The 144,179-nt window shown below is 39.7% G+C and overlaps 3 protein-coding genes across 5 annotated transcripts; 1 reads left to right on the top strand and 2 right to left on the bottom strand.

Moving 5' to 3' along the window:
• Positions 1 to 55,986: 55,986 nt before the first annotated feature.
• On the bottom strand, positions 55,987 to 70,360 carry Cdo1 (cysteine dioxygenase type 1). Its single transcript, XM_034517621.2, has 5 exons — positions 69,980 to 70,360; positions 65,475 to 65,552; positions 62,751 to 62,905; positions 58,137 to 58,306; positions 55,987 to 56,694 (listed from the first exon to the last, which is right to left on the bottom strand). Exons 1-5 carry the CDS (start codon positions 70,147 to 70,149, stop codon positions 56,665 to 56,667), a joined length of 603 nt encoding a protein of 200 aa, XP_034373512.1. The 5' UTR covers positions 70,150 to 70,360; the 3' UTR covers positions 55,987 to 56,664.
• Positions 70,361 to 75,304: 4,944 nt separating this feature from the next.
• Positions 75,305 to 87,101, bottom strand: Atg12 (autophagy related 12). Of its 2 annotated transcripts, XM_034517756.2 has the most exons (4): positions 86,752 to 87,101; positions 80,452 to 80,588; positions 78,210 to 78,272; positions 75,305 to 77,415 (listed from the first exon to the last, which is right to left on the bottom strand). In XM_034517756.2, exons 1-4 carry the CDS (start codon positions 86,915 to 86,917, stop codon positions 77,356 to 77,358), a joined length of 426 nt encoding a protein of 141 aa, XP_034373647.1. In that variant the 5' UTR covers positions 86,918 to 87,101; the 3' UTR covers positions 75,305 to 77,355. The 2 variants fall into 2 exon arrangements, with proteins under 2 accessions (XP_034373647.1, XP_034373648.1); XM_034517757.2 differs by lacking the exons at positions 75,305 to 77,415; positions 80,452 to 80,588 and having other exon boundaries at positions 78,211 to 78,272.
• Positions 87,102 to 87,250: 149 nt separating this feature from the next.
• Positions 87,251 to 135,402, top strand: Ap3s1 (adaptor related protein complex 3 subunit sigma 1). 2 transcript variants are annotated; one of them, XM_034517754.2, is made up of 7 exons: positions 87,251 to 87,444; positions 101,227 to 101,318; positions 104,860 to 104,971; positions 124,174 to 124,245; positions 125,671 to 125,778; positions 128,761 to 128,801; positions 134,695 to 135,402. In XM_034517754.2, exons 1-6 carry the CDS (start codon positions 87,376 to 87,378, stop codon positions 128,794 to 128,796), a joined length of 489 nt encoding a protein of 162 aa, XP_034373645.1. In that variant the 5' UTR covers positions 87,251 to 87,375; the 3' UTR covers positions 128,797 to 128,801; positions 134,695 to 135,402. The 2 variants fall into 2 exon arrangements, with proteins under 2 accessions (XP_034373645.1, XP_034373644.1); XM_034517753.2 differs by lacking the exon at positions 128,761 to 128,801 and having other exon boundaries at positions 87,253 to 87,444.
• Positions 135,403 to 144,179: the final 8,777 nt, after the last annotated feature.

The following is a 144,179-nucleotide window of genomic DNA, read 5'->3' as shown; positions in this document are numbered from 1 at the left end:
ATGGGTTAAATAAGTTATGGACTAGCAGGCAATGAGCGAAAGCATATGGCCTAGGTATTTAATAATAGCTAATTAGTCTCAGAGTTGTTATTGATGGAAACTAAGGGGCCAGAAGGAAAATAGGATATAAAAATTATTTTTACAGGACAAATTTTCTAGCCTCCTTGACAGGAAGACCCAGACCCAGACCCAGAAAAGGAATAAAAGAGTATGATTCCAGAGTTTCAGGGGAAATCTCAGCTTATTCCATGAAACGAAACGAAACGAAACAAAACAAAACAAAACAGAATGTTCCTCCAGTTTATTGACCTAGCCAGCTCCTCCCTTCATTTCATTTACCTTGTGTCTGTGACTTCCCATAACAGACAGGTTGAAAAGTTGACTTGTGAGCCTAGACTCCCATTTCTCCACTCATTGCCCAGTAACAAATTTGTGCTGTTCGTGCTCAGCCTCAGTTTCCCCTTTCATTTTACAACACCAAGTATGTCTCTTGGGAGGGCCTTCTCTTGGGGGACTAATAAATGGCAGAAAAAACTTCCCAAACCTTGCTCTATGCATCTTGTTTACCTGACTGCCCCTGATCTGCTTCATTTTTAATAAGCTGGCAATCCAAGAAGCACACTATTTTCCTGAGTCTCGTGGCTCACTCCAGCAACTGATCAGATTGAGCAGGGGGTTGTAGGAATCACTGAGTTGCAAACCACTGGTCAGAAACAGCAAGTCCTGTGACTGTTGTCTAAAGTGGAGCAGTCTTATTGGATGGAGCCTTTAACCTGTGGAGTCTGGTGCTATCACTGGAAAGCAGCATTTGGTTAAGAATATAGGACATCAGGTTGATGTCTGTAGAAAACTAGAAAATGGCTTTATATGGGAAAAGACCCCATATTGGCCAGAGATGCAGTCTGTGTTCACTGTCAGTATAAAGAAAAAAGTAGTTTGTTACACCAATTCAAACCAACATTTATTGATGCCTCAGACATCAGCATTACTTATCCTTATCACATGAAACCTGGGGTAGGTCCTTTTAGTGTAGCTCTATAACTGTGGCCATGATGTCACATTAATTCCAAGGGTCATGTTTATAAGGGTGCCATCATATTCTGTGATTCTGGAAGCTTGGTTGTTGGTATCACAACCCCTCCTGTCACCTGTGCTTGCCCCCAGAAGATCCGGAAACAGTCTATCCACACTGAATTATCAAGACCATTTCAGCTGCCACCATAAGCCTAAGAGCCACCAGCACTCAACTCTGAAGCCTGAGGGTACGTTCTTCTGAATGTCTATGACCAATGGTGAGCTGTACTGCATTGTAGCTACCTTTGGGAACTGTTGTACTTCACACTAGGGAGGTATTCATATATATTGTTGGTAGCACTCACAGATGAAAGTCACACAGAAGCTACACTTAGCTAACCTCTAATTCTAGTGGAAGCATCTATCTACCCAACTGACACTTTATCTAACAACAACAATGGGAGTCTTCTCTTATGGAAAGCTGAGTCATTAAACTGGGAGAGGCCATTGTTTCATTAAATGTTTAGAGATCAAGGTAGGAACAGAAGATCCATGAAGATAAAATAATGTCTTCAAGCATAAATGATGTCTCCATAATAGGCCCCAATTTGAAAAAAAACTTTGGGTGTTTAATAAATGGTTAGTAAAAACTATTCTTGATGTAACAAAAACACAATATATAGACTTACTTGAGAAGACATTCAGGATATGAATGAAAAATTCATACTATCAAAAGGTTAAGTTAATATATATATTGAATCAATAAGAAATCATAAAATTGACATCTCAATTAATTAAGTAAAACATTCAGTGGAGAGTTTCCACAACAGAAAAAAGAATTTATGAGCTAAAGAGCAGATCATTTGAATTTAACCAACTAGATGAAATATTTAATGGTTAAAAAATGAATAATAGCAATAATAATTAAAAGTGCTTTAAAGCTATACAATTAAAAAAGAAAATTAAAGAAAGACAAATTTTTTAAAAAATTAGGGAGAAGAGGTATGGAGGACCAAAGAGGAAAAAAAACAAAGAAAATATGAAAAAAAAAAAAAGAAACCCTACTAGATGAACGGACGCTGTTAGAAGAACAAATGTTCATATTATGGGAATTTCATAAAGTGAAGAAAAGAGGTAGGCACCAAAAGCCTGTCTCATGTAACACTACAACTTTAACTGAAATCCTCCCAATATCCAAAGACTATGGACATCCAGATATAAGAAGCTAAAAGGACATCAATTGAATTCTACTTTTTTCTTTTAAAAAGGGACCTCCAACAAATGTCAAATGTCAAAGGTTCAAGACAAATAATTCTAAAAGAAAGAGCATTAAGTAATGTATGAGGCAATACCTGTCAGATGTACAGCAGGATTTTCAGCAAAGTCTTTATAATTTTCAAGAGAATGAAATGATCTATTCAAAGTGCTGGAAAAAGATGATACCATTAATTAATACTATACCCAAAACTGAAGAAGGGTACTCAAGTGATCTGCAGCCATGATAGAAGAAACTGAAATGAAGACAACTCCGAGTCTGTCTTCCATGGATAGCAACTCTGCGTTCACCCTTGAGCAGTTCATGGAGCTAATACAATACTTCGAGACAGACCCTGACCCTAACAAGGAAACTCTGGAGGCCTTGGATGAGTTATTCACAATAACCAAAGAAGACATTAGGATTTGGTTCATATATCAAAGGATGGAGCACCAGCAGTTGTCTGAGGTCCACACATCTGAGCTGGAGTCAAGGAAACATACTTTTCAATCTCCAATTGTCAGAAGCTCTGAGTCTGGCCTAGGAATTAGTTTAATGTACTTCAGGGAGAAGGATTGGGAAAGGTACACCATGCCCATCAGGTTCTACAAAGCAGTACCCCGAGCACTCCTCCCAAAATGACCCTGGACTTCCCGAAGCTTTGGAAGCCTTGAAGAGTCGCACACTCTCTTCTGGGTACCAAAGCAGAGATGGCATGTCACAGGATTTCTAATCCCATAGCTTATCTACTGTATGCTCTTTTTTGTTAATGTTTTTTTTTTTCAATTTCTTTGTTGGGGCAGGGGGCTGTTGGGTCTTATGTCTATCAACGGTACTTTAATAATAAACCTAGCTATTCCCAAGGGGGAAAGAATACTATACCCTTACAAAATCATCCCTAAAAAGAATGGTAAAATAAAAATGCAAGCTTGGCAACCTAAGTTTGATCCTCATCCAAGATTTTCTCTGACTCTCCACACACACCTATATACATCTAACATATACAAAATAATAACAAATGAAATTTTAAGGCAATAAAAAATAAAGTATTTCTTATAAACAGAAACTAAAGGAATTTACCACTCACTAGCACAGCCCTTAAGAAATATTGAAGGAATTCCTTCATTAGAAATAAAGGGCTCAGTGGTAGAATATTTGTCTAGCTCAAGACGTCCCTGACTTCACCCCTAGAATGAGAGAGAGTTAATTGGAACATGAGTGTAAAAGCAAAGACAATCCTTAGCATAATAGAAAACAATCAAATTCCTCCTCATCCTCGACATACACACAAAATGAGCTATGGAGAGAAGCAAGAAATATACAAAACAAGCAGAATATGATTAACAAAATAACAGAAGAAAATTCATACCTAGTGATAATAACCTTAAAAGTGAATGACAACTATATGCTGCCTACAAGAAACTCACTAGTAAAGATATACTTGACTTAAAGTAAAGTGGTGGAAAATGTGTATCATACAAATGGAAATCAGAAGCATAAATATAAATCAGATTTTAAATAGAAAACTATAAAATGAGAAAAAATATATCCTGATACAAGGATTGACAATAAAAAGATACAACAATCATAAATATATATGTACCCTACACAGGATCACCCTGTTATATAAAGCAACTATTGAGTTTAAAGGGAAAATTAGGTTCATGCAGTAATGGTTGGAAATGTTAACACCATTTCTTCAGCATACACACATATACACAAAGTCTGAGTTAATATAGAGCAAAAGACCCAAAAGACATTTAAGGGATATTTCATTTGATAGTTTTGCTCCAGTCTGCTCTCCATTGCTGTGAAATACACTGTGAACAAAAGTGGCTTGCAGGAGGAAAGGGTTTATTCGTCCTATAGTTTACAGTCCATCATCAAGGGAAGTCAAGACACTCAGGGTAGGAACCTGGAGGCAGGATGTGAAGCAAAGATGGTGGAGGAATGCTGTTTACTGGCTTGCCTACTAGCTCACATTTGGCCACCTTTCTTATACAACCTAAGCCTACCTGCCCAGGTATGGCATTCCCCACAGTAGGCTGAGCCACTATACACCAATTAGCAATCAAGAAAATGCCCCACAGGCATGTCCGTCTGCCAATCTTATGGAGGAAATCATTGAGATTTCTTCTTCCAATGTATGTCTAAGTTTGTGCCAAGCTGACAAGAACCAACCTGCAGAGTATCAGAATATACATTCTTCTGATCAGCATAGAACCAGGGTGGATTACAAGTCAAGCCCGAATAAATTTGAAAAGCTTAGTTCTCAAGTCACAACAGAATGAAAGTACAAGTCAGCAAGAAGGATTGAAAATGTGCCAATATGTGGATATCAGATCACACGGTCTTAAATGATAAGTGGATGATTTAAAAAGAAGAAATCAAATGTTTATAGACAATGAAAATACAATCTCCAAGTATGTGACAGGACAGAAGAAGACCTGCTGGAAGTGAGTGCATGGGAATAAATAGATAATCTTAAAACAAAGATCTCAAATACCCAACAGTGCACGAGAGAGAGAGAGAGAGAGAGAGAGAGAGAGAGAGAGAGAGAGAGAGAGAGAGAGACAGACAGACAGAGACAGACAGAGAGAGACAGACAGAGAGAAAGAGAGAGAGAGAAAGAGAGAGACAGATAGAGAGAGAAAGGGGAACAGAGAGAAATTTTGTCAACCAAGAATACTATAGCCTTCAAATTTGTCTTTTAAAATGATGGGAAATAAATCCTCTCCTCAATAATCAGAAACTGAGAAAATTCATCATCACTAGATCAGCCCTACAAGAAATACTGATGGGAGAAAGCCAAGAATCAACCCAATCCCAAGTAAGTAGAAGAAAACAATAAATATCAGAGGTGAAATAGTTGAATGTGCAAAGGAAAAAAAAACCAATGAAATAGAGTTGCTTTCTAAATGGTTTTTAAAAGATAAATATTTAGTTAGGATAACCAGGAACAATAGAAGATCCATGTTGTAGTAATTAAAGGGAGAATTGTTGAGGTTCGGTCTGTTGCTATGTAATGCTAAATACTGGTCCCCAAGATTGGGTTGCCCCAGGGACAAGAGAATCTGCATGTACACCAAGTGATGCTATGTAACCTTGCTCCTTAATTTAAAAATATTGGTTGAAGAAAGATGCCGACAGCCTACAGCTGGGCAGAAAAGAGGTAGGTAAGGTTTCCATTCCCAGGCGCAAGGTCTGAGGTGGACCACGAGGGAGGAGGAGAAGAAGGAGGAGAGAGAAGATGCCATGGGGGTAGGTGAGTCCTGAAAACCTGGCCGTGAGGACTGGCCAATTGGAGTTAAAAGCTACTGAGATGGAAACATGCCAAGTTATACCTTGGGGTTGCTGATAGGGAAGTAAATACTAATAGTTTAGAAGGTAGATATCTGCCCAGCTCTAGTGCTTTAAAGGTTATCATAATCATAAAGTTTTGTGTCTTTTATCTGGGAACTGAATGATCTAAGGTGGGGTAGAAACCCTCAACTGAGATTAAATACTTACTACAACAGACCTAAATAAAACCAGAGACATCAAAGGAGATTTTTCAAAAGGTGTTCAGTGGTAATTGAAACACAAAACATGATACTGAGTAGTTTATTTTAGGCATAATTAAAGCTATCAGGATTTGGTGAAAATCTTTCCCAGTGATAATTAACTCAATCCCATGAATATAATAAAGCTTAAGACGTGACTACATTCATTCTTTATAAAGTATATGTGACCTTTACCATAAAGATGGGGTCTATAGATTAACTACATGTGATGCCTTCCGTAAAGACAAATGCTATAGATGGACAAGCTCAAGATAGGGGTCTGGGGAGAATTGGTGTAGTCTTGGTCATCCAGATAACACAAAGGTCTCCAGGCTATTAAACAATACACTCCCAGAGTTCTGAGCAGAAAACAGGTTATACATCTCTCTCTCCCTTCAAAGAGAAAACCCTGTGTGTTTAACTCTAGTGCTTATCTGTGATCATGAGGACCTCCGTGCCTCTGACATACAAACTTCTAACAATCATGTTTAAAAACCTGGAAAAACAACTGCTGGAGAGATGGCTCAGGGTTTAAGAGCATTTTCTGTTCTTGCGGAGTTCAAGTCTCGGAACCCACATTGGCTGGCTCACAACTGCCTGTAATTCTGAAGAGATACTGGAAAACAAATAAAACTTAAGGCTGGAGGCATCACAATACCTTACTTGAAAAATTACTGCAAAGCTACAGTAAGGCAAACAGCCTGGCACAAAAACAGACACACAAACCAATGAACAGAACAGAGAACTCAGAAGGAATCTATATTCATGCAGCCAACTGACTTTGTTTGTCATACACACACACACACACACACACACACACACACACACACACACACACACACACATTTGTTTGTTTGCATGCCTCTCTGTGTTCATATGCCCATTCGCAAACATGCATGGCTTGGTCCCTAGTTGTTGGCATTTTCAGAGGGAGGCTTAGAAAGTGTGGCCTTGTTGGAGAAGTATGTCACAGGAGGTGAGCTTTGAGAGTTTAAAGCCTCTCACCATTTCCCACTTACTCTCTCTGTTTCGTGTTTGCAGGACAAGCTGTGGATCCTCAGCTTCCTGCTCCCGCCTTGATGCTTCACGCCACCATCATGGATTCACCCCTCTGAGACCATAATCCCAAATAAACTCTTCCTTCTCTAAGTTGCCTTGGTCATGGTGCTTTACCATGGCAATAGAAAAGTAACTGATGAAATAGCAAGCACCCTCATTATAGTTACATGAATTTTTTTAATGTATACTATTTGATACTTTATATAATAATTTTTGAAAGTTATATGCACACGGACAGTTATAATTTAGATCTTAAATGTTCACAATGGCCCATGTGCTAAAGGCTTTGTCTCTACTTGTGTGTGTGTGTGTGTGTGTGTGTGTGTGTGTGTGTATAGGCACACATGTGTGTGTATTTACGTACTTTACCTGGATATTGGGAAGGAAGCTATTGTTCAGCAGCTGGCATTTGTTAGGGATGGCAGTGTACAACTGTAACCTCAACACTCAGAAGGCTGGGGGAGGAGGATCTTAAGTTTGGGCTACATCTACACCAAACAACCAAAGAAGTCAATGACACGAAGTTCACAGTGGCTATTTCTCCATGGGGAAAGATCAACTGACTTTAATATTCTTCATTTGTTTCTGAATTTTCGGGATGATTTTGAACATGTATGGCAAGTATAAGAGAAATAATCAAAAATTCCAATTTTAGAGGTGAGAATGGCACGCTACTGATATAAACAAACAGTATGTTTCCCTGTCCATAAATGGAACCCTTGGAAATCACACTAAATTGTCTGAAGAGTCTGTAGAGTGTGTGTGTGTACCCTGACCCCAGTCTCCTGAGTGCCTTGTAGACTTCTACTTCCTGCCTTGGCGTGGCATCCCTACAAGTCCACCAAGGCCAAGGACGGACCCTCACTACTGCTATTGGACGCCCTCTCGAGTCTCAGACAAGGGACGGAAGTTTCTGTGGGCTAATGGCTTTTCTCTTGACCTATACTGTCCTCCTGTATCAAGTTTCTTCTGTGCAGCTAGCTTCCCTGAAGGAAGGACACTGCTACCTTTCAGAGCCAGTAGTGACCTCTTTTCCCCTTTCTTTGCTTTTGATAGAAAGAAAAGATAAACAGAGATTAATTTCCCTAACCAGCCCTCCTTCTTAGGTCAGAAACAAAGAACCCTTGTGCAATTGCCTCCTTGGAAATCTCACTGTCAAGCCCTGTCAGGGGCTGCTGAGAGGGAGAGAGAACAGCTGGACACAGCCCACAAAGAAATGACATCCACATGATTGGTGGCTTAACGGGGGATCGGGCAGAAATATGTCAAGGAACCTTATGGCAGCTGCCTTGCCAATTCAAGTCTATCAGAGGTGATAGGGACACACCTTCCCATCACCCTTAGTACCCAGCTTTCTTTAGTGAAGAATTTACCCCTTTCAGTGAGCCCTCCCAAGCTTCCCTTGGCAGAAAAATGCCATTGGCCACTAAAACACCATCAACAACAAAACTTTGGGGACAAGAGAAATATTCTGTATCTTATTCGTGGTGAATGTTTTATGGGCTTACATACATCAAATTAAAGACTTAAATATATACACACCTTAGCCTGGGGTTTAGTGCAGTTAGTAGAGTGCTTGCTAAGCCTGAAGCCTGGGGTTCTATTCCCAGAAACACAGAAACTTCTCATGGTGGCTCAGGTCTGTGATCCCAGCACTTAGAAAATAGAGACAGGAGGATCAGAAGTTCAAGGTTAACTTGATAGCAAGCAAGCTTCAGGCAAGTCTGAAATATATGAGATTTTGTTGGGGGGCAGGAAACAAAACAAAGCCAACTAACTAACCAACCAAACCAACCCCCCAGATTTCCCTGAAATAAAAAATGTACCTACCAATTGGTCTAATTTTTATACACAAAAAATTAATAAAGAATAGGTAGCAGAGAGACTATGAGCTAGACCAATCCCAGACAGATAGACAGACAATAATGATTAAAGGCTTCTAGCTTATTCCTTACCACCTGATCTAAGACAGAGAAACCTAGCAGGCTTTGTCTCCTGGCAGCAAGGCCTTCCTTCTGACTGACAGGTCTAAGCTGGTCAGATCCATTTGCCTGAAGCTATGGGCTTATTAGCTCCTATTCTTTCTTTAAGTTGAGTAACCCAAAATTAGAGGAAAATTAGGGACCTATCCCAGGCTACCACAACACTTAAAACCCTTAGTTCCCCAGAGAAAAAACAAGATATAATCTTTAAGTATCATCTCTGCTCTACAGGGTCTCTCTCTCTCTCTCTCTCTCTCTCTCTCTCTCTCTCTCTCTCTCTCTCTCTCTCTCTGTCTCTGTTTCTGTCTCTCTCTTCCCTCCTCCCACCCCCACCCCGCTTCCCTCCTCTGTATGTGTGTGTGTGTGGTGTGTGCTTCTTTACCTTAATAAAGCTTGTTTCTAGTTGCTGTTTCTGGGATGTTAATTCTGTCTTTTAATTCTTTAATTGGTGGAGAAAAATAAATCCAATTAAGACCCCTTCGTGGTAACAGTCACACCCTTTAAAAGGAGCACACTAGCTTATTTTGGTGGCACATGCCAGCTACCACAGCACTTGGGAGGCTGAGGCAGGAGCATGCTTGTCTGTGCCTCCACACTTTCGATGTCTCTCATTTAGTACTCACTATTGAGAATCTGATGCACAACAGGCCTAACTCGATAAACTGCAGCTACAGCAGAGACGGAGCAGGCAAACATGCCTATCATAAAAATTTTCAGTTTAATAAGGTTGGAGGGTGACAAATGTAAATAAATCATTTAGAATATATATATTCTATAAATTTACTATAATTCTCTTTATACAAGATGGAGAGAAGTGCCAGAACAAACCCTGGAGCTAAGAAAGTTCTCACAGAAAAAGTGACTTTTGAGATACAGGGAGTCGTGGGGATGAGCTATGCCCATTTCACAGGGAAAGGCATGCAAACCAGAGGCAAGAACACAGGAAGGTTCCAACCAAGAGAGTCTTGGCTCAGCTGGTCCAGAGCGGAATAAGAAGTGATAGAACAGAAAGTTTATGGTGGGGATGCTTTAGGATCCTTCAGATGCTGAACAGAATCTATCATTCATTAGGTGAGAAGCGTCTGAGAGTTTTGACTTACACTAGAGCTAAAAAGAAAGAGAAAAGCAGTTGTATAATCAAGTCATCATCCCAGCCCCTGTAGACACCCAAGTTTGCATTTCTTTTCTTAGTTTACTTGAAATTTGTGATGGAGAGCAAATGTGAGTTTCTACCCTAACAGGCAAATGCAGTCATGTTAGTCAGGCCTTCTGCACCTATCTAGCCTTTAAGACTGCACTATTAAGTCCCTTCCCTCCTGTTATACTCTCCCTGCCCCTTCCCCCCCCCCCCCCCCCCCCGCCCCATCCTTAGCTTTATCACGAGAACTGACTCTATCATTCTGCAAGTCCCCTACAGGAACACATCTCATGTGCCCTGCCTGAAGCCACATCGTTGAGAACAAAGCTGTACAGTCCTTTAGGAGGAACAGGTGCCCCTGAGATTTGCTCAGCACCCACACTCCACAGGTAAACCGGCAGGTAGGCAGGAAGTGAGCTTTGAGACTGGAGGAAGCAGTTTCACTTCTAAACCCAAAGCTAACTTTTCTGAAACAATCTCACCAGCTAGGAAAACAACCCGTGCTTGCTCAGGAAGTTAGGTGCTGGGCATTTAACCTGAATTTGACTTGGAGAAGAAATTAATTTGGCCCAGAGTAAACTGGCACAATGCAACTTCAACAAAAGTTCCAATTAATATAAGCCAGTTAACACAAACTTGTTTCTAAATTAATAATGCCAGTCACGAATAACAACTTGAGTCTGTGTTGAAGCAGGAGGTAGTGTGGGAAGCGAGGGCTGAGAGCCCTTATACAAGGTCTGCAAAATTAGCATATTAAGAAAAAGTTGGCAGAGAAAAAAGCTGGAAACCTGCCCCACCCCCTACCACCTCAAACCAAGGCTGACTTGCAACAGAAATCCTGCTCTATACAAAGGACTCCCAAAGCCTGCAGAATGAATATAAAAGCCCTAAAGCCCTAATCCTGTACTGGGTCTTTGCTGTGGAGTCTGCAACCCTTTTCTCTGCTCCACCTGCTTTCTCTCATCGTGGTGTCTTCATTAATAATTTCCCTGCCCTTTCTTGTTCCTCTCCATGAGGCTGACCGAGTCAATGCCACTGCAGTCAGTGTCTATAGAGGGGTTATTTTTATTTTAAAATTTTATATGTTTTAACAGGAAGGGTGATATGTAGGAGGAGCTAGGGTGGGAGGAATATGGAGAGGAAGAGGAGGAGTAAAGGAAAGGAGGAGGAGGAGAGGAGGAGCTAGGTGATGAGAGAGAGAAGGGGGGGGCATGGAGGCGGATGTTCACATGTCTCTGCCAGTCAGAGATAGTTGATATATCTAGGTTGGGTATTAGGTTACACTTCTGATTGATATTGAGCATTACCAAACTTATAAAGCCTTTGGTTAACATTAAAAAAATTGTATAAAAGCAAAAAGGAGAAGGGGGCATGGGATAGGGGCTTTCTAGGGAGGGGAAATGGGGAAAGGGGATGGCATCTGAAATGTAAATAAAATATCCAATAAAAAATAAATAAAAATAAAAATAAATTTTATGTGTATGGGTGTTTTGTCAAAATGTATGTCTGTGCGGTGTCTGCGTACAGTGCTCACAAGATTGGAGTTCCAGAAGCTGTGTGCCACCCTGTGGTGCTGGGGAACAAACTCTAGTCCTGTGAAACAGCAGCTGGTGCTCCTGGTTGCTGAGCCATCTCTCTGACCTTAAGATAAGGAATGAATGAAATATATATATATATATTCCACCCAGCTGTAGCTGTATTCCATAAGGAAAATTGTATTTCTGCCCCAACACACAGCCTAGGCTAAGTGGAAGGCCCAGTGCCACTTCCATAGCACCTTTGCCTCTCCTCAGGAGTTTAGCAAAAGCTAGGCTGGAGCCTGTACCTTTACCAGAGCTGGCAGCAAAAGAGTAGTACTCTCTCCTGAGGCTTAACAGGAGGTCTTCTGAAAATAAAGATTCAAAGATGCCCAGAACATGGAAAAAGAAAAGAAAAGAAAAAGGAAAAGCACTCAACCCAGGAGAAATCTCATCTTGAATGAGAAATAACCAGATGCTGTCCCTGCCTCTGTTATGCTGCCATAAGAGGCTGGAGAATCAGACTTTCAACAGAAAGTTGAAAGTCACTGTTTTGGGGTTCTGGTAGCTGGCAAGAGGACATTAAGATCCAGGGGCCTGGGTCTAGTGAGAACCTTCATATTGGTTTATCTCATAACAGAAAGACAGACTCTGGGGAGAGGAAAACAGAGAGAGGGGATACAGATGTATGTGCTGTCGAAAGAGGCCAACTCCTTTTTTATGAGGAACTCACTCTTGATCAATTCAGAAGAGCTAAGTCACCAATGGACACATGACAAAAGATTTAACTCTCAGGCCACTGGAGTCCCCAAACAGGGAGAGGAGAAAGACTAGGAATAAAGAGGCCTTCAAAGCAATAATCATGAGAAAGTATCTCAAGTTTGGCAAGAAGTATAAACAGATTCAAGAAGCTACATAAACACTTCGACACACTCAGAGAGAGACAGACAGAGAGAAAGAGACAGAGACAGAGAGACAGATACACACATAAAGTCAGAGAAAGACAGAGACAGAGAGAGAGACAGAGAGAATCTGAACAGGCAGAGAGCAAGGAAACCTCTCATTCTCACCAGCTCTCTAACTGGCATCTGATCTCCCATCTGAAACCACGGAAACCAGAAAAGAGATGTTTTTCAAGTGCTGGAACTGTCGGCAGAGAATCCTCTACTCAGCAAAAATATCCTCCACACAAGGAAAGAGTAGCTAAGTTTGTCACCAATAGACAAATGGCTTTGCCTTGCGACTGTGAGGCCCCAGTACTCTGGAGTGGTGAAAATCAGCTTTAAATGGATTTGACACTTGAAGAAAACAATAAAAGAAAAAAATTCTTAAAACCTCAAGAAGGAAGATCAACAGAGGAAACACAATTGTAGGCAAACACAAGAGACTTTTACTGCTCCTCGAGTCCAGTAAATTACATTTGACGGTTGAAGCAAGATGTCAGCATTGTCTGCCATGATTCTCAATTCATACAGAAGGAGTATTTCACACAACTGAACAGGGGAGGGACAAGGGACTAACATAGCTGAACATCTTGAAATGGCAACTTGCTTCCAGTAACCTGTGACAACTTACAGAGGTATAGTAGCTAGATCAGTTGTCAGAAGATGTATATAAAGGACCTGGGGAGATGGATAAGAAAGTGAAGTGCTTATTACACAAGCATGTAACCCCAGCGCTGGCAGGAACGGACAAGAAGATCCCGGGGGCTTGCTGCTCAGGCTGTCTAGGGGAAACAGTGAGCTTCAGGTTTAGTGAGAGACCCTGTCTCAAAACAAAACAAAACAAAACAAAATAAAACAAAACACCCACAGTGGTGAGCAATAGAGGAAGACACTTGACATCAATCTCTGGACTCCACAGGCACACATATGCCCGAGAATGTACACATACACCATGGTGGTTTGGATGAGGATGGCCCCATAGGTTCATATGTTTGCATGCTTGGTCCCCAGTTGATGGAACTGTTTGGGAAGGATTAGGAAGTACAGCCTTGGAGGAAGTGAGTCACTGGGGGTGGGCATGGGGGTTCCAAAAAGCCCACAGAATTCCCAGTTAGTTTTCTCTCTGCCTCGGGCTTGTGGATCAGATGTAAGCTCTCAGCCACTGTTTCAGCTCTCTATGCCTGCCTGCCTGCCTGCCTGCCTGCCTGCCTGCCTGCCTGCCTGCCTGCCTGCCTGCCTGCTGCCATGCTCTCTGCCATGATGGTCATGAACTCTTGACCTCTGGAACTGTGAACCTAAAGTTAAACGCTTTCTTTTATAAGTTGCTTTGGTTGTGGTGTTTTGTCATGGCAATACTCTAAAGAGTGTCAGACAGGAGGATATTTCTCCCTTGGAGAGCCTCTCACTCTCAGGAGTCCTTAAGAAAGAAAGCAAAGAGACAGAAAACCACAAAAAAGAAAAAAAAAGAATGGCAAAAATAAAAATAAAAATTAAGCTAGAAAAATAAGTTCATACAGCATACACAGACAGGGAGAAGAAAACACAGGCACTTGGGAGGTGAGTGCGGCAGCATCATGAGGGGCTGATGGTTGTCCTTGGCTGTGAGTTGAATTTGAGACAAACCCACTTGTGCTAAGTGAGACTCTGTCCCAACAAAACCAAACAAAACCTAAGGAAAAATGAATACTAAACTGACCCACTTAAAGCAAACACATTAGTACCTTTCAGGGATTATGGAAGGGTGGGATGGTGTCCCACATACTCCTCAATCTGATTGTCTTGTGTTCTAAACCTTCATTTGCTACAATTGAAAGCTTGTGTTATCAGACATGCCCAGAAGGGTTAAAGCAACATTTCCCGCCATGATTCTTTGTATTTATTACATGGCTGAAAGTGTTTTCAAACCCATAGACCTTAGAAACTATGGTGGCAGTCAGTCAGGTACACGTTCTAATTAACTAAAGCTAGGCTATAACATTCAGACGTTTTCTAAGCCAAGCCTTTCCAGATGTGCTAGAATTACATTGAGCTTTTCCCCCTACTCCCCCTCTGCCTCATAAGCGGGTGTGAGGACAGTATTATAAAGTTACCAGGAAGAGGTTTCTAGCTGCCTGGATGATGTCTGTGTCCTCTATGGATAGAAAGACAATGAAATGATCTGACATAGTCCCTTTATGGCATAAAGCCATCTCGCCTTACTCCTGTCATCCTAGACTCAAGAGCTCATTTTCAAGATCTGACTTCTGTTCACAGAGAAGACTATTATCTTGTGTAGAAAATATTAATCCCAAAGATGGAAGAACACCATAACCAAATTAATTAGAACAAGCAATTAATTAAAGCAAACTTTTTTATCTGCCTGCCTCTTACGGCGGGGTTCAAGAGGTCAGTATTGGATGTGAGAAAGACAGGCTTTTATAGAGCTCAGAGATAGGGGGTTTCCAAATGGGGGAAATAGGTTAAAGAAGCAGAACATAACAGGTGGTCAGAACAAGAAATCATGGAGTCAGATAACCTTTTGAAACAAAGGTAGAATTACAAGATAATTATAAATAGCTTTTGAAATAAAGACATGATTGCCATTCCTGGAACAGGCAGTACAGAACCATTAGTAGTTAAGGTTACAGGTGGGGCATAGCCCAATCCTTGAGAAACAGAGGTTTAATCATAAACAGGAATGAACCTAGTTTGTCTGTATCGTAAGATGGCTTTTAAGCCTAAGATGGAGGCAGGCTGGTTCTCCACAAAAACACGTTTAGTAAATGTGAATGTGTCTATCACAGATGAAGACACACAGTTGGAACTTCATGTTATTGGTTGTCTATCTCTATGTTCCATATTCAACCATCTTAGATTGAAATTATTTTAAAGATTCGTTTATTTTTATTTATATGAGTACACTGTAGCTGTCTTCAGACATACACTAGAAGAGGGCATCAAACTCCATTACAGATGTTTGTGAGTCACCATGTGGTTGCTGGGAATTGAACTCAGGACCTCTGGAAGAGCAGTTAGTGCTCTTAACAACTGAGCCATGCCTCTAGCCTGATTGAAATTATTTTAAAGTTCTATCTGTATTGAACATACAGACTTCCTGTTTTTCCTTCCTAAACAATATAGTTCAATATTTTTGCAGAACCTCTGCAGTTGATATAACTAAAATGGAAATGCTTTAGGGTTTCCAGGAGGATGTGTGTAGTTATATAGAAACTGTATAAATTTTATATAGTTGTGTGGGTGGGTGTCCTGGAAAGAGTCCCCATGAACAGCAGAGAGTGACTATATTGGCCTTTCTCCCCTTACACTTCAGTTTCTTTTAAGCAGACTAACCTAGAGACCTCTAGACTAGAACTTCGCTGCATAGTTTCATGTTTTGTTTTTATTTGTGAGAACCCAACACATAGGTCACTTGAAGAGGACACAGCACAACATAGTTGTCAGTACAGTGTTCAGCCATGCAAATGTAATCACCCTCCTACTAGGTCACCACTGGTTACTCTATTTCCCAACACAGAACACCATTAGGTGAAACTTTTAGGTTAACAGTGAAAGAGGACACTGTTAATATATTCCTTGAGATACCAGGATGATAATAGAAACAAAACGAAACAGAGTGGATACTTCCAGTTCATTGATTCAGCAATGCCCCCAGTCCCAAGCAGTTCAACTGAGAGTAAAGGATCAAAGGTGGCAGTTAAGGGAGCTTGCAGTGCTCCATAGCGTAATGGCAAGAAACAAAGAGTGCCAGCCATTATGTTCACACTGCTGGCCATGGGTCCGCAGGGAAAGTCTGACTCATATTCAGATGATAGTGTTTCTAGCCCCCAAACTGGTTTCAATTTGTTTAGTTAAAAAAAAAAAAAAAAGAATGAATGAATATTTAAGAGTTTGAAACTTGGCTCCTCCAAAATATTAATAGGGTTATAATTTAGCATAAAATCAAGTAGGGCCTTGTGGCAGGATTTTTTCTGCCCATTGTATTTACAGTGGAGCTTGGTGATTGGGCAGTAGAAGAGGTAGGCGGATCTAGGAGTTGAGAGGAGGAGGAAGAAGGAAGAAGTAGAGGAGGGAGGAAAGAAGATTGCCGTGGATGTACACGTGTCTCTAGCAGTTAAGGTAGTTATTCTTATCAAGGTTAGGTTATTGGGTTAGCAATTTTAATTGTGTGGGCATCTTGTGTATTGAATATTTGCTGATATATAAATCTATTAAGTTAATCTTTAAGCATTAAGAGTCTTCATTCTACCAGCTATCGCAAGGATGGCAGATATTGTCTGGGGTTGAGCCAAGCACTGTTGAGGATGGTGGAGTTGGCCCAAGGGCCATGCTTAGAGCCATGGAGTTCACGGAGCTGACTGGTGGATACAGCAGCTACACCAACATCTCATGGGTCTCTGGCCAGTGCTCCTGGCCATTCAGTGCCGTGGTTAGAACAGGAACATAGATCGAGAACATGGTAGCGTCAGGGAGCTAGCCAAGCAGATTGACATTTCTAACACCTCCCGCTACAGGGCCTGGCATAAGATTCCTAGCTGTGCAACTGTAGCAAGTCTGGTGGCCTCTTGGGAAGGACCTTGCCTAAGCATCAAGCAGTTAAAGAAACAGATGTCAAGATGGCAGTGTCTGGGTAGCAGGGACCACTACTTTGGAGCCATGACTGCCGCCTGGTCCATTTTCTTCCTCTCTCCCAGACTTTTCTATGTGTAGCTGTCTGCATCCCTGTGCAAGAGACTTGGAGAGTAAATATGTAACATTTACATTACGTGGTGGCCTAATGTACCAAGCTACAGGATTTAGAAAGGACTAGAACTTCCACAATAATACACGGAAGCCAGAGCCAGAGAACTCATGAACTCCTTTTATGGTAGCCACAGACTGGTAGGGCACAGGACATGTAGAGCCTTTGGGAGGCAGGATCATTAATATTTTCCCCATGATACAGAATGAAGTGGAAGTAAGATTAATAACTTGCTGCGATCTCCGGGGAATGGATTAGATGGTGGAGCCTCCAAGTCTGAGTCTAAATATATCCCCTCTTACCTCACTGTGGCTCCTTGGGAAAGTACAGAAATACAGAGAATGGCAGGGAGAAAATTACATGTCATCCCACCACCGAATGACTTGAGGCTGGGCATGGCAGTGCATGCTTGAAGTTCCAGCAACTGCACAGGCTGAATCAGGAAGACCACAAGTTCCAAGACAGCCTGGGCTACACGGTGTGCCTCTGATTTACTTAAAACAAAACAAAACAAAAAAAACCAACACTGTAGCTTGTCAGAAATCATAGTAAAATATCTAATGATCAGTAGTCTTTCTAGGGTCAAAACAGAAGTGTTACTAATTATTTCTCTGAATTTTCTATACGGTATTATAGAGCAGCCTTACAAAGTAAGGTAACTGCAGGGCATTTGTTAGACTTTCTGTAACCCACCCCTGGCTCTTAAGGGGTTAACACAGGTCTCCCTGACTCCCTCAGTCTCCACACACTACTTAAGCCAGCTATGCTTATAAGCGGGGTGTTTTTTGACTTGGTGCCAAGTCTTAGCCATTTGACCTTGTAACACAGTCTCTCTGAATTCTTGCCGAAAATGATGCCAATCCCTTCGAGACACCATATGGAAAGCACAAGGTATAACAGAAACCTGGTTTTAATTTTTGGTCAGCTAACAGCCTCAGAGGATAAAAAACTCTTCCAAAGCCTTGGAGCCCTTTCTTGGAGCTGTGGGTAAGTGGATGAAACAGAGAGGTCTCTGGGTGGGAAGAATGGAATTGAGCCTACCCAGAAGGGGTACCCTAATACAGGGAATTTAAGCAGGGTTCAAACCGTGTGCAAAAGAAGGCTGAAGTCCTTGCCTAGACTTGTGACATCAGCCATTCCGCCAGGCAGACAACTGGAATGCAGATTAACTGCCTCTTACATGACCAAACGGAGAGCATGGAGAACATCAGGCTGTAATCACCCCAGTTTAAATCAACAAGGAAGGAAACAGTTGATGCCCTGCACCGTGAGGACTGCCAAAGCCCCCTTATGCAACTTAGGATGCTTTAATACAGAGATAAACTTCTGGCTGCTATAGGGTGGGTTTTTTTTTTTTTTTTTTTTTTTTTTTTTTTTTTTTTTTCCTTTGGTTTTCTTTTTTTCAAACTAGGTGGGGCAGGCTTGGCTACATTCTTTGGGGCTCAGGAGTTTGCTGTGGAATTTTCAATGTTGAGTTTTCATTCTAAAGACACCATGGGAATAATCTTACTTGTCAGTAAAATAACATTTGTGGGGCTAAGTGACACTGGAAAATTTTTTGTTTGTAGATTAAAATTTTTGTTTCATGAAATCGCACGGTTTGTCACCGGAGCCCGTTAACAAAGTCTTAGGACATTATGAAAAGACTTCCCTTGAAACGTTAAGTAGAGTTTTTAAACTCGAGAAACACTGGTGTGCTGCATTTAAGTCAAGAACTATAGAATGTAACTCTATTTGGGGATCACTTCAGTTGCTCCACCCCTGAGACTCCCCCCGCCCCCACCTCTCTGGAGTGAGCATACTCTACTATGTCCCTTGAGTAGAAAGATGCAGATGGAGTGGGAAGCATGAATATTGCTTTTAAGATCTCGAGAGGGAGCACAAATCACCACGATAAGAAACAACTTCCTTCTTTCTCACAGGCTTTATGGAGGGTGGAAAGTCAAACTCTGAGCATTCGATCAGCCACAGGCAATGGACCACACTGGCTGTGCTTAGCTAGCAGGGCCAGCGGGAGCAGCATGAGGCTGGTTGGAGCCTAATGAGCCAAGGAGCAAATGCTTTATGGAGGAGGCTGTTGACAGGAAGAACAGGCAGAAGTGCTTGTAAAAAAGGAAGAAGAGCAGCTGCCGGGGGAGAGGCGCAGTGTTTGCCAGAGCACTGCCTGGAGAGGTGTCCCATGCAGCTGTCATGGTGTAAAGGATGACAAGACACTGATGTAGACTAGTACGTCTCAGGCCTTAGCACACATGACACTTTGCTGGACATACAAATAAACACTTCTATTGTTGTTGTTGTTGCCATGACTGGCTCTACAACTTGGAGCAAGCCCCATGACCCCTCATCTGTAAAGTGGTGACTAACGGTATCGTCTACCTGCTGCTGACGCTGCTGGTGGATGATATGCCACATCAAGTGTTTCCACTTAGGAAGGACTCAGCACACATTAACCACAGTCCCAGTTCTCCTGTAGACATTGTTGGATGACAGCTTAGAGGCTTCTCACACTACAATCGTGTGTCTGTAGAGGAGGGCATATTGCTGGGTCATGAAGTGACACAGCATACACAGCAGCTCTTCCCTGAAACTCACAGGAGGTGTTTTTATGTATTTATCTTGCCTTTCTTTTCTCTTACAAATGTACGCAAAAATAACAAGAAAGACAAATCCACTCATCAAATGTTGAGTGTCCATATGCCGTGAAAAAAATAGTTGCTGTCCTTTTGAGACATAGTTGACAGCGCTGCTTCTCACCAGATGAATGGGATGGTACAGCATATGGTGATAAGTGCCCCGAAGAAGTAATAAGTGGGGGAAAGAGCAAAGGTTATAGATGTGTAGAGTTATTTTGGTCAAAGTGACCTCAACAATAGATATATTTTTATATAGTCATCACCTCAAAAATTGTTCATGCCTCAAGCAGGTCACTGGGTTATTTTGTATTATTCCCATCTGTATTCCCAGTGTGTGGTGGTATGTCAGAAACAAAAGAAATAGTACCTATTTGGTGAATAAGAGAAAGGATGAATAATGAATGAATGTCAAATTTCAATATACAGACACTCCAATTACAATAGACAGATACTCCAAGTTTTGATCTGTGCAAAAATGAAACAAAAGCCAGAGAAGACATCTAGATTCCAGAAGTGTTTGCTTCAGGCACAATGCTGTCTGTCATGTTACGCATGCCTGAAACATCTTTGTTTTAATAATATCACATCTGCTTCTTTTTCAGTGGTGACTGGACTTGGCTACTTGGTTGGAATTCTGAGAGCCTGTTTTTCTAGTCTCCCCCCCCCTTGGTCTTCATGGAAACTGTCACAGCTTACTCCTGAATAGTCAAAGAGCTCCAAAGGGTCCATGTAACAGTGGTGTATTTGCTCACTTGGTAAACCAATTGTTCCATCATAGATAAAATGGTTCAGAATGTGTTAATAAAACGGCCAGAAGAGAGTTTCCCCCTCTTTTTTTTTTCTGTATTCTTTTTTTTTTTTTTTAATTTATTTATTTCATGTATGAGCACACTGTCACTGCCTTCAGACACACCAGAAGAGGGCATCAGATCCCATTACAGATGGTTGTGAGCCACCATGTGGTTGCTGGGAATTGAACTCAGGACCTCTGGAAGAGCAGTCAGTGCTCTTAACCACTGAGCCATCTCTCCAGCCCATTCTGTATTCTTTTAAGAAAGAAAAATAAATTTGGAACACTTCTCAAACTTTTGTCTCATGACTTAAAATGACTGGATAACCTGAACAGCTCATTTGTAGGTAGGTTATATTTACAATTATTCACTATTTAGAAACTAAGACTATAATCTAAAAACATATGCACTTACTATTTTATCGTTGAGCAATAAGCTCACTGAATGCTAGCATAAGATCTTTTAATTAAAAACTATGTCTTCTAAAAGCAAAGAGTCAGCAAGGAGAAGGAGACATTGTTTCACTCCTGCAGACCCCTCTCCTGCCTCAGAGGAGACAGTCGGGTCCTCAGCTGCTCCTGCATTTGATTTGCTGTCTCCCCGGCATCCTTTAGCCTTGGGGAAATTCCACTAACGCTCATGAAAGAGTGAGGTTGAAACTCTCATAACATCTCAGTGTTATTGTAAAAATTGTTTTGACCTCAGAAATCCAGTGAAAATGACTTGGACAATCCAGAGAGTTCCTGTGTCCTTATGTTTTGTTTTTGTTTTTGTTTTTGTTTTTTTTCTTTTAAGTGTCTTAGGGTTTCTACTGCTGTGACAAAACACCGAAACCAAAAGGCAAATTGGGGAGAAAAGGGTTTATTTAGTTTACACTTCCATATTGCTGTTCATTATTGAAGGAAGTCAGGACAGGAACTCAACAGGGGAGGAACCAGGAGGCAGGAGCTGATGCAGAAGTCATGGAGGGATGCTGTTTACTGGCTTACTCCTCATGGCTTGCTCAGCCTGCTTTTTTTTATAAAACCCAGGAAGGACCAGCAACCCAGGGTTGGAACTACCCACCATGGGTTGGGCCCTCCCCCACCAATCACTAATTAACAAAATGCCTTACAGCTGGATCTTATGTGGGCATTTTCTCAATTGAAGTTCCCTCAGTTCAGATAACTTTAGTTTGCGTGTCAAGTTGGCCTAAGACTAGCCAGCAAAAAATGCTAGTTTATATTATTATTATTATATTATTATTATTATTTTATTATTATTATTATTATTATTATTATTATTATTATTATTATTATTATTATTATTATTATTATTATTTCTCACTCTGCAGTTCAGGCTGGAGTAAGACTCGTAAGCTGCCTGCCTAAGCCGCCTGAGTGCTGGGATTACAGGTGTGCCCAATCATATCCAGCAAACCCTACATGTTTTTGTTTGTGTTTTTGAAACAGGGTCTCTCTACATAGCCCTGGTTATCCTGAGGCTCAAGGTAGACCAGGCTGGCCTCAGACTCATTGCCCATCTCTGCCTCTGAGAGCTGGGATTAAAGGCATGCACAATCCATACCCAGCTAAAAGCTGCATGTTGTAAGAGCGAGAGATGTTTATTTAAAAACAAACAAATAGAGAAAATAAATTGTGTTTGGGGTTTTTATTATAAAAATGGAACAGAACGTGATCATCTGATAAAGGCACTTGCTGCCAAGCCTTTTGACCTGTGCATGATATCCAGACCCATGATGAAAAGAGCACCAACTCCTGCAAGTTGTCTTCTGATCTCCACACAAGTGGTGTGACAAGTATGCACCTACACACACACACACACACACATACATATATAATTATATACAAACACACTGATAAATAAATAAGTAAATGTAATACAAAAATATTTAATGTATTAATCTTTCTAGAGAATAGCAGTGTTTTTCAACTTTAAGAATCATTAGGAAAAGGCTGGAGGAATGGCCATTGAGTGGCTCATACACACACACACATACACACACACACACACACACACACACACACACACACACATAATAGGATATATCCTTTTTTAGAACAGAATTACTAGAAGGTGTATTTAAAGTGCTAACTTGGGTTGTCGTGGAAAGTTTCTGCTTCAGTAGTTTGGGCTGGGACCTCGAAATATGCACCTTTTTAAAAGAAGTCCTTACTGTAGGGAGTGACATATAACACCCCAGAGGGACAATAAACAATGATGAATTATTTTTGGAGAAATTGCTTGGTGAGTAAAGTGGAAGCCTGGGTATTTTACAAAGCTGAAATGTTAAAGTGAGGTGAAAATTTAAATTTGAAGTAAGGTAAATCACTGACTTGAAGCAGAGTTAGAAACCAGAGGAACGAGAGACCCTCCCCCTTTGCAGCACGAGTGCACCCAAACTATGCTTATTGTACCAAGGACATGTGTTCCTGGCAGCATGGGGGGTTTTCAACTCTCAATTTCACTCCAGCTAAGGTTCTCTTAAAGTCACCTAAACATGGCTCTCACTTAATGAAATGATATTTGCTTTATGCTGTGAAACTGAGAGAATAAATTTTTTCCTCAGAGAAATGATATTAGAATTAGCTATTCTAAATGATATTAGAATTTAGAATTACCATAGCCCCACAGACTCATCGTTCCGATCATTTACTTGTCTGAAGTCATAAAGCTTTGCATGCTAAGCTCTGGAAATAGTAATATATTTACACTATAGTGTGCTTCATGTTTTTCTGACCCCATAGTTCATCTAGGTCAGTGGTTCTCAATCTTCCTAACACTGTAACCCTCATGCTGTGGTAACCCCCCCAACTATAAAATTATTTTTTGTTGCTATTTTATAACCGCAATTTTGCTACTGTTATGAATTGTAATGCAAGCATCTGTGTTTTCCGATGGTCTTAGGTAACCCCTGTGAAAGGGTCATCCAATCCTCAAAGGCTTGAGCCCCACAGATTGATAACTGCTGCTCTAGCTGATCAGACTGTCATGGGGATTGGCTCACATACTGTGCTAGCAGCAGACTGAACACTCCCAGTGAGACCTGAAGCACCATTCCTTCTTGGAATGGTCCACAGCACCATTCCTTCTTCCTTAGGTAAATCAGTTTCACTTAGAAGGCCTTTCAGTCCTTGGATGAGACTCAAGCAGGTTATTAAGAATAATCTACTAGATTCAAGGTCATCTGTTTGTAAGTGCTGTCACATCTACAAGAGTGCTCAAGTTGACTTCCTGTCAACTAGAAGATTAGATTTTGTTGCTGTTTTCAGTATTGGACATTGAACCCTGGGCAGGCTGTAGCATGCTGGGTAAATGCTCAAACACTGACTGAATTACTTGGTCACATAGTCTAAACAGGTTGATACACAAAATGAACTCTCCCAACATGAGATAAACCTTCACTGGGTGAATGAGAGGCTAGAAGGATTAGAAGAATTAGAGTTTTGTTTTGTTTGTTTTTTGGTGGTGGAGAAGCAGGATCCATTGGCATGTAAACTGATATTTATGCCACGGCAAGGCTATTGTGATGTCTTTTGTTTCTTTGTTTTGAAGTCAGCATCTCATGTAGACCGGAATGGTTTCTAATTCCCTATTGTATCCTCAAATCCTCTTCTACCTCCCAACCTGCGGGGATTTTAGGCATGTGCCCTCACGCCTTGCCACGTCTTTAGGGAAGTACTCAGTGTCTTAGGCACCCCAAATGAATGAAAAAGTCACATATATTGAAACTGCCATGCTGATTCTTATTTAAATAGCTGTAAGATTTAGCAGAGTTCCAGCAGTGTCATTGGACTCTGGACTTCCTCCTGGAGTCAGCTAGAGACTTTTTTTTTTTTTTTTTCTTTTTGGTTTTTTGAGACAGGGTTTCTCTGTATAGCCCTGGCTGTCCTGGAAGTCACTCTGTAGACCAGGCTGGCCTCAAAAATCCACCTGCCTCTGCCTCCCAAGTGCTGGGATTAAAGGTGTGCGCCACCACTGCCCGGCAGCTAGAGACTTTATGATAACATTTCCCAGTACACCTTTGCTTCCTGCTTTTATTCACACTCAGCTGATAAAAGGCATCATAGGTGCAGGAGCCACAGCATGTTGACTTGAAGTATTACACACTAAGGTCAAAGCCATTGTGCTGTAGGTGGTGGGGCACATCTGGAATACTTGCACTCTGGAAGCTGAGACAGGAAGATTATGAACTGGCAGTGATGCCTCAACAAACAGAATCAAGACAGCACCTCATAGTATAGTCTGTAATCCAATAGTCTGTAAACCTGGAGGCAGAGACAGAAGGATTACTAGTTCAAGGCCAGTTTCAGCTACATAGCAGGTTCTCAGCCACCATGACTCCTTGAATTATACACAGTTACTGTAGACAAGATAAATGAACGTTAGTATGTTCTTAGACTCAACATGTGATACATTCCTTTCCATGTGTTGATTGGCCAGCTTTCTTCCTTGTGTTTTATACAAAAAAAAAAAAAATTGATAAAACATTTTTTTTTTTTTACAAGATTAGAAAACAGTTCCAGGGCTGAGATGCTCTATTGAGAGATTGCTCACCTAGCCTGCACGAACCTCTGGTTTTCTCCCCAGCAGCAAATCTATAAAGTGGGTATGATAAGTGGAGGCAGGAGAATAAGATGTTCAAGGTGACCCTCAGCTACAGAGTGAGGTGAAAGCCATCCTGGGGTACATGAGACCCTATTAAAAAATCATAACCAGTGAAAACAGACCTAAAAGTCAGGTCTTTTTTGGGTCATAGAAACACCTGTGTACAAGCATCAGAGAGTTTTAGCTAGGTTAAGCGTCTTTGAGATACCCCAGCACCAACTGTCAACATAAAGAAGAAAACAATTTCTTCCTACAGACTTGTGGAATTGTGGGTAACAATAACAAAAAGAATAGCATTGCAAGCGGAGTCGCACAGCTAGGCGGAGTTAATGAACTGTCAACCCTCTTTTGTAAGCACAAGATAAACATGGTTTCCCTCCCACTGTACAATAAACAAGAAATACATACAAACCCCAAACAGAAGCGTATGTTCCTTCTCTTCCTCTCCCGAACTCCCACTGCCTTTCCTAGGGCTGTGTGTCTTTTCAGGTTTGGTTTTTGTGGGTGAATACTGACACATGAATAGGTGTCATCTCATTTTGTTTGCTCTGAAGATATAAAAGGAAAAACCAACCCCAACCTTCAGTCCCCCCCGCCCCCCGAGCACAGACCAGGTCAGACACTAGAAATATAGTTTTCCCGAACACGCCAAGCAAGTGAGTAAACATTTTCTCAGTAGCAGATACCAGAATTCTAACACTTGCTTCTTTGAGCTAACAGCAGGTCCTTTCCCCAAGGCCCATTCTCTAAGGCTGAGTCCTGCCCACTTTTGATGCCAGTTATAAACCCTTAGGTTGTCCATGCCCCTTCCCATACTTCTGCTCAAACCTCTGTACACTGGATTGCCTGCAATACTTGTTCAAATGGGTCACGAAGCTCAGGGAACACTTACATATTCACTGGCCATGTGTACAGGATGTCCAGAGGATACAGGTGAAAGACAGTAGTGTGGAGGGAGGGGCGCCAGGCTTACGTGTCCTTCCCAGGAAGTTTAGCTATCTGGAAGTCAGCTGCTTTTCTGGGTTTTTATGGAGACCTCATTGTCCAGGCATGATCGTTACTAGACTGGGTGGGGAAACCGAGCAAAACCTGCCTAGTATTTTTCTTGGCTTCTCTGTGTAGCATTCCTCCATCTAAGGTATGGGGCAGAACCCTTATAGAACGAGGAAGGCTTTGTGATCCTTATTAGTCAACTTAGGTCAGAGAGCTTCTTTGTAGTCAGCTATAGATAGGGAAGGGAGTATGAGAGTTTCTATGACCTGCCATGAGGGAAGGAATTAAAAGTCAGAAGCTACGGCTGAAAACCAACATATACACACGTATATACATATATATTTAATTATACACACATACATATATATTATATATATTTAATGTTGTCTTCATATATCAATTTCTTGAAACTGTGTATAGAGCTTCACTTCCTGTATTCGACTGGCAGCGTAATATTCTACAGTATGAATATGTTACAGGTGTTGGGATCCCAGCCAGATGATTCCAGGTTCTTGGTGTCTTATCCAAAGAATTGAAAATAAGGGCTCACCTAGATTTTTCAAAAGAAGATGATGTTGTTTTGAATGAAGAGATGATACACATTAACAAGACTGACAGCAGGCCACGTGACTGAAAGTAAGGAAGGGTCTCAGGCTACGAGTAACCTGGGACTCTTTTTGAGGGATCTAAAGGAAGGAGATGCTGGTTACTAAAGAGCATGCTTTGAGTGGTTCTCTGTTTTAATTGATAGACTATATCATGTATTCACTGTTTTTCTACTGTACATGTCCCTTCCCATAATGCATCTGATTTTAATCATGTGCACACCCAACTATGAACAGGCATAGGATGGTTAATAGCATTTCCCTAAAAGTTCACTTGAAGGACACTGTTTGTCTTACTGTTGCATACTCCAAACAAGTTCAGGCCAGATGGGCCCTGTTATACTCTTCCCCAGAATACATTGGGACAATCGAGGAATAAAAGCTGCCTACATTTGATTATTACTAAGGGCAGAGACATCTGTACTATTGTTCAGAGTTGGGAGTGTGTGGAATCCAGTGTGAGGTGTTGAGCTGGTTCCAAGGTTTCTAGGGGCACTGTTTGAAGAGCGATGTGTGCTCTCAGTGTGTGCACATAAAGAAATAAGTCTGACAAGGAACAGTATTGCACTTGGAGGAGGTGAGGAGAGCATATGCATGACCAAGATCAAATAGGGTCTCAGGCTCAGCTGGCTCAGCTGGCTCCCTAGCTTGCCTACCACAGATATGGCACGGTTGATTTATCTAAACATTTCCCTGTTTACAGTGTTTAAGTTGGTTGCCTACGTTTCTCTATTACTAACAGTGCTGCAGTTGATATTGTACAGTTAGGATGCACTGGGCTGAAAGTGACCGAAACTCCAAAGTGTTGTCAAACAGTAAAGAAAGTTTTAGATCATGTGGCTGGAACTCCAACAGCATAGCAGGCTTCCAATTGGGTGGTTCATGAGCCCCACGGTACCATCTGAAACCCAGATCCTTTCCATCTTCCGGCCCTGACATTCTAGAAAGCATTTCAGTTCAAGGCTGGCTTGCCTCTGAAGACAAAATGATATACAGCAGTGACCAGAGATACAGGATACATTACTATAATGATGTATCTATGACTTAGAAACTTTATTTTTTTTAAAAAGAGAAAGGTTTATTTTGCTCACAGATCTGGAAATCCAAGGGCATAGTATGTTACTTTCGCATTGTGACAAAATACCCCACATGAACAACTTAAAGAATAATTTGATTTATGATGTGTGTGTGTGTGTATGTGTGTGTGTGTGTGTGTGTGTGTAAAATTGTAAGGGTCCACGGTTCGCCAAAGAATGATACTCCACACTCAAATAGTATGCAAAAGCAAAGAGCATTTTATTCTGTAGAAATGCAGCATGCTGGGGTCTCCCATTCCAAGATGGAGATGACCAAGTGAGCTTGCAGGCCCAATTTAAAGCACATTAGGGGAATTGGGGTGGTGTGGGGGTGGTAGGTGACCTCTAGCTTAATCTGTTGGCTCTATCTCTAGGTACATTCCAGAACCATTACTTCAGAATGCCTTTAAATGGGCTGCTTCATTGGTTTCTTTACATTTCACAGAGAGAGAGGATGTTTAAAATGAGTTCACGAGTCCACTAATTTTAGATTTTGGAGTTAGAAAAATTGAGGTTGCAGTCCAAGTTTCTCAGACTTAAAGCAATAAACATACATTGAAAATCCATTTCCCCCACTTGGGACACCTTCAATTTCTGTGATGGTTAAAGAGCAATGAGAAACAGCCCAGGTTTATTATGCAGATCTTAAAATACTGCAGATTAGAGAAAAGCTTGATTTTCTCTGAAGAGGAGCTGGATTAATCTATGCAGAAATGTTTAGATCTTAGAAAAAGATGAAGCGTCATAAAGTAAGTGAACTAGGTTTTCACAGAATACTGAAGCTACTTTTATTCACATTTATAGGGACCTTTCTTTCTGAAAGATGTGATTGTTCTTTCCAGTGTGTTCCTAAAGAGACTCTGCCATATTTGCCTCATAAAAATTCATTCATCCAGCTGTGTTAAATTTAATTTGTTTTCTGAGTTATTCTCACAGACTAGGTTGTCACTTAAAATCCCTCCATTTCTCTCTCCCGCTCACTCACTCTCTCACTCTTTCTCTCTCCTCTCCCTCCCTCCCTCTCTCCTCTCCTCCCTCCCACCTCTCTCATGTGTATGTATGTGCAGCCAACATGTGCCATAGCATTTGTATGGATGTCAGAAGGCAACTGTAGGTATGGGTCTTATCTATTTCTTTGAGACAGGCTCTCTTATTCACCAGTGTATTACACAAGGCTAGCTGGTCCTTGAACATCAAGGGATTCTCCTCTTTCCATCACCCATCTTGAGAAAGAAGTGCTGGGATTACAGAGATGTGCTACTGTGTCTGGCTCTGTATGAGTTCTGAGGATCGGCATTATATAGGTCATGAGGTTCTCCTGTTTGCACTGAATCCTTTCCAGGTCTCCTCTTTGTATGAGACAGGGTCTCATATGTCCCAGGCCTGCCTCCTTGGCAGCAGCTCTACTATCCTTTGTACCTTGTTCATTTCCACTGCCAACTCCTGGCTAGGATGTCTTGTGAAAGCTCTAGTAGGGTTCTGGAATGACCTAGCTGTCACTGTAATTAGTACCTGTCTATATGTCTGCCCGTTGCTCTAGGGAGTGACGGGAGGATGCAAGCCCTGGTTATGGGTCCTTCTCTCTATACTAGCCTATCATCTGGGTCTATCTATAGGACTCCCATCCATCACTCTTCCCCTGGTTTTTGAGACAAGGAGCCATGTAACATGAGATAGCCTTAGACTTGCTGTGTGGCTGATGGTAGCCTTGAACTCCTCAAGTTCTTCTCTCTGCTTTCCAACAGCTGAGATCATAGGCTTGTGCTTGCCACGCCTGTGAATGCCCCGCTGTCACCTCCCACTGTCCTTAGTGTGTGCATGTGTGTGTAAAAGATTTTTTGTCACTGCTCTTTTTAGAGGTAAGGGACATACCTAGAAACAATGGACAGAAATCTAGACAGTTTTTGATCAGAGCACCGATTGTCACAGTGCCTACAGAACAGATCCACGTCCCTGGTTCTTCATACAGAATGCTTCCTAGAAAAGAATTTCTGCTCCCAAGCTAATGTACTGATATAGTTGTCACTACAGATTGGGGTGGTGCAGGAGAGTCCCACAAAGAAAGATGGTACCAGGTAGTCCACCTAGGATTTCTGGAATAAGAATTAAAGGAACTCTAGAAACACCTGAAATCTTATGGTGTGTGTGTGTGTGTGTGTGTGTGTGTGTGTACATGTGCTCAGGTATCTGTGCATAAGCATTCAGAGATCAGAGGAGAGTGCCAGAATCTTCTTATATCATTCACTACAAAGCTCACTGAATCTGAAGCTCACCATTGAGGTTAGGCTGCCAGCAAGGGGACATCTGCCTCCTCTATCTCCCAACACTGGGGTTTTGGGAGTTCACAGGCTTTGTTTTTTATGTAGGTGCTGGGGATTTGAACTCAGGATCTCTTGCTTTCACAAGTGTTGTACCCACTGTGTCATTTCCCCATCCCTAGAGAAATAATCTGCAGGGTCTATCTGTCCAACAAAATGCATATTTGAAATCAAAATTATACAGTAAATATTTAAAGCCCAGCTGCTTTGTTCACTGGATAAGGCAGTGGGATAAATCAGACTATTTTCTATTCTATCTTGCACTCCTCATTAAATCATCTAGTCTGTGGCAAATTTAGGAATCTTGGAGTTATGTTGAGATCAGTTGATTTTTAATTCTTTAACTGGATAGTGAGTGAGGAAACCATAATCCATAGACATAGAACATTCCAGTACAAGTCAGTGTCAGAGCGTAGCGAGAGCTCAGGTGCTTGTCTGAGTGTGTTCTTGTCGCTCTTCCCATCATAGTGCTGTGATGGGCAGAAGCTAGGAGACGATGAGGTGGGGAAACAGTAATACAGGTCAGGGACAAATACACACCATAGCAACTGTGGCTCCCCAGCACTGTGGTGTGGCATTTCTTCAAGCCTGTGCATCAGAATGCTCCAGGTCTCCGGGGAGTGTGATTTTCACTCCAGCCTCCTATAGCATCAGGTCCTCTGGAGTGTGGGTCTGGAAAACCCTAGTACAGAAACTTCCTCCGTTGAATTTTTACACTTGACAATGGGGAACCCCACCCTCCCACAGCAGCCTTTCTGACAAGGCCCAGAAGTGTAGCTTTCATCAGAATGTGTCTGCCACACACCGTCTTTGTGACTGCTGCTGCCACATGACTTTCGAATTATTATTTTCATCTTATTTTATTACTACTGTGTGTATATATGATGTGGGGGTGAGGGTCATGCATGTGGTAGTCAGGTTTGGGGGAGCAGTGGAGGGTTGAGCATGTGGTGTCAGGCTTGTGCAACACATGCTTTCACCCAGAGAATCGTCTTGCTGGCACTGGCTTTTAACTTCTAAAAGCACTGTAGAGGCTAGAGGTGTAACTTGGTACTAAAGGATGAGGACTGAGTTCAATACCCAGCATAACCCAAAACCGGAGCAACAACAAGCCCAACGTCCAGCCTAACTGGTCACATTAAAACTTTATGCTGGAGTTGGGTGCTGGAGTTAGAATTACTGGACTGTAGTTCTAACGTCTGAGACACAGACAGAAGGATAGTGAGTCAAAGATTGGCCTGGGATACTTAATGAGACATTTCCCCAACACACACACACACACACACACACACACACACACACACACACACACGCTCACACACTCACACACTCACACACATTCAAACACACACTCACACACACTCATACATACTCACACACACACTTACATTTTAAATGACAATGAAGCTGGCACAGTACTCCATATCATGAATTTTCTGTGTGACCCTAGCTGCTGCAGTAACATAGCTCTGCCCTCACTTCTGTCAGCGCCACCCTTGGAGACAGCTTCAGTTACAGTGGAGAAAGGCCAGTGGTACATAGAACAATTGCCTGCTGCTGTTGAAGCTGCTTCCTGTGGCTGTGGGCAAGCAGGCTGCCAGAGCCCCCTCTCTTTTCCTTCTAGAGACGCAGTTGTGAGCAGTCCAGGAGGCACAGAATTTTAGGGAGAAACTGCATGTTTTCCTATTTCTAATTGATGCTTAAACCACAGAAGGAAATGGTTTTAAGGTTCTCACCCAGTCTCATGTTTGGGGAAGGAGTTCCCAAGGTCCTACCACTCTTTGAGAATTTCTTTTTGGTTAGTGGTTGACTGGTGAAGGCAGAGACGTTGTCTTCAGTGGTGTAGTCCCTGGCAAGGGGTTTAAGCTCCTGTAAATAGCCCCTTACCCATGCTTTTGTAAACAACCCTAATAATGATACTGGATCACCACAGCAAATAAATAACCAAAAAAAAAAAAAAAATACACAGATGGGAGATGTCTTGGTCAGAAAAGGTAAGCAGGAGGAGATGAGGTTGGGTCTTTACAGGAAGTAGGAGGACAGGTGGGGTGAGGGGATCAATGGCCAGGCAGTCTAGCCAGTGAGTTCTGTGTTCCATTAGAGACCCTGTCTACCAAAAGATAAGGTGGAAGGGCTGAGATAAGGCTGGGGTGTAGTTCAGTGGTAAAGCGCCTCTCCAACATGCTCTTGGACCCAGAGTGCTATCCCCAGTACTGCCTTTCACCCAAAAAACATTGGTCAAAGAAGGATAGAGGAAACACCTGGTATTGACTTCTGGTCTTCACATGAACATACAAATACACATACATGTTCTTGCACATACATGGTATATACTGCAGGTAAATATATACATACATACATACATATATACATACATACACACTCACTATACATGAATACAAAAAGACTTGAAAGTTGGAGAAATTAGTTGGAAAGAGGAGGATCCATGGAGAGAGCAAGGGATAAGGGTCGGTGATAGAGGAAAGAATATGACGAATAATACACACACACACACACACATTATAAATGAAACCCATTAATACATAAAGTTAATATATGCTAATACAAAGCATTTTAAAAGAGAGTCTGATACTCGGACTGGGGTTATGGCTCAGTGGACTGCTTGCATAACAGGCACAAAGTTATCACAAAAGTCATCCAGTCACCTGGGATTTGATCCCCAGTGCTGCATGAACCACTCAGCTTAGTAATTCACCATTCAGACAGTAAGACCAAACGTGGCATGCCACATCATCCTCTGCTGCTAAGTGGGTGTGAGGCCAGTTTGGAATACATGGAAGTCCTGTGTAAAAAGTAGGTGTCATTAGTAACATTTTTTGCTAAATGATTAACAAAAGTAACTGTCTTAACTTCTTGCGTCAAAACAATTGCAGAAGCAGTGGTGCTAAGCAATTAATGTAATTCAAGCTGCTATACCAGCAATAATCAAGCCCACTTCCCTCTTCCTTCTGCTTAAAGTCTGACTAATTTCCTCTAGTACTTGCAGGCTCTTTTCAGATTACCAAGGTTCTATGATACTCAAGGCAATACAACAAAAGCTGGTTAATAAACTTCTGCAACTGACATGCCAGATTTCAAAACACTAACACAATTATGAAGCTGTACAAGCAATGCAACTTACATTAAATACTGTTGAAGAAACAAAAGTAACTTTAACTTGACAATTACAACAGCCTTAACACATGTGCTAACACCTGTTTGAAATCCAGATCCTGCCCCAAATTTATCTCTTGCTAACATAACATCATAGAGAACTGCAGCTAACTTCCAAATATGTCTCTGAAAATGTCCAGAACCAGACTTCCAAATGAAGACTGTTATTTCCAATATCAGATTGATTTCTAGACCAGTCCATGATTGAGTCTGAATAACAGGTCACATAAGAGTCATTATAACTTCTCTTTTTGATTTTCTGTTCCACAAGGTCTAAAAACTTGAGGCAAGGCAGCTTGTCCCATCAGGGGTATAGATAAGCAAATGTGGGTCAGGAACGTATGTCCAATACAGCTTCCCAGTCACCACTGTCAGGGCACTCAGCAAGCTCACAGTTCAGCATCATTCTTTGTCCTGGCATCAGCATGTCTCACCAATCACTCTGGCAGCCACCACGCTCTTTCAGCATTCTGCAGAAAAAAAATACAAACATGCCCTCTTCCCCATATTAAATACCTGATCAGGATCATGCCATAGGCCAGTAAGTGGATCCTTCCCTTTCGCCTATGCATAAGTATGCCTAGTTGTAGCGTGCCATAGACACTCTGCAGAAAGTTCCTTGGCATCCAGATTTTTTTTAAAATTAAAATAAAAAGAACATGATTTAAATAAATTTGTGGTGTATGGGGATGTATTCCCACTTTTTTATTTTATGAAGATATTGTTTTAAAGTTCCATGGGCCCCTTCCACAGTCTCTTGTCCTTGACAATTATAAGGAATCCCAGTAACATGGGAAATGTTAAATTGCTGCCAAAAAATCTCAAATGTTCCACTGCCATAGCCAGTTCCATTATCTTGGTTTTTTTTTGTTTGTTTCTCTTTTTGTTTTTTTATTATTGGATACTTTTATGCAAGAGGATTTAGATAGGCATTTGGAAGAACAGATTGATGCTCTTTGTCCTATTCAAATTATTGGAAGGAGGATCAGAATTTAAGAGTAAGGAGCCATCTCAAGTGATATGCCAAATACTATTGGATTCATGTTAGTTCTAAAATTTACAGTGATAGTCATTATAATTAGGAAAAGTTTAAAGATACTTGCAGTGTATTTGACATAATTCTAACACCTCTCTGGATGTTTTAACTTTACATAGTGAGCTTATGAATTTCAAGAATGCTGCTCTGCTGAGCATTAATGCAATAGATACTACTGATAAAATTACCCATGGCCTGAGGTCAGTATTTCTATTTTGGTCAAGCTTCAAGAATGACATATATAGCTTGATCATGCTAGCCCTTTTTGTCCTGGGAATACTTTTATTCCTGCTCATCATGTTAAAGCTTATCTTTAACAACATCAACATGTTAGCAGCCAACATGGCTTGAAGCTGAAAATGGACCCCCAGACAGAGTTATTAAATTAACAGGCTGGCAAGCCAAGATTCTGCACAGAGCCTTCCCAACCTAAGACAGAAGTGCATTGCTTTGGATAATACATATTCCATGGTGAGTAAGGAAGGCATTCTTGTCAGAATGACCTAAGACAGGCTCAGTCTTGTTAATGAAATAAAAAAGGGGCAGAGGCAGAGAGCCTTTGGGACTGCTTGACACAAGAATTTGACATGGACCAAGGACAAGGAAGTAGGCTTCAGGCAGGAATTTGACATTAGGCTAGAACAAAGAAGCAATTTCAGACAGGAATCTAAATCTTAGACTAGAATAAAGAAGTAATTCCAGGCAGGCATCTAAATCTTAGGCTAGAACAAAGAAGTAATTTCAGGCAGGAATCCAAATTTTAGGCTAGAACAAGGAAGTAAGCTTCAGACATGAAAATGACTTTGGGCTAAGACAGGGAAGTTGGCTCAGATATTTTGGTCATCCTGATAAGCCCTTAGAAACAGTGATCATGGGAGTGTTCATGGAATTTTGTTTATTGCCTTGCTTGTTCTTTGACTATTTGTGTTTATTGTCTTGCTTGTTCCTTGACTATTTGCATCTATTTTATTGCTAGTCCCTCAACCTAGAACTGACCTTAATACTTGCATGTAATTAAAATGGTATAAAAGCAAAAAGGAGAAGGGGGGACAGGATAGGGGGTTCTAGGGAGGGGAAATGGGGAAAGGGGATGACTTCTGAAATGTAAAAAAATAAAATATCAAATAAAAAAAGTAAAAGGAATTTAAAAAAAAAAGTAAGCCTCTTGCTGGGCAGTGGTGGCACATGCTTTTAATCCAAGCACTCGGGAGGCAGAGGCAGGTCACAGAAACCCTGTCTCAAAAAAACAAAACAAAACAAAAAGAAAAGGAAAGAAGGAAGAAGAGAAGAAAGAAAGAAAGAAAGAAAGAAGAAAGAAAGAAAGAAAGAAAGAAAGAAAGAAAGAAAGAAAGAAAGAAAGAACTAAGGATCTCGTTTTCTACTGAGGAGCCAGCTGTGCTGTAAACAGTGCTGTGAGCAAACTCAAACACTGGAACCCTCACCTTGCTGTGTTTCTGAGACTACACTGTGGCTGGCCCTCTGTTTCGACTTCTCCACGGTGGGATCTTACAAAGGAAGGTGAGGGTAAAGTAGGAGAGAGAAAAAGGAACCCAGCGGTCCCTGTCATTGCCAAAGCTGAGGCGAGTGAAAAATAAGGCAACAAAAATTCAACTCCAAGACCTGTAGCATAACAGGAAATACGCTAAGCCGCACGTCCCAGACCTGTCTGGATTGTCTTGATTACTAATGCGATGAGATTAAGAAACGCTTATGATATTAGTATAGCTTACCTCTGGGTGGGAGGCTGTTTCCAGACCATTAGACTGTGAGGGAGCTGAACTAATGAGTGGGCTCATGCTTAATGTGGTTATAAGATTTATTGGGAGCAATGAAAGGTAGGATATGGAATCCTGGTGAGGAAGTAGTTTGCTACGCATGCGCCCTTGGGGCTATCTATGTCCATTCCTGCTCTTTCCTGCAGCCTCCTTCTCTCTTTTCCCTATTCAACAAGAAGTGGAGTTGAGCCTCTTCCACATTTGTTCCTGGGGCCAGAACATTCTGTCAAATGCCTGAGGCTAGAGATCATGGGACTGAATGCCCTGAAACCGTGACCCAAACAAATCATTTCTCACTCAGATTGTTTATGCTAGGCATTCTATCACTGAAGGCAAAAGTAGCTGCCAGGCACGCTAGACTCACGATTCCTGCACAGAATGCTGCAGCTATTGGAAGAAACAGGAAACTTCGTTACAGCAATACAACTGTTGGTTCCCGGTTCGCAAATCCTTCTTAAGGAGTCTACCTGAGGATTAGATTATTCTTTTTATTTTTTCAGTGCTGGGGATTGAACCAAAGGCCAGCATAAGCCAACCAAGAACTCTGACACTTAGTAACAATTTCAGGCCAAGATATAAAGAGATGGGGATAGTTCATCTCATTTTCCCCTCTTTTGTATCAATTTTTGTCCTGTGGCTGTCTCTGACCAAACATTGCAAGGTAGGATAGAAGAGAATTAAGGGGAGACAGGGAGGGAAAGGGGCCCCTTATCCCAGAGTTTGGTTGAAGCCTCTCATAGGCTGAGAGTCAGAATTCAAGCATAATTCACATTTGCTCTGAAGGCTGGAGATAGAAACATAATACTCCTTCGGTCTCGAGTTAGTTATATTTAAGGTCTAAGCATTTAGGGTCACATTCTTTTCCAAACTGTGAACGTGCAATATTCTGAGACTCTTACAAAAACAAACAAACAAACAAACAAACCCAACCAACCAACCAAACAAGCAAACTCAACAACAACAACCAAAAACAACAACAACAATAACAAAACACAATAAACCTTGTTTACTGTAAAAACATACTTTTTATTTTTATTTTATTTTTCTTTTTGGTTTTTTGAGACAGGGTCTCACTATATATCTCTGGCTGTCTCACTATGATTGTCCTGGAACTGATAGAGATCTCCTGTCTACAGAGTGCTGGAATTAAAAGCATGAGCCACATCTGACATAAAAAAATAAAATGAAAACTTAACTTCCTTGCAAATCTCTATTTAAAGACACTTTGTCCACGAGTCTTTCTTGAGAAGCCCACAGTCACTTTGGGTACATACAATCCTTTCCCTGGGTGCTTTCCACGAAGTCCTTGCTTAAATCTATGACAATTTTTTTTTTTCTTAACAGACTCTAATTCTGCATCATACTGACTCATCCTGAAATTCCTTTCTGCAACGTAGAATCACAGCCTCACTAGCGTAGAAAGGCTGCTCAATTGGGCTGCCTGAGTTGGCCTTTACTCATTTTGTGTTAACAGATTCTTGTAGTTTCCTACCTCCAAGCGTGGTTTCTATCTTCTTCTATGGGCTCTTTGAAGCAATCCCGTGATGAATATTTTCTTACATATATTAGAAAATATCTAGTTAAATGTTGGGATCTCATGAGAAGTTTTGCTTAGGTCAAGGCAGACGATCAATAAAGACAATACTTAATAATAGACTGGAAAGAGGTGAGACAGCTATGTCTTTATAATTCATAGGCTGCACTCCTCGCGTGGATGGTGTCTTTCCATGCTCCTTATTCATGTGGAAGGAGATGTGGTTTGATTAGTCAGTTTTGGAGAAAGGAACTTTCCCCATGTTAGAGGGGAGCTGTTCCCTTTCTTTCAGTAAGGGCTTTGTGCCTGGGGCCAGTTGTGTGGTGGGGAGCTGTTGAGGCAGGAAGCCTACAGTGATCCTGCTAAAGCCTACAGTGATCCTGCTAAGCCAGTGTCTAAGTGACTATGTCTAACTGAAAAGTAACAGATTAGTCAAACACTTGGCTGAAACTTTAAAGCCACATTTAACAATGGTAACAAAGGCTATGGTTAAAAAATAACGTTGGTGGTTTGTTATTTCGTTTTTAGATGGGGGTCTCCCTATCTTGCCTAGGCTTATCTCAAACTCCCAAATGCACAAGTAATCCCTGCATTTCTGTCATCCTAGTACTTGGGTGTGCTTGCTGGTTTTATGTCAACTTGACACAAGCTAGAGTCATCTGAGAGGAAGGCACCTCAACTGAGAAAACACCTCCATACAATTAGGCTGTTGGAAAGTCTGTAGGGCATTTTCTTAATTAGGGACTGACAGGGAAGGCAGAGCACATTGAGGGTGGTGCCACCCATTGGCTGGTAGTTCTGGATTCTAAAAGAAAGCAGGCTGGGAGGGACAAGCCAGTAAGCAGCACTCCTCTATCAGCTCCCGTCTCCGGGTTCCCATTCAGTTGAAGTTCTTGTCTTAGCTTCCCCCATTAGACTGACTCAGGATATCTAAGCCAAATAAACCCTTTCGTCCACAAGTTGCTTTTGGTCATGGTGTTTCATCACAGCAATGATTACGAGTTAAGACATCGGGATTGCAGGAGTAATCACACCCAGGGTGATATTTTCAATTCTGTCTGGCTTCTAACACTCTCTCCCTGTTTGCTCCTAGCTCAGAATCTCAGAAATGTGGAAAGGTGAATTCCATAAAACCAGGGAGCATGGCTTTGGCTGTTTTATGGCCAGTTACTATGGCCCTGGTCACAATGCCATTAAACGTCAGACTGTGGTGACTGAACAGAGAGGACTCCTTGGGGCTAGTTGGCTATTCCTTTTCTATTGGTCCCTTGATGCTTACATTGGGAAGTCAAATGAGAAGCTGGCGGGATTGTGGCTCTTGCAGTGTTAGGGGTCTTCTTCTTTATAGGGCACAGGTGAGGGTGTTATGCCCTTCATCGGCCAGTTATGCTCAGTAAGTTCTCAGATCTTTGGTTTTAACATGCTTGTGCTCATATGACACCATATGCCTAGACTACTCCGATGAGTTCATACATGCTATCCTTTTCTCTTTAGAAATAAGTTATTTATCAGTCTGTGCTTCGTGTGGAGTACTGGACAGACAGGTGGTGGTGTCTCTGTGCACAATGGGATGTGGAGCCAGCCTGCCCCTATATCTGAACTCAAAATGGAGTCGGATGCCACTATTAAAATGAATTGCCTCAGGCAAGACCCAGCCTGACAATGGTTTACAGAACATGTGTGAACGCAGAGCAGGGTACAGCCTGAGTTCCACAGGTTCAAAAGTCACTCCCAGGTGGCTTTGAGACTGTCTCGTACATGTGCAACCAGCCTCCTTTGTTCCCTAACACAGCTGCCAGTGCTTCATGACATGGCTGGTCATTGGTCCATCACTGTATCTCCAATTCTGGCCTCAGGGAAAGAACACTATGGCCTCTTTAGGGCTCAACCCAATCTTCCATTGAGTTCCCACAGCCTACCAAGTACTAAGTTGAAATGAACTATGTGTCATGGAACACAGTGAGATGAACTATAGCCAGAACAAATTCATAGTAGGGTTAGATATGGCTTCTTAGGCTCAGGGCTATTCCAGGGTCTATGAAAAGGCCATTTCTCCCTGTGTGTGACAGGAAACAGTTCTGGCCCTTTATGCTAAGGCTCCACCTCCACATTTGTATTAGTTAGCTTTTGTTAACTTGACACAAATCTAGAAAGGTCTTCAAAGAGAAAACGTCAATTGAGAAAACGCCTCCATCAGATTGACCTGTGTGCAAATCTATGGGGCATTTTCTTGACTCATGATGGATGTGAGAGGGCCCAGTGGTGCCACCCCTGGGGAGGTAGTTCTTGGTTGTATAAAAAAGCAAGCTGACCAAGCTGTGGACAGCAAAGTGGTAATCAGTGCTTCTCAGTTCCTGCCCAGCTTCCCTCAGTGATGAACTATAAAATGTAGGCAGAAATAAACCCATTCCTTCCCAATTTGGTTTTGGTTAGTGCTTTATATGGTAACAAAAAAGCACACTAAGACATCATTTTACACTGCTTGTAAAGAGGAAAGAACTTTCTTCTCTTTTCCATCTATGGCTGCTTCTTTTCCCTCCACTCAGCCAGGATCTACCTTCTTCCAGAAAGATGATAGGGAATGGGTGTTGGTGAGAAATCTTCTGACCCCATTCTTCCTTCCACCCAGCCTCATGTAGTCTGGTCCTTTGATCCTGACAGGATATTCATAAAGAAAACAATCCAACATCAATGCCTTCCCAAAGTTTGCCTTATCCGTTCTTGAAAAGAGAGGAAGTTTTCCAGCCAGCCTCATTTCTCTCTGTGGTCTCTTCCACAGAATGAGGTGACTATGGGGAAGGAGTCCGGTCTCTCCTGTGAGACTGTACTACTCGTCTTCTTGGCCCCAGCTGGAACACATACATAGCCCATAAAGAGAAAATGAATATATGCTATTTCATAGTAATAAATCGGCAGAGACATAATTTATACTAAAGTAATAAGAAATCTGCAGAGACATAAGTCCAATTCATATGATCATCCAGAACATCTAGCTGGCTTAAGTCAACATCTGAACAGAGCCTTTCTGCTCTCTTGATTTATAATTATGTTATTAAAAATATATCTGACAGCCTAGGGTGCCGGCTCTGCACCCAATGCCCCCAAACCCGGAGGAGGTGGGACTCCCAGGAACTCTAACATGCCCAGTAGTTTAGGATGCTGAAGGAGCATGGTGGCTGCCAGAGTGACGGGTGAGACATGCTGATGCCAGGACAAAGAATGATGCTGACCTGTGAGCTTGCTGAGTGCCCTGACAGTGGTGACTGGGAAGCTGTATTGGACATACGTTCCTGACCCACATTTGCTTATCTATACCCCTGATGGGACAAGCTGCCTTTCCTTAAGTTTTTAGACCTTGTGGAACAGAAAATCAAAAAGAGAAGTTATAATGACTCTTATGTGACCTGTTATTCGGACTCAATCATGGACTGGTCTAGAAATCAATCCAATATTGGAAATAACAGTCTTCATTTGGAAGTCTGGTTCTGGACATTTTCAGAGACATATTTGGAAGTTAGCTGCAGTTCTCTATGATGTTATGTTAGCAAGAGATAAATTTGGGGCAGGATCTGGATTTCAAACAGGTGTTAGCACATGTGTTAAGGCTGTTGTAATTGTCAAGTTAAAGTTACTTTTGTTTCTTCAACAGTATTTAATGTAAGTTGCATTGCTTGTACAGCTTCATAATTGTGTTAGTGTTTTGAAATCTGGCATGTCAGTTACAGAAGTTTATCAACCAGCTTTTGTTGTTTTGCCTTGAGTATCATAGAACCTTGGAATTCTGAAAAGAGCCTGCAAGTACTAGAGGAAATTAGTCAGACTTTAAGCAGAAGCAAGAGGGAAGTGGGCTTGATTATTGCTGGTATAACAGCTTGAATTACATTAATTGCTAGCACCACTGCTTCTGCAATTGTTTTGACGCAAGAAGTTAAGACAGTTACTTTTGTTAATCATTTAGCAAGAAATGTTACTAATGTGTTGAATATACAAGAGGAGTTAGACAGGCATTTGGAAGAATGAACTGATGCTCTTTATTCTATTCAAATTATTGGAAGGATATCAGATCACCATGGTCTAAGGCTGGTTTTCAATAATGACAAAGACAAGGGAAAGCCCACACTCACATGGAAATTGAACAATACTCTACTCAATGATAATGTGGTCAGGAAAGAAATAAAGAAAGAAATTAAAGACTTTTTAGAATTTAATGAAAATGAAAACACATCATACCAAAACCTATGGGACACAATGAAAGCGGTGCTAAGAGAAAAACTCATAGCTCTAAGTACTTACAAAAAGAAACTGGAGAGGGCATACAATAACAGTTTGACAACACACCTGAAAGCTCTAGAACAAAAAGAAGCAAATACACCCAAGAGGAGTAGACGGGAGGAAATAATTAAACTCAGGGCTGAAATCAACTAAATAGGAACAAAAAGGACTATACAAAGAAAATCAACAAGATAGATAAACCCTTAACCAGACTAATCAGAGGGCAGAGAGACAGTATTCAAATTAATAAAATCAGAATTGAAAAGGGGGACATAACAACAGAACCCGAGGAAATCCAAAAAATCATCAGATCCTACTACAAAGACCTATACTCAACAACAAAATTGGATAATTTGGGTGAAATGAACAACTTTCTAGACAAATACCAGTTACCAATGTTAAATCAGGAGCAGATAAACCATCTAAACAGTCCCATAACCCTGAAAGAAACAGAAGCAGTTATTAAAAGTCTACCTACCAAAAAAAGTCCAGGATCAGATGGTTTCAGTGCATAATTCTATCAGACCTTCCAGGAAGACCTAATACCAATACTTTCCAAACTATTCCACAAAGTAGAAACAGAAGGAACACTACCCAATTCATTCTATGAAGCCACAATCATGCTCATACCTAAACCACACAAAGACCTAACAAAGAAAGAGAACTTCAGACCAACCTCTCTAATAAATATCAATGTAAAAATACTCAATAAAATTCTTGCAAACAGAATTCAAGAACACATTAAAACAATTATCCATCACGATCAAGTAGGCTTTATTTCAGAAATGCAGGGTTGGTTCAATATACGGAAGTCCATCAATATAATCCACTATATTAATAAACTCAATGAAAAAAAAACACATGATCATCTCACTAGATGCTGAGAAAGCATTTGACAAAATTCAGCACCCCTTCATGATAAAAGTTTTGGAAAGATCAGGAATTCAAGGTCCATATCTAAACATTGTGAAAGCAATATACAGAAAACCAGTAGCCAACATCAAACTAAATGGAGAGAAACTTGAAGCAATTCCACTAAATTCAGGGACTAGACAAGGCTGCCCACTCTCCTCCTACCTATTCAATATAGTACTGGAAGTCCTACCCAGAGCAATTAGGTAACAAAAGGAGGTCAAAGGGATACAAATTGGAAAGGAAGAAGTCAAAATTTCACTATTTGCAGATGATATGATAATATACTTAAGTGATCCCAAAACTTCCACCAGAGAATTCCTAAACCTAATAAACAACTTTAGTAAAGTGGCTGGGTATAAAATTAATTCAAAGAAATCAGTAGCCTTCCTCTACTCAAAAGATAAACTGGCTGAGAAAGAAATTATGAAAGCAATGCACTTCACTATAGTCTCAAATAATATAAAATACCTTGGTATGAATCTAACCAAGCAAGTAAAAGATCTGTATGACAAAAACTTCAAGCCTCTGAAGAAAGAAATCGAAACAGATCTCAGAAGATGGAAAGATCTCCCATGATCATGGATTGGCAGGATTAATATAGTAAAAATGGCCATCTTGCCAAAAGCAATCTACAGATTTAATGCAATGCCCATGAAAATTCCTACTCAATTCTTCACAGAGATAGAAAGAGCAATTCTAAAATTTATTTGGAATAACAAAAAAACCCAGGATAGCGAAAACTACTCTCAACAATAAAAGAACTTCTGGGGGAATTACCATCCCTGATTTCAAGCTATACTACAAAGCAATAGTGTTAAAAACTGCATGGTATTGGAACAGAGACAGGCAGGAAGATCAATGGAATAGAACTGAAGACGCAGAAATGAACCCACACACCTTTGGTCACTTGATCTTTGACAAAGGAGCTAAAACCATCCAGTGGAAAAAAGACCGCATTTTCAACAAATGATGCTGGTCCAACTGGAGGTCAACATGTAGAAGAATGCAAATTGATCCATACTTATCTTCTTGTACAAAGCTCAACTCCAAGTGGATCAAGGACCTCCACATAAAACCAGCTACACTGAAACCAATAGAAGAGAAAATAAGGAAAAGCCTCGAACACATGGGCATAGGGGACAAGTTCCTGAACAGAACACCAATGGCTTGCACTCTAAGATCAAGAATTGACAATTGGGACCTCATAAAACTGCAAAGCTTCTGTAAAGCAAAGGACACTGTCAATAGGACAAAGCAGCAACCAACGGAGTGGGAAAAGATCTTTACCAATTCTACAACTGATAGAGGGCTAATATCCAAGGTAAACAAAGAACTGAAGAAATTAGACTCTAGACTATCAAATAACCCTATTAAAAATGGGGTACAGAGCTGAACAAAGAATTCTCAACTGAGGAATCTCGAATGGTTGAGAAGCACCTAAAGAAGTGTTCAACATCCCTAGTCATCAGGGAAATGCAAATGAAAACAACACTGAGATTCCACCTCACACCAGTAAGAATGGCTAAGATTGAAAACACAGGTGACAGCAGATGCTGGCGAGGATGTGGAGAAAGAGGAACACTCCTCCATTGCTGGTGGGATTGTAAGCTGGTACAACCACTATGGAAATCAGTCTGGCAGTACCTCGGAAAATTGAACATAGTATTACCTGAGGACCCAACTATACCACTCCTGGGCATATACCCAAAAGATATTTCAACATACAACAGGGACACATGCTCCACTATGTTCATAGCAGCCTTATTTATAATAGCCAGAAGTTGGAAAGAACCCAGATGTCCTTCAACAGGGGAATGGATACAGAAAATGTGGTATATTTACACAATGGAGTACTATTCAGCTATTAAAAACAATGAGTTCATGAAATTCTTAGGCAAATGGATGGAGCTTGAGAATATCATCCTGAGTGAGGTAACTCAATCACAAAAGAACATACATGGCATGCACTCACTGATAAGTGGATATTAGCCCAAAAGCTCACAATACCTAAGACACAATGCATAGACACATGTGGGTGCTTTGGTTTTATTTTAGAAGGAGTAGCAAAATACTGAACCAGAGCTCCCAGGGGCTAAACTCCAGCATGAGAACAGAAAGGGAGGGACTCATGGCTCCAATTGTATAGGTAACTGAGGGTGGCCTCGTTAGACAACAGTAGAAGTGGAGGGCCATGGTCCCCGAAACTTTGGATCCCTAATGTTGGGAAATGTGAGAGCAGGGAGATGGGATTGGGAGAATGATGGGAGCACACCCTCATAAAAATTGGAAGAGGGGATATGAGATAAAGGGTTGGGGGGGGGAGAAAGGAACAAGAGATAACAGAGAAAGGTAAATACGTAAAATATCCGATAAAAAAAATAACAGATAATGGGTCTGGCAAAAAAAAAAAAAAAAAAAAAAAAAAAAAAAAAAAAAAAAAGATAGTTTACTTACTTCAAACGATTTTCAAAAGTTTCCAGGAGATGCTTGTTGGCTAAGATCTTATTTTAAGCTCTTCACAAAAGAATTTATGTCTCTGTTTAATATTCTTAAGAGAGATGCAAATCTTAATTTCTCTCAACAATTAATTGACAAAAGAGGAGTAATTTTACAAAAGTAGAAGAAGCTCTCACTAATTGATATATTATATAGATTGACTAATTGTTGGCTGTTTTATAATAGTCCTTTGATAAAAGAGATTATTAATAAAAACTATATTTCTTTAAATAGTGTCTTTATGACTCTCTGAGGGTGGAAGGAGCATGCCTTGTTTACTCTTAACTTTCTAAACCTGAAAGCTCACAGCAAATCTGCCGCTGATTGCCTCTGGCATTGCTGAGACCAATAAAAACTATGCCACAACCATGTGGAAGGACTCTCATACCCTTAAATGGAATGGCCAACATATATGGGGCCGAGGATTGATGTGACTGATACCACAGAAGGCACAACTAAATGGCTGTCAAAAAGATTAATGAATTAAATAGATACCTCCACAAACCAGGCCCAATTATAAATAAGATGAATAACAATTGACATCCAGGGAAGAGAAATTTCTTTGAGAATTCCCTTCTTTTTCCTTTCTAAGTAAAAATGAATCACCCACTGTGTCTGCTGTTGGAAGTTCTAATCCTGATGCTGGCCTCTGGGCTTATACTACTCAGACCTTCGATGGGCCATTGACAAGGACATCAAATAGCTAGAGATTGCCATTACTAATCTGAAGAAATCCCTCGTTTCGTTGTCAGAAGTGATTTCCAAAAATTATGAAGGGCTTTATTGGACTTGATTTACTCTTTTACAATTGAAAAGACTGTGTATAGCTCTAGACTGTGTACAGCCCTTAAAGAAGAATGTTGCTTTTACATAGACAAGACAGGGATGGTTAAAGAGAGCATGAAAAAGGCCAGAGAAGGTCTTGAGAGAAGACAGAGAGAGAAAGAGAAAGATGAGAGCTGGTACAAAAATTGGTTTTCAACCTCTCCATGATTGTCAACCCTACTCCCTTCCATCTTGGGACCATTAATTGTGAAACAAAAGATAATCTGATAGCAAAATCTATTCAGATACATTGTCATAAGTTAGCTATGGGGGACCATGAGACTCAAGATGAGGTTGATACTCTATCCAGGGTGTTCCCAAGTCCCATCTCCACCCAACCAAAAAGAGAGGACTTCCACCCCTAGACCAAGAAGAGAGGGGCCACCCAGAACCCCCTCTGTCTGGTGATCTGAATTCTTTCGTAGGCTTCGAGGCTAAGCACTGCAAGGGAATATAAATAAAAGTTTAAAATATGTTTCTGGGTTCCCTGAGGGACAAGCCTGACTGCATAGGGGTTGATGTCAAAAGTATCCCCTCTCCAGGAAAAAGACATTGGGACGGGTATGGCCCTCATGCCTCACTGAACAAAGGACAGGAGGACTGAAGCCATTACAAGGTCCCCTTTAATTACTGGAGGTCAGGCCTCTATCCCCACCTTGGCAAGATTAGAATCGCCATAGCCCTTCTATACTTGGAGAAGGGAGGAGATGTCAGGGGCAACCCTGCTTATACACTGAAGGCCTAAAATCAGCCATAAGCCTAAAATCAGCAATAGGCCTGACATACATGCCTGCTAACACAAAGTCTTGGGTCTCTATGGAAAAAAACACTGAAACAGGGGGCTATAAACTATTGTAAACAGGAAGCTTTTGTTGAAATCTACCAGCCTGAGTAGTCATAGACCTTGTAAATAGGCAGCCTTTGGCAGATAGTACCAAATTAGATAAGGACAAGTGAATCATAGGCAGAGTCATAGTGACCTGACCCCTGACCCTTCACCCAGCTGATACCCTGTTCTGAAAGATATCTGTACTCCCCCTGAACACCTATGCTCCTGTGTCATCCCCTTCCCCACATCTTGCATTTTTGTGTTTATAACCCCCATGGTAAAAAGTGGAAATTATGATTTGATAAAACACATACACACACACACACAGTGTACCCCTGGTTCTGCCGACTTAGCTCCTGAAAATCTATTTTCTTGTTCTCAGAAATATTTTGAATTATAAAACGTTATTGTGGTTTTTGTTAGTATGCTGGGTAAAATAATTTTTATTGATCTCATTTTAAACTTCAAAGTTTGTAGTGAGTTAGAATGTCCTTTAACATAATTATTGGTCATATTTATTTTCATATTGTAAAATGTTAGTTAATCTGTTGAACATTTTAATAAACTGGATTCCTTTCTGAGAATTTCATATATGAACACTGTATTTACATAATTTTCCCCTTTCTCTTTTTCCTCCCACTTTTCCCAACCCCCCATACTTCTAAAATACATCTTATTATTTAATTATTGTTTATATATGCATACATGTGTGGGGAAGAAATCTCGCAGGCGGGGGGAGGGAGTCCGGCGGCAGGGTCCCAGGCGGGCTTCCCACACTGCCAGCGGAGGATCCCACATTGATACAGCCGCCGCGGGCTGGCAGTGGGTGGCTCAACTTTCCAAAGGCTGGGAACCTGGCGGTGGCAGATCAGGTGACACATGGAGTCCGATTTTCCAAAGCTTTATTGTTCATGACATGGTAAATGGATGCAGGTGGTACACGCTCCCCCCCCCCCAAAGGCCAGGGGAGTCTCATTTTATAGGGAGGGGAAAAGGGGAGGGAATAACTTAATTAGCTACGCCCCTGGCCTTTTGATAATTCATTAATATTTAAATCTCTGGAGGTAGAGACTTGTTAATCACGCCCTCTACCTGTGTTCTACGTGACTGAAGGTAACAGGTTAAATGAAGTTACCTTGTCCAAATATTGATAAATAAAGCATTTTGAAAAGAAAAAAAAATTATTGGAAGGAGGTCCAGAATTTAAGAGTAAGGAGCCATCACGACTGCCATGCCAAATACTACTGGATTCATGTTAGTTCTAAAATTTACAGTGATAGTCATTATAATTAGGAAAAAGTTTAAAGACACTTGTAGTGTATTTGGCATAATTCTAACAGCTCTCTGAATGTTTTAACTTTGCATAGTGAGCTTATAAATTTCAAGAATGCCACTCTGCTGAGCATTGATGTGGTATATACTGCAGATAAAATTACCCATGGCCTGAGGTAAGTATTTCTATTTTGGTCAAGCTTCAAGAATGGCATATATAGCTTGATCATGCTAGCCCTTTTTGTCCTGGGAATACTTTTATTTCTGCTCATCATGTTAAAGTTTGTCTCTAACAACATCAATGTGTTGGTATCCAAAGTACATGGCTTGAAGCTGAAAATGGACCCCCAGACAGAGTTATTAAATTAATAGGCTGGCAAGCAAAGATTCTGCACAGCGCCTTCCCAACCTAAGACAGAAGTACATTGCTTTGGATAATGCATATTCCATGATGGGTAAGGAAGGCATTCTTGTCAGAATGACCTAAGACAGGCTCAGTCTTGTTAATGAAATAAAAAAGGGCAGAGGCAGAGAGCCTTTGGAGCTGCTTGGCACAAGAATTTGACATGGACCAGGGACAAGGAAGTAGGCTTCAATCTGACATTAGGCTAGAACAAAGAAACAATTTCAGTCAGGCATCTAAATCTTAGGCTAGAACAAAGAAGTAATTTCAGGCAGGCATCTAAATCTTAGGCTAGAACAAGGAAGTAAGCTTCAGACATGAAAATGACTTTGGGCTAGGACAAGGAAGTTAGCTCAGATATTTTGGTCATCCTGATAAGCCCTTAGAAATAGTGATCATGGGAGTGTTCATGGAATTTTGTTTAATGCCTTACTTGTTCTTTGACTATCTATGTTTATTGTCTTGCTTGTTTCTTGACTATTTGCATCTATTGTATTGCTAGTCCCTCAACCTAGAACTGACCTTAATACTTGCATGTAATTAAAATGGTATAAAAGCAAAAAGGAGGAGGGGGGATGGGATGGGGAGTGTTCTAGGAAGGGGAAATGGGGAAAGAAGATGACATCTGAAATGTAAAGAAATAAAATATCCAATACAAAATATCTGATAGAGTTGGAGAAAAGTCTCAGCACTGAAGGGCACTTGCTGCTCTCAAAGAGGACCTGAATTCAGTTCCCAGCACTGACATGGCTTCTTACAACCACTAGTGACTCCAGCTCCAGGAGATCTGATGCCCTCTTTCAGCCTCTGGGTTACTGCACACCCACCATACACATACATGCATGCAGACAAAATACCCATACACATAAATAAAGATAAATAAATCTTTTATAAATCTGAAAATGTTTCCCAAGATTAGTTTTTCCAAAAGTAAAGGTACTAACAACCTTTTATTCAGAATTTTTTCCCAATTCTCCCAACTGTAACCAGTTACTAAAATAACAGGGTACCACACAACACTATTCATCTCCTAACTTGAACATGTCTATGCTTAGAACCTGCTTTTGAAAAGCCTTTAATTATGGTGGGTTTTTTTTTCTTTTTTTCCTTCTTCCCTTCACCCTCTCGCTCTGGCCAAGCTCACTCTGGCCCTGCTCTCTCCGGCCCAAAGGTTTTTCTTTATTTATTATATGTAAGTACACTGTAGCTGTCTTCAGACACCCCAGAAAAATACATCAGATCTCTTTATGGATAGTTGTGAGCCACCATGTGGTTGCTGGGATTTGAACTCATGACCTCTGGAAAAGCAGTCTGTGGTCTTAAACCTCTGAGCTATCTCACAGTCCAATTATGGTGTTTTTGATGGTGTACATTTTGTATGTCTCTGAATGTCCTCTGCCTGCCAAGCTCAGAATGCCCATTTTGTATAACTTGCTATAACACAGAAGAAGGTAGGACACATCACATGTTCTGGCTTTATAACTTGTAACTGTTCACCTAATTTCAAATAACTTTGCCTGTTATAGGTTCTGATATGGCCACAAGCCTAAAGGGGTCAGGGATTGAATTGTGGCAGTTTGAATAAAAATGCCCGCCCCAGGCTCATAGGAAGTGGCACAGTTAAAAGGAGTGGCCTTGTTGGAGGAAGTGCGCCACTAGGGATGGATTTGGGGGTTTCAAAAACCCAAGCCAAGCCCAGTGTCATTCTCCTTCTGCCTGTGGATCCAGATGTAGAACTCTCAGCTACCTCTCCCACACCATGTCTGCCTGCATGCTGCCGTGCTTCCAACCAGCTCAATGATGACAACGGACTGTACGCCAGCCCCAATTAAACGTTTTTCTTTATAAGAGTTGCCCTGTTTATGGTGTCTCTTCACAGCAATAAATCAGTAACTAAGACACCTATGTTGTTATGCAGTCTGTATGCATCTGCTCATGGTTTGGACTTTTTTTGAGATAGAAGCTCAAGTGTTTCCTTTATATTCCTATCCTGGGGTCAGATGCAGGGCTAGTTTATGAGTCTGAATGCAGACCACAGCAGCTAGGTTGTTCAGCACCAGTAGAGCTGTATAATTTCATTTTCTGTAAGTCTAATTTTAACTGTAGTTCAATATCTACCGGGCTGGTGGGAAACTCTATTTTCAATCTTATTTGAGGAAGTTCCTTCCCTCAGTTATGCAATAGTTGAGGAAGCATAGAAGTATAATGTTGAGAAAGTTCAGAAAGTCCTTTAGGCTTTGATTCATCTTGGTAATTACATTTGTTTTTGCTTAAATCTGCCCGATACCCTGAAAGATCCTCCGTTATGATGAAGTTAGAACATGCTGATCCCAGAGACCAGCTTTCCTTATATTCTTTCCAAAATGCTTAACAGGGTAGACCATAGGTCTCTGCTCCCACATATGCAAACACACACACATATCACACTACACACATACCACATGTGTATACTATATACACTGTACACACATATACTATACATACATACTACACAAACACACACCCATCGCACAACACACCCTGCACATACACACTACACACACATCATACACACACTCACACAGATACTCCTCACCACCCACAAATCACACACATGCCACACAGAGAGATACCATGCATGCACATGTGAGTACACACACACACACACACACACCTTCTCCCATGAACTTAGGATCCACAAAGGCCTTCAGAAGCCTTCCTCTTCACTCTCCCCAGCTTCTCCCCCAACACCATATCTTTTCAATCACATTAGGAAGAAAGGGGCCTAAGAATTTCTCGAATTCATTGTTTTTAATTGCTAAGTAGTACTCCATTGTGTAAATGCACCACATTTTCTGTATCCCCATCCTCTGTTGGAGGACATCTGGATTCTTTCCAGCTTCTGGCTATTATGAATAAGAGGAAGTCCTTGGTCCCGTGAAGGCTGGATGCCCCAGTATGGGAGAATTCGAGGGTGGGGAGGAGGGAGTGGATGGATGGATGGGGGCACATCCTCATAAAAATAGCAGGAGGGGGGATGGGATAAGGGGTTTCTCAGGGGGGATGGGGAAAGGGGATAACATCTGAAATGTAAATAAATAAAATATCCAAATTAAAAAAAAAAAAAAAAAAAAAAAGGAAGAAAAGGGCCAGAGAGGCTGGCTTGGTGTAACTTTAGTCCCTGGGGATAAGATCACAAAGATGTCCTCACATAAAAATGGGGGAGGGGAAATACAATCAGGAAAGACTCTCAGTGGCTGATTATCTGACTTTCCAAAAGCAGCTGAAACAACAGATTAATATTTGCCAGCTGAACACGAAAGGTTCAAAGCGCAGGTTCAGGTGGTCCAGGGTGGTTGGTGAGTACTAACAAACTCTCTAAGTAAAAAACAAACAAACAAACAGACAGACAAACCCAAAGCATCCTCAGTCTATGATGCTGACAAATTTCCATGGTATGAATGTTCCCATTATGGGTAATTTTTATTTTTATTTAATTACTTTTTGTTTTGTTTTTGAGACAGGGTCTCACTCTGTAGCTCTGGCTGTCCTCAAACTCACAGAGATCTGTTTGCTTCTGTCTGAGTGCTGGCACTACAGGTGTATGCCACCATGCCCAGTCCCCATTACAGCTAATTAAACCTCTGATTTGCTTGCAAATTTTCTGAATGTAAACCCCTAGGAACCTATGACTGCACAACACTAATTTTTTTTTTTAAAAAAGATTTATTTATTTATTATATATACAAGACTCTGGCTGCATGTATGCCTGCGGGCCAGAAGATTATTATAGATTATTACTCATCTCATTGTAGATGGTTATGAGCCACCATGTGGTTGCTGAGAATTGAACTCAGAACTAGTGCTCTTAACCTCTGAGCCATCTCTCCAGCTCCACAACAGTGATTAAACACTTGTTAAGCCCACTGCCCTCAGCTTCTTCACTTGCCACAATGCCTGTTTGACTAAAACCTTCACCCAAGTACATTTCACCTTCGAGATTCCATAAATATTATTTATGCTCTTAGACATTTGGTCAGGAGAATTCAGTATAGATGCGTTACAATCATGTAATGTTCTCCCTGTGACTTAAGACATGCCTGTCAGGGCTCTGGCTGTGGAAGGCTATCAGTCTTTGGTTGCATTGGGCTGCTTTCCAGCTCGGAAGGACATCTTTATTATCAAGAAGTTGTTCTGGTTGTACTTCTTTGTAAACATGAAACCTGTCACTCTGGCATGTGGCTTTTCAGCTCCAGATGTGTAATATTTAACCGGTTAAATTATCTAATATCAATACCTAAAGACACAGAGGCATACACTGAGGTAAAAACCTGCTAGCTCAGTGAGGTAACTTTATTCTCTCAACTAATATAAAAAAAAATGCCCATTTACAAGCCGGATCCTACAATTAGGAATCTCTATCCATGTCATTCTACAGAGCTAGTCTACCTTTCTCTTGAGCTCTTCCATTTCCCAGAATCCCATTTTACCTGTGTCCTCTCAGATGCTCCCCCTCTGTGGTTCCTGCAAGCTCAAAGCGAAAAATCCCTATCTCTTACTCCAAACTCCTTCCTTAAAGGTTCTTTCAAGCCAAAAGAGAGGCTCCTATCACAGATCCAATTGCTTATCAAAGAAATCTCAGGCTCCTCCCTACACCCTTGGCAGGCTGAACCATCATGGTGGGAGGGTTCCAAACCAAGTCAGGAGGGACCAAACCTTTATGGTAGGGTAGCTCAAGGCCACCCAGCTCTAGGAGCCTAGGCTCATAGACTGAAGACCACGAGACCTCTCTCAAGGAAGTTGCCTTAAAATAGGCAGAAACTTTTGGTTCTTTAGCATTCTTATCTATGGAAGCTTTTAGTAGGCGCACCCAAACTGCCTCTCTCCAGGACACACCTAACTGCATCGACATCTATTTAAGCTTTTTATATTTTGCTAACAATTAGGTTTTATAGGTTACAATAATCAAATATCCTATAACACAGATGTATTAGAGATGGGCATGCCTATGTGTAAGGAGACCCTTCAGACGACTGATGGAGTTTCTTTATGTTCCTGTGAGTTATTTTTAAAGACATACTGAAAAGGAAAGTGGCTCTAGCTGCTTTTCCTGTGAATCATCTAAACACAAGGAGAGTGAGTTAAGGAGGTTGCTGAGATCCAGTCCTGGATGTAAGTCCTAGTCTTCTAACATCTTGGTTAGGGACCTGTGGCATATTTCTTAGCTCAATGGGTCCAGATATACAGAGGAATTGTGTTGCAGAGTGGATTAGAACAGTGTTGCCTAGCAGTTTCCTGCAATATAAAAGCTTTCATCTTGGAGGAAATCTTAAGGCACAGTATGTCCTAAAGGAGGCAAAACAATTCCTCCTATTGGGACACTCTTTAGCCTTAGGAAGTAAATACCTCAAAGGTTTCAGGAAGTCCCTAAGAGTGACCAGATATACTAGATTCCTTCCACTCCAAGTATATATAAGTATTAATGATGATTGAGAGATCCTCTCAGACCAGCTGAGCCACCTTAAAGGGGCTCAGACCAGTAGGGCAGAGGATGGTGAAGACTCAGACATCTGAACTGCCTGGAAGAGGCAGATGGGGCAGGGCTGTCTGAAAAAAGCCAAGACCAGCCAAGCTGCCTGGAAGATGCTCAGACCCACTGACCTGACTGTGGGCTGTGCAGTGAGCTCCAGGTTCTCAGCTTTTGTGACCTGTCACCCATGCCTGGGTGGGCTTTGGGTGATGCAACTGTCTTTGGGTCACTTCTGCCTATTAGGAACCCCTCATCCACATTCTTGCAAAAATCTCCCAAAAAACTCATTGGTTCAGAAAGTCGGACTTGGTCCTTACTTTGGTCTAGTGTCAGTTCACTTGGTCCTTACTTTGGTCTAGTGTCAGTTCCCTGTCTGGGGTCAGGAGATGTTTGGTTATGTAGTGCCACGTAACAGTCTTTCTCATACTTACTTTAAGATTTGGGTAAGGATTTTGGACATTTGAAATGGATGAGGAGGCCTAGTCACAGTGACTATGTCTGCCGTGTGAAGCAGACAGGGCTCACTGAGGGCCAGAGAACAGACTGGAATAGATAGGAGGGCTCCCTGCCCCAAACACCAGCATCCTAATGATCTACTAATGCTACTGTCTGTGGCAGGAGATATGATCAAGGACGGAAATTGAAGATGGAGACATCATCCAATCATGAGACCCTCAAAGTAGGATACAGAAGTGAAAAGTAATAGATGTGATGACGTGGAGGCTGGGGAGCTTCAACAACAGTTCCTACGCAGAAACTACAGAAAGGGACAAAGTTCTGATTAGTGCCATTAAACAGACTATGACAAGAGCTGATAGCAAACTGTACATCTGTATCACTTTAGGTTATTATATTTTATGTGAATATATATGCATATATATATATATATATTAGCCATAGGAGAAAAGCAATAGCATCTAATATACTAGGCCTTGCTTTCCAGAATGAATAATTGTGTTATGTCCAAGTATCTTTGAATAATCTTTACTATGGGGTAAACATTCAATAAGTATTAATATCCATCTCAAAGTTGAGAAGCCTAATGTAAATACTTCTGGAGTGATAGGTCTAGAAACTATTTTCAGAGAAGCTTTACTTTCCAAGAGCCCCAAGATTGCCTACTGCAAGATGACAAGAGACACTTTAAAGAAAATTGTCTAAACCTGGGGCAGCAAACTTAAATGTGTATGTAGACTAGGAGGGGTTAACATAAATAGAAACAGGTGAGTTGGGGCTGCAGCAGGCTGGAGTAATGGCCTTTTCAGGAGGAGACCTTCGCTGAGCTATTAAATACTGATGAAAATGCACTCCAGCCTGATGGTGCCAGATAACTTTAAAATGTTAGAAATCTACCTTTAAAACATTTTCAGTGTTTAAATGTTAGATATCAAACCCCATTTGAACACATGCAAACAAGGACACACATTTTCAGGCAAGACTCCCCTTGTGTTGATATTCTTGTCAATTAGTGAAAATAAGACACTAAAGTTGCTGTGAATGTAGCTCCTTGACCTTCACAGTCCTATATCATAGAAGCGTCTTTTGGGATGGGAAGATGCTTAGTGGTGAAGTGCTTGCCCACCACGCAAGAAAACCTGAAATTTGACCCCTACAACACACACACACACACACACACTCAAACCAAAATATCTTTTTTACATTGTTTCAGTAATTTATCTATGAAACTATCATTTATATGATTTTTTTTAAACATATACATCAAAAGGCCAATGTGTAGTTCTTCTCAAATCCAGTTTTATTAAAGTTGTTTGGCAATTTTGGTGGCAGCTCAGGTGGAGGCACACATTACATATGAGTTCCAGTTTTTGTTTGCAGGAGGGCTAGGTACATACACGTTTCTAAGCCCCTGCCGTTCACTACCAAGCACCAAACTGCTATACGCGTCCCTAGTCTCCACAGCATAGCAATTTGTCAAATAGGGTTGAAAAAAAAATTAAAAACCCAGACTTGAAAAATTCTTGTCAAATATTAAGAACATACAAAGTATATTAAAGATTTCCACATTTAGACTTTCAGGTGTGAGAACAGACACATGATAGCTTGTGGTTTCTTATTTTTACTTATTATTAGAGTTCAGAGACCAGAGTGTTTCCTACGACTGAAAAAAAAAAAAAAACACTGAAACTCCCCAGTAGAGTTTCCATGGAATTAGAAGACAGAAGGACCAGGAGCAATGTGATTTGACCATTAAAAATCAAGTGACTTTTTCTTTAGTGGGATTTTTCTCCTGCTCAGGGCATCATTCACTTCCTTAGTACACACACTTTGCAGTAGACCCGAGCATGGACTTATTTAACTGTGTAACTGGACAGCAAATGGTGGGTGGTCTCTCTGTCCAAGGTAAGACATTCAGAGGATGTGGAAGCAAAACTTTGAAGACTTGGTAGGTCTTAGTTGTTCTCCAGTGAACCTGAAGTTGGCTGTAAGAAAGGAATTGAGAAAGCGGTGTAAGCATGTTTGCACAGGGTTTATAAGCTTGTTCTAAGTTATCAGTTCTCAGCTTATGTGTGGGTCATGACCCCCACCCCCAAAGACCATGGGAAAACTCATATTTACATTACAATTTATAACAGTAGCAAAATGACAGTTATGAAGTAGCAATGAAACCAATTTTATGGTGTGTGTGAGGTCACCACAGCAAAGGGTGGCAGCAGCACCAGGAACATTGGGAGCCACTGCTCTGAGTGGTTTAGTTTTCCGAGTAGAATTTGAAAGCCTGACCTTGGCAATGTAGCCTAATGGCTTTCTTCTTGTGATAAGAAAATCTTTTGGAGTTCTGAATGTGGAAGGCAAAACAGGTCAATAGGATACCTGAGGACTGTAGCAGCCTATTTCCATGTAGTATTTCTTGCCATGTCTCCATGTACTTCATTCATGACTAAATGAAGCCCCTTCCAATTTATTTCATCAATGGCAGAGACTTTCCTACCACTGTAACATTGGTTGCCTTATGGGGAGAAATGCTTGTTCTTCAAGAAGGATGTCTTAGCATATCCCAGTATATTTGTGGTCTAAGGACATCACATCTCAATGAGCTGGCACATGTGCCAGTCAAAACACAGGCTTCAGACAGTCCAGAAAATGCAATTTATTGATGTCCCAGTAAACTAGTTCTCTAAACATTGTCATATTAGTGGGGAACAGGACAAATAAAAACTTCAATTTCCCAAGTGAAGAAAACATTTTCCTTAGGAATGAACATATATATTGAAGTTTCTCAACAAAAAATTAGTCTATGTATTTAATTTAATTTTAAAAAATAAATTATCTTCAAGGTTTAAGAAATAATTAGGAGAGACTGAACTTTTATCCTGTGATCTCATGCAAGAATAGCTTAGATTTATGATATTTAATTAATGCTTATTTTTATTTTTCAAATAATATGTATGTGTGTACTTGTGTGTAGGTATTTGCATGTGACTGAAGGTGACCAAGGAGGCCAGAGGCATTAGATTTCCCTGGAGTTGGACTTAAAGGCAGTTGTAAGCTGCTGCACGTGCATCAGGAACCAAACGTAAGTCCTCAGCAAGGGTTCTATCAGCTCTTACCCACTGAGCCATCTCTCCAGCACATTAAATAATACTTAGATCAATAAAAGCCTACTTACAACACACTATTGCCAACCCCTGAGTCATGTTTTTTTAGATTTATTTTATGTTTTGCTTATATGCATGTATGTGTACAATGTGCACACCTGCCTATAGAGATCATAAGTGGACATTGGCATCAGGTCTCCTAAAAATGGTGCTAACAATGACGTGGACCCCATGTGGGACCTCTGCAAGAGCAACAAGTGCTCTTAACTCCTGAGCCATCTCTCTAGCTCCTTCTAAGTCATTTGAACCCAGGAAACTGTACTTACGAATGGAGTCCTGATTCCAAATTTGCTGTGGAATGTCATGGTGACTTTGTTTTTATGCCCTGTTCTTTGATCAAAGGCATGGCACGTATCGAAAGGTGGACTGTACAAGTGCAGGCTCACGGCGGGCTCTGTGTGACTGACATTCTCTACTCGGTGCAAGCCAATGGAATCTTTAAGGACAAAAGAGGACAGAAAACAACAAAGAAATCAAGATGTCGGCTGAAGGCAAAAAACGTTCGTAATCACCCACAATCTTTAATTGATATCGATGAATATGGGATAAGTACACACTAGACTTAAACGGCTGGTTACACATAGTAAATGCCATGCAGGTATCGTTCCCCTGAACTGTCTCACATTATAGTTACAGATTAAAACAAGATAAAATATAGTAAGAAAGAAAACATTCATAAGAACTTGAAAGGTTAAAAGATAGTATTATTGAGAGAGAGAGAGAGAGAGAGAGAGAGAGAGAGAGAGAGAACAAAATCCTAAACCACTCAAGAAAAAAGCCAACACCCCCCCAAACCCCACAAACAACAACAACAAAATCAAAAAACAAAAAAACCAAACCCCCCAAACCAACAACAAAAAACCCAAACCCTGTATTCTGAAACTCTTGAACAGCTCAGGAATAGGCAGTACCAGGTTCTGGAAAGGACTGAAGACTGGGCTAAAGACAACTGGCTGGCTGAAAGGCTATTTAGGAAGTCGGGTCTCAAAGCTCATTTCATCATTTCCCTCCCCTCCATGCTCCCAAGCCCAAAAGACGAAGACTTGCTAACTAGAACCAGAAAGAATGCAACAGCAGGGCTCAGGACTGATACCATGTTAAAAGCAAGTGAATGAAGCCACAGGCCACACGCAGAATGGCAAGAGTCCTGCTTTTCCTCACCAGCCAAGCACCATCCGGGATTTCTGTCTCCAGGCAGAGATGGAAGCATTCTACCTCTGGGGCGTCTATTAAAGGCCTCTGCCTGACCCTCAGAGAGAGAACCAGTCAACAAGCCCCATCCTGTGTTAAGGGACACCAAGTAAAGTTTTTTTGTCCCTGGATTTTACACATGAGCACACAAAAAGTTAGGCTCTAATACAGAAGTCAGAGAGTGGCCTGAGCAGCCTGGAAAAGCAAGTTACAACAGGACACTGAGAGGACCTGGAAAAGTCTATTATTAGCATCTCCCTGAGACAAAATACCCAAAGGGGAGAGCAAGAAATCACAGGATTTTTGTTTTTCTTTATTTATTCCTGGAGAGAGTGTGTCATCCAGCCTATGGTCACTTTGAACTTCTTATTCTCCTTTCACGATCTCCTAAGTGCTGAGCTGGTTTACAAGGGTCCTGGGAATGGAAGCCAGTACCTGGTGCACACATGCTATGGAAGCCCTAGCTGAGCTACACCCCTGGACTCAAAAAGGCTTTTCAAAAGAAAAGGACAACGGGGTGTGGTAGTGCACACCTGTAGGAAACGCCAAGGAGGCAGAGGCAGGAGGATCGCCAAATAAAACAAAACCTGAACAGAAGGGTTGGCAGAAAAAGTTGAGCTAGGCTCAAAGAATAAAAACAACAAAGATTAAAATAATAGGAAAGAGAAAAAGATCAAAGGGGAAGCTCAGGAAGCTCAATACCCAAACAAGAGGCCTTTCAGAGACAGAACTCACAGGAATAACTTGAGGATTTTTTCTTGTGTTGATGGGCACAAGTCAACTGTTCATTCCAAACTGAATGGAACCAAGCACCTGGAGGAACCAGGTGTCCCTAGGTGACCTTATTACTGTGAAACAACATGGGACAGAATAAAGGCAACACATGTTAAGATTCCAGATACTTCCAGAAGGTCTTTCAGTGAGAGGGGTAAGAGTCAGAATGACAAAGGACTTTGAATAGGAATAGGATACCCTGAAATGCAAAGATACAGTCTTCTGAGGGGTCACAATCCACACCCAGCTCCTTCACCTGTCAAATTGTAAGGTTTGAATACAATGCTTGTTGTTTTGTTGTTTTTTAAATATTAGGAAGTCTAAAAAATGTACTGTCCATGCTTCCTTTCATGAAGAGACACTGGAAGACATGCTTACCCAAAAAAGCGTGTAAAGCAAGAACAAAGCAAGCACAAATCCAGGAAGGAAATAAGTTACACCACAGGAAAAAGCAAAGAAAAGGCTTGGATGACATCAAGGGGACTCACAGCTTGACTGTGAGCCTGACCTAGAGATAACCAGTCAGGAAGAACTATTTCCAGGGAGATAAAAAAAATACAAAACAAAAAAGACCCATGTGTGTGTGTTCTCTCTCTCTCTCTCTCTCTCTCTCTCTCTCTCTCTCTCTCTCTCCCTCCCTCCCTCCCTCCTTTCCTCCCCTTCCCTCTCTTCTCCTCCTCTCCCCTCTCTTCTCCTCCCCTCCCCTCTCCTCTCCTCTCTCTTAAAATAGTTTTTTAAGACATGGTCTGGCTGTCCTGGAACTCACTCTGTAGACCAGGCTGGCCTCAAAGTAACAGAGATCCACCTGCCTCTGCCTCTGGAGTGCTGCGATTAAAGTCATGCTCCCCTATCCTCTGCCCAATGTGCCTTTTTTTGAGACAGGATATCTCCATGTCTCCTAGGCTGACACTGAAGTCATAATGTAACCCTGGCTGGCTTCAAACTTGCAAAATCCCTCCTGTCTCAGCCTCTTGAGTGCTGGAATTACACGGCACACCAACACTGTACTAATAAAAACCAAGATGATCTAGCACCTGTTGCTGCACAACTAGATCTAGTCACTCATTCTTTCGAAGCGCCCAGGGCTCATGCATGAACCTCACCGTTCCGAGTCTGAGCGCTGTAACCCGTCTCTGGTTCTTTCGTGTGCCTGGTACACCCTGTTACAGTCTTACCACACCTTTCTTGGTGACTTTTATCAAGGTCAGTTAGCCAAGTCCTGTGAACCTTCTCCCACTGGAAACAAGCTCCTGTTCCAACTTGCCTCTCACCTCCCACTATGCTGTAGGTAGGTTGCTACCAAGTGGGTAAAGACATTCTGAATTATAGTTCTGCTGATGGGGGAGTGCCCATCTCTCCACTGTTCCTGGAGGATCATATCTTGACCCTGTTTACAGTCTCCCCATAACTCCTGTCCAACCCCATGTTTCTTCTTCCTTTCCATTTGACCCTGCCCCTCCCCCACCCCATGTCCTCAAGGTTCCATTCTCTGCAAGGACTGCACCCTTCTCTGCACTGGGAACCTCCCCCTGATCATATCCACGCCCACCGGTGATCTCTAAAACCAGAGGTTGGAAACTTGTAGCTTTTAATTTATTTGAGGAGTAATTAGTCTACAAAAATATTCATTATAGCTCACCTCATATCTTACTGATTGGCAAAAACTAACATTAAAAACCCAGAACTTAACACCTCTATGGAAAAAGAATCAGGACAATCTCACTGGGTTGGCAATGTTGCTGTCCTTTTCGTGTGCATCAGGTCCTTACCAAAGCTTCCCAAATCTGCAGCTCCCCCCTTCAGTTTACATGACTGGCTTCTGCACTGAAGATCCCTGACGACGCTCCTTTTCCTATCCAATGTACATTCTCAAAGACTCTCGTTCCAACCGAAAGGAATTATTCTAAGAGGCTTTTAGCTTTATCGTGCTATGGTACAGGTGACAAGTCTGTCCTCATAACGGCGGTATGCCTCCTACACAGCAACCCTCAGCTATTTGAGAAAATAAAGGAAAATATCTACGGAGGAAAGCACAGCCTCTCGTGATGTGAATAGAAGAGAAAATGTTTCCCATCCAGTCAGATCTCTGTAAGCAATCTGCGTTCCTAAACTAATAATCTAACGAGTTTAAGCCAAGGAGCAAGGCCAGTTCTAGACTTCAGATATATGAAGGAAGTACTGTGCTTGCCAGAGAAAGACTGTAATATCTTATTTTATATAAGCAGGACAGCATCCTTATTAAAAGCATATGTTTGGACTCAAACTGCTTGTTTGGATTCAAATCCTGGCCCCACATTTAAATCCCGAGTGACTCCAGGCAAGTTATTTAATCTTCATATGTACTGGCTGCCTCATGTATAATTGGGAATAAAAATTATGAATCTCATATGTTTCCATGAATCTTTGCAGAGTTATGATCCTTCTTAGTAATAGAAGTAAATTCACTGCTTCTCCTGGGAAGCATTTGGAGCTACTCCAGATGACATGTAGGAGAAAGAACAAATTCTTGGTAAGGTATCTTTAAGTCACTGCCCAACAATATACATTGCAAAATTTCCCTTGAGAAAAGTCTTTTGGTGTACGATGTATGCAGTTTAAAAAAAAAACAGGCACTAGCTAGTGTTCTTAATCATTTCCAGGACGTGTTGCATTCTCTAATACGAAGGCACTGTATGTTCCCTAACTAGACATAACTGTTTTGCATAAATTCATATCCCTCTTCTTCTGTTCTAAGCTTGGGCAGATAAATGAGTTCCCCATGAATGGTAATCTTCATGCATATGTTTTGAATGAATGAGTCCAGGCCTACTTTTAGGCTTTAGAAACCCATTGTGTTTAGACCATTTTCCATCGACATGCCTAGCTAGGAGTTCAGTGTTTCCGACACCCTCACAGACAAGAGTATAGAATGTTACCATTGATGTAGGCACACTGGTTTTCCCTCAAGGTTCTTTCAGACTTCTTGATCATCTCGTTGGATTTTTTGTCAGGCCAGTCGAACAATGTCTCTTTTAGATTTCCTTGCAGCATCTTCAAGAAGCAGTGGGAGTCCGTGTGATCGTGAATACTGCTATAGATGCACAAAACAACAGATGAACTCAGCGGCTGGTCCAGCACCCCATTGGTTGAGCTTAAATGGGTACACTGTCCAGAAGCTCTCTGGACCTAGTTCATTTCAGATGCTATTTAAATCTATCAATTTTCAATCCAGCATTATTATTCTGGCCACAATCACAACACATCATGCACATACAGCTTTCATGTAAACTCCCACTAAAGAGCAGCTTATGTTTTAAAAGTGTTGTTGTCACAGTAACCTGGTAACAAAACATGAACTCAGAAACCTTTCCTTTTATTTTTCCCCCCAATACAGATTTTTGTCTGTTTGTTTTTTGGTTTGGTAATTTGTTTTAAAATAATATTTGCTCTGTTGACAGTTGTCTTGGAGACACAGCTTCATTACACCGCTAGGACTGGCCTACAGTTCACGACCGTCCTGCATTGGAAGGGAGGATTACAGGTTTGCTGGGATTTCAGGTGTGACACACTGCCCCGACAAAATGCAGTTTTTAATAACTCGTTTAAGCTGAGCTAGAGTTTGATAAAGAATATTAGAAGTGGAAGATTGCTCACATAGTGTGTGAGGGCTTGGATTTTTATCTCCGCCATCACACACAGACACACATACTCACACACTCACACACAGACACACACACACACACTCAGGGAGGGGTTCATGAGATAAATTTTTAAAAGAACAAAGTAACTCATCTATAAATAATTGACCACCTTGGAGTCATTGAGTATTTTATGTTTTTTTCCCCCATAGGGGTTTCCTTTTTTCTTCTTTGTGTGTGACAGAGAATGTATGTGTGTGCAGATGCACACTTACCCTGAAATAAGCTATTCTTAGAATTAACATCTTACAGACTTGGAGTAGCTTACATGGTGGGTGGAAGAAAACTGTATATCAAGTAAAAAGGAATTTCTTCATGTGCTCTTAGAGCAAACAGTATTTAGGTATGTGAAGTCATGCCAGATGCAAGGATGATTAAAATACCTAAATGTATTTAACTTTTAGGATTTACATCATGTTGAATTCTACTAATGTTTCAATGTACCATAAAAGAACTGTTTCCTGAGTCCATATGCTCCAGCCCTAGCCTTGCTAATGTTTTGAAAAAATACTGAATGAATGACTGACTGCTTCCCTGCCTCATTTCACCAACTGCTCATTTCAGCATTTGCTCCCTAGAGATCTAATGTCCTAAAGTCTTATAATTTTGCATTTTTTCCCTCTCATCAAAAATGAGTTTTGGTTGTTTTTTTTTTTTTTTTTTTTTTTTTTTTTTTTTTTTTTTTTTTTTTTTGAACAAAACCTGGTAAGTCTTGTTTAAAAATATACTAATATTCCATCGGTAACAAGGCTGACAAATGGACAAGCTACAGACAAGGAAATAAATGTTAAGGCCTTAGCGTTTAAATTCCCTTCCTGGTAAAGAAGTTAAACAATAAACTGGAAGTAGAAAGACCTTTTCTCAATTTCTGACATGTTTCTCTATCTCCAAATCTTGCCGGGTTGGTCTTTGGTCCCACAGCTGTTGACATACCTCACACACTACAAAGGTCAGGGTTAAGCAGGGTTCCCAAACCATTTAACTCCATCGTAGACAGAGAGGGTAAATTAAGGTGAGCATGTTCTTCCTTTGAAATATTACTCATCTGGGAAAGGGTCTTCTTTCTGTTTTTTTAATTAATTAGTTAATTAATTAATTTTTTTTGTGTGTGTGTGTCTTTCTCTTGTGAGAGTTGGTTCTCTCTTTCTACTCTGTGGATTCCAATAATTGAACAGAGACTCATTATTCTTGGTAGCAAGCACATTTACCCTCTGAGCCATCTCACTGGCCCCGAGGGTCTGGTTTTAATGTACATAGTGCATACCTGAAACCCCAGCCCCCATGATAACTCCATGCTGAGATTAGGGGACAATGTAAAAGAATTCTAAAATGTGAATTGCTCGTCTTTTCAAAGTTCATGGTTAGCCTGGCACTACTTACTGCTTATATGCTGGGCCAGACACTGTAAAAAAAATACCTTGACTGAAAATAGGGTGCAGCTTGGCATTAGAAGGTAGAGCACTTGCTTTGTGTACAGAGACATGCATTTGATTTCTAGCATTGCAAAACGTAAGACATAGATTTAAAAAATTATTTATTTTTGAGACAGTCTTGGTATATATAGCTCTTGCTGTCCTATACCATAACTTAGACTAACTGAACCCTGAGATCATCAAATAGCCATTTAAAAACACATTATAAAAGCAGTTAACAGTTCGAGAAGTTGAGAAAACGTGCAAAATAGAAGTGTATGTATAACCTCAACTTCATAAAGAACATGTCAGAAGCACATATTCTCGTTAGCATAGAGTACACACCAAAATGTGACTTCATAGTAGCACCATAAATTAGGCTTTTTATAACTACCGTGAACTCACAGACATCCATCTGCGTCTGCCTCTATGCTGGGATTAAAGGTATGTGCCACCACGCCTGTCCAAAACATAGATTTATCTAAGAAAAGAGAGTATGAGAATACCTAAAGGAATTTCTGGAATGAGTGAATTGTTGTTGCTGCATTACCTGCCATGCCCTTCACCCCAGCACAGAATCATCAGATTAAACTTCCCGTTTCCTTGATCCACAAGGTTTCGAGTATACCTAAAAGAAGCAAACGTATTCCAGTTTGAATCTGTCTGCGGAGGTAAGTATAACAAAGTATCAGTTAATGTATTGTTACCAATCATTATAAACCGGGGTCTCATGTAACCAGGCTGTGACCTCACAGTGTAGCTGATGACCTTTACCTCTGGTCCTCCTGCCTGCCCCTCAAATGCTGGCATCCCAAGCATCATTCTTAGGTCCAGTCTTACTTTCCATTTTCTGTTTAGTAATCTTTCATTCAAATGTAGAAGTTCAATAGGACTTAGGTTCTGTTCTTTTTTTAAAAAAAAAAAAAAACATATTTAAAAAAAATTAAATATTTAATTTAATTAAAATTTTATTTTTAAATGAACTTTTAATTAACTAATTAATTAGTTTTTATTTCCTATATTACATTCCAACTGCAGTCTCCCTTCCCTCCTCTCAGAGAAATGCAAAACAAAACGAAAATCAAAAACAGCAACCAAAAAACTAAAACCAAACCAAATAAACCAATCTTTCACCTTTTTAAAAAAAAAAAAAAAATCCAGGACAGGATAGATCACAGAGCCATAAAATCTCATTTAAGCAAACCCATTTTCTCTCACCACCAACAGTTCACACCCATTTAATGTTATTGCATATTCTAGAATTAAATCAGTTTAATTAATCAGTTCAGTTTTGCTCACACAGCCACCTGAAAAGAACGAGCCCCAGTTTGCTTCCTTAGACCCCAACAAATTGTGAGCCACTTCAATATGCATTTTTTGGTCTTTGTTTTTGAAACAAGGAAAGCATTATTTTTAAAAAGCAGGACTCAGCCTCCAGATGCGGTTCCTGGAAATGGAAGACGTCATTCAAAGGTCCACTTGCTCTCGTGTTCTCAGAGTGGAACACCTACCTAGCCTGGTGTGCATCGGAGCACAAATCCCAGCCCCTGAGTTCCACCTTGATAAAACCTGAACACGTTTTTCAAATTCAAAGATGAGAACAAACGAAAACTGTCTTCAAGAGCTGAGTTTTGACTTCTCTGCATTTTATGCCTTTTTTTCTCCCGGTCCAGTAAGAATGACAAGACCTTTCTGTATTTTGAATCACTTACTGACTTTATTGAGGTAGCCACTCAGTCTTTACTATCAGTATGAATAGATAACAGGGGAGAGATAATGCAAATTTCTTGTTTCTCCACGATTATCAGTCCAAACTAATAAAAAGTAGCTTTCTCGGGGAAGGTATTTGGAAAGCCCATATGGACTCCAGGAAAGAATGCTGCCATTGTGTGGGGCATTTCCCCCACTTCTAGTAGCTAAAGTAGGCTTTGAGGACTGAGGTTTCATTAAAGGACTGTTCTAGAATTCTGCCCAGTTTTAGTACTAAGGAGCTGACACAAACGCATTCAAAAGCACTCATAAGGAAAAGTTCTGCACAAATGAGCCAAGATCTGAAATAAGACCATGACAAAGGCTACATTAGGTCAGAATACTAAACCTTTTACTATTATAATTTGGCAAGGGAAACAAAAATCCAAACCAAAACAACCATCTTAAGGATACTTGAGCTCTCAAGTTGTAATTTGGTCCAAATGGTTCCGTTGTTAGCATCTAGCCAGCAAAGCCGGCTGGTTGTGACATTCATTCTAGACTGCTGTTTCTAAGGGTAAGGAAAGGCTTGTTTGTTCACTTAGTCATCTGTTACCTCATGCCCTCCCGGCCGCTTTCCTCCAGACTTGTCCTCCCTACCATCCCCCCAAGCGCAGGGCCAGGTGCTTGCAGGATATGAATTCCCAGAGAGTTGCTAAGGACTATAATATTCATCTTCATCATCATCATCATCATCATCATCATCCTCATCCTCCTCACCGGTTTTTCAAGATAGGGTTTCTTCATGCAGCCTTGGCTATCCTGGAACTCTCTCTGTAGCCCAGGCTAGCCTCAAACTCACAGAAATCTGCCTGCCTCTGCCTCCCAAGTGCTAGGACTAACGGTGTGCACCACCATTGTCCAGACTATTATTTTCTTTTAGCTATTTGTCTCCCTTATATTCTAGCTCCTTGCGACCTAAAAAGAGGCTGTACCCACAGCCTTTAAATCATAGTAAGCAGGGTTCCCGTACAACACAGCACTTCTCCAGAGGACTCAGTCAGGATGTACTAGAACACATATAGCCTTGCTCCCAGTCCCCAGATCACATATAGGAATCCTTCTAGGCACTAAGGATCACAATACCATAGGATTCACTGCTGTTCGCCCATCTCCCTCTCTTCTTACTTTCTTTATAGCCCACCCATATCCCACCCAGGACTTCACCTTATCTTAATGAGCCGTGGGTCAAACAAGACGTCCTTGGCAATGCCATTGTTCTAGAGAGCAGGGGCTGCGTGCAGCACACCTGATTAATTTCGCTTGGACAATGCCATATCTAGCCAGATATGTTACTATAATAAATGAATTTGTTACAGACCTAGAACAGTGGTTCTCAACCTTCCTACTGCTCTGGCTGCTGCTGGAATACAGTTCCTCATGCTGTATTTTTGTTGCTATTTCATACATCTAATTTTGCTACTGTTGTGAATTGTAATGTAAACATGTACACTTTCTGATAGTCTGCGAAAGGTTCATTCAACCACCAAAGGGGTTGTGGCCCACAGGTTGAGAACCGCTGGTCTAGAGGCAGTTGCTTAGCAGTTTAGAACCCAAGCTTCCTAAACTGTGTATTGCATAGTAGAATGTGCAATCACAGAAAATTGGAACAGTATGAGATTTCTGAATGTACAGCCAAAAATTAATTCCAAATAAACTGGGATGTGAAATCTATCGGTACCTGGCAGCACTTGCCTGTGTCACCACAGACTTCATAGCAATCTTGGTTCTTTAAAAAATTATTTATTATTAATGTGTGTATCATGTGTGCATTTGGGCATAGGTGTGCCGTGGTGCTGGTGTGAAGGTCAGAGGGCATCGTTTTGGAGTTTTTATGTAGCTCAGGCTGTGAGCTGAGGTTTGCCCGGCTTGCCTACCTCCACCTCCCAAGTGCAAGTATCATGCCCAGCCTCTATTGTTTTTCACGTTTAAAAGTCTTTCATTCAGATGTAAAATCAAAATAACAAATACTCAGTAACGTTTCTTTATGTAAAAGTAAACAATCCATCTTGTTAGTATGTATATTTGCATTGATTTTTAATAAATGATAAAATTACATGTATGCCGATTTAAAAAAAAATTATGGTTAACTTCCAGGAAATATTTTTATTTTATACGACATACAAGGAGCTATGTAAAAGATTTTCAGGCCAAAGGGGCTGCAGGTGGCCCTGGTTCAGTGTAGGCTCCTAAACAACAGTGGGGAACAGACCTTTCCAGGCTGGTCTTTGCTGGTAAAACTGAGATAAGAACAGCTTTGTCTCACTAGGCTTAATGACTTGGAGGTGCACTTGGCCCACAAACTGGCCATTATCTGCCAGCATTTAAGAGCTAGACATGTCAGGTGTCTTCTTGCAGGACCCGGCCTGGAACTGAGTGACCAGAATCAAAGGAAATTGTTTAGGATCACTTCCCAAACGCAAAATGCCACCGTCTTTGTCCTTAGTTTTTACGACTCACGAGTCCCAAAATACGGTTGACATGGTCCTTTCTGACAAAACTTTATTGTATATATTACATGTTAAGGAGAGATGATTTTCAAGGAAAAGCCCCAATTCTTCGTCATCCTTTCCACCAGCCAGTTTCTGCCTGCTAGCCTCTCTATCAAGCACAAGCACTGAAGCTTGCTCTTTCTTCCCCACATGACCTCTCAACCTCCAGGTGACTACATTTTCCTCTGACCCCAGAGCTCTGACGTTCATTCTGACTTAACCCCTAAGTCACGGCTTCAAAGGTCCCAGTCTACTAGACACCTCATTCAAGCAAGCAGGAAAGTAGCCATCGGTCGGTCTTTATTTAGTTTCCCCTTCCAGATTCTGGAAAACAAGGGCAGGAGAGGACCAAAGGCTTGTGGGGCGGGGGGCTGCAAAAACACTATGTGCCCATTTTGTAAAATCTGATGGTAGGTGAGCCAACCCCAAGTGGGGCAGCGAAAGTGCTTGGAAGAACTGAATGGTAACAGCTGGCAAAACCCTGTTTTACGTTAAAGCATTCCAGGGTTGGTAATGAAGGACTGATTTGGGGTTGTGTCTCCCACCACCACTCTTCTGAATGTTTGGTAGGGTGATCTCCTGGAGAGTCCTCTGACCTTCTGCAGTCATTTCTAGTCGGCTGCCCCGCCGGAGCTCTAATGTGCCAGGTGACGGAGGGGTCACCGTAGTGCAGTGCCAGCGGCAGCTGCAGAGGTGGGGTGTCTCTTGTGTTTGACGCTGGGGGCCAGGGTGGCGGGGTTTTGCTGAAAACCTGAGAGCCGTGCGGGGATGGGGTAGGGGCTCCCTTGCAACCGAGGGGACCGAGCGCGCTCACCTGTATTGATCGAATTTGGCATACAAAGCCCACTCGGCCGGATTGCTCTCATAGGCTTCCAGCACAGCCTGCACCTCCTCCACGTTGACTTCGTCCCCGGCGAAGAGCTCGTGCAAGATGCGGATGAGGTCGGCCAGGGTCCGGGGCTTCAGCAGCTCGGTCCGTTCCATCCCCGCAGGGCTGGGGCGCGTCTCTTCAGGCCAGCTGCGGAGGACGCGAGAGCGCCGAGGACCCCCGGCTGCAGGCTCGACAACCACACACACCCGGGACTCCGAACGCCGGGGACCCACCCGCGCTCAAAACTCTCGCAAGGGTATTAAGACTCAGGACTAGGAGTCACCAGAGATGAGCCTAAAGCCCCGACTAGTCAAGACCAAATCTGAGGAATCTGCCCTCCCGGGCCCTTTTTAAGCTCTTGGAGTCATCTAGAACGTACCAACCGACTTCAGGGGGTGGAGTGAGGCGGGGAGAGACTCGAGAAAGGGGACGGAGGTGGAGCGAGCCAGAGGGAAGGCCCTGGCACGGCATTGTGTGTGCGCGCGCCAGCCCTCAGAAGCTCCACTGTTGCCCATGCCTCATACTTGCGGTGAGCCTCGGGGCAATTTCTCCCCCTTCCTTAGTGGCGGATTTTGGCCGCCCATCCCATCCTGACCCCACCTCCCAGGCTTGGTTTTCAATACACGTCTGTGTTTTAGATCTCTGTGGGAGATGCTGAGGAAAAGGAGCCCATCTTCTAAATGCAGCTAAGATGCCGGGGGGGGGGGGGGGGGGGGGGGGGGAGAACAACAATGGGGTCCATTCCCAGGCTAGAGTGAATGTTCTGTGAACCTAAATGGTCCACATACGTGCCCCAGGCTTGGTGAAAATGAATCTTTGAATGTCACTTTGTAGCTCTGGCTGGCATGATGGTAGTAGAGACATCTGCCTGCCTCTGCTTCCTCAGGGCTGGTGAGTTTCTCCTCCTCCTCCTCTCCCTCCTCAATTGTAGCGTATGGAGTAAATTTTGACAATGAACACTTGAGTTTCTAATAAGAGTGCCTTCTGGGTGTTTTGCTTTGAAGCACTGCCTGGTAAAGTTTATCCACCGTAAAGAGCCGAAGGTGCTAAGAGATGGTGAGAACTTTGGGTGCAGCTGGGTTTGAGTGGTGTTTGCCACTGACTTCAATTTAAGGCACATACACATAGCAAACAGGTCTATGTCATGGCACTTAGCATGCCTTGGGAACAGCATGTATTACATATGGTTGAAAAAAATCCTAACAGACACAACTTCAAATACATATTCCTTCGTTCTATTATGAAAGGTATAGACTTCGGTACCCCCTGCCCCCATCACTTCACAGACATATAACTTGACATTTATTTGGGTTGCATGGTTTCACTTTGGAACACCTCTGCTTAATGTTATACCGTGTATGTCATTAAGGAAAACCATGGTTGTTGGGAGAGACAGACTGGTCACCATGGCTTAAACTCCTGTAATCCTAGCACTTGGGAAGCGGAGGCTCAATTGCAGTTTGTGGACAGCCTGGGCTATCCTTAGGCCATGTCTCACAGCCCAAACAAGCAAACTAAACAAACAACAGAAAAACCAAAGCAAACAAAACAAGCTGAACACCTTTGTGGAGTGTTCTGGAAGGTGGTTAGTAAAGCATCTGGGATCAAGTTAACATGTAGTTTTAATTGGCCACTCAAAACTTATTCTTGCCAATGTTTGTCTTTGAGCTCATTTTACTTGATATTTGGAATATAAAATTAAATTGATGTCTTTGCATTTTACTCTCCATTTTCTGAGCTTCCTCTCATTTTCAAAGCTCTTTCCAAACAGTCATACACACAATGTTTTACCTATGCCCATTTATTGTCTGTTTACACTCCCATATGTGATTTTATATGACCAGCAAGCACATCCTCTTAAATCCTGCTGGCACCTCAGACTCAGCATTTCACAGCTCCTCTGGAGCATATCTTCAAATCTAAAGACGCTTCAGCAGTGCCCGACCGAGTCATTCTTCCGAGCCCTTTCTTGTTTTGACATGTATGGCTCGCTATATTGACTAGGCTGGTCTTGAACTCATGTATCTATTCCTGCCTCCCAAGTGCTGGGATTAAATGTGTGTGCCTCCACGCCAGGATTCAGAGCTCCCTACAAACCAAACCCAGTAGGAATCAGGACTGGAAAACAACAACAACAAAAAAACCCCTTTCACTTAGTACTCTTGTTACAAGCATCTTGTAGGGATGGTGAGATCTGGTCTGGTGCTGATCATGCTGACCTGGAGACCTGAGTTCAATCGGGAACGAACTTTACAAAGTTTAAACAAAACCCCAAATGTATCCATCCTTCCTTCAGCCAATCCTGTTCTTACCATGTCTTCTTCAACTTCAACTATTCCTTCTGTTGTTTTCTAAGTGAACTCTTTTCCTTCTGAGCTGCAGCAGGAATCACTGTCTTCCTTAGGCATATAAACCACTGGCATTCCCAGCACCATTACAGTTACTGACATGAGTCTCAAAAAGAGTAAGACTTTCTAGAATAGGCTCCATTCAGTTTTGAGATTAGGTCTATGGTGCTCAGGCTGGCTGGGAACTTGGCAGACTTAAAGCATCAGCTTCCCACTAGATATGACTATGAACAGTCATAGGCCAGCTTGCTATATATATGCATACAGATGTAAATGTCAAGACCCAGGTAGTCCCACTATGCTCATTTGCTAAGGGCAACAATTGTAGCTTTTTAAGATACTGGCATGTGGATAGCACTCAAAGGAGCTACAAGCACTAGAGCTCTGGAAATAATTCGTTTGCCCACAAATGGAAAACATTTCAAACAGCATGTACTCTGAGCCAAGCACTGTTCACACAATCCAAATTCCGTTTTAAGTCAGTGCCCTCCGATGGTTTACAGTCTAAGGGGAGGGTTGAAGCACAGCAATACACATGGAGATGGACAGATACTGGCAGTATATTTATACACTGATGACTTATAAAGCAGGGGAAGGTGGGTAGTGAGGAGTTTCCAATTTAAAGGGCATTCAGGGGAAGACTCCCTTAAAAGTGATGCTTGAGCAGGTGGAACCAGAGGTGTCAGGTGCACTTGTCTTGGAGATACTGCCAAGTGAAGGAAGCAAAGTGCAAAAATCCTTGGGTTGGATATAATCTTAGTGTCTGAATTAGAGCATAGACTGGATATGACAGGCAGACTGTAGAGAAGGGGGGCAGGCTGCAAATCCAATGGGCTTGTAGGGGCAGGGAGATAGAGACAAGAAATAGATGAACTCTTAACAGGTTCCTGAAATGAAGGGTTAACTTTGATCCATGACACTTGTAGCTGTGAGGAACTGAGGAAGGGTTGTAGTGTGACTCCAGATGCAGCACCTGGAAGCACATGGGAGAGAGCCAGGGATGCAGACTGGTGTGCTACAGGATAACTCTGTAACAAAAAGACCCATTTCCAACTCAACAGTGTTTCCTGGAGACTTAGAAGCAAGCAGTGTTAGGACTGATGTTCACTTCCTATGATTCCATAGTTCCCAAGAACTACTAGAGTTAAACTCTTCTCGGATTTCTCCTCACGGCCTTTCCCATTTGATCTTTCATGCACTAAAACTAAGAAAACAAGTAAATCCAGTGTTTTATCAGTTCCCATTATTTCTAAAACAAGGGGAAAAACAAACAAAAAACCTGAACACCTTCAAATTTAAATTCAAATAAGAAAACCTGCTTACTCCACTGCAAGTGTCATGGATCAAAGTTAACACTTCATTTCAGGATTTTTCGGATACTAGCACCACAATCCCCTAAAAATGGAAGCAAGGACCCACATTTCAGCCACCGAGAACAGCAAGACTTATATCCCACCACCACCACACCACCAAGGTTTGCTTTTAATTACTGAATGATAATAAGCATCTGAGGTTTTAGAGTTTTTAATCACCTTCTCACACTCACTAGCCATTTTTCACTTTTTAATTATTTGGGGTGGTAGGGATTACCCCAGGGCCTGCGTTATCATTTTTTCCCATTGTGTTTGCCTTACCCCAAATGAATCCATATAATGAACACTAATCCCACGAATTCCAAGTGTTTTCTGTTACCTTCTGCTGCACAGAAACTAAAGATTTCCTTTGCTGCCTCTGAAATTAAAGCACTCTTAATTCGGTCACTGAAAAGAAACAAATGACACCACCCCAATTCCCTTTCCAGGCCTCCTAATCACAGAGTGGAGGGCACATCTGTGCCACGGCAGCATGCAGCTAGCTGCTGTCACAGTTGCGGCTTTCTGTAAGTGGTATGAGAAATGGGGCTCCTGGAGCCACTCACACAGACTTCAAGAGTTCAAAACCCCAATGAGTCCTGAAGGATTTGGGGCTTGAAGGAGTGAAGGTGTGAGTGAGTCCCTGGAGGAGCCACAGAAACAAAGATGAACAGGAAACCAGGGAGTGACTAATCCAATATGAGCCTAAAACGGCAAGATGTTCCAGCAGAGTATCAGGACAAAGCCCTAAGTTTCTTTAACATTTTCCCTGTCATTAAGTGGCCTGAAGCTGGCTTGCTTTGATAATACTTGGAACATGAAGTAGCAGCTTCCTAACAAGCTATTCATTCTTATTTCCATCCTCCTGCAATATGTAATGCTACTGACTGTAAGTTGCACAAGTGAACTGGCTAACTAAAGTTAGGTTAATCTGAGGCAGCACTTAAAATTTTCAGTTTTCTCATCAGGTTGGAGACCATGACAGAAGCCTTTTAAGGTTAAAATGTCAAGGAATCAGACTCCAGGAAGTACCCAGTCTTACTCTGATTATCGATAAATCACTTTTAGCTTACTTTATGTCCTAAATATTAAAAAAAAAACAAAACAAAACAAAAAAAACAAAAAAAAACCAAAAAACAAAAAACAAAAAACAAAAAACCTACCCATGAAACCCTTAGCATAAATCATTTGAGGACAGGCATGGGATGTTGCACCTGTGTCCTCCATGCTCCATGTGCTACTGTGCCTCTGCAGTGACATCAAGTGTGGCATGACTAGACCTGTACCCATGGAACACTGAAAGTAGAAACTGAAGACTCACCTCCCTTCCTCCTAGATGTCAATTGCATCTCAGAGACTTTACATTGTCCAGTCACCCCACCACTCCCAGGCTCCCAGAGTGCTATAACGTCACTGCTGAAAATTATTCAGACAATGTAAAATAGTCTGACAGAACTTCCTGGGTGCTAGACAGCCCTACAAAGTCCTCAAAGCTACTGGGGAAAGAAAACAAACATGGTATACATATTTAGTTAACTTTTGATTTTATGTGATAAGTTATTCTGATAAAAATGTTACAAATTCAAATTTATTTTTGATTTCATAGAGGTAATAAGCATTCTGTCATCCTGAATAAATACGAGCCAACAATAATTCAACAGATTTCTCCTGTTAAATGTCTACCATTATGTTCTCTCAGTCTTCTCCTACCAGGCAAAGCTAGAACAGATCTTTCCCTTTCCAACTGACATTGTTCATAAACCAGTATGTCCCAGCTTTCAAGCTAAGGTGTTTTCCTAGCTGAGGACTACGCTAAAGCACTCTAGGGCTTAAGAGTTAAAAATGAGCCAGGTGCAGCGGTGTGCAACTGTAAGCCTGCTGCCAGGAGCTTGAGGCAGGTCAGCCTGAGTGACACTGCCAACCTTAATAGCAGAACAAAAAAAGGGTAGCATTTCAGGTCTTCAAGGTTTTTCTTTTGATAAAAATACATTTCTATCCTCACCTTTGAAAGTAAACACTTAGAATCCTTATATACTTCAAACCCTGTAATCCTCTTAGACATGTCATTTATTAGAATTTTTTTTCCAGAGGAGTTAATTTCATGTTTATTTTTGAGACAATCTTATTCTGTAGCCCACAGTCTTAAACTTTCAATCTTCTTGCCTCCACCTCCTCAATGCTAGGTAAGAGTGAGCTTGGCGTTGTGTGTCATGTGTGCTGCTGGTTGGAAATCTTTCTAAGACTCCTAGGGAGCTGGGTGAGGTGGTCTATCCTTTCAGTCTCAGCACTTAGGAGGCATGGACAGGCACACCGATCTGTGAGTTCCAGGCTAGGCAGATCCACATAGTGAGACTCAGTCTCAAAAAAAAAAGTTTGACATGAAGTATGTAAGAAAAAGGTTAAATGTTGGCTCAAGTAATGGCCAGGCTAACACCACCAGTGACAGTTGCATGCTTTTTTTTTTTTTTTTTTTTTTTTTTTTTGTGATGGCATGAAATACACATAAAATTAGACACTATTTTTCAACCTTTAGCTCGGAATGCTTTCAATTTGGAAAACATACAATGAACACTCAATGAACGCTGGAGATGCAGCTCGGCAGAGCCCGTGCCTTGAATGCACAAGGCACGGAGAATGATCCCCAGGCTTGCAAAAATACAAACTAAAAATACAGAGAGATGAGAAATAAGGGTTGGGATGAAATGGGGAACTTGGTGCCGCTTGGTTTCCCAAGTTAGCTCCTCCAACACAGAAGTGACAGTGGGAACACACTGGGTAGGGCTCTAGAATCCTTTTGGGATAAGTTCTTTTGCAGTCCAGTCTAGCTATGGACTCCTGGTCCAATCCTCCTGCTCATGGTTCCTGAGCGCTGAGATTACAGGTGTGCATCACAATGCCCAGGATGAGGCTAAGGATCCATAAATGAGAGGACTGAAAAGAGTTGAGACTCATCTGCTCACAATTTGTAAAACTGTGTCCCTGCATGATTAATTTTAAACTATGCATATCCCCTAAGTCCTCCGGTCTGTCAACACAGCTGCTTTCCGGATTACATATTAACTAGAAATGAGGTTCAACAGTCTTTCCTCCAATTACCTGGCAAAGACGTGAAAACTGTCAAGCCTTGTTGCCACCTGGGTGCCCTCTACTGGACACTTAAGATCAGTGCATTTTATTTTACAAAGCAACACAGATAAGTTAACATTCTATATCCCAAACAGAGGTCCCCTGAATAAGTTAAAAAACTATAAATTACCTCAAAACACAATCCCTTCAGTACTTTAGTTTTTATCATGGAATCAACACAGTGCCAATCCCAGAAATAAACAACTTCAGTCAGCCTGAGACCCCGCAGTACATACAGAATTCCAGTCTTCTTTCTAACCTTGGAACAGGAGTGCGGAGGAGTAACAGCACTCTAACAGCAATCTCTCACGATGATTTCATGGTGACACAATCTCATTCATTAGTCTATTTACTCTAGGATGTTTTCTTACACATAAACACAAGTCATCAGATCCATGCTGAATATGTGATAGTTATTAAGTCTCTTCCCACAGCATCGAAACTTCTCTGAATTGTTTTCTTCTGTGAAAACACCAAGTTGTTCATCTGTGGCTCATCCCCATGCCTGTGATTTGCAGTAATGTAGGACCAGTTTACCATCACTGCCAAAACACTACCAAAAAAAAAAAAAAAAAAAAAAAAAAAGAGACAACATATCAAAACACTGATTTTGTTAGATTAACAAGAGTCCTATTGGGTTGGTGAGACAGCTCAGCAGTTAAAGACCTCTGGCTCTTCTTCTAGAGGTCCTGGGTTCAATTCCCAGCAACCACAGTGGCCCATGTCCATCTATAAAGGTATCCAATGCCCTCTTCTGGCATGCAGTTGTATATGCAGATAGAGCACTCAAACATTTAAAATACATTAAAAAAAAAAAAAAAAAGACTAATATACTACCTTTTTCAAAAGATGTCTCTTCCTATCACATATATCAGTATTTATAAACATTCAACCGAACCAGGGTGCCTTGGGTCTGGCTTAAATACTTTCACTGCCTTCACAAGCTCTCCGAACATGAGGTATGTTCAGCTCTTTCCCAGCAGTGTTAGTTTATCTATTCATGACTATTGCCAGGAAGCAACACTGTTGAATAAATAAGGTCATTTTAGTGCATTTTAATCAAATTTTTCGGAGTGCTCAACTATAGGCAGAAATGAATGATGCAGAAGTGATACAGAGTAGACAAAATTTCTAAAATTTTCTAAGAAAAAGATGACTTTTAAACAGAATATATTCCTTGACTATTTAAGCTTAACTTAAGACTTTACTCTGAAGGTGTTCACAATATAACAGAACAAGGTTCTCTTTCTCCATTGATAATTAAGATAACATGCTATCTCTTAAAGATGTGAATTAATAACTCACACTATACAATAGACATGGCACCTGTGGGGTGAGGTTACTCACCTCATATAGAGTTCCAACTTCTTGGTCTGGGGAAGGGGCAAAGGACTGATTCACATAAATAAACTATAGAAAAGAAAGAAAGAAAGGATTCAAAATGGTATCTTAAAATACAAGGCTTTGTTCTCAGCTCTTTGTAACTAAGACACTTTTAAATAGTCTCTGTGTGTGTGTGTGTGTGTGTGTGTGTGTGTGTGTGTGTGACAGAGATTTATCGACACTGGGTATCTTTATCTTCCTGGGTGGCTCTCTTGCCTTATTTTTTTGAGACAGAGCCTCTCTCTGAGTATGGAGCTCATCTAATGGCTGAGAGGCTGGCCAGTGAGATCCAGGATCTACCCATCTCCCCCACCAGGCACTGAGGTTACATATACAAGTACAGGGCCCTAAGTTTATGTAGGTGCTGGAGACCTGAACTCAGGTCTTTATCTTTGTAAGTGAAAGGCACTTTATAGACTGATCTATTCCCCCAGATAAATACAAGGCCAGTCTACACAGTGAGACTTCAAAAGAAAAAAAATCCTACTGAGTCAAAATAAAGGATAAAATTTTTTCTACTTATTTTGCATATGCAGGTAAAAATTAACACATATTTTCTTTGGGTATCTTACATACATTTTTCTTTCTTTTTGACCTTTACTACTTTCGAAAAATTTCAGGGGTATTGAACTTCGAGCTAGACACTACTAGTATTAAATTACTTGTAGACAAAAAGAATTCATTGTGCCAGACTTAGTTTAATCTGTTTTAAATTAAAATATTTCTAGTACTTAAAAAATTCCTAATGCTATTAAAGCAAAAGGTCACAGTACCAGAGATGCTTTTGATCAACTCTTTTTTTTTTTTTTTTAGAAAATAGAAGGAAAATGGAAGGCAACATCCAACATTCACCTCAGGATCTAGGAATAAAATAATTTAGGCTTAACAATCTTGTTTCTTTCTCTCTTTTTTAAAAGAAACAGTATGTTATTGACACAACAATAAACATTGGTTAATTTTTTTCTCCTTCAGTACTGAATGAGGCAGTTAAGAGTCCTGGACCTAAAACAAATAACATCTCAAAGCCTATCCTATGTATACGAATGGTACCGAAAATAAAAGTATTTGTTTCTCATGAGGCAACTCAAAAGATTACTTGGTAGTAATAGATAATGCCAAGCATAGCTATGTGTTTTAGTGATGATTTAGTTACTGAGGGACTACATACCACGGCCCTGTAAGATCCTACCTTCAAGTAATGTAATGTTTTAGTTTGCATAACTATACTCTAAGATGTTCACATAACAACAAAATTGTCTAATAATGCATTTCTCAAATGTGTCCATTGTTAAATGAGGTGAGTGCTTGAAATGCAAGCATAAAGACTTCTGTTCTATGCCTCATACACTGTACAACCTAAGTACGGCAGAAATGCTTGTAGCCCCAGCACTGTGGAGCTCGAGATGGGCAGACCCCTGGGATTTACTGACTAGCCTACTTGATGAACTTTAGGCCAATTAAATTGTCTCAAAGAAAACAAAACAAGATGAATGGCAAACAAAGCATGGTGCCTCAAAGAAACAAACCTGTTCCTACAAACACCACCCCAATGAAGTGCTTGCCATATACCACACTGTGAAACAGGTAGACACCTCTCAGTTCTTTCACAGTATGTGAAAGATATATTGTTTACCTGACGAACAGGGGAACAAAAGTAATATTGAATCAAAGTAAATTAAACCCCAAATACTAATATAAAGAGAATATAATGCTCAATGACACATATTTTTTGCATGATTATTCAGTGACATTTTGAGGAAAGTAATTAAAACCCCAAGCTTTAAAAAAAAAATTCCTGGACAGCAGTAATAGTAATAATAAAGATACTGTTAAGGGCCATTGAGCTGACTTGACAGGTTAGGGCACTTCCTGATGACCAGAGTGAGAAATTTCCAGAAACATGGTGGAAAGAGAATCCACTTCCAAGGATTGTCCTCTGACTTCTGTCTGTACATTCCAATCCAAGGAGTCTTAAAAAGCTTGAGATAAACATTAAATAATAAAAAACAACTTTCAAGTAACAAAGTGAATTCAAATTTATCTCATTCCAGAGCTTCTCAAACAATATTCTGATACAGTACATAGATCTCACTAACAAATGAGAGGAAAGGAGAGAACAAAAGCTTTGTGTGCACATGTGTTACCCACGGCTGCCTAGACACAACCGTGAATTCTTATAGGCAACCAATCATTACTGTCTTCATACCAACTGTTCTGAGGCCACCAGTTTAAGGAACTTTTTGATGAAGTCAATGAGTCCTTGGATGGTCCGGGTTCGCTCCACAGCCCATTTCTTTGTTTTCATTATAGGAGTGTCTCCTACTGCCTTCAGCAAGACGTCAACTAAAAAAAACAGACAACTGTACTGAAACAGCTCATGAGAATGTGATGACCAGCGGTTCAGAAAGATTAAACCTTCATAGTTCATGTAATTACCACTCTGGAGCTACGTCAGAGACATAAAAATATTAGACTCTTCCACTGTTTTCCCCCTTGATCCTACAAAGTTCTCCCCATAGGATTAAACTTTAAGACACACTCTGGCAAAGCAGAATTCTAAAGATAAACAGAACTGGCCTATGATATAAAACAATACCCAAACGGCCAAGAGAAACAAATCCCCCACCTTCTCCCACCTGACTGGTGGTGAAAGTGGGGTAAAGGCTCAGGAGATCCTGCTGTGGCCACTGTGATGTGGCCTACCTTTTTGGAGAGCAATATGGTAATATATAACACACATACGCCTTGACTCAATAACATACTACTTAGAGTCTTAAAAACTTTGAGATTCATAAAGATTCACTTCATCAAAGCATATATTTTTACAGGAAAAAGCAGTAAATTTAGATATTCGACATACAGACATAGATGGGATAAAATAAAGTATGAGATGCTTTATGACAGAATTTATAGAGAAAAGACACATTCCAAACTGTGGCTCTGTTACTGTTAGAGCTACAAGCTTTGTAATCTTTCATTCTCAAAACCCTATTAACATACCTACCTCCTCACAAGGTTGATGTGGCCATTAAGTGAGTTAATGTATATACATAGCAGTACCCAGACCATAACTTATAGTCACCGAGCTTTAAGATTATAACAAAGCTGTTATAACGCCTTATAAAGGTGGCTAATAGTTTAAGTTGACAAAATGTGCAAAATAAAATTCATGTGTATACAACCTCAACCTCATTAACAAAGTATTATAAACACATACTCATATTAGTATTGATAGACATCAAAATGTTTTCATAGTAGTGACATATGGCTTTTTGTAAATACCAATTTTTTATACTTAATTTTATAATAATAAAAAATTATTATTATTTAAAAAAATACAATCAGGAGCCCAAAAGAAGTTTCAAAGTCTCAAAAAAAGATATTGTAGAGTGAAAAATTATAAAAATCATTTTATAAAATATATACAGGCTTTTCTTTAAAGAGCAGGAAAAATATAGAAAGTTTTTATGACCCCTATACCTGAGCAAAAGAATGCAGGTTCACTAGTTCCAAGAAAGCGGAACTGAATGTAAGATTTTATGCCTTCACTGCTCTGGGATACATTCCTTATCCAGGAGGAGTACATTATCCCTGAGTCAGAGGACACTTGCTAGACTAACATTCCTCAAGCCTCAGGGAAGAGAACTCACCTGTGGGTGGGGAAGGCCCAAAGCAGGAAGACACATTCCTGACCACAAAAAAAAAAAAAAAAAAAAAAAAAATGCAAGTCATCTAGGTGAGGCTGAGAAACTAATAACCACGATGACAGGGCAACAACTGAGAAATAGTTGAGCAAGTGACAGGGCAAGACCACATTTGAGAAGAATAAGTATACAGAGTGTTTTCCACATGACCCTGATTCACTTAGGTTGGGTTCCTCTGGAATTCTCCGCTATTTTTATGTTATATTTCCTTAGCAACCCTTCACCCCCTCCTCACTCCCCTGGTTTGTGGTCTTCCCCTTTTAAAAAGCCCCTCAGCCAGCCGGTCTTTGTCAAATTCAGCTCCTGTGTGAGCAAGCAATTTGACCGTTGGCTGGCCAACTCTCCCTAATAAACCTCTGCTGATTGCATCCAGGTACGGTGTCTTGTCGTACCCCGAGTCTCCAGAGTTTGGGGGGGGTCTTCAATATGTGAGCCAAGACTGGTATCTTTAATTAAGGTTATATCCCTTTAAGAGAGATCTACACAGCCCTGAAAGAGCGATACTACCACTACCACTACCACACTTGCCCCATTTGTTTGTATTCAGTTGGGATCAATTTATCCAAATTTCCTCCTGAAGTCAGGTGTGGTGATACAGATTTTTAATCCTAGCCTCAGGAGGCAAAGGCAAGTTGGCTGTTCTACAGAGTGAGTTCCAGGAGATCAAGTTTCCTCCAGAAACAAAATACAGGCTCCTAGAACATATGATGCAGCTTATCTTCCTAAAGAACAATCTAAATATCCTTTCATTATTTGGGGAACACTGGATAAGTTGGTGTAAAACCCAAATGAAAAGGACCTCATCGATCCGTGGAGAACTGCAGACGCACCCCAAATCACTCATGAGAAACACAACTTGATGCAAATCGCAAGAGGTTTACTGGCTAGCCAGGGCTGTCTTTCCTTCAAGCCCGCGCAGGGGCAGCGGAATTCAGCCAAGAACCAAAGAAGTTTACAGCTTTTAAGGGGGCATCTACAAACCAGGTGGGGGTGGAGTTAGGGAAGGGGGAAGGCTGAGAGTGGAGTTAGGGAAGGGGGAAGGAGGGGGAACAGGTCACTAGGTCATCGATACATTTGATCTCAAATTCCTAAGATGCATGGTGTGTCACTTTATAATTGGCTATTACGAACTAGTTTCACACTATATATCATGAGCTCCAGTTCAAGGGGGTCAGGCTTATCTCAAACTTTTAGCATCCTGGCACCAACTGTCTCAGGGCTGTTAGTTCAAAGCCCGGCCAGGCTAATCTCGGGCCCATAGCATCCTGACACCATGAATCTTAAGGTTTGTTTAGTTAGGGCCATCTGTTCAAATGGTCAGCTAATTTCCTGGGACTGAGGCAACACAGTGTTTGACTTACAGGTTTTTATGTCTTTGCTTTTAAGAGTAGGGTTCAGGGGATCAACTTATGATTTTTCTATCTTTCAATTCCCAATTTTTTCTTTTATGTAAGTTTCTAATCTTAGAATCTTAATTCATAGTATCACTAGATTCATCTGCAAGCCCCAGTGACGTATAGACTGATATTGTTGTCTGAGTATCAATATTTGTACTGTGTTCACCCTTTCTCTGACAAAAGCTACAGATTGATCTAGGACGCAGGGTCCTAGAGGGAGTAATAGGAGGAGAACAAGGAGGGGCCCCATCTGGGAGGATACCAGCGGAGATTGGCTATGTCTGCTTTTAAATCCTTAGCAATCATCATTTTTTAGCCCAAACCACTTTCTGGAGCAAGAGGGCAATAAAACATTTGTTAGGCTCAAGTTGCTAATTTTTTTCTCAGGCAGGAAAGCTGATAAGGTCCTTTTTTAACTCAGGCTGACATTTGTTCTCAGGAAGAAGGAAGTCTTGGCTCCCAGCATCTCTTTTTTAAACAATTTTAAGGAGACTGGTCTGAGAAAGCAGACATTTGTAAATCTCATTGATACATGAGCGGGCATTAACCAGAGGGGGGAAGATTGACCTGATCCTCCCATTATCATTAGAAATGGTGTCTTTTTGGGGAGGAGAGGGTTGAATGTCTCATGGGCTTCATAGGATATCGAGGGTCCTAGTCAGCAGCTTTGAGACACAAGAAATTAACACCAACCTCTATGCAATCAGGTTTGCTTCACGGGGGACTCAGATGTGGACAATTTGGGTCCTCCCCCTGCAGTACTTCGTCACACACCCCTTGCAGGTACCCAAGCTGTGTTCATGTCATGTGAACCAGCGTGCATAGATCTGAGTTCTATGCAGTTCTTAAAGGAGATAGGTCAACGCAAGTCTCAGCCAAGTCTCTATCAGCCAGATCAAGTCTATAATAATATACTTGTAGAGGTTTAGATGCCAAGGAGTCAATTTGTTGTTTTACAAAGCCAGTGAGTCTGTTACAGGCCCAAGGGCTGAAAGTCAAAAGGAGAAGGAGAAGACTACAGAGCCCAGGATGGAAGGGAGAAGGCTGGTGAGCCAAGGAGAGGCAGAGAACCAGTTTTTTAAGCCACCCTTCCACTCATTCTCACTATTTCTTTTGTCATTTTGATCTCTCTCTGATCTTAGCTATATTATCTCTAACTACCCCAGTATGATCAGTATAAAAACAGCAATCCTCCTTGAGGACAGAACATTGCTGAAGGAGGGCTGCAGTTCTCCACAGATCGGTGAGGTCCTTTTCATTTGGGTTTTACATTGGAAAGGAAGAAAGACAATTTTGGTTAGCCTATCTTTCATATTTTCGTCCCCAGTTCCCTCAACCTCCCCAGAGCAATCAAAAACTCAGTAGCAATTAGGTACCAAGTTGTACTACTGAAGAAAGAAGAGCCAGAGGGCAAGAAGCTAGAGAAATATTTGTAATAATTACAGCTACAGTCCCCAAACCATTTGCCTGTAGCTCAGAAGCCTGGCTACATGCTAGCATCAACTGGAGAACAGTTAATATACACAGCAATCAAACCGCAATCTTTTGCAAAGTAGGATCTTAGTACTGGTATTCAAAAGCTTGGTTAGGTAGTAAGCCTGTTAATACTGTGCCACCAGGGCCCTTCTCATCAAATTCTCTACAAAAGGATAAAAACAGGATTTCAATCTGTGTTAAAAAAAAAAAAAAGACAAAAAAGTAAAGGAAAATACAGATCCAAATAAACAGTCATCTCAGGCAGTATCTTGGATTATGGGTCATTTTCTAGTTCTTGTTCTCTCTCTCTTTCTCTCTGGTACAGAAATCATCAGTATGAAGGACTACAATTTTGACTTACTCATTTATATTTTTATTTGTTTATTTTTTCAGGGAGCACAGGCTGGCCTTGAACTTAAAGATCTGCCTTCTTCAGGCTGCTGAGTGCTGAGATTAAAAATGTACGGCACCAGCTTCTGGTCTCCATCTTAAAGGAAACCCCTGAAAGTAAGCTTTATGCAGTTAAATGAAGAAAAAAATATTGGGATTTTCTTTTTAAGTTAAAGTGGTGGCTCCTTTCTACATACTCATAGTAGTACATTATGAATACATGACAGATTTCCTCCAAATGCAAAGTCAATTTATTTTTTTCTTTCTTTCTCGTTGAGCTGGGGAACTCCTGGACCTTTTGTATTGTACGACTGAGCTCCATATGCCTGCATCCTCAGCGTGCTGGGAGACAATTCTCCTCCCAGGTGGCATAAATAAATTGGTGAGATTAAGGAGCAGAGACCACACCCAGATCTACATTTTATGTCTCTGAAAGAACAGATAATGACAAGGTTTACCTTTTCCTTGAAATATGTTTATGTGCTGATTTTTCTTATAGTCAACTCTAACTCCACAATGTTCAGTACAAGTTACTCTGAATTCCCCTTACTTTCCAGTGGCAAGCGCAACTGTAAGGGAATACACAGGTTGAGGACAACTAGTTCAAGTAATTCAATGATGTACACAAGGCATGAAAAGTTAACACCTATACCTTTAGTTTTCCCTTAGCACTCTTCAGTATCTAAACTTCCAGTTTTCTGTTCTTCTTGTTCTAAAGAATGAATTAACATTCAGTTGGAGCAAACCCCTAGGGAACTCGCCCGAATTCGTGGATTGTTACCCACTGTTTAACCCTGTCACCTTACATTTTTATTCCAGTAACCAGTCTTGTGTTAAGTACCTGGAGCTACTGAAATACCACTTGGATCCCACCTTCAAAGTCCAGACTCTGTAAAAGGTGGGAACCATGGGGAACCCGGGTCACCTAAGCACTCAAAAGGCGAGCAGACCAGTAAGTACTTTTGTGAAACCCGAACAGGAGCCACATGGTATACATTGTTACTGCGTCTCCATACCTTACTGGAATAAGTCTGTTTCCTAAACCTAATGTATCCTGCGAACCACGTTTTTGAATCTACGCTGACCTTGTAACCCCATGACGTATACATACCCACATCTTTGCCTTGCTAAACTCTCGTGGTTGACTCCCCTACTTCATGATGTATCTTTGCACTTATCTACCCCACTCGTGGCTTTGAGACCTGAGACCTCTACTCTTCTGTCCAGATGCTAACATCCAATTATCTTGGCAGTTATTTTCAATCAACTCTAACCCTTTCCCATAAAAAGGACCTCAAAAGCCAGCGAGGGGCTGCTCTCTCAAACCCCAGTTTAGGGGGAGGCAGTAGTCTGGGCTGTCCCTTATGCATTTCTAAATACAGCTTGGTTTCATCAGACAGCCGTGTGAATGCCCCCGTCCCGGTCTAACACTTTTGCTCAATTCTAAGAGTAGAAAGTGCACCTCTAGGATGCGCCCTTCTTTAGCTTCTTTAGCGGCCACCACTCCTGCCTCCGCCCACAAACGGATGTTGACATTACTTTTTTTCTTGGTGTCTCCGGGAGGTTCCTCGGTACCGGGCGAAACTGCAGCCGAAGACGGGGGCTCTGGGGTGGCTGTTTCCGGGGAGAGCTCCGAAAGGCACTCGCCGCCGGCCGCGGCCGAAGCCGCAGGGAGCTGCAGCACTGCCTCTGAGTCTTCCGACATCTTGAGTCGATGGCGGAAGTGATGTAGCCGCGTGAAGAGGTTGGGCCTTGCTACACGAAGCGTCGTGTAGCAACGGGTGGGACCCGGGTTGACAGTGAACTTTGGGATGTTTAGAGAGCAGTCCGTGTAGACTGTCTGTTGGAAACACGGTAGATTACGAAGTAGCGAGTGTCATCTAGTTCCGGCGAGTCCTGAAGGGCTTCCCTGACGAGCCTCTGTGAGCAGCCATATGACCACGTACCCCTCCGGAGAGTTGGCTGGCCCCGGGACGCTTCCGTTTCCTTTTGGCCTGCCCCGCCCAGGTCCCGCCTCCAGGCCCCGCCCCTCGGCGCGGGAGCGCGCGCGCGCGTGCGGGAGGGGGCGGGTGGGGAAGCAGCGGCAACAAGCTCCCGGAGGCGAGGCTCGCGCGCCCGCCCCCGCCCTGGCCCCAGCGCCCACCCGGTCGGCCCGGCCCAGCCATGATCAAGGCCATCCTCATCTTCAACAACCACGGGAAGCCGCGGCTCTCCAAGTTCTACCAGCCCTATGTGAGTATGCCCCTGCCGCGGAGCCAGGCGAGGGCGAGCGCCGGCGCCGGCGCCGGCGCCGGGCAGCGCCCGGCGGCTTCCTCGGAACGACCCTCGCGCCGCCGCGGCCCTCCCGGCGTCCGACTTGTCGCGCCGCTGGCTGTCAGCTCGGGCGGTGGGGAGCCGCTGCCACTCCCCGCCGGCCGCTCGCCGTCAGTGGGAGAGGCGGTTTCTCCGCCTCGAGGGGCGCTGCCCACCTACCCGGTACCCTCAGCCCGGCCCCTCAGCCCCACACCGCGGCCGCGCCGCTGTTTCCCGTCGGGCGACCGCAGGGGTTAGCCGGCGCCCAGTCCGGTTCCCGGTCCCACTCCCCGCAGCCCAGGCTGGCCCGGGTGGACTGCTTTCTGTCGTCCGCGGACAGATGGGCCACCGTGTCCGCCCTAATCCTCTCCGAGCTCAAGCAACTTTGGCTTGCCGCACGCCCTGCCCAGTCTGTCCAGGGTGTTTCCATACGGAAGCATCGGAAGCCCAGTGTGACTTCCAGGTGGCTATTGAAAAAAGAAATTAAGCGGGGGGGCCCCTGAGGTTTCTCTTGGACTTTTAACCTACTATGTGAATTTACTCTTGAAATAATTGGCAGCATAAGTGGTTGACCCATCAGAAAGGGATTCTGTACCTGGGAAATTAAACGATTTCATTTTGTATGGCTTTTCTTTTTTAAACCAAAACGTATGGACATTTACCCTGGGTTTTACTTTAAACCAAATAGCATCTGTGAAAGTTCTCTTCTAGAACTGTGAACATTGTTTAATATTGCTAGGAGCAGATGACTTTAAAGTCGCAAAGATAATTTATAAGCGTGTGAGGAGAGGTAATAGGTTTCTATGCCTTACCTGAGGGCAAAACTAATACCTAGGTCATACACTGAGCTGTCATTTGTAGGGTGAATGGGAGCTGTTGTGCTGTCTTGGGGCGTTTTGCTTTTAGAGCCAGACATGGACTTTAAATTTAGTGTTGAAAACCTGCCAAGACCAACACTTTATGTGGATGGCCCCAGATGGAAATTATTCCTGCCATTAAAAATGAGACGTGAAAATGTCAGTTTGCCTAAAGTGATAATGCAGTCTGTGGAGGTGTTGGTTGAAGTGAGAAAGGGAGCTGTCTCATTTCCTTAAGTTGCTTTGCCTCCCCTAATGACAAAGAACACTTTGCTCTACTTTTGTGTGGGTTTTAGTGTGGTATAACTTAAATGCTAATGGTCTGTTTAAAAATTCTAGATCATTCTTGAATCCAAAATAACATTCTAGTTGTTCCTTCTGAAGAAAACAGTGGTATTAACTTGACGTCATTACCTGATTATCTAAAATGTTAAGGAGTCCTTGTTGAGTCCCTTTGCTGTGTAGAAAAGGTGTGTTCCAATAGTGAATCAAGTACAAAAGGGTTTTTCATATTTAAATTTAGTAATAGTTTTGGTATGATGATGAAGGCCTGTAAGTTCAGCTACTCAGAAAGCTGAGGCAGGAGGATTGGAAGTTCAAGACCTGGGCCAGTTCAAGACCAGACTACGAAATTTAGTGAGACCTTGTTTCAATACAACAAATAAAAGGTGGACCAGTGATAGTGCTTTGAATGTTCACAAGGTTCTGGCTTCAATCCCTAGTCATAAAATTAATTATTAAACGTTATTCAATTATTCAATTAGTAAATAGAATAATGCATCCCTTGGCTAATCTATAATATCATGGTAATCACTGCATAGGTAGAATTAAGTCATGAAGTATGAATTTAACTTGAAAGTCTAGAAATAGAACTATCTTTTCCCTTAACTGTTGAAAGGGTGTGTGGTGAAAGCCCGTGTGGGAAAAGGCAGTTGAGGGACCTGTAGAGGCACTGTTCTGGCCATTGCCTGAGTGACAGCGCTGCGCTGCTGGAGGTGTAAAGACGGAAGGTTTTTAGAAAGTGTTCTGGCTGTGTAGAGGTGGTGCACCAAAAGCTGTTTCTTTGTGTCAGTCTTTACAAATTGGATTTCCCCAACTTTGTGCTAAATTGTCTCAGAAATAATTGAGAGTAATTTATTTCTTTGCTTCCTGCACTAGACTGTAACCCCTGTGAGGGCAGATAGTATTTTTCATTTATGTATTCCATTGTCAGTTTGTCATGGCATGTGCACTGCATGTCTGACACATGTGGGCACTGTAAATGGGCAAACACATCAATCTTCTGCTTTGTGGTTGTAACCATATCGAGTGTAACCATAGCGAGTAAATATCGTATATGATATTTCAGGTTTTAATAGTAATAAGTGATGTGGAAAAAATAAGGCAAAGTAGAGAGTGTGAGGATGGAAATTTCAAAATACTTCAGCCAGTTACTTTCTCACCAAAAAGTAATTTTTAAGCAGAGTGTTAAATGCCCAGGGAAAAGGGCATTCCATGTGGAGGAAAGTGAGTGGACAGATCCTGATGCAAAAGTTGAATGTTTGAAGAATGAACATCAAGAATACAAGCATTGCAAATGGAGGCTGTTGGGGAAGCATTTTTTGGAAATGACATTTGTTTGTGTAGGTCATTTGAGTATAGCCCTTTTGCATTGCCTGAAATTCCATTCTTCGTGAGATGTCTAAAATAAAAATATGTTCGTTGCCTAGCCCCAGACACCATATATGAATTTCTGCAGGAATTTACCTGCTGCTATTCTTGTCTTAGAATTTTACTTTTTATTTTTTTAAGATTTATTTATTTTACTGCTATTCTTCTTAGAATTTTATTTTTTTTTTTAAGAATTATTTATTTATTTTATGTGAGTACACTGTAGTTGTTTTCAGACACAACAGAAGAGGGCGTCAGATCCCATTGCAGATGGTTGTGAGCCACCATGTGGTTGCTGGGAATTGAACTCAGGACTTTTGGAAGAACAGTCAGCTCTTAACCACTGAGCCATCTCTCCAGCCCAGAATTTTGTGTTTTATGGTATGGTAGTCTGTTTCACTGCTCAGAATTCCTCAGTATATCCTATAGATTTTTATAGAAGTTATAATTTAAGTATTTTTGTGTTACCTGTGGCAGTCAACATTGAGTCTTTAATGTATTAAACTTTTTTAAAAATTAGTTTTTATTTGTGTGTGTGTATGTGCATGTGTTTGACATGTCTGCATATACTGTATGCATGCAGGTGCCTGCAGAGGCCCGAAGGAGTGGGTTCTTCTGGAACTGGAGTTTCAATTGGTTGTGAGCTACTTGAAGTAGGTGCTAGGAACCAAACGGACTCCTGCAAGAGCAGTAAGCACTTTTAACCCAGCAGTCTTTTCTAGCTCCTATAGTAAAGCAATGAATTGCTGAATTCATTGCAAAATAATAAATTGAATGCATTACTTTGGGATAAAATTGGGATTAAAAATGATTTGTTAGCCAGGCAGTGGTTGTGCACACCTTTAATCCCAGCACTTGGGAGGCAGAGGCAGGTGGATTTCTGAGTTCGAGGCCAGCCTGGTCTACAGAGTGAATTCTAGGACAGCCAGGGCTACATAGAGAAACCCTGTCTTGAAAAACCAAAAACCAAAAACAAAAAAATTGTTACATTTCCTTCCAACTGTTAAAATTTAGTCCATCATTAAGCAGAGATTTTCTGAATCTATGTATTTAGCACAAAAATAATGAAGTTACCAAAGTAACTTTACCCATTCCTGGGCTAGGGTGAAGGAAGCCACATCAGGGCTGGCAGGATGGCTCAGCTGTTGAGACCTTTACTGCCCAGCCCGATGACCTGAGCTCCCTCCACAGAACCCATGTGCTTTCCATGGAAGGAAAGAACCACTTTTTCATGTTGTCCTCTAACCCTTTGGTGTCTCCCTCACACAAGTAAGTTAAGAAAATGTATTTTTTTTTTTTAAATTTAAAAAGAAGTATATATGCAGTAAGGTCAGCAGTTTCAAATTAAGAAAATTAAGCAATATTTAGGGATATTTCTAGGCCAGCAGTTTGAAACCCTGGCAGGATGCTGAGGTCTGAGTTCAACATTTACGCTAAATACTAACAGTTTGAAAATTGCTTAACTTTAACATGTTTCCCTACTCTGATGGGTTTTTACTCAATGTTTAGGCTTCTTCAGGTAGTTATCTCTACTTCTTTGTAGTGTAGATGTTGTGCTGTAATAGCCTTGATCATGCCTGTCAACGGGTGTGTGTCATTTGTGTCACATGAGGTAACATGTATTTTCTAGTCTTTGTTGAGCTAAAGTTTTGGCTCATTCTGCTAGAGTCAGATACTAAGAAAGGGTGGACTCACTACTTCCCATTTTGTTTTGCCTTCTATGTCTTTGAGATAGTCACTACAGAAGTTCAGAATTCGCGCACACACACACACACACACATTTTATCTTTCTAGGGATGCTTAGCCACAGTAATCTGGCAGTAGTGACTTTTAATCTTAATTTACCTAGAAATTTTTAGTATATTACTGACACTTGAACTAGAGTATTTTTACATAGCTATTAAGCAAGAACGCACCAAAAGCTCCTTGAACTACATGATTTCTGTTTTATTGGTAAGCTATAACATATTCTTTAGTGAGTTATGTTAATAAAGTGGAAATGTGTGAGTTGTCCTTGTTTCTACAGATATTAAAGATTACCACACATTGAAAGTACAAGCAAGACATTTCTAAACTGTAAAATGCATGAGTTATCCCACAATGTCCTTGTAACTTGTGTTTAAGTATTGGGTTGTTTAACAACTTCACATTCTAGAAGGGACTCAGTTCTTTAAGTCCTTAAAATATAAAATAGGGGGTTTTGAATATATAGTTTTTCTTTAAGAAGTTATATATATATTTATGCTTTTGGTTTCCTTTGTGTGTGTGTGTGTGTGTGTGTGTGTGTGTGTGTGTAGTTTTTCAAGACAGGGTTTCTCTGTGTAGCCCTGGCTGTCCTGGAACTCACTCTGTAGACCAGGCTGGCCTCTAACTCAGAAATCCACTTGCCTCTGCCTCCCAAGTGCTGGGATTAAAGGCATGTGCCACCACTGCCCGACTTACTAGTTTCCTTTTTAGTGACTTAAGACAAAGTGGCAGGTAAGATAGTTAAATGCATTGTTTTCCATCTCTCTTACTTTTTCCCAGGGCTGGGATGAAACCTAGGGCTTTATGTATGATTGGATGTGCTGTACCACTTAGTTAAACCCCCAGCCAGTTGTTAATAAGCGTGGCACCCAGCTGTATTCCCAGTTCTAGGGAAGCTGAGGCAGGTGGATCACTTGAGCCCGTACATTGGAGCCTAGACAACATAGTGAGATCCTGTTTCAAAATTCAGAACAAAATGAGATTGAAAAAAGTATAATTATCAATGTTTCTGAGTATTGGGATATCAATACATTTTATTACGCATCTTGACTTTTTAAAACGATTTATTTAATTTTATTTTTTATATGCATTGGTATGAGGGTATTGGATCCCCTAGAACTGGAGTTACAGACAGTTGTGAGCTCCCATATAGGTGCTAGGAATTGAACTCAGGACCTCTGGAAGAGCAGCCGGTGCTCTTACCCACTGAGCCATCTCCTCATCCCCCACATTTCAACTTTTTAAAGAAAAAAATTTCATTTAATTCTTTTTAAAAAATGTTTTTTAAAGATTAATTTTATGTGTAGGAGTGTTTTGTATACATCAGTGTATGTGCGCCATGTGAATGCTTGGTACCCATGGAGATCAGAAGATGATAACATGGTATTAGAGATGCTTATGAACCACCTATGTGGATTCTGGGAACTGAACCTGGGCTTCTGCAATAGGTTTTTTTTTGTTTTTGTTTTTTTTTTAAACCACTGAGCTGTTTCTTCAGGCCCTCCATATGGTTGTCTGTTTAGTATTAGTTAGAACTCTTTGGGGTAGCTAACCTGGGTCTTATGTGATTGACACCAGGCACTGTTTGAACCTGGTGCATATACATACATGTAGACAAAACACTAATACACATAAAAACCAAACAAATCTTAAAAGGTTTTAAAAATAACCACGTGTTACTGCTGTGTTAAGTTGCATTGTTGTACTTTACACATTAGGACTGAGAAGATAGCTCAGTAGATACCCAGTCTTCTGCACAGTTCCTGCAGGGTAAGTAGTACAGAGCAGTGGATGGATTCCAATGCAGGGAGTCAGTGGCTTCTTTACAGAGAGCCTCTTGATTTCTTTACTTGACACAAAAATTAGTTATCCAAAGGCTGATTTTCCCCTTAAAGTTCAATCCAAAGTGTTTTGTTCCTGTAACCTAGAGTTTGTCCCTTGCCCTACCCCCTCAAAACAAAACAAAAAACCAAACCAACCATCTGGCTAGACATTCCCAACCAAGACCAACAATGGCTTTCTCTCATCAGGATCCAAGCTTGGTGCTAATGATTAACATGGAAGCAGATGAAATGGTATTGTTAGAACGCTGGACAACAGGGATGTGTGCTGATGAGCAAACCAAGGCTCTACTATTGTCTGTTTAAAAAGAATCTTATTGTGGGGTAAAGAGATGGTTCAGCAGCTAAGAGCTTGTACTACTCCTCCAGAGGTCCTGAGTTTGTTTCCCAGCTCTATTTGGTTACTGACAATCTTCAGTAATTCTATTTCCAGGGATCCAGCACCACCTTCTGGGCTCAGTTTGAATCTGGTGCATATACATACATGGAGACAAAACACTAATACACGTAAAACCAAACAAATCTTAAAAAGTTTTAAAAATAACCACGTGTTACTGTGTTAAGTTGTATTGTTGTACTTTACACATTAGGACTGAGGAGATAGCTCAGTAGATACACTGATTGCTGTGTAAGCATGACAACCTAGATTCAGATCCTGAATATTTATGGTAAAAAACCAAGTGCAGTAGTATGTGCCTCTAATCCCAGAACCAAGGAAGTAAAGACAAGATCTCTGGTCCTTCCTAGCCAGCAATTTGAATTGAAGAGGAAGCTGAGTTTCAGTGAGAAACCCTGTGTCAAAAATTAAGGTAGAGGGCTAGAGCTATGGCTTAGGAGTTAAGAGTACTTGTTGTTCTTGTTGAGGATGTAGGATCAGTTCCCAGTACCACATGGTGACTTACAGTTATCCATAACTCCAGTTTCATGGATTCAACACCCTCTTCTGACTTCCATAGGCATAGGCACACACATGGTACACGTGCATATATATATATATAAACATCACAAAATATAAAATAAATCTAAAAATGATTTTTAACAGAATTGAGGTAGAGCACAGTTAAAGACACCTGATATTGACTTCTGTGACTTCTGACCTCCAGATGCAGGGCCCGGCATATATATGTGTGTATGTGCACATACACACATATACACATTCATAAGCAAAATGCATTGATACTTATTAATGGCAGATTAATAGTTTGCATGTTTGTGTGTGTATGTGTGTGTGTGTTTGTTTCCTTCCAGTGCTGGGGATAAATCCCGGGCTTCCTGCAGGTGCGTGCTTTACCAGTGAGCCATATCTCCATACCTTGTTTTTCTCAGACAGAGAAAACCGTGTCACTGAAGCTGGTCTTGAACTCATGATCTTGCTGCCTTCTGCCTCCTTGGTGCTGGGTTAGATGGCATGCATGCCTGGTGTACTGCATCTTTCTGCTGCTGATAATCCCAGTGATGGGCATCTAGAGGGTTTGGTTCATATAAAACTTGCCTATTAGGATAAATTGCAACTATTCTTTCCCCACCCATGCTGCTTCATTACTCTCCCCTTCCCCAGTGTTTTCAACTGAAGTACAAGTAAAAGACTCCCTTCACTGAAGGATCAACAAGCTCCTCAAAGGGTTTGTAGTGTAGGAGGATTAAAATGGCATTTCTGGTTACTAGGAATTTACCCCGAGACTAACCCAATGCACCTCTAGAGTTGAACCTTAGGGAGGAAGAGCAACTTGTCTAGACTTCTTTTCATTGTACTCTTCTTCCCTTCCCTTCCCAAATCCTAAGAGGTACATTTGTTGTTTGTAGGGCATTGCTCTAAGAATTAACAACATAGTGTAAAAAAAAAGTCTCACCATTCAGTGAGTTTACATTCTAGTGATAGGAATTAATAAAGTACATGTGATTATGGCTAGTTAGTGAAGACCATGACAATGGAAGGGGATAAAGACTGATGGAGGATGATAGAAAGATGCTAGAGTAGATAGGTTCATCAGGGAAAGCCTCTGGGTGCCTGACATTTGAGAGAATGAAGTGGGGTGTCCAGGAAGAGACTGTACCTCAATACATATGGTAGGGAGCAACCCAGGAAGACCCTGTCCTCAACCTTGGGAATATGCACACATGCATACACACACCACACATTTCAAAAAACAAGACCCTAACTGTTCTCTAAGGTGTATCAAGAAAAGGAGCACATACATCAATGGCTGGCACAGCATGCTAATCCTCAGGGTATATAATAGTGGCACACATACCTTGGCAGGAACCAGTAGCTTTCTAATTAAAATTAAGGCTTACTCAAAAGGGGGAGATCATGCCTGATATTAGAAACCTAGCTAACTACTTATTTCTACTGAAGTCGTGGTTATTGGAAGAGAATCTACCACCACTAATTTACTAAACCTGCATAATTCCTAACAACAGTCTATAAACATTTGTCCTTATAAACACAGATAGTTGTAGTCTTTATCAAGGAAACTTCTCTTTGCAACGGAGACTGTTAGAGAAAACCACAACCCATCAAAACGTGGAGCCCTGTTTCAGTGGATAATCTCCAAAACACTCCCACTCTAAAGGTTCAGGGAACATTTCAGAAAGATTGTAGGAGCCAAGGATCAGGGAATTTGCTGTGAGATTGTATTTCTTAGGAATATCAGAAGCTACACCCATATAGTCTTTCCAACATGATTACGCAGATGTGAGCTTGAATGAGGACACCAGTGAATTGCCAAACCAGACAGAGAAAAGAGCCCATGGGGCTTCAACCCTACAGAAAGAACCAAAAGCAACAAAGGAAAACAGAACAAGAAAGGTTGCCTTCCCAGGCAAGAGCGCAACCAAGTGGCAAATGGTCAGCCCCTAAAATATACATGCAGGTAGCATTATACCAACTGAAAAGGCTATATTTAGGAATGTATATGTATATACATGTACTTGTATGTATACAATAATAATTAGAAACTGAGTTTGAAGGAGAGTGGAGAGGGGTATATGGAATGATTTGGAGGAAGAGAGGGAAGGGAGAAATGTAATCGATTTGTAATCTCAAAAATAAGAGCCTTTTCTCTGTTCTCTTTCTCACCGTTGTATCTGGTTTAGCTTTCTGGTTAAGTTTTCATTTGTAGATATGATCTACAAATTCTGATATTGAGAATAATTACAATATTAGGAATAATTATTTAGCTCTCACATCTGAGTCACAGTCCCTTAAAGCGATCTCATATTTCTGATTAGATCACTCTTGAGTGCCCACATTAGTGTTTTATATAAATCATCTTAAGCTGAGCCATGTTGTAAACTTTGTTTAGTTTTTATTTTTCTTCTGGCACTTTATCTTCCTGGAAGATAATTGCTTTTTCTTTGAACTATTTTTATTTACTTATCTCTAATTTGTATCTCTGCCAGCATGTGTCTAATAGTTCCCTGTTTGTGAAGAAATCTCTCTTGGAACCTTCTGGCTAGGACCAGTCTGCACCAGTTGCTTGGCAGTAGTATTTGGACTTGTTGTCTGAGGGATTCCTCTTGCCTATTTTATATGTTAGATCTTCAGTTGCTTTATTCTTTGTCTCTTGTCTTACCAAGTGGGAGCTAGTAACTTCTTGATTAAAATGTAACAAAAAGTAGATTTTATGAGTTCTTACAGTTCCAAAAGTCTTAATAAAATAAGTACACTGATTGAATTTTAGAATTCCAAGTCAGAAATATTTCTTCCATGACGGCATGCTGTGCCACCTTTCTGTTTCCAGTGTTGGTTTCACAAAGTCTGTAGTAATTGTGGCTCTTCCTTTTGCAAGCATGATGATTTTACTGATTTACCAGGAAATGTAGTGATTCCTGTTTGTAACATTTTAGAGCTTTGAGACTACTTACATTCATAGTGTGGGAACTTCCATCAGGTCTTTCATTCTGGAACCTCTAGTTGTCTACTGGAATCTCTTCTCTTCTCTTCTCTTCTCTTCTCTTCTCTTCTCTTCTCTTCTCTTCTCTTCTCTTCTCTTCTCTTCTTTTCCTTCCTTCCTTCCTTCCTTCCTTCCTTCCTTTCTTTCTTTCTTTCTTTTTTTTTTCTTTTCTTGTATTCTGTTCTGATGCAGGGGTTGAACCACCCAGGGCCCTTGAGTATGCTAGGCAAGTACTATCTCTGAGTTCTCTAAATTTCCAGTTCTTCTCTATTCTGTGAGTCTTTACTTCATTCCTCTGGACTATTCTTAGAATAAATTCTTAGAATTAAATTCTTAGAATGTTTTCTCCAATCTCTTCTGTAGGCTTTTTTTTTCTAATTTATATCCTGAATTTGAAAATTTCTTGACTTTACAATTTTCATGCTATCCTCCTTAATTTCTGAACTTTACTTGTTTTGTGATATACTTCTCTCCTGAGTGTTTTAGATACAGAGCTGAGATTCTGCTGTTAGAATTTGGAGTCTTGCCGGGCAGTGGTGGCGCACGCCTTTAATCCCAGCACTTGGGAGGCAGAGGCAGGCAGATTTCAGAGTTTACAGAGTGAGTTCCAGGACAGCCAGGACTACACAGAGAAACCCTGTCTCGGGAAAAAAAAAAAAAAATTTGGAGTCTTCAAAGGAAGTTCAGGCATGTTGTTTTAAGTATGTAACAGGACTAGAAATGATACTTAGGAAACATGGAGGTAAAAAGATTAGCTTTTTCCCTCAGAGTCAGAAAAGTGCACAGAGTGATAAAGATTAGCCGAGACTTATGGAGGTACTGATAGCACATGGTGTGAACAAGGTATGTCAAGACAGAGGGAGAAAACTGAAGAGATCTGTGAAAAATTCACTGTGGCTGATCTACTTCAGTAGGGGAGAAACAGTAGGCGAGAAAACTTCACAGGTAGGTCTAAAGGAAATTTGGAAGATGCTTATAGTGTGGAAAGGAATTTTATGTATTATTTTGAATCTTTCCACTTTGCTAAATATGGTCACTTCACACATACATTCTCTGTCTCTCTGTTTCTGTTTCTCTAACACACACACACACACACACACACACACACACACACACACACTTTGAAAATAGTTTTTTAGATCTTTTCCCCCAGTTTGGATTCATATTGGTGGCTTTAATTTTTATCAGAACCTGTTTTTAGATAGGCTCTCAAGCCCTTCTGTGCCCCAGTGACCAAGGTCTTTCTTTTACCCAACTGTGATGGGGTTAGTGTTATTGAACCTATGAAGTGGATGCCAGGAATAAGGGATGAAGAAGGATCTGACCAAAGTCTCAGGCTGGCATAATAAACTAGAGGTGGTTGGGAACTGTGGAAGTTGAGGATCCCTAAAACCCCCTTTGTAGGATGCCCTCTAAGAAGTAGGGATGTCACCCCACTTCCACTTAAACTTTCTAACAGGAATCCTTCACCCCACCTTGATATTTATTGTTGTAATTTATTGATCTTAAAATTGTTCTCATTGGTTAAAGAGAGATGGTAGAGTTCTTCCCCATCTCCACTTGCTGGGGTCCTGTGGGGCCAGTTGCCAAGAGGAACCTTCCTCTACTTTCTACTTCACTTATCTCTCTTTCTACAGTGGCCCCGGGTTGAATTCCATTCCATCTGCAAGTGCCTCCAGAGGCATATCTATTTCATTTGATTGAAGTTGGAAGAGGATCTGTCCTACTTCTTCCAGAGCCAGGGAGGGATATAGGCATATTGAACATACTTCTCTAGTTTGGATACATTCAGGTTGGAGCTGCCTCTATGCAGCAGCCTCCCAGTGTCATAGAAAAATCATTTATCTAGGACCGATCCATTCCATTCAGAAGCTTGAAGAATTTATGTAGAGATCAGAAATGATTGCTTTATGATCTTTTCATTAAAAGTTTGATTGAAAACTAAGATGAATAACATGCATTTAATTGCTGACTTTATCTACCTAGTTGTAATTAGAAAATATTTTTATGAAGCCATTCCTTTAGTATTTGTTATTCATCCTTTTGATTTTATTATAATTGAATTGATTATTTTTTAAAATACATAGTCTCACTGTGTAGTCAGGTTATCATCTGACTTTCCATTTAGTCCAGGGTGACCTTGAAATTTGAACCTTATCTTGCTTCAGTCTCCTACATATTTGAATTACAGACATAAGCCACCATTGCTTGCAATAGTTTTGTTTGTTATTTTAATGTATGTATCATTCAGCAACATTTAGTCTTGCTTAATTTTGAGTTTTATGCTAATGGAATGATTATGTATCATTATGCTACTTGCTCTTTCTATTCCAGCTGTGGACTGAAGTGTATTTATCCCAAATCCAATGTTGGAGCTCCAACCCCAATGGAATGGTATTAATTGGGAAAAAACTGAGTTTAGATGAGGACATAAGAGTGGGGCCGTGTCTCTAACAGAGATGCTTCTTCCCTCTGTCTTTGCCTCATGAGGATCAGTGAGAAGGAGCTGATCCACAGGCTAGGAGGAAAACCTTCCACCAGACATGGCTGCTGGTATTCTGATCTTGGACTTCAGCCTCCCTCCAGGACTGCCACAAAATAAACATGCTACTTAGGCTACATGTCTGCCATGTACTGTCATGACAGGTTGATCAAGGCACTTTGGTTTCTCACATTATGATTTGAAAATTGAAAGGTTTAAGGGTAAGAGTATATCACAGTTTTTCCATTGTGTGAATGGAGGAAATGTGAGTTATTTCAACTTTTTAAAGGGTCATTTTATAACTTTCTTATTGGACTTATTAAGAGCTTACATGTATGCCATTGTTGATAGTTGTCTATTGATCTAAAAAAAAATTGGTTTCAGAGAGGATAGAAGAGTATGAGGAGTCAAAAATGTTGATTAATGGAACTTGTAACATGGCAGTGTCACTTACACTTGCACTGATGGGCTGAGAGTTTCTCTGCATTGATCTTTGCTGAATCTTACACCTGTGCTACTATGGCTCCTTAGAATGTTGACATGGTCACTTTAACTGATTGTTGCTGAATTACTTTGAGGCTTAACATCTGTACATTTGTTTATAGACCATGATATTTCCTTTCCTCTGAAGTTTTTGTTCATGATTTTGCTTATTTTTTTTTTTTTTTTTTTAATGATTTGGGAAGCTAGTTCTTTTTTACTCGTATACGGATTGCTTAGTTGAGTTTACAGGATATCTATTGAAACAGCTCTTGAGTTGGGGGCCTATTTAAATAAAGGTGAATATGTTGGATTCAGAGCCTCAATCTTTATTTTCTGAAGTTTTAGTTTACCTGCCAACTTCAAGCCTTCGCTGTTGTCCCCACACTCAAGTTTAGTTGATAATGTTTCATGAGGTATCTAACGTTATTTCCCTGCTCAGCTTAGTCATTTGTAGAGCAGCAGTCTTTGGCTAGCTAATGTCTACTTTCCTTTTTTACAAGTGTGTCTGAGTGTTCTGTTTCTCATTTGGTTTTGAAGATAGAAATAAGCTACTTTCATTGTACTAGTAAACTATAATGATTTTTTTCCCCCACTTTCATCAAAAATTGTTAGTTTGTTAGTTTTTGCTTCTGTAATTTGAATCTGTTTTCCAAGGACTCTTTCCTCCTTTTCCAGATTAAAATTACTATCTTTTATTTTCAGAATGTCTTAAAATACTGTTAAACCTGTAAACTTGATGTTAATACATATGAATTATCCTTCCTCAGAGTGAAGATACACAACAGCAAATCATCAGGGAGACTTTCCATTTGGTATCTAAGCGAGATGAGAATGTTTGTAATTTCCTAGAAGGAGGATTGTAAGTACAGCATTTCATGGGTTTTTCTAATTTCCAGTGTATGATGACCGTGTATATTGCCAGCTAATTTATGATGAAATTTCTCATTATATAATTACTTAAATTAGGTAATTTCATTGCTACCACTCTTAGGTATAAGTCTAATCTATCCGTTTTTTAAAATATGTAATCTTTCTAAAATTTTTATAGTATTATTTTATATAACAATATGTTCTTATAGTAGAATTCACTTATTATAGGGAAATATACATTTTTAAATTACTTTTTCTCTCCCAATCTTAGTTCTTTTCCCCCAGTTTCTTATCTATTCCTCTAGAAAGTACTATATTTACTAACATATAAAAATATAGCCTTAAAGTATTTACTTATGAGATCACATTTAATGTTAATTTGAATGTTCCTTTTTTTTTTTTTTTGCTTAATATTTTATAAAGTTTTATCTATAAGTTCATCTGGAAAAATGGAGCCTACCTAATTAAGGTACGTGCTGGCTGCCAATCCTGATGACCTGAATTTGATCCCTAGGACCCATATAGGAGAAAAAGAGAACTTATTCCCACAAGTTATCTCTCTCTCTCTCTCTCTCTCTCTCTCTCTCTCTCTCTCTCTCTCTCTTTCTTCCCTTTTCTCTCTCCTCCTGCTCTCACTCTCTCTCTTCCCTCCCCCACTCACAGATGTAATACATTTTTAAAAAATACAGAATAGCATTCTTTATAAGGGCTATTGTATTCCTATGGTGAATACACATAAAAATTCAGATCATATCTTTTATTTTATTATAAACAGTGTCTTTTTCAATTATATTTATGTATCTATATAGCACTATTCAGCCAGTAGATGTTTCTATTTTTAAAATGAAAAAAAGATATCTTGCTAAACTAAATAAATACTATAAATATCTTTTTTTTTTTTTCATTGTTTGCAACATTGGGAATCAAACCCAAGGCTTTCTGTATGCTAGGCAAGTGCTTTTCTATTGATGTCCATCCCTAACTCTAAATAAATACTTTACAATGGATTCTATTGAAAGCAATTTACCTCTAAATATTTCTAAAAATACTTCCTCCCCGATTATATAATTAATGCACTTAATATTTTCTCATTGAGAATTAAAGCTAAGTATCAGCTAAGCCTCATGATTGATAAGATGCATATTGTAGAAAGAAAATAATTGGGGCAACAGAACTTTTGTCTGACCATACATTTTTTTATCATGTGGAAAGTTTATTTGCACATCAGAAGCTTGTTGTTGTTTGCATTTAAAAAATATATCATGCTGTATTTAACATGTAATGCATAGTTATGATTTGTAGATTTTGCTCTTAACCCCCCTCCAGATTCTAATTTAATGGCTAAGGCAGCCACTTATGTTTCTGTTAGATCTCTGTAGGAATCTGGTTGTCTTTGCCATAGATATTGCTTCTCTCTCATCTTTGTATTTTATCTCACAGACTTCTTCACCTTGCATGGTGCATTGCATGAGGTAGACTGTGAGAACAAGACTGATAACAAAAAGGGCCCTGTTTGGATGGAAATTATACTTTGAAATTGAGATTCTTTCCTAGCCATATAAAAAATGGGAACCAACTACTGTGCTTATCTGTTCTTGTTATGGCTCTGAATCTGGCTAGCCAGTACACTGGGTCAGATTGTTCAAATTCTTGAAACTTCATTTTCTTCTCCAAAGATATCTAAGAAGATATCAAAAATTAGCAATTTGTTTGTAAATTTTTACATTACTTTATATCACCTCTGTACTGTCTAGTGTTAAGTTAGCTTGGGAGCCTCAATTGAGAAAATGTCTTCATGAGATCCAGCTGTAAGGCATTTTCATAGTGATTGATGGGGGGAGGGGAGAGGGAACCCAGCCCATTGTGCATAGTGCCATCTGTGAGCTGGTGGTCCTGGGTCCTATAAGAAAGCAGGCTGAGCAAGCCAGGGACAGTAAGTCAGTAAACAGCACCCCTCTGTGGCCTCTACATCAGCTCCTGCCTTCTGGTTTCTACCTTGAGTTCTAGTTCTGATTTTCTTCAATGATGGACTACTGTGGAAGTATAAGCTACCTTAACCCTTTTCTCGCCAACTTGTGTTTTGGTCATGGTATTCATCAAATAGAAACCCTAACAAAAACAGATTCATACATGAATTTGTATCAGTATTAGACCAGTTTAAAGTGAAACTGTATTTCCAAGGCCAGCTGTATACTTGCCTTGCAGAGATTCTTAGTTTCTCTGAGCATTAATGGCTACTTTGTAACATATTTTTCAGACTAAACCAAACCAAACCAAACCAAACCAAACCAAAAAGCCTACAATGAAATTGCTGATATGCTCATTTTGCCCCTTCAGTAAACAATTGTAATTGTTGTCATAACCAATCTCAGAATATTTAAAGTGTACATAAAGACTTTTTAAATTAAACCCTGTCTAGACAAGAGTAACCCAGCATAGTAGGAATCCTTCATTTTTATCACACAAGATCATTTCTGCTTTTGCTCTTACAGGACAAGCAAGTATATGTACTTAGAGAAGTAGTTTCTATGTGTTTGAGAGTTTAGTGTTATATTTATGGAATAGGAAAAATGCCACACCCAATGTTGTTGAGAATGCTCTTAGTTTTGGTTGTGTATAGCCTGGTTTTAAATTATGTTAATGTTGAAGTGGTCTTGAGAAGGTGAATTTGCTTTTTATAAACTTGACTATTATACAGCTAAGTATATTTGGAAAAACATAATGATGCTTCAGATGATTCCTAAATTATTTTTAAGATGATAAATTCTAATCAATATGAATAAAAGTATTTGATGAAAATATTGAATATTCATTAGCATGGCATTTTTACATTTAGATTTAAGAAAAATGTTTTTGGAGAGCATCTTGATGCCACATTTATTTAAAGCTTAAAAATATTTTCTTTTTTTTCTAGCTGATAATCAGTCTTAAGCTGTGTGTTTTACTGTGACCTATGAAGTTATATCTTGTAAGCACTTGCACATGCCTTGTGATCTGGTTTCTGCCTGTTCCTTTAGTCTCATTGTTTACTAATCTCTTCTTGTTGTCTCCTGGCCTCACATCTCATTGAAAGTGCATATTGTCTTGATGAAATAAACCTTTTCAGTCATTGCTATCTTAGCCCAAGGTGCTCCTGATTAGATGTCAGTCTGGATATTACTGTCTCTCAATGTCCATTCTGACTTGGGAACTCCATGGATATGCTGAGATCTGTCCTGGTTCTCTGTGTGACACCCTCCCCTACCTGTTAACTTTCTTGTCTCTTTACTTGACACACAGTACTTATTCAGTGAATACTTTAATGAATAAACTAACTAAAATTAAGCACTGGTTTCTTTTTTACTTGGCATTTCTGAAGAAAATTGCTGTCTTAATTTACTTAGTTTTTGAAGTAAGTTTACTTGAATGCTATCCTGTTGTTATATTTTGTTTTTATAAAAGTTTTTAACAAATGTGATTTTGTTTGAGCTAATGAAATGTTCTGCATTTTGTTTCCTACACCATTTCAATTATTTTGTTTTGTCATTTAGATTAATTGGAGGATCTGACAACAAACTCATTTACAGACATTATGCAACATTATATTTTGTCTTCTGTGTGGATTCCTCAGAAAGTGAACTTGGCATTTTAGATCTAATTCAAGTAAGTTAACAGTTGCATCTTACTACTATTAATTAGTTTTTTTTATTCTATTTTTATAAGCTTAAGATTAAAATTTTATGAAATGATGTTTGTTTGATAAGAGCTGTTCTATTGTAGATATTAGGTGGGTATGCTATGGCATAGTGCCACATAAATCAAGGTAGGGGAAAGATTCATTTTGGTTCACAGTTGTGGAAATTTCAGTCTGCCAGCTGATCCCATTGCATCTAAGTCCATTGCAAAGGAGTAGCACGGTGGAAGGAAGAGCTTGATAGAGGCATGCTGCTGTCATCATGGCAGGTGGGAAGCAAAGAGGGCTAGGGGCAGGGGTAAAATAAACATGTCAGAGACACCCCCAGTGACCCCTTCTTCCGACTAGGTTCCACCTTCTAATAGCCTGTTTAGCTATGAACTTATAAGTAGATTAATTCACTTAGAGAGACGGTGCCATCATGATCCAGTTCAAACCTTGTCAAAGATTGTAGAAACTAAATTGATTAGGACTAATTAAAACTAATTTCATCATACCTTCTCTGTTCATGAGAGTTACTGCAAGAAACCCGAGATTGTGACTCTCTCTGCATGTGTCTAAATCTGACCTAAGATCTAACTCTCCTGAAAAGCTTCTGTAATGTCTATAGAACTCATCAGTTATTAGAAAACTCTCATTTTGAATCTTACCCGTTAATGTTGCTTCAACCCTTTAAATCTTGCTTCTTCATCATTGCCTTCAACCTTCACAAGTAACAGTTTGTGTGTGTATGTGATTACCTTTTCATATCATCAAGCCTAGAGATGTTCTATATGTTTCTTCCAGGATATTTTCTTTTAGAACATGTCCGGATTTTATCTCATGCTATCAGACTAGCCGTCTTCCTACATGTTTAGTTGTATCCATCTCTGTCTGTCTCCCATAGTTTGGGGCTTTTGTCAACAACTATAGAGGGTTAGAGATTAAACTATAGTTTAAAGGGTGATGGCAGAAGATGAGACAGGTTTCTTGCATTACTAATAACAGAAGCAGTAGCCACAAAACAAAACACCCCAAACCATGCTAACATTTGCCTGCATTAGTTCTCAGTTCTAGAAGGGTACTGTGAAGGAGTCAGGTGATGCCTGCACCAGCGTAGATCAGAGCACATAGGAGACAGACCTCAGAGTTAGGGAGCTGAAATTCTTTATAATGGGTGAATCATGTCTGCTCTGAAAAGGTTGGGGTTCTCTTTAAAAGAAAAGGTAAGCTTATCCTTTTCTCTTAGGGAATTTTCCAAGGCTGTTTGTCAGTGTGACAGATTTGAAAAGATAGTCCAAGACACAGATAGCAATTGCCTCTGTTCCCAGGATTGTAGAAACTTAACAATCTGTAGACTTTTCAGAGTTGTTTCTTAGTCAGTGACATTCAGTAGAAGACTGATTGTGTGAAGGTCCTTGGGGACTTCAGTGTTCACATGTGTAATATTTGGTAGCTTCATGTCTTCAAACTTGGAACCACATTTCTTCAGAGCTTTGCCTTCTGGCCCAGCTTTGTGTTGGTGTCTCGTTTTTATACAAAGTACTAGTCAGTCCATAATTTGTTTCAATTTCTTCTCTCAGCCATCCTTTTATCTTTCTATTTTACTGTTTCTCTTATTCTAGGTCCATCAGGTTTCAACATGTTATGTTTTTCATTCTCCTAGATCTTACTGAGGTCTGGCTTGTCCTTATTCAGCTAAGATTCCATGGGGAGTCATACAGTGTGCCTCTGCACTTAACTCCTGGCCTGTTCTCATACATCTGAAAATATGTAGAAGAAAAGCACAGTCATTTTTCCTGTCCACTTTTGGTCCATGAGCATGGATCTTAGGAAGTCCTTCTTCAGTGCTGTCCACTGATTACAGTTCGTGTCTGTGCTCCATCTTTAACTCTAACATCACTTCTCCACACTCCAGCTAGACCTCACTTCTAGACCATCACAAGCAAAATTGAAGCAGTCAGGAAAGAACATTGGCAGGCTCCTGCTATCTACCTGCCTGTCCACTGTGTGTTGTATACACATTGCACTCACTGTGCTGCTAGCTGAGGAACTAGGCCTTTTGAGGTTAGCTTTCACTTCCTCCTGCTGCAGTACCCCTCACTTTATAGCATCTGTATCCTCTTGTAAATCATTCCCTCAGACAGTACTGTGCTCTACTACCTTCGCTCCGTTTCTACCACTGTCTTAATTTCTTTCTCTCCTTTGATAGCAAAATATTTTGCTACAGAAGGAATATCTGAAACCGTTTTTGCTCTCTTGTGATATTGTTGCTCAATTGCAGGTTCTTAGCAGTCTTCCTCTGATTCAGATTGCCATTCACTCTTGACAAGTACTCTACTTGATCTTGAGGACAGTTTTCCCTGCTTTTTGTCTTGAGTATCTTCTCTTTTTGTGGCTTTATTCCTTTGGTACTGTGATTTCATCCAAATAATATCTTTGTGTTGATGGTACCAAATTTAACCTTTAAGCGTAGACCTTTCCTTTGAATGGCTGATTTTAAGGCCCAGTTTGCTGCTGGGTGTCTCTGCTTGGGTATTACATGAAGATCTCACACTGAGGTAGATCTAAAGTCTGTATTTCCTGCAGTTTTTGTTGTATCCTTCTAACAGATGAACTCTTCAGGTGAATGAGTCAGAACCTGAGTACTTGCTTGTTCTTGGGTCTTAGTCTCTGTGCTCTGCTCCATCTTAAGCAGATCCTTTGCCTGACCTCTTATTTCTTCACTGTGCTCCAAGCTACCACATTTGTCTGTATTCTGGCAGTTTCCTGACTGGTCTGTCTCTGCTGTTTTGGGTCTTTATTTGATGCACCAGTCAAATGCCGTTGTAACATGCAGCATCTCACACCTTTTGTTCTAGACTCTTCATAATTCAGCTTTTATTGGCGTGAAAGCCACATTGTCAGGCTACCCAGGAGCCTATGTGTTCTGACCCCCTCCTGCTGTTTGTCTGGTGTCTCCTCTGTAGGCATTTGCCTACTTCAGACTTTGTACTTGCTGACGTTTATACCTTGGATGTTCTTTCTTGATTTTGACTAGAAACTACCTTTTCAATATGGAATTCTCTAGCCATGCTTCCTAAAAATGCCCTCTACATTTGTAACCATTGATCTACTAAATTTTCCCTTTCCTTAGCACCTGTTATCATTTTATATAACGTTTTATTATCATTTACTGCTAATATAATAAAAGCTCCATGAGAGCCCTAGAATTATGTTATTTATTGACTTATCTATCATAACTATATATTGCATTGAATTATTATTGCTGATTTATCTCATATAAAGAATAGTAGGTCTTCAACAAATGATTGTTTGATGCATGAATAAGTGAATGAATTTAATGCCCATATACTGTATTTAGTATAAAATAACTGACAATAAAGCCAGAAAGTTAGTTAGAATAGTCATATGGAAAGTGTAGCTGTCTCTACATGGTATTGACATTTCCTTATCTGAGTTCTACTTGATTTGCTAATTATGAGAAGCATTATATATATATATATATATATATATATATATGTATATGTATATGTATATGTATATGTATATGTATATGTATATGTATATATATATGCATATATATACATACACATATATGTATGTATGTGATATATATATATAAAATATGTGATTTTTTGTATTTTCATTTTATATGCCATACTATCTCTAAAAGCTAAAGAGAAAAAGAAGAAAAAAAGTAAATTATATTCACAATTATAGTTGTAGGCCAGGGAACAGTAAAAGCACTTGCCTTGCAAGCTGACTAACTTGATGAGTTTAATGTGAGAATAGAATTTACATGGTAGAAAGAACCAACTCTATCATAAAGTTGTCCTGTAACCTCCACATGTGTAGCTGTGTGTGCTGTGTGTATAAACACTAATAAATAAAATTTAAAAAATAATTATTACAAATAATTTGTATTGGATTTTTTTTTCCTTTCTGAATAGTACACAAATAGAGACGTGGCATCATTAAGTTGTAAGCTGGGAAAAGCTGCACGTAAAAAGATTTGTCAAATGAGCTATGGTTTTTAAATCTGCAGGAAGGAAGCATCCTTTGATTTTAAATGAGAAAATACTAACTAGAAAACTTAATAATAAATTCCGAGTGACTAAGCTTAGAAATATAAATGGCAAGACTAAATAAAGCTTTTGGTATTGCTTTTGTTAGTAAAAACAGTAAGTGTCAGTGGAGCTGTTAGTATAGCACTTTACTCTTAAACTTCTAATGCTGGTTTTCTTCTCTCTCTGTTTTTTCCTTCTTTCTTTTCTTTTCCTTTCTTTCTTTCTTTCTTTTTTTTTTTGTTTTGTTTGTTTGTTTGTTTTAAAGAAAGGGTCTTATGTAGTCCTGGCTGGCCTCATACTTATTATGTAGGTCAGGCTGGCCTTGAACTCAGAGATCTGCCTGCTTCCCTCATGAGTGCTGGGATTAAAAGTGTGTGCTATCACACTTGGAAAGTAAATTTTTTTTGTTTATTTTAAGATATATTTTAACTTTATGTATATGTCTGTGCATGTGCATTAGAGTCCCCAAGGAAGCCAAAAGAGTCAACACTCTTGCTCACCAGAGGCAGTTGTGAGTGCTCAGTGAGGATTCTGAGAACTGAACCTGGGCTTCTGAAAGGATTCTAGGTGTTCTTCACCTCTGTTCTGTCTCTCCAGCTTCCACATCTATGGTTTCTTACACTGCTTTCTGAGTACTTGGCAGGTATCAGTTACATGAAACCACAGAGTGATCATGGTAAACATTTGTTGTGTGTCTGTCTGTCTCTTTTTCCCTCCATTCTTTTCATCCTAAATTGGTGGTGGTGGTGATGGAAAAATGATAATTTTAAGATAAACATATAGGATAAAGGTGATTTAAAATAATATTTAAAACTCTTAAGCAGAGACTTCAAAGAAATTTTGAGCTTACAAGTAACTATAATTCCAGATCCTCAGCTACTTGTCTTTTTACCTCTCAGGACCACTTGAGTCAGTGTTTTGTTTCTCTATAAACTTTCCAAGTAAAGAAAGAGATGACAGTTCTTGGTTTTATATGACTTAGTAACAGAGAGGGAATGATCAGGACTGGATTTTACCTTGCTTTCTAACAGTTCATTATTACACTTACTAATTTATTTGATACATAATTATAGTTTTATCCTAAAACTATATTTCTATAGAAAATAATTTTCTGTGGTTTCTGTTTCTCTGTTGGCTATTCCTGGCTGAAGAGAATAGTAGACATGTGCTACATTTAAATTTTTAAAATTATCTTTGCTAGCCATTCATTCGTACTCTCTAGAGTTAGAACAAGAGAAAGAACTCATTTGAAATTCAGTCTGCTTTACTGAGAAAGACTTAAATGGATGTGAATTTTTTTGGAGGTAAAGTAGAAGTACTCTGTACTTGTGTCCTTAGGTTTTGATGTTGTGGCCCATCTAAGTGTTCTAATAGGACAACTATTATGCTTTGGAATTAGAAGAACTTGTCAAAGGACAAGAATTGTACAGCATAGCTGAAGTGATTCTATTATGTACTTTAGGAGAAGGAAAGTCTTGTGTTTCACTAATGTTTTGGCTTTATTGTTCAAACATTAGTAACTTGCTGGTAATGGGATTTGAATTTTGTATTTTAGTATTTTTGATTTTGTATCAATGATTAAACCCAGAGCCTTGCATGTGCTAAGCATGACTCTTAATAGTGAACCATGTTCTATTCTGATAGTTTGTTTTGATTAGCTAAAATGCAGAAAAGAATGTTTCAGGAAAGTTTTATCATTTTGCTTATTATAAAAGTAGACATAGAGGAGTTGGAGAGATGTCTCAGTGGTTAAGAGGTGTTCTTACAGAAGACTCAAGTTCAGTTCCTAGCACCCACCTTCAATGGTACACACTTACACTTGCCGGTAACTCTACCTCAAAGGGATCCAGTACCCTCCTCTTGCTTCCTCAGGTGCACTCATACATGAGACATACACTCACACAGTTACCCATGAATACACAAAAATTAAAATAAAATTCTAAAAAAAGGCCAGAGGTAATTTTTATAAGACCCTTTGGTGTTATTACACTTCAACTTCCTATGTTACAAAAAAAAGTTCTGTAATTTCCCTAACGGTAGTGACTTCGTTATTACCATGAGCATGTTCGTGTCTTTGCTCTAGGTTTCTGGTTGATTTATTGCTTACAGGGGAACATTGAACATGTGTGAGCCTGCTACCATAATACCTGGTCCAGTGAACAGAGTTAACGGAGGAGGTCATCATTTTTGCTTTTGTTTCATCAAACAACTCTTCGGAGCTTATTTAGAACTGATTTTCTTGGGTACTTTCATCCTTTGGTTGTGAGACAACATCTCTAATATAAAACATTAACAGTGGAGAGTGAGGAACCTACAAGAGCTGAGCTGAGACCCATGTGTCCTTACACGTTCCTTAGAGGATAGAGCAAGCAAACATCAGCATAGCTTACTAAACGTATGCTTGTAATTTTGATATTTCTAGTGTTAAAAGAGCACTATTCAAATAAATGTTGAAAAATGCATATTTTTATGCAAAGATTTGGTGTTCTTAACATGCGCATGTGTTCCTGGGTTTGACTTTATATGCTGTGTAAAATGTGGAACAAGCATTTAAATACATTATGTGTTGAATGTATGTCATTATGTCACTTGAATAATAGCTCTATTTATTTTAATTTGCTCATAAGTTGAAAAAAAGAAATATCCTTTTTTATTTAAAATATTTTTTATTTCTCTGTTTGTTTTTGAGACAGTCTATGTAGCCCTAACTGTCCTGGAACTCACTATGTAGATGAGACTAGCCTCAAACTCACAGAAATCCTCCTTCTTCTTCCTCTTAAGTGCTGGAATTAAAAGCATGCACAACCACACTGGCTCCTTTTCTAGTCTTGATATGCACTATTTTGTTGTGATGACCTAGCACGTATAATAACTGGCCTTAAGATTCTTTTCTGTTGCCAGGCGGTGGTGGCGCACGCCTTTAATCCCAGCACTTGGGAGGCAGAGGCAGGTAGATTTCTGAGTTCGAGGCTAGCCTGGTCTACAGAGTGAGTTCCAGGTCAGCCAGGCTTACACAGAGAAACCCTGTCTCGGAAAAAAAAAAAAAAAAATCTCTTCTGTTGTTGCATGTGTACATTAGAAATGTTTAAATATTTACACAGTAAGAATAGGAGTTCATTAAATATTAATGTTGGGTCATTTGGGTTATTGATAAGCAGTCATACTATCCTCAGTTTGTGCCACACGGATAATGGAAGCACAATAATGGATAATCCCAAATTGTTGCTGTGGTTTTACATACTACATTTAGCACTTAACACTGCATTGCCCTGGTTCATTTGCAATGACAAAATTGAATTTAGTTAGGAAGAACCATAGTGTTGGATTGTATGCTTAATTTAAAGCTCCACATGTAACATTGGCTGTGATGACAACACTGCTAGACTATTTTTCTGTGATTATTTCACTTACAGATGCTGTGCTAAATTAGAGTAATATTTATGGAGTTACTAAAGCTATGTAGACCTGTAAAAAATACATTTTATCTGTAAAATTATGGAGCTGATGGGGTTGTTAGAGAGGTCACTGAATTCAAGCAGTGTGGTATCTTTTATCTAAGTGTTCAGGCTCTGCCATGTACTGGATGTATAACCTTTGACTCTAGTTTTCTTATAATGGGCAAATAATGATACCAAATAGGTGTGAGCATTGAAAAGACATTCTGTATAATTTCTGTGATGTTTTCAGTTAACACTTTTCATCAAATCATAAATTTATAAGAAAGGAATATAAAGGATGACTTAATTAGTACACATACTGAATTGATGGTTCTTTTTTCTGTCTTATTTTTAGAAATACTTATACATATTTACCTATATGCTTTACAATGTCTTGGGATGAGTTTTACAAGGTAGTACATTTTTATGATAAGAAGACTTGGCTGGAGAGATGGCTCAGCAGTTAAAAACACTTACCAGTTTTACAGAGGATCTGAATTCAGTTTCCATCACTTACATCAGGTGGCTTAAAACTGCCTGTGGCTCCAGGAGATTAGACACATTCTTCTACTCTCCCAGGCGCCATACTCACGTGCACACTCACAGTTAAAAATAGAAATCTTTAAAGAGAATAGTAGGCTTAATTAGAGCAGTTAATAAGCAAAGAATACTGAACCGAAAAAAGATCTCCTAATCTTCCCTTTATCCTAATTTATCCCTAATAAATTACACTGAAGTGATTGTTACTGACCTGCCAGATTGCCTGGTGGCTTGTTCTAATTGAGCCACTCCTGTCTCTGTCATTTTATTCTGAGGGTGACTTGAAAGCATTCTTGTTAGTGGCTGAAACATAGCTGTTTAAAGCTATCTGGATTTAGAATCCACATATTTCTAAAAGATTGATCAGGAAAATCAACCATCCAGTGTCAAAGGACTGTGGATAGTTGCAGTCCTCTGTTGAGAGGAAATCACCTCTGGTCACATGGGAAAGTAAATTCCTATACATTTCCTAACAGAGGAAGGGAATGACTCCCTTTGGCTTCGATTCTGAGCTGTCTAGAGGGGGTGTTTCAGGAATTGTTTCAGGAAGAATTTGCCTCCTAGACTGTTAGACAAAATATTTTAAGGTTTCTGTTTTCAGTGTGACTTGTTTCTTGTGTGTGGGGGGTGTGTGTGTGTGTGTGTGCATATATTTGTATGAACATGAGTGAATATGTGTATATAAATAAGAAAATATTTTTATAAACACTTGAAGTTAGAATTGCTCAGGTTCCTAAACTCTCTTTCCAATCATGTTTTTGTGGTTGATGTGTCTACATAGAAATGTGAAGATCACTTAGATTTTACATTCTACTGGCAATCAGATTTGGTAATGTCTACTTCCCTAATTTATATACTGTATTGCCACCTCAGTCACTTGAAGGTGTCATATAATGTTCTACCAGGTCGATGTTTAGAGTCACAGTATGGTTGTAGATCTTAGCTAATGCAGCAGTTGTATGACTTTGGGTAAATTACTTAGCTTTTTTTTTTTTTTTTTTTAAATTTACGGATTTTGTTTTGTAACTGTTTGAGTACATGCCTCCCTGGCTGCATTTATACTAGAGCTGCTGAGTACTAGCAACTTGTATTTGGGGTCGACTATAACACATGTATCATTACTACATCTAGTAACTAAAGCAGTTAGGCAAGACATTTGGGGCTAGAAACCACCAAAGTTTATCTTCTATGATCTAATGAAGATTTCAGAAAAGCATGAACTTTTATTACTGTTTGTTGTTGATTTGAGGTTTAAGGTAAACTTGTTGTTTCCTGGGATAGAATAGTTGGTTTTTAAGGTAATAATTGGACATAGAGAAGAGTGCCCTTTGAGCTTAATTTTAAAAAGGAAAACTTTTCTAGAACTTCAAAAGTATTTGTAGATTTATTGAATGTATGTACCTGCACATACTTCAGATGTGCATGCCGTGGCACATGTGGAGATAGAGACTATTGCAGAGGTTCTCCCTTTACCGTGTGCTGCCCAGAGCTGAACTCAGGCTGTCAGATTGATTTATGGTGTCTATACCACTGAGCCTGCTTGCTGACCTTTTAAAGATTAAGAAAAAAAAAAGTTGAAATTGCTTTGTACTTGTAAAAGAATGTCCTACATAGTATAAAGACTTCTTATATGCCATATGTGTTCACTTAGTGCCATCTTCCTTCTATCAATACAGTATAATTATTAAGATGAGGAACTTGAGAACATTAGCCTGTTTCTGTAATCCTAATTCTCTGGAGACTAAACAAGCATATCTTGAGTTCTAGGATAGCAGGTTAGCTGTATAGCAGACAGTGTTTCCAAAAGTAAAGAAAACTACCACAAACTAAGGAAATGAACATAGATATACTACTTCTATGAAGTCTGCACACCTTGTTTAAAATTTACCAGTTGTATTTTTAATATGTTTTTTTTTTTTCTCAGAGATGGATGGACTCAAGCCTTTAGTCTTCATGTCCTCTGAGTCTCACTCTAAAGGTTCCTTGTCTTTGTCCTTCATTTTCTGTTCTTCATACTTTGGTCCTTTGAGGAGTGCTGGCCAGTTAGTTTATAGACTACTTCCCACTCTGATCTGCTTGATATTACATCCTCCTCAGTGCTTCCTATATGGATGAAGGATGTACCAATTTATTCATGTTGTTTAGGGCATTTACTCTAGTCACTTGGTTAAGACAGACCAGGTTCGCCTACCATGAATTCTGTTTTCCTTTGTGCTCATAAATATCTTACAAAAATATTTAAGTTTATATAATTATGTAAGCTTTTTGTGGTATGTATTTGTTCATTAGTTTTAGCATCTATTGACAATTTTTACCAAAAACATTTACTTGTGGAGTTTACCAAGTAGTGATTTTACCATCATGGTTTCTGTATTTTTTTTTTTAAGCTCAAATCCTACTCTAGGAAAAAGATTGTAAATACTTGTTACTTATTTTCTTTCTTTCTTTTCTTTTTTTTTTTTTTAAGTTACTAGTCAAGACATCAGTGTACCATATTTAGTTACAGATGGAAGTGTATCTTTCAAGGCCAAATGTCATCTTAAAAATTAACCATTTAGGAGCTTAAAAATAGTTTTAACAGTTTCTGTCAACATATTTGGGGGCGGGGTATTAGGCAATTCAGATTTTGAAAAAAAATGTTCTTTTGTTGTTGTGTTGTTCTAGAGACAGGGTCTCCTGTAGCCCTGCTTACCCTCCAGTTTTATATATAGCCAGAGCTGAGAATTGAGCCTAGAGCCACATGCATGCAAGGCAAGCAGTTTACCAACTGAGCTACTTGACCAGCCATCTGAAAAAAATGTTCTCAAGAGTAGCTTTTATACTAAATTATTCAGGGGCCTTATTCATTTTTAAATTATTATATAATGTATTACTTACAAATTAAAACTAGTTGTTTCTTAAAACTTCTAAAGTTATGTATAAATCATAGTAAGTGATGTAAGTGCAAAATGTGTTATGTACTACATGTAATTATGTAATTTAGCTCCTGTACTGCAGGCAGCTGTTGTTGTACCCAGACACACAGAAACTCAGGTAATGGGAGCCAGGGTAGCACTTTGCATGGATGGGTAGTAACTGAGGTCCATTAACGTAGTACCATGGAGAAAAAGGAGGGATTGTATCTTAAACTGAATTTGTTTAATATATTTTATATTTAAGCACTTAAATATTTAGGCTTCTTATATATTCTTGAAATTCTTGAATTTTCCTTAATGCAGTTTAAAAAAAACTAATGAATTACTATGACACAATTTATCTTACATAGTCAAATAACATATTCATGAGTATAGTCAACTTTTCCTTTATTTCTCATCTTGAGTTGTGTAAATGCACACTCAGCATCCCCAGTTTTCTAACCTTACCATCATTAGCATGTGGCTATCTGTGTCAAGGTTCATTCACTATCCAGTGCAGAGTCCACTATACAATGAGTTAAATGCTACCTGTACTCCTTAAACCCTATGCCTTGAAGATTCTGAATAGCATACAGAAGGTTAACGGTTGGACATCATGTAGATACTTTATTTACAGCTCTCTTTCATTTGGTTTGTTTTCATTTCAGTCTGTCTTTCTTGGTTTTATTATACATGCAGTATTTTTAGTGATAATTCTTGGTTTTGGTTAACCCAAATTGTATTTCTTAAAAACATGTACCTGGTAACTAAAGAATATTTTTTTATGTCTCTTGGAATATTACAAAAATTCTTAGAATTTTGGCTCCTGTTCTTCTGCTGAGCAGACAGAGACAGAGAGAGCCAGGAAGCTGGAAAAGAGAGAGGGGGGAGGGAGGAAAGGAGAAAGGGAGGGGACAGGTGAAGGGAGAGAATATGACTGTGACTATGAGTTTGGGACAGGGACTTTCTGTGTCCAGGCTGGCCTTGAATTTACAGTCCTTCTCCCTCCAGTCTCATAAATGCTGTGATTATGCTGTATGCCTCTGTGCCTGACAGTCTTATCTTTTGTGTTATTTTAAAACAGAGTCTCAAACAGTAGCCCAAGGTAGCCTGGAATTCACAGTGTATTTCATACTGGCCTTGAACTCCCAACAGTTCTCCTCCACCAGCTTTCTTAGTGCTCTGATTACAGGCATGCATAACATCTAGCCCTTCACATTGTATAAATGTCAATTTAACTTTAAAATATGTCATTTTTTTTTACTTAATTATGTATAGATTCAAACGAACTGGATCAGTTTCTAATGAATTTTACTCAGAAAGTTCCTAAATACAGACAGAAAATCCTTTCTAAACCTAGAAATCCTAAGAGGTCTGCCACATTAGTGCTATTGCTTGGGGATATTTTACGATGATAATTTTTATATTTCCTTGAGCATCTTTTTGTTTACCTATCTGTATATTTTAGCAGGAACCAAGCTTGTATGTAGTGTTTTCTTTCTTGAGATATTGTTTTAAGCACTTGATAGTTACTCATTTTATTATTATGACAACCTTATAATACAGGGACCATTATTGTACCAGAACAATGAGGCTTTTGACGGTAAGTAGTCTGCTTCAAATTGCCAAGTTAAAGGCAAGGCTGGATTCTGTGTATAGACAAGTTAATGTTTGTGTTCCTAAGTGCAGTCAAGTGCCACACAGCAGTATTTCAACTGAGTGCATGACAGTTGTCCCATAACAGATCTTAAAAAGTTCCTATTACCTAGTGGGATCATGACCCTTATCAAATCTGTGGTAATGTTCTGTGTATAGCATATAAGTCTAAATAGACCTGATAGTGTTACAGTTTTCTCTCTGTTGCTGAAGGACTCTGACCTTCAGCAACAAAGGGAGGTTAAGATTTATATTAGCATGGGAGGAGTATAACGACTGGACTATAAAAAAGAGTAAAGATAATTTTAAAAAGGATTTATATTAATTTACAACTCACGGTCCATCATAGAGGGAACTTGAGGAGAAACTTGAATCAGAAGCCATGGAGGACTGTTGCTTGCTGTATTTCTCACAGGCTCATGCTGTTACCTTTCCCACCTTTCCAGGGAATGACCCTGCCCACAGTGGACTGGGTCTTCATATATCAATTCTTAATTGATATATGAGAATATATCAGTAAAAGAGAATCATTCACAGACATGTCCACAGGCCAGTCTGATCTGAGCAGTTCTTGAGTAGAGAGTCCCTTTTTTAGATGATTCTAGGCTGTGTCAGGTTGACAGTGAAAGCTTAGGTAGGACAGACACTGAGTAACAACTGTGTGACTAGTTATTCATTTACTAGACTGAGAACACCATACCACACTTTTTGTTTTACAGTGCACTCTTACCTCTTTCTTTCTCGAGTTTACACAAAACAGTATATTGTGCTCTGTCAGTACCAGCCGTAGAGATTTAGTGCTTACTATGCCCCTTAATTGCATCATCTTCTCATCTGCCTAATTTAGTCTCCGAAGATTATACTACTACATTTAGTGTGTCCAGTGCTGGAAGTCAAACCCAGGGCTTTGTGCATACCAAGCAAGCACTCTACCAATTGAGCTATGTTCTCAGCCCCTAATCTTAAATTGTTCATTCATCAGAGCAGTCTGTATTATCTCTGTGTATAATACAGCCTAAGTGTGATGGGCTGTGCCATTTTAATGTGTAAGTACATTATGTGATATTTGCCCAGTAAAAATCATCTAATATTTCTTACACAGGACATATTCCTTTATTGGTAGGTGATGGGAGATTCTAAGTCTCTGAAAACTAAGCTGTCTCATAATAGATTTATTTTGGCTTTTGTATGGTGGACTTTGAGATTTCTTATTGAAGGTGAAACACAAGAATGTTCTTGTAATAAAGGAAGTGGGGCCCTGTTTATATGTAGATATGTCACTTCCTGATTATGTCTGTCATCATTAAACTGAGGGTTATTTTGTATTTTTTTTGAAGTGAAAGAAATTAGAATATGATTCCTTCAGTAAACTAAAGCAATTTATCTCCTAGCCTTTGAGTTTCTTAAGGGCAGAGGTTAAGTTTTTGGTTGTATATTCTTGTATATAAGTAGCTATGTACTGTGTATGCACCTGTCATATTGAAACTGGATCTAAACTTTTTTTTTTTTAATCATTTTTAAAAAGTGAGACACAAGGGGGTGCTATTTACCATATCACTTCTAACTTTCGACTTTTTAAAAACCATTCTCCTTGAGAAATTATAATAGGATACTACTTTTATTATTATTTGTGGTCCAGGTTGGAACCACCAAGGTCCTTTGAATAACTAAAAAAAGGGGGGTTTTGTACTTTGCAGATAGTTTTATGCTAAGTATGTAACTTGTAGTTTCTGGGTTTCTATTTATATTAAAATTTCTAATTATATTAAGTATTTTTTGCTTATGAAAAAATTATCGAATAACTTTTTGAAGAGGGTTTGAATTTTTCAACCACATTTAATGTTTGAGTCTTAAGAATTAGTTTCTCTTTTTCCCCTTTTTAAAATTGGTTGTAATGTTTACATTTCAGATTTTATCCCCTTATCCCATTCCCCCCACCACCCAGGAACCCCTTATCCCATCCCCCCTCCTTGTGCTTCTATGAGGGTGTGATTTTCCAGTTTCTATGATGCTGTTTCCATGAACATAAACTGCCTCCTAAATTTCCAAATCCTTCCCTTTGTGTTATTAAGTCTCCTATTTTCTTTTTCTTTCTTTCTTTTTTTCTCTTTTTTCTCCTTTTTTCCCTTTTTTTCATCTCTTTTTTAAAATTGGGTATTATATTTACCTTTCAGATTTTATCCCCTTACCCCACTACCTCCCACCACCAAGAAACCTCCTATCCCATCCCCCCTCCTCCTGCTTCTATGAGGCAGTGCCCGCACCTACCCCCCCACTACGCCTCCCCCCCCCACATTCCCCCCCACACACACACACACTCTGTGTTCATTTTTTATGGGACCAAGAAACTCCTCTCCCACCTATGCCTGACAAGGCCATCTTCCCCTACATATACCTCTGGAGTCATGGGTCCCTCCCTATGTGCTCCCAGGCTGGTGGTTTAGACCCTGGGGGGCTCTGGTTGTTTGGTATTGTTGCTTTCCTCCTGGAGTCACAAACCCTTTCTGCTCCTTCATTCTCTCTAAGTTCTCCATTGGGAACCCCCTGATCATATCAGTGGTTAACTGTGAGCATTGTCCTCTGAATGTGTTAGTCTTTGAAGGAGACAGCTATATCATGTTCCTGACAGCATGCACTTCCAGCCATCCACATCAGTGTCTAATGTCCAGAAAAGGACACACCTGCAGAATAGTTGACTGATTATATCTGCCTAGACAGAGTAATCAGACCTTAATAATTCTGCATCACTAAGGTCTGTCAGATGATTCTGGGCCAGAAGGCTGAAGATTTGATGCTCCAACGTTCGGTAGTATAAGTTCGGGCTTTTCAGGTGTTCAGTGGTCTCTATAAATTGGCTAAGTCTTAGAAGCTATGTTTAGTGCTTCCCATAATTTCAGTTAACTCAGTCATTCTGGATTTCTGACGGGGTTAAAGACCTATAATCTCATAGCCAATCCTGGCTATTTACTTTGAGAGAAAAGATCTGAGTGGATGGTTTTCATTCTAAAGCCAAGAAAAAAGCCAGGTTCAAAACTAAGTGTTTTAGTTAGGAGAGATGACAGAGGTTCTTGTTGTCAACAAAATGATGGACTGGGTATTAGGACTATCTTGTACCTCACTGGTACAATTAGGAATTAAGTATGCTCTAATTGTATTGTGAGAAAAAAGTTTTATCTTAACAGGAAGGGTGATATGTAGAAGGAGCTAAGGGGGAAGGAGTACTGAGAGGAAGAGATGGAGTAAGGAGAGGAGAAGATGAAGGAGAGGAGAAGCTAGGTGATGAGAGAGAAAAAGAGAGAGAAAGAAAGGGGGGCATGGAGGCAGATGTTCACGTGTCTCCACCAGTTAAAGATAGTTTATATATCTAGGTTGGGTATTGGGTTACACTTCTGATTGAGCACTACCAAACTTATAAAGCCTTTGATTAACATTTAAAAAATTGTATAAAAGCAAAAAGGAAAAGGGGGCATGGGATAGGGGTTTTCTAGGGAGGGGAAATGGGGAAAGGGGATGGCATCTGCAATGTAAATAACATATAAAAAAATGTTAAAGAAAGAGTTATTTTCATAAAGACCACATAGTTATCATGAGCTTTTGTTGTTGTTCATCTATTGTCCAAGATTTTCGGAGCTGATGCTTCTATCAAATATGAGAGCCACAATCTGTGTCCAAATCAGACCTCACCGCCTGTCCTCAGTAAGCCAATTAATTACAGGTGCAAAGTAGAAAAGGATTTCTTGTGCAGGAAGGACATTGACAAGAAGGACAAAAAGATGCCCTGAAGGGCAAAGGATGTGTGCAGTTCTAAGTCTAGTCTAAGCAGTTCTAGTCAAGGTATGGTCCTGCCACTGTCAACCTATTCTTGTCTGGACTGAAGTCTCATTCTGAAAGATAGTTTCATAAGCTGTGAGAACTAGGTGAAGTCTCTTTCTGGGAGACTTGCCACTCTGGCTGGTGCCTTTTTCTTTCTGTGAACATGAAATTACTAGGGGAAATTCTCATTTCTTTGGGGTTCATTGTTTCAATAATCTGATAGATTGAGAAACACAAAGTTTCTCTTTAGAATATTCTCTTTTATCAAGGCCAGTTAGCATATGGTTAAGTTAAAAAGAAAAATCACACAGTCTTGGCAACGGGAGCATGTAGTTATCTTGTTTTATTTCTATATCAGTACTTACAAGCAGAATTAGATTGTTCTATTATTCTTTTAATTTTAGAATCATCCCATGTTTGTATATCTATCCCAGGTACACAATATTAATATTGGCTGTCATTTGTTAGCTTGGGTCTGATAACTGTGCTCTGAATGTTCCAGTCAAGCAGTTTAACTAAAACTTTGCAATAATCCAGAAAGTGAGTAGTCCTATTACCATTTTATAATTCTGAGACTAGAAAGAAGTTAAATGATACTGAAGGCCATGAAGCTGGATAGCAGCAGAGTAAAAAATTGAAGCCAAATCTTAATGATTTTAAAGCTTAGTTCTCACCACATCACACTGCTTATATAGGCAGGCTGTTTTATGGTCTGTAATTAGTTCTCCAGTGGCACGTCTAGTGGCCTTAGGAACTTTGTCCTTTTTATCCAACATTATCTGCACATTAAGTGGGTTCATCCAATCTTTTGTAACAACAAGCAAGTGAAGGGAAAGTGTTTGTATACCAACCTCATCAGAATAGTTAATCTTTTGGTACTAAAAACAGGATGACTACAGCATGTAAGTTTAAACCACAGAACTAAGGTAGGCATAAACATACCAGACCGTTGAAAGTGTGCTTCTGGCCAGGCAGTGGTGGCGCATGTCTTTAATCCCAGCACTTGGGAGGCAGAGGCAGGTGGATTTCTGAGTTTGAGGCCATCCTGGTCTACAGAGTGAGTTCCAGGACAGCCAGGACTACACAGAGAAACCCTGTCTCAAAAAAAAAAAAAAAAAAAAAGTGCTTCTGAGTCATAAGTCTACTAATGATTTAGGATTAGAGGAGAGACTCATGAAAACCAGTTCCAGATAGTTGTGATCTAAAAATATTTTGTTTTCTTCTGGGAAATAATTTTCCTGACCTTGCTGTAGGTAATGGTTTCTTAAATTGAGACATGTCAATAACAATAAACTGTAAAAGAAAAAATCAGAAAAATTGGACTTTATGGTAAATACTATCAGTAAATAGAAAGTCATCATACACACATATACAGCATAAATAAAATATACTCATGTGAGTAGAGGGAATTGTGTTTAAACTGGATTTTAAAGAATAAAGAAATGTTCTGTGAGTAGAAAAGGAGTAGTCCTGCTGGTAGAAATAGCACACAGGTTGCTCTGTAAGATGTGTCATGTCGTGGGTCTGTGTGAATTGCATGGTTACAGCAAGGGGACTGCCATTGAGAGCTCTTCCCCGGAGTCACCTGTGAATAGGACAGCCGTACACTTCAGTGTTCCTGTGGATTTCTCAGTTATGTTTGCAGTTCCATTGTACTATAATAATACTGCATACTATTTTAGTAGTAGTATTTATAGCTTTTTTTTCTTTATTATCTACATTGCTTTAGTATGCAGGATAAATAGTATGGTCACTGTTATATGAAGGCTACTTCTGAGAAGGGTATTCACTCATCTTAACAGAACTCAGAATTGTCATATACTCATGGTTATTTATATAGTGAATGATATGGAGTAAAATCAACAGAGACATGTGTGAAAAAGTAATGTGTAAGAACAAATTGTAAACTCTCAGGTCCCTTCCCATAGATACAGGACACTCATCAGTTCCCCCAGGAATACCTGATGACATAGTTTAATCCAGGAAAGCTCATCCTAGTTTAAGGTATTGAGAACTTTTATTAGGAGTTAGTCACATAAATTTGTAGTGCTTGTGTGGCTGACCTTGGTTATGTAAGTTAAAAACCCCTAGGAAAAAAAAGCAGGTGTGGCCCTAAATCATATTTTTAACACAGACTGATAATCTGTTCAGATTGGTAAGGTAAGGCCCAATTACTATATGTGTTCCAAACTACTTACTATCAGAAAGAATATTCTAGAAAGTCAGAGCTTAGTTCCTAGGAGCTGACCAAAGGCAAGTCCTGAAAACACGTCATTTTGGGTATTTGTGTTCAGGGTTTGAACCTGTGCCTACAGAGGTAACTTCATAAGGCATATAAGTTATTCAACTCATTTCAGTCTGATAATGAGGTCTTGTTCTTTCTCTAACATCTAGTGGTCGTTTACAGTAATTTCCTAGTTACAAAGAACTGGCCACATTAGATGTGAAAGAGACTTCGACTCTGTGTTCATTAAAACTATCTAATGAGCTTTTATCTAAACCCTTCCCAGAAGGGTTGTGTGACTTTTAAAATTTAAGTGACTTTTTAAAATTATAAATAATGGTGCTGATCATATTTAATTTTAGAAATTGTCAAAAGTTTGTTTGATATACCAAAATATAATTTACCTGAAAGTAACATTTGTTTTTTATTACAGTTTTGAATGTTCAAAAGGAGGTTCTGATAATAGAAGTTTTTATATAATAAGGATTGCCTGCCTTATAGATAGTAAGTATGAATGCACTTACCTACTTTTCAAAAATATCTTTTTCTTTTCCATAGGTATTTGTGGAAACATTAGACAAATGTTTTGAAAATGTCTGTGAACTGGATTTAATATTCCATGTAGACAAGGTACTGTTTTGTTTTCTATATTGTCAACTATTTTACTTTTTTTTTTTTTTTTAGGAAAAAACATTAATTTGCATTGTCAGAGTAAAATGGCATTAATAAGCACTAATTTTTATTTTGTTCAGTTACTTTTACCATGAACCAGACCACTGTGCTTGCAGGAAAATGGTGAGACGACATATGCCCTAGTTTATATCTAGAAGAGGAAATGGTACGGGCATAGTACTGGTGGAAACATGGTTGCCTCTGCCTGGGGATCTGTGGTTAGAGGAAATCATATTTAAACTGGGTTATAAAAATGAATAAAAGTTCTATGAACAGAAAAGTAGGCTAGAAAAGTAGAGAACCAGTCTCAGAAATAAAATACAGGCTATTCTGTAAAAAGGGTTTGATTTTGATCAAGAGGACTGATTTTGAAGATCAGCTGTTACTGCCTTGGATTTTGGACTTTATTCTGAAGCAGTTTACTATTTTAAACAACTTTCTCTTGGCAGTGTTGTTTTGTTTTTATGTGTTTGGGAGACGACTTTTTTTTTTTTCCTGCAGCATAGAAATTAGGTCTGTAGGCAGTGAGATTTAAAGCAAGTAAATTAAGAGCTTGTTGGAATAAATCGAAAGGAAATTTCCACCAAAGGAAACTAAAGAAAGATTTGGTCAGAGTTAATGGCTGTTAAAAGCTGAGAAGGAAATTTTGAGATTTAACCAGGAAGTAAGTGTGTGTGTGTGTGTGTGTGTGTGTGTGTGTGTGTGTGTTGTCTGCATGTATGTGTGTACTATATGCATGTGTGGTGCCTGCAGAAGCCAGAAGAGGGCATCTGATTGAATCTCCCAGAATTGGAGTTGTAGAGAGTGTGAGATGACATGTGGGGTGTTGGGAGTTTACCCTGGATCCTCTGAAAGAGCAGCCAGTGCTCTTAATCTCTGAGTCATGTCTCTAGCCCCTGTTGTTATTTTTGAGAAAAAGTTGATTCACACTCTGGACAGAATAGAGTGAAACATTCATTCAATGTTATGTTTATTTTGTGAATTGTTTTCAACAATTATGAATTGTTTATTTCTGTGGGTTTTTCATTTAATATTTTTGGACCAAAATTGACTTCAGGTGAATGAAACCTCCAGGAAGTGATAATACAGATGAGAGAGAATTCAGTAGTTAATATTTATCACTTATTTCAGTCACTTTTATAGATTGTTCTATTCAATCCTTTCAGTAATCTTGTGGAGAACTAATATCTCTGTTTTCAACTCAGTAAACTTAAGACCTATGTAGGTCATGTAATTACCTGAAGTTCGTAGTACTGATGAAAGTGGATTTTGAGCTTTTATTACAAACTATGTCACTAGTTTTTAAAACAAAAATTACTGAAACAAAGACCCTTTTTGCAGTGAGTTGTCTGTCTATATTAATGTTTTTTTTTTTTCTTTTAGGTTCATAATATTCTTGCAGAAATGGTGATGGGAGGAATGGTACTAGAGACCAACATGAATGAGATCGTCACACAAATTGATGCACAAAATAAACTGGAGAAATCTGAGGTAAGACAGGGAAATGCTCTAATTAGTGAGGGTTCTGAGCATGACCAGATACTATTTATATATGACGTTGTAGCTCTCACTGCTTGTCCTTCAGTATCAATCTTTAGGTACAGCTGGAGTGCCCATTCAGTTTCAGGAAATGAGTATGCACATTTTAGTATGTCAAAATGTCCCAAGACTGCTAATCTCCAAATAGCTTTAAGTATTTCTTTAACCACAGTGGTAGCTGCCTTCAAATATGGTTTTAAACTGTTTCTGGAGGGGGAAAGGAGAGGAAATAGAATTGTTCTGAGGAAGTCATGTTTTGTAATAGATGTTTTGTCAAACTGTATATTGAGACAAAGAGATTCAGTCCCTTAATCTCTTTTAGATCCCTCCCAAAGGTAATAACAATTTTGTTAAGTTCCATAGTTTATACATGAACATATACATTTTATTGTATTCTATAATGGAAACATGTTTGTGGCTAACTCTGTGCTGTGAGATTTAGCCTCCCTCAGAATAGGTTGAGTAAGGATATTTGCACTTCACTTTAGAACTTCAGTCACTTCTCTCAAGAGCTAGGCTTCAGATCAGTGGCAGGTGCTGCTGCATGTGGACTGTTTAAGTTCACCTTGTCTTGGTGGCTACTGCTTAGGGTACAAGTTGAGAAAGATGAGCAGTCTTGATACCTTATTCAGTATTATATTTATTTGAAGACACTCTTTTACCTATTATTTGAGACAGAGTCTTACTCTGTTTTCCTGGCTGGCCTGGCATTCACAGAGATCCACCTGTCTCTGTTTTCTGGGTATTAGGATTTCAGCACATGCATTACCATACCCAGCCCTTAAGGGTACTCTTACATTTTATAACTCAGATTGGAAATAAAACAAAACAACAACAAATGTATTCACATGATTATTAGTGGAAGTTCAGATACTTGGTCAGTTTCAAGTCAATATTACTATAAAAGTAGTAGGATTACTACACTAAATTAATTTACAACAGGTGAATTCTGAAAATATCTTGTTCATATTTAAAGTTCAGTTTGATACACTTTTATAATCATTTTAATAGAAGAAAATGTGGGATATGAGCCAGAAAAAGTTGAAGCTCCTTATAAAAACAAATAAAGGTGTCTTCCATTTCTCCTTATCTCATTCTGCCATCCCTATTGGTTTCCAAAGGAGACGCTTATGGTGGGGATGAAGAGCTTCAAGACAGGACTCATAAAGTAACTGTGTATTGTATGTGTTCTGCCACCTGTTCTTACATTACTGACTTTTGAAAGCAGAAAATATGCAGTAAATTCTTAGAAAAAGTTTTGTATTAGATCAAGGAAAAAGAACAATGTTATTCAGTATATTTATTTGTAACATTATTCGGTACAGTAAAAGAAAAACTATTAACAACTTGAATTTAAAGTTTTAAAATGTTGACTTGAAATGTATGCAGGTTTTTCAGCCTTGTTTCACAAAACTACATAAGTCCAGTGTTTAAATGCCATGGCCATAATAACATAACGCCTCAGTGGTTGCTCTAAACTATAGGGTTGATTTGTGAACTCTGTAGGCTGTAAACACACACTAGTCACATGACTGGTTTTTCCCATTTTAGGGACTCATTTCTTACTAGTGATGGTCCCTCCTTTCCTCCTCTTTTTTTCTTCCTTCTTTTCTTCCTTTCTTTTTTTTTTCTTTTCTTCTGTTTCCTTTTGCTCTACATAGTGTTTTGTATAGTATTTGTAAAAGTCATGAGTAAGAAGTAAATTTTGGGTCTTTGGTTTTTGATTTTCCAGTAGACTATATTAATAAGACAGTTTTTCTTACCTGTGGAGAGTAGCAAGATGCAGAATTTACATTTTTGGTGGGAATGCTATAGTTTTGTAAAATTACTATGCAAAAATATTCTTTCACAGGTATAATCTTGTTTATACTTTAGAATATTGGTGAATGCTTCTAATGGTCATCCACTGGCCATGCTTTAATATATATATAATCAGCTGCTATCTTTTGTCAAATTAGTGTTTTTCTATGTGCATGTACTTTGCAAGAAGGTATGGTTTAACCAGATAAGGATTAAACCACCAAGTTATGTTGCATCCTATTTTTCGAAATAGTGTAAAAATTATATTGACTTTGTTGTCATTAATGTAACTATATTTTCAATGTTTGGAAGACCACACACTAAAATCCAAGTCTTCATATTTTTATATTCAAGTCTTCAAGAATTCAAATCTTTAATTTTTTTTAGTTAACTTCAGGTATGTAGACCTAACCAGCCAGATGGCTCCACAGACTAATCCAAAATTATTTGAGAGTAAAGTATTAATTTCTTAGTAAATTCCAGTTAAATTATTATAAAGAAAAAAATAACATGGAAGACATAACTAAAATTTTGATTGGTTAAAAAAACTGATCATATTTTTAAAATTCTTATGAACTATTTTAGAATTATCTTCTAGCTTTTGAAAAATTACCTTGAATATAATTAACTTATGGCTTTTAAAGTATGAATTTATCTAGGTTACCTATTTTAATAATTAAATATGGTGACTATTTTAATAATTAAATATGGTGACTTTGAGGCAGTGATGGAAGAAAGTGACCAGTTTAATTCCCAGTGTCTAGACAGATAGGACAGGTCTGCCCCATCCTGAAGGAGGAGAGAGGCAAAGGCATGCACAGTGTATTTTCATCTATTGTGATTAGATAGGAAAAAATGGTTTATTGTCTATTTGGGATTTGGGGAAAGGAGGGTTTAAACTGGGAGGTTGGTGGGGTTTCGGGAAGCTTGAGAGTCACCCAGTAATCTGCCAGGGAATAAAAGGAATTCTGGGGGTGGTAGAGGGATGGGGTGGGAGACTTGTTGGAATTATGTATTTCATGTTATTCTTAAGGGGGATAATGAATCTGAATTTAGTTACTACTTTTTAAGTCAGTCCTCCTTTTTCCTGAACATCCTGATCTTTCTAGCTCTTTCCATTCTTCTCTCTTACAGACCTTTATCTTTCAGTCTCCCAGACAGGACAGGTAGACAAGGTATTGCTGACTTTGAGAAAACGTACTTAACAAAGGGAAAGCAAAATGATGTCGAAGGCAATTACTTTTTAGGCCAGACTCAAAAATTCTTTGTGTTAATGAACCCATATAGTCCCTGTAGCCTATTTTCCATCCTAGTTTCTCCTTGTAGTTTCTCCATCTTTTATTGGGCGTAGTGTATTTTACTAGTATATCATTGGCGTCATGTTTGTTCTGTTTTGTCTGCCTGCATTGTAAAAGGAAATTTTTAATTCTTTGTTTTATTTTTTTATAAAAACATGGTCATTTAATTGAAAAATTACATTTGTAGAAATGACAATTTACTTTATATGTAAAAAGTTAATTTTGAGCATACCCTTAGCAGAACCAATCTCATTTTAACTCTAGCAATATATATATATATAGATGTGCCTGTATTTTTTTTTTTTTTTTTTAAATTCTTCATTAAGGTTCTAACATAAAATTACCTGTCTTGGAAGCTGTGAATTTGAAAACCAAAAGCTGAACCTTTTGAGTTTTCCATATAAAGTGGGAAGCAGTGAAGGTTTAGAATAATGACTATTAAATAATTAAAAACCCTTTCCTTGTAAATGGTTTTCAGTTCCAAAATCTTAACAGAATTGTTTTTACAGTTTTGACCTACTGTTGCATAGTGGCTAACAAAACGACTAAACTTTTAAAAGGTGAATGAGATCTAAAAATAAAACTATATATACCAAAATGCTAAACATCCCAACACATTGTGTTTATAAAGCCTATTGGGGAGTATAGGAAAAGTTTTAAATAAACTCCTAGATTTACCAAACTAACTTTTCTTGTTTATGCTGTACACTTACACACACCCACAACCCCACACTCACCTACTTACCTTAAAACATACACACAAATACACAAACCTTTGTTTTATAAATTAGCAGTGAGTTACTGTTTAAAAAGCCTTACGGTGGCAATGGTGATGAGCACTTTTTGTTTATTTATTTTTTGAATAAAATCACTTTGGAAAAAATAATTAAAATGGTTATGAACTTCCAATTGAAAATTCCCAAATCAAAATAATTGACTCTATGGGAGACAGAGTGCTCTCTATAAGCTAACAGTTGTAACCTGTCCTGACTGTCTAGAACAGCCTGTTTGAGAGTCTGGCACTGTTCTTTTGCCATGTCATGACTAGTCTGCATGGGCTTGAGAAGCAGGGATGCATAGTAATAGATTTATAGTAAGTATAACTTATAACTTAGCCTCAGATTACAAGCTATTTTATTATGTAGTTCAGAGACAATTTTTGGCCCCTATATCTAAGTATTATTTTCTGGTATGGAAAATATCTAATGACCTCTTCTCTTCATTGATTGAGATCACCAGCAGTTTCTATGTTCCAGTAATTACTTGTATTAAAGTATTTTCTAGCAAAAGAGACAATAGCCACTTAAGTCTTTTAACTTTTAACAATTACTAAAACTAGTAATTGAGCTTAAAGAAATTAAATATCTGTTTCAAAAAAGTAAAGGATAGAAATGTAGGAAGGTTAGCACATAAGTTGGTACTTTTCCCTTAACTTGATAGGAACATTTATTATTTTTACAAAATTAATATGAGGACTCCTGAGGTCATATGCTATGCTCAGAACTACCTATAATCAACTTCTGAGTGTCTGCTGTATTTATTTCATCCAGGCAGATTCTCTGTCACGGATTAAAACTCTGGGGCCAGGTATGGTGGCACACACCTTTATTTCCAGTACTTGGGAAGCAGAAGCAAGCAAGCAGAGGTCAAAGTCAAAGTCAGTCTGCTTTTCAGAGAGAGAGAAAGAGAGATTAAAAGTGAAATTGAAGATGAAATATAAGTTAATTTTTTGAGGGCTTAAAGCTTTTGAAAGTTTGCTAAAATTGTTTATAAAGTACTATAGGTCTGGCTCACTAGATTGTCATCAGGATATCTAATGCATTAGTAATTGTGACTTAAGCACTGCCTTCAAAGCAGGAAACAAACCTGTTTTGTCTTGCTTGGTTTTTTTGTTTGTTTGTTTGATTTTTTTTTTTGTTTTGTTTTTTGAGACATTTTGGCAATATAGCTCAGGCTAGCTTTTAATTGAGTTCTGGGATTACAGGTGTGTGCCACTGTGCCCTGCAAGAACAAGGCTATATAAATTTCCAAATTAAAAGTTAATCTGCCTCACATTAAGAAATTAAAAGATTTGGGATTTTCTGTTTTACTAAAAAGATGTTAATTAAATTTAGTTAATGTCATTATTTTGTTAATGATTTTGAGTCTGAAACCATTTAATACCATGTTTATTAATGTTGGTCTTTTTGATTTGGCTGTTAGGTAAAAATTATAAATGTTCATTTAGCAGTTTCTAGAAGAAAGGGTAAAGAAAGACTTCAGTTTGTATAGATTATTCCAACTACCATCTTATAATGCTATATTTTAAGCTTGAAGAAAATACTTCAAGGTGGTAGGATGGTATTTTATACATTATGAAATAAGAAATACATAAACTATTAATTCTGTTTCCCTTCAAGAAAATTGATTACTGCATGAGGAAAAGGGAGTTTTCAGGTTCTTTCAAATATATTTTAGCAATGCTGCTTTTTCAGTTTTGCTTGCACATATTTTGTTTATTTTTGGGTCTGGCAATTTAAAAACAAAATCAAAACCAAATCATATCCATCCATTACTATCTTTGTGATTCAGGTGCTTGAAATTCCCAAGAGTATGTCTGTACAAGTCTTTTATCTGTTTGGCCTCATTTTGGTATACCTGCAGACTTCATTTTGTTTTCTTTCTCTTAATTCTGTTAATTTATTTAACCTCATGGGAGAGAAAACATGGCCATTCTTTTCTCTATGGTACTTCATTATTTCATCCAGTTCATACTCTTAGCTGCTTTGGATTCATATATTTGTTTTCGTTAGTGGAGTGGCCGCTGCTTAGCTGCCATGGTAGTGCGCTGGTGTAACCAATGGAAACAAGTTATTTCTCCAGTACAACTTCATTCTTCTTATTTTTGCTTTGTGTCCACTATGCAGTCTTAAATCTTTACCAGCAATACTGTACTGTCAAGAATAGCTTATTTTTTACATTTTAAAATTATATATTCCACTAACAATTTAGGTGAACTTAATTTCTGTAAATGTTGCTGTTGAAAAAGTTGTTAATAAAAGTTACCTATTTGCTTTGAATACATCTTCAAAAAAATAAGCTTAGCCAAGATGAGAGTTACTTTCACCTGTGTCAAAAAACTGATTTCCTAATGGGAAATTACCTTTTCCATATTTTATGTTTTAGTAAAACTGTTTCAGACTTGCAGTCAAGGATGTCTGAAAATGAAATTTAATTTCTGTTTTGGTGTTATATGAGTAACACAGTCTTTTTGTTTAAGTTATAATTTATCTTCAAACATCTGTAATTCATGTAAACTTCATGAAGTGATCAGTAGGCCTATTATTTTTCTTATTTATGTTCTGCAGAATCTGATCTCTTTGAATATTAGCTTAATTAAAATTAAAATACATATTTTGTTGTTTGCTAGCATTTACTTTCCTAATATACCTACTACACAAAAGCGTTGAACATGCTTGAGAAATAATTTGATTCTGCTAATTCATCTGCGTGTTCTAAATAGTTCCCATCCTCTGCATGTCTATGGCTTGCTGCATATGTTTAGAAGAGGTGTAGTTTGTTGCACTTAGAAACTTGTGGTTTTGCATAGCACTCTGTGGCATATAAATGCCATTGACATCAGTTTCTGTGGTGACTTTGTATATTTTAATTAGTAGCTAAGAGTTGAAACTATCATTACTCACAGAAACAGTTTAATGAAATGTAACAGTATGTTTTCTTTCTTTTTTTTTTTTTTTTTTTTTTGCCTGAGCTTAGCGATACACATGATATTAATAGAAGACAAGGCTTCATGATAGTGAAAAATAGGGCTCCTGTTTATAAAAGTAAACTATAAAATGAGCAAAATAAGACACATTCTTTCACAATAATAAAATCTTTTAACAACTTATACCTTTAAAATATTTACATTCAAAGAGTTTCCCATAGTCACCTTTTTATATGTAATCCTCTATGGGAATTCCACACTAAAATAGTAGCAAATTGATCTGGGAATTTGAAAATTTACCAATTATGATAGTTCCAGATGCCTGCAACTTTGAGATAATTTCTGTTCCCTTGCAGACAACATGTTCTTGGGAAAGAAAAACTTAAGGGTCATAACCATATGTCATTCTAAATTTTGATAGCTAGGACTTTTACTTGAAATTATCAACTTAAAGATCCTTTTGAATAGGATATATATTCAGTTATATTATTCTGAAAATGTGATATTTAGTTGTTTCTTTAACATTTTGGGGTGTGGGTGGGAAGGAAGTGGGGTATACCATAAACTTCATTGTTTCAGGTAGGTACAAATGAAGAAGTCAACCAAATTTTCAATCTTGCATCAAAAACAACCTTCATTAAGTTACAGAAATTGAACTCTCCCACCTTATCTGGACTCGGGTATGGAGCTCCCGTCCATTACCATTGCCTGTGTAGACCATGTCTATTATTAATACAGTTTTACTAATTTTTCTATTTCCAATCCGAAATTGATAATGGCTTTTATTTTATTGCTTAACAATGTTTGTATCCTTTATTCAGCAAATAGTTTACACTGGCCTATTTTGTATCAGTCAAGATTTTTCTCAGGTAACAACAGCTTTATTATTATTATTATTTTAAATAAGAGAGGTAGGATTACAGAAGACAAAAACTTAAATTATGAAAAGAGACTTTAAAACTATTGCTTCAAATTTCATGGACATTTTCTTTTCATATATGTAATTGATCAGAGAGGAAGGTTTTTTTATTCCTCATTTTCTGTGAAACACTGAACTCAGATGTATTTGTTGGCCTTCGCTTTTTATGTAGTCGGAATTTTTTAAAAACAGTGAAATCTTATTGGTGTATGTTAAATCTTGACAATGAAGCCTATTAATAAAATTCAAAAGTTATATATATATATATATATATTCATTTTTAAGCTTAGTTTTTGTCAAATTATTTGACAAATTATAAATGTTCCTACTAGAGGAAGCCAAGTGTCACACACTAATGGTGATAACTATAAGTTTAAAATTCATTTCTTTACATGTACTATTCTTTCTCCAAGTTTGTGTTGTTGAAACTTGACTTGTGTTATTGAGTCTACTTCAGATGACAAAGCATGTTAAATCATTAGGTTTCTACTAATGACTTGCTCAGGAGAGTCTCCATGCATTTTCAGCTTTGGGCAAAGTTGTTCTTTTTAGGCTAAGGCTTCTTTCAAGGTGTGATATATATTTTTTTAATTTAGTGTTTTAGACCTTTCTTAGAAAAGTTTAGAAGAGCTTCCACAGTATTAAAAACCAATTTCATTGTTTTGAAATGTAAAGGTAGCCCTGAATGAAGAAACTAAATAATTACTATTACTTTTATTTTACAAACATATATTGATGATAATTTCCATTTTAAAATAAAAATAAATCTGTCATGATTGTTTAAGACATTCTAATAAGGAAACTAATAATACTCTTCAAAACTCATCACTGTTAAAATTGAAGCTAAAAATTTAGGTTTTATGTGAACATTGTGTGTGGTATCTGGGTAGCACACATAACTCGTACTTAAATCTTTTTTTACATTGTTATTGCATGTATTCACTGTATTTTCTAATGTGTCAACTGTTTTCTCTTTATAGATTAGTATTTCAAAGTAACCATCTCATACTGATTCAAACTACCATCTGCTCTCTAAGCTTGTGATGTGAAAACCTTTATCATTGTCTTCCATTGCTAAGTTTGTTTGTAATGAGCTACACCTGAGTTGTACATTTTCTTTTTCTTTTATTTGCTTTCGTATACAGGCTGGCTTAGCGGGAGCTCCAGCCCGTGCTGTATCAGCTGTAAAGAATATGAATCTTCCTGAGATCCCAAGAAATATTAACATTGGTGACATCAGTATAAAAGTGCCAAACCTGCCCTCTTTTAAATAAATATTAAAAAGGCCACTCCCAGGTAAAACCCAGAGAGAAAGTCATCTAAGTTTACCATGCAATTGTTTACCAAAAATAGAGGAGGAGAGTCTTAACTTTGCTCTTGGATTTAAGTCAAGGTACTGTATAGAAGCTGCATAAAATCAGTATGGAAGTTCAATGTTGCTTTTCTTGCTCAGTGATTTTAAAGAAATTGACTAGTTCCCGTGTGATTTTTTTTTTTCTTTTCTAAATTGCATTCCTATGCCCTCATAAAGGCATGCCTCTATATATTGGCTATTACAGTATTTCGAAAAGTGAGATGTTTCTTTAATTATGTACAACCCAAGATGTTGATGTTTTGTATGGATCACAAGTGCAGCATTCTCTAATTCTTTCTGCTGTTTGTCACAATTGTTATTTAAAGAACCAAGTATGTATTGCATGAAAACATGACCTTTTCTTTAGTTTAAATAAACTCCAAGGTAACTGGACTTCTAAAGTACCTTTCTGTTTTGCTTGGTATCTACTTTAGCAATAATTTTTTTTACAACCTTCTGACTCAACAAAGTAAATAAAAGTCTATTTTACCACTGTTAAGCAGCTGTCAGTGTTGACTTTTTCAATTCACACTCATGTTTTTACTCCTCAGAGGCTCACCGAGTCATTCAGAAACTGCTATGTCAGAGATCGAGTGGTGTAGCTCAGCACGTTTACTTTGTATGAAAGTGAGAGATGGTGTGTCTTTTTCAAGTGTTAAAGACATGTTTTGTTTTTCTATAAATACCCTTGCCTTAAACTCTTTGCCTTACGTTCTTGCCCAGATGATGAACAATGATGTCAGCAGATAGCTGATTGTGAAGATTCCAGATAGAGTTATTAAGTCATAGCTAAACGAACTGTTGAATCTTGACTGGTTGGTTTTTGCCTTTTGAGTTCTGGCACATGGACTAATTTCTTATTGGTTCATATTTTCACATATACTCTTCCTTCAGGAACTTAGGGTTCGTTCCCAGCTAGACCATGGTTTCCATATAGTTCTCTTTCCAGACATGATTTCTTTGAAGCACTTCTTCAGATTTGTTTTATTTATGAATTTTACTCTAAGAATTCTGTAAGGAAAAAAAAGTCACTTTTTTTTCAAGCTTTGTCTCATTTATTTCACCACTTTAAGCGATAAGATAAAACAATAACCTGTTATTAATAGAGTTTTTTTCTCCCTATATTGAATTGTATTTATGTCTATGTGAAATCACAGACTTTATCATATTGAGGTAAAAGAATATTGAATCTTCAGTTTTTGCAATTTCTGCCAGTTCTGAGATGGTAAAAAGACTTAGGGGAAAGCTGTACAATTGGGAACTTGTGAAGGAAGGGTGGTCAGGAAGAGGTGGTAGTGAACAGCAGAGCCCATATTCAGGGATGCTCTTGGGATTGTTGAGAAACAGCAGGATCCAGTAGCAGAGTGAAGGGAAGATAGAAAGGGTTACTGAATGTCCCTGATATCAGTCTTTTAGAAAATATCATCCTGAGTGAGGTAACTCAGACCCAAAAGGACATACATGGTATGTACTCACTAATAAGTGGGTATTAGCCCAAAAAGTACAGAATACCTAGGATACAATCCACCGAACTCAAGAAGGTAAACAAGCTGAAGGGCCCAAGTGAAGACGCCTCAATCTCACTTGGGAGGGAGAAGAAAGCAATCACAGTGGGCAGAGGGAGGAGGAGGGGAAAGGGGAGACAGGATCAGGTATGGGGGGTGAGAACAAGAGAGAAGCCCTGAGGGCCATGAAAAAGAATGGAAATATGCAACCTGTGGGGGTTAGTGGAGGAGGGGACCCTCTAGAATGTACCAGAGACTTGGGAGGTGAGAGACTCTAAGGACTCAAAAGGAGGAACTTCAGATGAAATGCTCAACAGAGGAGAGAGGGAACTTGTAGAATCCACCTCCAGTAGAAAGACAGGGCATCAAGTGGAGGGAAGGAGTTGCTGTCCCACAGTCAGAAACACTGACCGGTTCCTGTCTAAAAGAACTGCAGAGACAGAAATGAAGAAGAGACTGAGGGAAAGGACTGGTCCAACTTGGGATCCGTCTCAAGGGGAGGCTCCAAGGCCTATTACTGATGCTATGATGTGCTTATTGACAGGAGCCTAGCATGGCTGTCCTCTGAGAGGCCCAATAAGCAGCTAACTAAGACAGACTCAGATATTTACACCCAACCAATGGACTGAAGTCAGGGACCCCAGTGGTTGAATTAGGGAAAGGCTGGAAGAAGCTGAGGAAGAGGGTAATCCCATTGGAAAACCAACAGATTCAACTAACCCAGACCATTCAGATCTCTCAGTAAGCCACCAACCAGGCAGCATACACAAGCGGGTCCCAGGCTCCTGACACATATACAGAAGAGGACTGCCTGGACTGGCCTCAGTAAGAGAAGATGTGCCTAACCCTTGAGAGACTTGAGGCCCCAGGGAGTGGGATGGGGACATCCTCTTGGAGATGGGGAGGGCGAATGGGGGGGGGGGGGGGTAACGACTGTATTAAAAAAAAGTAATTTGAAAAAAAAGAGTCTTGTAGCAACAGCCAACTCAATAGGTATGACATTTTGTCATACCTATATTTAAAAGATTTGGGGAAGGAAATGAAATAATTGGATAAACAAAAAATTTTTTAGCTCAGTCTGGCTTCAACTCCCTGGTGCTAAGATTGCTGACTTCACAGACCTAAAAGAACAGAGGCAGCTGTACTATGAGCCAGCTTGTCAGAAAGATGCTAAGGAAGGAGATAAAGAACTTTAGGGAGTGGTGATCACAGTGCAGGATCCCACCCAGCTAACCTATTGTCTGTTTACAAAGGCAAAGACCTGATTTCAAGGTCAGCCTGGGTGGAACAGAGGGAATTTAGGTCCAGTTATTGGATATATTTTTCAGTACTAAAAAATTGAATATTTAAATGAAAGGATTAGAAGATAAAGTTCAATTTCTAAAAAAAAAAAAAAAAGACATTTAGAGAGTAAAAGGTAAAATTAAGAGTATCATTCCATAAAATTCCTTAGGTCTAGGAGTCACAAAACATAGGGAAGAAGTTAGCATGCATCCCCCATCTTCCATTTCTCTTTAATATTTACTTGGGTTGTAATAGTTTTGAAGTTTAAGGGTCCTCAAAGTACAAATTGAAAAAGACTCATACTAGTGCCCTAGCTGGCCTGGTGCTATGTAATAAAATAATATACAATATACATTAGGTAGATTATAAATGGCAGAAATTTATTCTCACTGTTTTGGAAACTAAGACATTTCAGATCAAGACGTCAGCATGTTTGTTTTTGTTGTTTTTGTTTTTTAGTCTGGCAAGGGCCTTGGTTTTTGCTCTAGACAAATACCTCTTAGTTGTGTCGTTTGAGGATAAATGAACTAGCTAGCCCTTCGAGATCTCTGAAGGACACTAATTCCATTCATAAGGGCCTCAACCTCATGATGATGGAATTACTTCTAAAGGGCTCTTTTATACTTTTGCATTGGTAGTTAGCATTTCAGTGTAAGAGTTTTGAGCAGTGTCTCACTCTCTTTGAGCTGCTGTAAATGCTCAAAGTGGCTTATAAACAAGTGACACTTGTTTTTAATAGATTTACAAGTTTCCATTTAAGATCAGGCCTTCAGCATATTTGTTGGTGCAAAGGGGAGGAAAGAGCTATAAGATCATAGCAGATGTTACCTGTCAACTCTCTAGATCACAGATTCTCAACCTTCCTAATAGCTGTGACCCTTTAATACAGTTCCTCATGTTGTGGTGACCCCCAGCCATAAACTCATTTTCATTGCTACTTTGTAACTGTGATTTTGCTACTGTTATGAATTGTAAGTATCTGATTGATATGCTGCATACCTGATATTCGACCTCTGAAAATATCATTTGACCCCTCCCCAGGAGGTCATGACCCACAGGTCATCTTGGAAAAAATTAGCAGAGTTGACTTACATTCAGTGGTAGAGATGATTGGGGAATATGAGAGAACTCTCAATGATACTGAAGACCTCCAAACTGGGGAGACCCTTACTCAAGTCTCGGGAAGTCGCGACCACCCACAAACTCCAAGACACCATGCCTGGATGCAGTCAGCAGAGGTTTATTAGGGAAGAAAGCTGGCAGCCAGCGGTCAAACTGCACACTCGTGCAGGAGCAGAGTTTGACAAAGCCAGTCAGTCTGGGGGGGTGGGGGGGGAGGTTAAAGGGGTAAACCACAAACCAGGGGAGTGGGAAGGGGGGTGAAGGGTTGTCAAGGATACATAACATAAAAATAGTGGAACATTTCAGAGGAACCCACCCCAAATGATTTAGAGCCATGTGAAAATCACTCTGCACACTCATTCTTCTCAAGAATGTAGTTTTACCATGTCACTGTGCCCTACCCTGTCATTACCAACTATTTCAGGTTAACTATTTCTCACTTGCTATAGCCCCACCTAGATGACTTGTATCTTTTTCTGTGGTCAGGAATGTGTCTTCCTTCTTTGGGCCTTCCCCACCCTGAGGCTTGAGGAATGTTAATCCAGCAAGTATCCTCTGATTCAGGGATAATGTCCTCCACCTGGAATGTGTCCCGGGGCAGTGAAGGCCTGAAATCTTACATTCAGTTCCGCTTTCTGGAACTTGCATTCTTTTGCTCAGGTCTAGGGTAAAGAAAAAGCCTGTATATATTTCATAAAATGGTCTTTATAATTTTTCACTCTACAATACCTAGGTTGTGATCCAACATTACAAAAAATAAAATACCAAGTTCTGTGGAAAGTTTTAATGAAAAATAAACATTTATAAGCATACCTTGTGGCACTTTGTGGTGATTCTGAATTCCTGTGTGTCTTTTGATTTTTAAAATCAGGATCTATGTGTCCAGTGCTGGCCTTCATGATCCTCCTGTCACAGCCTCCTAAGTGTTGAGACTACAGGTATGTCTCACAGCTCTTGCCTGATATCCTTTACTACAAATATATTTATTACATTAATTTTCTTCCAAACAAAATAGTATGTGAAGTTAATTGCTTATCTGTAAGAAAATGGCTAGCGTAAGTACTATGTTAGTTTTAATAGCAAAAGAATAGAGTGACCCAGTGTCTGTCCAGGATTAGCTGAAAGGCCACATTATGTTCATACCATGCAATTCTACCACTGCCAGAAAGAATAAAAAGGTCCCTGAAGATGGCCAAGAAATAGCCCATAGAATGCACTGCTAGGTGAAAAAAGGAAGATGGGAAAGTGGGTGTATGGTATGATTATATATATATTCTTTTCAGGAAAACTGTACATCTGTACATGGAAACTATTGAGAGGTTATTATGAGGAGTTGGGTGTTACTTGATGTTGAAAGAACTGACAGTTCCAAGCTCTGCAGCATTAACTTGATATAGGGCTCAGGAACAGCCGATTGATTAGTTTTCATCCTAGGAAAGGAAGAAGCCAGTGATGCAGTTCAAAAGTAGTGAGATGAGGAAATCTCTTTCTTGGGGCCAGCAGGTAAGCTGTAATATATCAATTGTCTTTAAAAGAAAGTGGAACTATCTGTATTTTCCCTTTTTTTAATGCAAAGGTTAAGTCACACATACTTAGAGAAAACAGGAAATTGAGCCTATAAGTAAACCTCAACATTGTTTTCAAACCATTTTACATAGTTCTTAGTTCCTAAAAGTTGAAATTGAAGCAGATATGCTGATTACTGCAGTGAGCTGGTAGTATTGCTTTGAGAGAAGAAATACTTCACATAATTTTGGAATACTGGGCCAGGCATGACTATAGACAAACAGACCTGTGGTCCCTCTCTCTAACTGTTCTTGTGAATTAGTGTTAGTGTTTTTTCTGAGACTATGGCTAGGAGGTCCCATGGTCTCGTTTAATTGATGGATCTATTTCCTACATCTTGTCCCTAGAAGATGATAGGGAAGTAGTGAATTACTACAAATTTCAGGTTACAGCCCAATTGTAACTACTGTGTCAATGTGATATGTGTTCAAGAAGATTAATAAAACCATAGTATGTTACATACATACACATCTGTTACATTTGAACACATGCATACATACATATATGTTGAGATTTGTCTTTTGCTATGTATTGTGCTATTGCTATGTGTGTGTGTATGTATAATGAATGCTAATACTGGCCCCCAAGGCCTGGTTGCCCACAGGAATGAGATAATCCACACATACAGTGTGACTTTGGTTCTTAGTTTAAAGCTTGGTTAAATAAAGATGCTGACAGCTGGGCAGGACATAGGTGAAGTTTGGTTCCCAGCTTGGGGAGAGAGGAGAGACCATGGGTTAACAATCTTAAAAACATGGCCATGAGGCTGGCCAGTTAGAGTTAAGAGCAGCCTGGACAGAACATGGCAGGTCATATTATGGGGTTATTGGCAGGGAGATAGATATTTATAATAGCTTAGAGGGTTGATATCTGCCCAGTTCCAGTGCATTATAAGGTTATTATAAATATAAAAGTTGTATGGTTTTAATCTGGGAACTGAATGACCAAAGGCAGGGTGGAAAACCCTGGTTTGAAATTAAATACCAAGTACATCACATACATACACAATTGATCTGGTAAATGCATTCTGTGTATGTAGGTGCACATGCATTTAGAGGCCAGAGCAGTTCCCCTGTCACTCTGCCTCATTGCTTTAAGAAAAGGCCTCTCACTAAGCTAGAAGTTTACTATTCTGACATGTCTTGCTGATGTCATCTTTGCAACCATGCCCGACTTTGCCTTGTATTTTTATTTATTTTTTGCTTTAATAATGAATGTTCTGGTCACAAAAAAGGTGTGAAAGGAAGGAGGGATTTAATTTGGCTGATGAAAAAAATCAAGCAGGGATGACATTTCTAGTTTCATAAACAGCCTGAAAGTAGAAGAAACTGAAAAGTCACACTGGTGGAACCAAAGAGCAAAGATTTCTAAATTGTCTCCTCTAAAGACCTCTAGGTAGCTTAGAAGATAGTGGCCTCTGGTGGAAAAGGAAAGATGGTTGGGTTTTATTTATTTATTTTGATGATGGATGTTTCCAAGGAAACAGAATCAATTCATGTATTCACAAAGACTGTGAGCTTGCACAAGACCTACACAAGTTCAAACAAGGTGAAATCTCAGCACAGAGAATGGAAGGTGGGCACAAAGTCTCATCTTTACTCAAGAAGCTATCTGTCATTGATGCCCACTGTTAAAAGGGAAAATCAGTTTCCTCCAAAGGAGTTTCACTTGAGTATATCAACCACACTCCAGGCCAGGCCCCATGCCAGGCTTGTGCAGCAGGTTCAGGCTGTAAGGGGTTCTTCATGTACCATACTCCCCAAGTGACTGCTAGTATAAGAGCTGCCAGAGATGGGAGAAGGAAGATACTGTGTGGTGTTTATGGGCATGCCCCATTGGGAGAATCCAGCATAGGATTTTACAACCAAATCATGCCCTGACAGGAAAAATGCATGTGGAAAACAGTTCTTTGGGCATCTTAGTCCTGACTGGCAAGTGCTTGCACATCCAGAACAGAGCTTGGATTTTTGTCAAGCCAACAGATCATAAAGATAGATAGTGCTAGCAATAGTCAGTAGTAAAGTAGAAGTGGTACATGTGGGAAATGATGGGGCAGAGGGCATGATAAGCTGGACCAGCACTGACCCCAGTTTACTTTGGCTGGAGTTGTTGACCAGTACTTTTCCCTTAGCTCCTGAGACTGGGTAAGGAGGCTAGGGCTTTTAGTTATACACATGGACATCAATGGAGAGGTGAGGCTGGAGGGAGGGGTGTGTGTGTGTGTGTGAGTGTGTGTGTGTGTGTGTGAGTGTGTGTGTGTGTGTGTGTGTGTGTGTGTGTGTGTGTGTGTGTGTGTGTGAAGGGATCCCTCAGAAACCAAGAAATCATTACCGGCATAGCTTGTGTGATAAAATGCATTTTGATTGTTGTTCTTTGCTACAAGGTCATGGCAGAGTCCCATGTGGGCACATAGATACTGCTTGCCTTGTTGCAGTCCGTTTGATCTGGGAGGTCCTTTACCACGTGGCCACTAGCTTGGACATGATACCCTACAAAGATACCCACATTCTCCAGGGTTAAATTGGTGGCTAAATCAGTGGCCATTATAAGATGCCATGTCCCCAGTAAGTATGCTACATAGGCCCCAGGTACCATAGGGAGAAGAATGAGTGGTTCCACTTCCATACACCAGTCTGCTGGTTTACAGCTCACTGGGAATGACTTTAAAGTCAGATATTAAAAATCAGTCTTTCTCTTGATCAAGAATTGGGCATAACCTGATAATGGTTTTTTTTAATGAGTAAGAGTAAAAATATCCACTAGGTAACTAACTGCACACATCAAAAGATTTTGGAGATGTACATTGTGTCAGAAGTAGCTTCTATCCTAGATGGCTCCATAACAGTTGATAGAGTTGACATCAGTCAAAACCACACTGGCCTCTTTCATTTCAACCCACCCACCTTTCCATTCCCTTCACACTGTAAAGTGAGCCAAGGCAGAGCTAGAAAGAACCTTGTACACCATGCCTCAGGATTAACTAGTGCCTCAAGACTCAGATGCCTGCTGTGGTGGTTTGAATAGGATTGGACTCTATAAGGCTCATAGACTTGAATGTTTGATCATTAGAGAGCCGCACTATTTGACAGGGATTAGACAGTGTGGCCTTATTGGAGTAAGGATGTCACTGGGGGTTGGCTTTGGGGTTTCAAATGCTCAAGCCAGGCCCAGTCTCATTCTCTTCCTGTTGCCAGAGGATCCCGATGTAGAAAACCCTCAAGCTACATTCTCCAGCACCAAGTCTGTCTGCATGTTGTCATGCTTCCATCATGATGACAACAAACTAAATCTTTGAACTGTAAGTGAAAGATATTAAAAACTTATGAAAAATATAGAAATTTTTTATGACCCCTAGACCTGAGCAAAAGAATGCAGGTTCACTAGTTCCAAGAAAGCAGAACTGAATGTAAGATTTCAGGCCTTTACTGCCCCGGGATACATTCTGGGAGGAGTACATTATCCCTGAGTCAGAGGACACTTGCTGGATTAACATTCCTCATGCCTCAGGGAAGAGAACCCACCTGTGGGTGGGGAAGGCCCAAAGCAGGAAGACACATTCCTGACTACAAAGAAAGATGCAGGTCATCTGGGTGGTCCCAGGAACTGGCTGACCACAGGATGAATGGTTGGGTGAGGTTACATCCTTACAAAGATAAGTGTATAAGATGTTTTCCCGCATGACCCTGACTATATTTGGGTTGGGACCTTTTAAGACTTTCTACTGCTTTTATGTTAACTTTCCTTGGTAACCCCCTCAACCCCTCCTTAGTTTGTGGTTCTGCCCTTTATAAGCCCTCCA

The sequence above is a fragment of the Arvicanthis niloticus genome, chromosome 14 (genome assembly GCF_011762505.2).
Source record: "Arvicanthis niloticus isolate mArvNil1 chromosome 14, mArvNil1.pat.X, whole genome shotgun sequence".
Classification (NCBI taxonomy): Eukaryota; Metazoa; Chordata; class Mammalia; order Rodentia; family Muridae; genus Arvicanthis; species Arvicanthis niloticus.
This window is presented reverse-complemented; position numbering and strand designations above follow the sequence as displayed.

Bases quoted from the DNA above. Each gene is read 5' to 3' on its own strand.
- Cdo1 (XM_034517621.2), bottom strand. From the start codon at position 70,149: ATGGAACGGACCGAGCTGCTGAAGCCCCGGACCCTGGCCGACCTCATC. The intron at 65,553-69,979 runs GTGAGCGCGCTC...TGCTTCTTTTAG, and splicing joins GCCAAATTCGATCAATACAG to GTATACTCGAAACCTTGTGG. The intron at 58,307-62,750 runs GTAACATTCTAT...TTGTCCTTAAAG, and splicing joins CCAGTGTGCCTACATCAATG to ATTCCATTGGCTTGCACCGA.
- Atg12 (XM_034517756.2), bottom strand. From the start codon at position 86,917: ATGTCGGAAGACTCAGAGGCAGTGCTGCAGCTCCCTGCGGCTTCGGCC. The intron at 80,589-86,751 runs GTAATGTCAACA...TGTTTTTTTTAG, and splicing joins CGGAGACACCAAGAAAAAAA to TTGACGTCTTGCTGAAGGCA. The intron at 77,416-78,209 runs GTGAGTAACCTC...TTTTTTTGGTAG, and splicing joins AAGTTGGAACTCTATATGAG to TGTTTTGGCAGTGATGGTAA.
- Ap3s1 (XM_034517753.2), top strand. From the start codon at position 87,376: ATGATCAAGGCCATCCTCATCTTCAACAACCACGGGAAGCCGCGGCTC. The intron at 104,972-124,173 runs GTAAGTTAACAG...TCTTTTCCATAG, and splicing joins GCATTTTAGATCTAATTCAA to GTATTTGTGGAAACATTAGA. The intron at 124,246-125,670 runs GTACTGTTTTGT...TTTTTCTTTTAG, and splicing joins TAATATTCCATGTAGACAAG to GTTCATAATATTCTTGCAGA.